Raw genomic sequence first — 144,179 nt, forward strand, 5'->3', positions numbered from 1 at the left:
TGATTTATTTTGTTGGTAAACAACACCTCCCTTGTTTTTCAACTTCTTCTCCAGTGTTTCAAAGTCCTTCATCCCTGATAAGAATATACTAATGTTTTGACATTTTATTTCCTGTACAGGGGCTATGATGTCAGACTTGTTGCATCACTGAAGTTTTGCAAGGACTGGGAGCAGAGGTTATAACAAACATCATGACTGCACGAATTGGTGCCTGTGATTTTCTGCAGGTGTCTCTCTGGCTTGTTTATAGGTTGCAGAGAGACAATGCTCAGATTCAAAACTTTCAGTAGAGTGAAGAAGAGAGAGGTCTTCTTGCGCTCATAGGGGAAAGAAGGCCAGACCCTGTCAAAGCAGGATGTGCTGAAGCTGATTCATAGCAGAGTAAAGGGATGCTGCATTGATCTCATCTAGTTCAAATGACACTTCCACAGTATGTTAACTGCTTCTTATCTTGCAAAATATTTTGGTATCTATTTGCACTGTTCTGTGGATAGCAACAAAAAAGGTTGGGGGCAAGTTGAGAGAAAGACAAGTTGCTCTTCTTAGGCACAGAAGACACTAAAAACTAAGGGTAAAATCCTACAGCAAACTAGGACTTAAATCTCCTTCTTAAGCCTTGTCACATGTTTCTACCTGATTTTACACTGGACTAGCACCATCAGGCTAGACCTCTGTGTGGGTCATCCAAGCCTTCTATGTATCCTAGGGATTCATAAAGAATTGCCTGATCTCTCAGAGTCAAAACCAGCTTTCTCCATGGAATCACTTTTGGACAATTCAAGATGTAACCTCCACTAGTTTTTCACCCATTTGTATTTCCACAGGAGAGGAAATCTGAGGCTCTGGCTTTTATGTTTCAGCATTTTTTAAGTAGCCCATGGAATAAGACTCTGTCAGAGGTACCCCACTGAAACTGTATGATGGAGAACAGACACTGCTTCCCTGGCAAAGTAAAAGATACCCGACTTGGGGCTGCATTTGTCCCAAGGCCTTTCACTTCTAAATAGCACGATCAGGACCGCAGTATTCATACTTAGGAAAATTCACAACAATTCATGCTATCACTATTATGCCCTGGAAAGAAGTTATATTGGCTCTCATCTGAAGCATCACGGCCACTGGAAAAGCCTGTTTGCAAATATTCCTAAAAACAATAAAAAGAAGAACCTTTCCAAGAAGGCTTTCCTTTGTATTGTTGCACAAGAGTTTCTATTTCACTGGAGAAGTTACCAGATAATGATGAATATCTTTCTAAATTTTCCTCTGGGCCTAACCCTGAAGTCCTTAATTGGCTCTTAATCACTCTGGCAAGAACCCTTTTGCTTTGAGGGTACAAGTGCAACATTTCGTACCAGTAAGAACATTTATCACTTCACTAGGAATTTTGCTGTGCCACGCTTTCTTTGATCATTCAAAACAAAGCAAAGACTTCACTAGAGGTGATCATGAGCCACAAAATCTTGATCTGTAAGTAAAATTGGTTTTAAATATATATTTTGGCTCATTCTGCTGTGGAGATGGTCTGGCTAAGAGTTCATAACCTGAAGAAGCACAAAGCAGCTTTAAAGTATACTGATCTCTACACAGAGGTTTGGGTTCAGGCTCCCCTCCAGTTCTTCACTGTGAGATCATAATTTACCCGAGTTGACTGTTTACTTCCTTCTTAGTGACTCCATCGCTGATGTCAGCAGTCTACTGCACACTAAAATTCATATACCCTTTTTCTGAAATCAGACTGGGGGGGTTTTTTGATATAAAATAAAAATAATTCTAAATGCAAGCTTTGAGAGAAATGTTCAAAATGTTCTGACTTTAAGCAGCTAGATTAAACAGCTAACCTTTATTTCCCTTTGTAGTCTACAGACATTGGTTATTTATTCTGAAGGTTTCTTGGATCAAATACCTGTGACTCTCACCTGGACTCATCCTTTGGGAAAGTCTATTGCTTTATAGGCTATAGGTGGAGCTCAGAGCCATAAGCCTTCTCATAAAGCACCTTAATCAGATGATCTTTTTACCAAGCAGTAGCTCTAAAGGTAGGGACACTGAATACAAAAACCTACAGTGCTTTGGTCAGTACTTGAACTTCCCTAATTGTCTGTAAAAGCCAGGTGAAATAAATCAGTGACTACATTTTCAGCCAGAATCTTTACTGTGATTATTACTGTAAGGATAGTGTAGGAATCTGGGGAGATGCATTCAGACAATTCTGGTATTGGAACACCTATTCTGCCCTGACCCTACTAAAAAAATTCCCACCGATGCTGGACATTTATATGTAGCGCAGACTGGAGAGAAAATCTTTCCTTTAAGTGAAAAATAAGTTATTTGGTTAGTTAAGTTGTTCAAACATTAACAAAAGCAGTTTTCTCCAGAAGATGGGAATCAGTCAGGCTACTAAACTGGTAGATGATTTATTGAATGTGAAACTTAACTGCTGTATTTCTGTCCCTGACTCAGGAAATAAAAGCTTTGGTATAATTTTTGATCAAACAAATAATATACTTAAAATTTCCAGCGAACTTTCTATCTCCTACCTAATTTAACAGATGTACAATTCAGAATACAAGTTTAAGTAGCTTATGCTTTCAGAATTAAAATCTATGAGACCAAAACTTGCTAAGTGTCTACTGATCTAGGATATCTCCATTTTTACAGACTGAACTCAAGATAGTTAAACACTCTGATCTTTACTGTGTACTAAGCATGCATTCATAACATGTCTCAAGGCTGGCAACTTAAATAATGAACCACTCCTTAATACCTTTTTAAGATTTGGTCTGAACTGCAATTGAAGAACACTTCTGTTGGAGGCAATGCTGGTGTATGCAGTTTATATATGTCTATGTGTATATATATTTATTTTGTATTTTTATATATATGGTCTATATGTACATGTTATATCTGATCTCTTCTATACATAAATTAACAATGCCAGGTGCAAGACAAATTAATTGTGAGAAGGTTCAAGTCCACCTTTCGTTTCCAAGTAATGGTAGGATAGTCAGAATATTTTCAAAGACTCGTCTGAATATCACTCCTGCAGCGAAGCTGGGACTAGTAGTATGAATGGAGAAAAATAGTCCCCAGCATAAGCATTTGACCCCTACCACTCTAGCCATTGACTTGATCACAAAGTTTCTTGCTCATACTCTGATATAACCTATGCAGCACTAGTACTAATTATGCCAAGAGCCAGGAAGCTATCGTGCAATTTGCCACAAGCTCCAGATAACAAATATTCTTGAACAAACAAGGGTGGACATAATTTTATATTAACAAAGAGAGAAAAGAAAGTAACGGGAGTGCTACGCCTAACACAGAAGAGGCAAAAAGGAGATCTGCAGAAGGCTGTGGTTATGCATAATTGACCTCAGGAGGTGCCTTACTGATGTGTGTGCCTTCTAAAGGCTCCGCAATAAGCTGAATTTCACTGAAAGCGTTTAACATGTTTCCTTTTACCTGCACTGGTTCTGTAGGACTACCTCAATTCCAGTATGACCCTGGCAAAGCTCAAAGCTCCATGGTGAGTTCCGTGCCTCTAAAGGTGAAGCCTACACAAAAAGGAAGTTATGGTCTTCCTTGGTCTGAGCTGTAGGACAGAAAGGGCAGCAGACTTTCTTGCTTGCCACCTAGGCTTTGGCTTTGTTTAAAGCCGAGAAAACACCACCAGTCAGTCTCTCATGTCCTGGCCCAAGAGGAAGAGACAGATTTAACCTTTGGCAAACTGAAGCCTTTAGAGATCTTTGTTTCAATTTTATGGTCCGTGTTTCTATGAGCAGAGGAAGCCACTATATAGCACAGAAATATAGGACAAGTGATTACTGTGTGCCAGATCTGTGGAAAGCGAGTGGGAAGTGTTCATCTGCATATGCTATAACAGTTCATTAAACGCAGTAAACTGCCTGCAAAATTTGCATAGTAGGAAGAGGGCATTTAATTTTTCCCTCTCTGTTTGAGAGAGACAAAGACCTCTGAATATATCTCAGCAGTCATCATCTGAAGAAGATTCTGTTCCCTACAGGAGAAGTACCTCAGAACACTTCAGTGGGGCCAGGCTTTTGCCTTGTGCTCATCAGCTGCCCTCGGGCTCTTAATTCCTGAGATAAAAAAAATATATTCCTAGACTAGAAGAAAATTTCCTTCAAGATTTTATGCAGCAAATCTTCACTGCTACGTTGGCTCCAGATAAGTTAAACATTTGTAGAGTCATGTAAGTGCAAGAGAAAATATCAGAACAGAGACCTTCAACGTGGCTGTGAAAGAAATGTTTTAATTCAGTTGTCAAGACGCAGGATTTCATTGTCAGACAGTATCGTACAATAAGGCTTTGCCATCTAGTTTGGGTGATCCTAGGTTATGTGTCATTTAACATTTAAACTATGTCAGGAAACTGACTGACATTCATATTTCCCCTAAGTTACTTCTTCCAAGAGTGTCCTTAAGTGATTTGCCTTCTCTCACACGTATTTGCAGTATATAATTATTTTAAAGCAGAAAGAACGCTATGCTTTTGTACATCTCCTTTTGACAGCAGTCACCTTGGATTTCAGTAGAAATTACTCAGATTGAAAGGGATGTGTTATTGTAATTGTCTCCTATTGATATGCCCCAAAATATCATTTGCTGTGGGTGGCGGGGGAACCTCCACCAACACTCTGATTTGTTCTGTTACTACATGTTCTTTGAGATTATCAACAGCCTGAAAAAATGAATCTGCCATATGTCTATACTCAGTCATTCTCCATTTGGTTGAATGTACAATTCCCACTTTATAGAGCTCTGGATTTTACTCTCTTGAATCATGCTGAATGGAGAGGCTTAGTACCCCAGTAAATCCAATGATCTAAAGCCAAGCAGGAAAACTACGATCATCCGTCTGACCTTCTGCCCCACATATAATTCTATCTAGTCAAAGCCCAATCAATTTGTGGTTGAAGCAGACTTATCTATTTTAGGAAGACATCCACCATTTTAGTCAGCTGCAGAGAGCCTGAAAGTATGGGGCAGAGCATCAAACATTTTTCTAAAGAAAATGGAATGAAGCAGCAGACATAGCTATGCAATCTCACCCATAGAAAATTACACTTTCGAGAATGCTGAGATAAATCAGAGTTTTTGCAGCGGTACACCAGGTTTGGAGGATATCCTTAGATATTGTACAATGTTGCTGGAGAATTTCAGGTCCTCTGTGTATCCTCTTTTTTTCTCTCTTCTGCAGTCAGCATGAAGACATAACATTTTCTATAAAGTAAAGGAAATTATGAGGGAAGTGTGGCATGTCAACCAAGGGCAGTGAGATCAGCTGCCTGCAGGAATATTTCTGGTCCATCCACTAATTTTTTAGGGAGCAGAACCCCTAGAGTCATGGAGTATACCTTTTCTGGTTTGACATATTACATCAAAGCACAAATCCAAATGTGACTCGGTTATCAACAACAGGATACATCATATTAACACTATTTCCTACCAGGTGAGGAAAGCTATAGCCAAGTAAGATTTGACCAGATCTTAAACACTGCCATGGTGGGAAGTCCAGGTTCTGGCACTATTTCTCAGGTTCTGGTGCCATTCTTTGATGACGTGAGGTGGGAATCTCCTTTTCCATTCATTTTTTCTCTCTTTTCTTGTACCTCATCCATCACTACATGCTATGCAGAATTAGTTTCTTCTATGAAATCAGGACTTTATCACAGTCTGCCACAGACAAACTTGTCGCTTTGCAATCCCTGCTGCTCACCACAGTGTTCAGAACGGCCTCACTCCAGTCTATATTATCATACGACCATTTTCAAGGCAAGTAATATTGTTTTTTACAACATGAGCTTCTCTGTGGTTCCACACCCATGAACTTCATTAGCCTTCAATATTACCTTGATCCTATAACGTGCTTTTGTAACTCACAATGTGCTACAAAACCTTTCATGAATCTCCACCTACAATAACAGACACAAGGACTTAGGATGCACCTTGGTACGGGCCACGGTCTATGAGAACGGTATCTCCTATTTAATGGTGCAAAGCTTACCTTCAGTTTTCTCCTTGCTCACCGTACAAGAGTAAGCCAACTAGAAGATACAAAGCAGCTTACACCAGCCCCACCAGCAGCGCTTCCTCCCAGCTGCTGGGGGGATCCAGAGGCAGGGGAAGAGAGAGGTGATTACCCTGGGGGACGCCACTGCCCACACCAAGCATGGAAGCAGAGCTCCACAGGGCGAGCAGTGGCACCTGGAGGACAGGGAACTTGTGCGAGGATGTGGGTTCAAAGAGTCAGGCAGGCAGTGACAAGCATAAGCAAGTGAAAGCTGGGTACAGAATTCTGGAAGGGAAAAATTAGACTTTCCACACCTGGACTGACTGGAGTGGAAGTAATTTTTGAGGGCGAGAGGGAGAAGCAGCATTTTGGCAGAGGGGTGGAAGATAGAGGATGAAGACTCAGTGCAGACTAAGGCGTATGTCTGTCTAAACTATCACAGCAAGGTAGGAGCGAGCCCAACCTGAGGGAACTTGGGAACTGCTAGTTTAGTGAAATGACCACAGAGTAAGACTGAGCTCTAATCTTGGCTTAAATATTGATCCAATGTATTGCCTTGGGCAAGGAATCGGTTAGATGGATTTAATTATGTCTATTATGTATTTCAAAGGGCTGCTGCAAGATTAATTAGTCATTGTAGATTTCTTTGAAGATGAAAACATAGAACTCTATAATTAAATGAAATCATTAGACATAAGGTTATGCGACTTTGATGTTTTCCAAAAATGCATAAATTAATACCATAACATCTATTTTCATTTTATTCTTAGGCATATTTGTAATCCTGGATAAGGAATTAACAATGCCTGTAAAACATTCCTGCACAGTGGTTACATGAATGAAATCCATTTTATAAATAAGGCTATATTAAAATTATAAAGATTAAAGCAATAAGACTTAGGTTTATATATCAAGCTGTTGATATTAAAAAACTTAGTGAATCTGAGATAGACCACCACCTCAAAACTACTAGTTTTTAAGTATTTTTTTATCTAGATAAACTAAAACTAGTAAAAACTACTAGTTTTAAAGTATTGTTTTATCTAGAGAAACCAAATTTCTGGTTGCTTTCCAACACTTAGGAATTGTAGGCGATGTTCCTCACAGCAGCAGTGAAACTCCACTGGAGAGAAAGGAACTACTGATGTATGCGTGATAAGGATTGCAGGCTAGCACTGGAGCTACGCCTGCTGGGGTGACGCGCTAGCCCACGTGCACACATTTCACTGTCTTCTCCAGGACAGGCTTGGGCCTTGATACCCATCTCCCACTTAAATAAACTGAAAGACGGTGATATTCTGGTTGGCACACACCTTCAGAAAGCATAAGCTGCCAAAGACATACTAAATCAAAAGACACTACACAATTTTGTGACATCATCTCAGGCCAAATGGGTTAATGCCTATGACAGAATCATGTCGTTAAAGTTCAGTGGTTTTTTGGTTTTGCACACCTACGCACACAATCGTAACAGAGGTTCCTGTGTGGTTTTCCACCATGATATAACACTGAGTAAATTTATACCTATGGCAGGAGCAGTTTCTGGCGATAATGAAGAATTTTTCATCATAAATGACTCTGAAACTATCATGGAAAGCTGCTGTGAAAAGTTTCCAGACTAGACTTGTTATCAAGGACTTTTTTTTCTTTTTAAAACAGAACTCTCTTAAATGTTTCTGAAAGGACACCACGGCTCCATCACTACACAGTTTGCTTCTTTGTAGGTGTTGCTTAGCATCCATATAATTACAATACCACAAATGAAGTTTTGTTTTGAATTGGTTGTTTTCCAAACAGCTTCTGTGCACTGATTTATTGAACTTGGTGGGGAGCGGGGAGTGAGAGGGAGTGTTAGATTCCTTCAGGGCCCAACCATCCCACCTAATTTTTCACAGCTCCTAAGATCCATACCACCCCCTGGCAGGACCCATCTGCTGGCAGGAAATGGTGCCTAGGGCACTATATTTCTCACTTAAAGTTCCTGAATAGAAACAGAAGTTAGCAAATGGCTGAACAGAAGTAAAAGATTACTATGTTTGTATTTACCCATCTTGAGATCACATGCAGAAAGCTTCCTATACTCTATTATATCAAACCAGCACCAGGACCATGGTGCTCAGAATGTGGTCCTTTTGCAAGTCCATCATATCCTGTGGAAGCAAACCTAAAAAAGACCTCAGGCAGGGAACATGTACTTCCTCCCTCTATTAGCATCTGTTTGGATTCTCACCTTTCTAGCCTCTTTTGTTTTGTCCTCACCTCCACCCTAACTCCTGCTCCCCATCAAAAGACTTACTGATTCTTAATTTATTCAGGAGACAATGTCAATACTCACTCCCCCAAAACCTTTACTTCTTTAACCTCCTCAAACATCCAGTACGCCTGTTGAGGCCAGGTGCAGGCATCCCTCTCCTTCCTGCAGGCAGCACCTATTACCAAGGGCCACTCCCCAGACTTCACTAATGTTAAAAAATGAACCATTAGCCCACACTAAGCCAAACTGTTCTCTCTCACTTGGTAAGGGACTGTCCAAATCTCATCATGAAGCCCTAGTGTATATTGAAACTTGTATTATATACAAGCATATACATCTTCCTAAGTGCTTTGCCACACCTTACACAAATATTTCCATCATTACTGGCTCTTGTTTGAGACTGGACTTGGCAGTAATTAATCATGTGGAAGTGGTGAGGTTTGGTGTGACAGAACCCTGAAGCAATCTTTGAGGGACACTGTAACAGACTTAGTATTGGTGAGACATGTCAATGGGTAGTGCACATTTCATACAACTCTTTGTGAAGGGGGGTTTCCTCAGGAGAATGGGGAAGAAACCTGTCAGTATCTCCTCTCCTCATCCGGAATGCTTAGTTACTATTCACACCCCTGTCTGCCTAATCCAGTGCATTACAGACACTCTCAGTCCAGAGATTTCCTGGGTAAACAACTACAGCAAGTGAACTGGATGCACAATGGAGGTCTTCTTCATAGAAAAGGTATAGAAAAGGGGTGCTAAGCATTCCAGACACAAAGGGTCTGGTTTTCTACTACTCTGTACCTGCACTGAGTGAGAACAAATGGCTGTAAAAAGCAGGAATATCAAAAGTCTCTATGTACTTGCACAGCATGTACAATCTCTGCATCTTGCTTTCCACACCATCACTACAAATATAGAGCACTGAAACATGCTTCTATGGAGGCTGGGAAGAAAGGAGGGGTAAATTGAAACACACTGATTTTATAGGATCAGAATGAGGCCTACCCTGCATAGATGTAAATTGCCAAAAAAAATGTGAAGAATTGGCTTTAGCTGCCTCCAGTAACCTGGTCTTAGACAGTCCCTCCAGTAGCTGGTCCTCAGTTGCCTCATGCATAGAGAGAGAGACACACACGTCTGATCTCTCAGTCAACCCTAGACCCTACAGTCTCTCTGCCACATGGCTGGGACCCCCACTTCCTCCCGCAGCCAGCTCCTCCAGTTGTCTCATTCTCAGAGACACATGCGCTCACCCGGCTCCCAGGTCACTTCAACTACTTTGCAAGCCCAGGCTGATATTCAGGGGTGATCACACACTGACTTAGATCATCCACTCTGGTTGCTACCACCACAGACAGGGGCCCCTGCGATTCCACGGTCCCACTCTGCGGAAGACAGCCCTGCACCCAGGAAAATTAAAATGGAGTTTAATGAGAAGACAGGACAGACTGTGCTGATCAAGTGCAGGGTGTGGCCAGACTAGCCTACTGACCAGCCACCTGTTTACATGCAGCCTCCCCCTTTCAGCCCCTTATCCCTCTGTTTTCCCAAAAATTTTCCTCCCCAAATCACCTCTATTCCTCCCTTTCTCTGCTTGTGGTTCCCCCCCTAAAGATCCTGTAAGTTTTGTGCAATCCCAAAACTCTTCCCCTGCAACCCACGTGTCCTGTACTCCCAGACAGTGACCCCCTTCAGTGCGGGAGGTGCTACAGAGCCACACTCCCATCTTGCAGACAACACTTTCTCTCATGAGACCTGGATCTTGACAAAACTCAGCAGGAAATTGAAGCCTCTACCCCTTACAGATTCCTCTGCCAGTGTAGCGTCATCCTCACACCCAAGATGCTGTATCCATGTTCTCAGCTGCTCTGGAGCTCTTAAATCTTGCTTGCATCTGACACACAGTGATTGCTTGCTTTGTATTCCTTGGTAACCATGTGGAGGTAAAAAAGGTAAAGACCTGCATGAGAAAAAAATACCCAATACGAAACAATACACCAGGGTTGTAACCCACCCATCCCCTAAATCCAATGTTCTAGCATTGTTCATGATCTGTTTATAAGAGCATTAGCTGGCATAATCTTGTTGCCAGCTTCCTCCACGCTCTTTTTATTTCTATGTTTAAACATTTGCCTTTGGAATTCTCGCACTGCATAGAGGCCCCTCTCTGGACACTGTCTAAACCCGGAGCAGCAATTGTACCCTTTTAAACTGAGGCTTTGTTCAGCTGGAACATTACTGATTAATCACCAATTCAGCACAACAATGCTTTAAACTAAAAAATAGACCTGCTTCAGAAAACCTGGTATTATACTTGGCATTGTGTGTCCCAATATGACACATGGTGCCGTGACATACAATTTCTAAAGCTGAGCATTTTTCTGGGGAGACTGTATCCCTGAGATGTGAGGGATGCGTGTTTCAGGAGTTTTTCCTACCTCGAGACACCTTCCAGCTAGATATGGATATCCTGGACACAATGCCTCCTGTACAGAGAGAAGTTATTTTTACAAGAGTGGTGCAGCAGAAAAAAAAAACCCCACCTGCATTCAATAAGCATCTAAACAAATTTGCCAGCAGTGACTGGAAATAAGTTACCAGCTCTGCTTCATCTGGAAACTGAAGATAATTATGTGTCCCTCACCAAACACATTTTCATAATACAATCATGTCACGCTTATATTTCAAGATTTTCAGAAAGTCTTGAAATGTGTTTTAAAAATCACTGCCAGGCAAACTCTTTGAAAGGAATTTTCTTAACCAAGGGCAATGTGCTGCTTTATGATATGAAATGCATTTTGGATATTAACAATATGATGAAGTTTTATAAAAAGATCTCCATTATTTACAACAGTTGCTGTTCAAGTGACATTGCTCATTTCATCTAAGTAATCACAGCTCTTAGGCTGAAATTGGGGAGCAATATTATACAGCAGCTAAAAAAGAAATAGATGAGACTATATATTTGTAAGAGCTTTCCAATTTAATATCATACTTGCGTTTCTAACACAATGATAATGCTCCCTAGGTACAGACTAGCAATCAGATTCAAATCATCATGGGTTTGTACATGAACATAATGAACACTGGGTATATTCTTTGAAAAATAATCATAACACCTTCTTGCCAAAAAATAGCAACACTTTTTAAAATTATTTCCTCTGTAACACAGCCCCTTTTCCATGTGCAGAACAGATCACCTCCTGTTTAAATACCACAATCGTGACTACAAAATGCCAGAGTCAGCCAATACTAAAAACACTTATGTGCTGTATACGCTTGTAATAAAGAACAAAAATATGAAAGCACTTGTGAAAACAGATTGTGCACATTAGCTTCAGGGCAGCAGAGACCTGCACAATGACAGTCTTATCTTGATACTGTGCTTCAACTGGCAGTGGCCTGTTTTGCCTAGGAGAGGCACCTGCCTCATCACTTATCTGACATAAAAGACCATTTTTTTTGAAAGATACCTAAACACCCTAATATGTCACATCGGTGTCATCAGGAATGGCAATGAATATTATTGCCACTCTGATGATCTTCTTTCAGATGCATTTAATTCTCTGTTTTCCTCTTTTCTCTTTTTTTTTAATAATTAAAAGACAGACAAGCAGGTGAGGCAGATGATAATAGTGCTTTACCTCATGTGTGGTGTACTATGGTCCATATCCCACTCTGGAACTTCTCCTCCTGAGGCTAAAAGAGAATGAAGGTGATTAGCAAAGTACTGGAGTCTCCAGAAAGGGGAAGAGAAGGGGCAAGATGGGGAATGCTCATACACCCTCTGTATCAAATCACATGCTGAGGGGGAAGCAGGGGAACCTTCCTCAAAGAGCAAAACGGTGTTGCAAAATAAACTATAAGAAATTACCTAGAATATAGATCAGAAATCTGAATTCAGTTTCTACTGGTGGCACACAGCAGCCTTAGACAAATCACTTTTCTTTGCATTCTGTCTGTAAAATAGAATAGACTATTTTCAGTTGGAAGGGGCCTACAATGATCCCCTAGTCCAACTGCCCGACCACTTCAGGGCTGACCAAAAGTTAAGGCATGTTATTAAGGGCATTAAAATGGAGACATTAATACCTTCTTCCTCCTGCACTGTCTCTTGGCTATTCACCATGCAAATTCCTTGTAGCCAAGACTTTTTGTCTCTCTTTGCATGCTTATGTAGAGAGTTTAGGATAATGAGACCCTAATATTAACTGATGCCTTCTGGTGTCATTGTCATTGTCATTGACTGTTCCACCACTGACTTCAAAAGAGATTCTGTTCTTTCAGTGAAAGTCTATGTGATTCAACTTACAGATTTAGCCAATAGTAAGAACAATATTTACCAATCATTGTGAGATATGGTAATGCTTAACTGACATGTACAGAACACTTAGTCCCTGCAATAAGTAAAGCATGTGAGTCTCCAGAACATTAGTAGCAGCAGCATATCTAGCACAAGGTGAGTAAAATATTAAAAAAAAATAGCATTATATTTGGAAATTTGATGCCTTCAGGGTGGTTTCAATATTCAGTGGCATACATACTTTTGCCAATGACTGTAAAGGGAGGGAGTGCTTATGAATGACATTTCACTCATTCCTCTTGCTATTCAATTAGATGTGGCTGATATGTTAAGTGGTTTTCAGTAAGAACATAAGGGACCAGCAGGAATGGCTTTCAACAGCATTAATCAATAATGTAATAGCACAGTGGTTGATAATGAAAAGGCAGCAGTTACTAATGGTTAGCACTCTGCTCTCTGAGACACTGCTCTCCTCTCATGTGAGACACTGTGGATTGATGGGAACCCTTCTACAAGCATGCACTCCGATAGAAGGACTTTTCTCAAGGCCTTTTATCATTTCCATCCCAAATACTAGAGCACTACAGAGTTGGAAAACTAACTTGCACTTTCAGGCATTGGATGTACCCATCCAAACAGCGCAGAAAATTCAGGGCATGAGTTTATCTGTGCCATTCATCACTCCAGAGTGATAATTAGGCCTTGGGCACGCAATCATGTTAATCTGAGGAGAACAAATCTTTTCCGAGATTAAAAGGAAAAAAAACCTGAGCGCAGTGCAACTTCTTCCTGTGAAGCATATCTGCCTCAAACAAAAAGCTTTACCCATGGGAATACCTCTTTAAACAAGGAATACATCTTGTCATGACCCAAAACCCTAGGGTTTTTTGTTTACAAAGGTGTTCCCCAATCTCGACCAACAGTGCAAATAGTAAATCAACAGAAAGACTTTCTGCTGCTGCCAATTGTTCTTACCCCTATTAATCTCTGTAACTGCAATCCCTCCTTCCCCTCCAGACACCCTTGTGCTGGCTGCAGCCCAGATACCAGGGTGTAGCATATAGTTATCTTCTTCACACCAAAGGCCTCAGCACTGAGCCCTGCACTGGTGCCAGCTGCCTGCCTGAGTGAATCACAAGCTACCACAGCTGGGACAAGCAAGCTCCCTGAAGCTACTTTTTCTCCCTATGAGTTGACTGACCTCACTATCTGAACACTAACAGCTAAAAAGACTCATCACTGGAAGGAATTTCAAGTGCCAGCAGAAACACTAACCAGAGGATGTGAAGAGAGTACCTGAAAGCACCAAGTGAAAGAGCTAGCACCTATTATGGCAGTGAACAAGGATGCCAGTTGCGATTACCAAGGAGATTCTGGGCGTTGTAAGAGAAAATATCCAGTTGGAGCAGTAGCTTGCAAAATCTTAGGCTAGAAATAATGACAAAACAGACAACCCTCTTCAAGGCTGTGAAGAAAGCATAGCATCTGCCATCCCCATGTGCCACTTCTCTTCATTGCTGTTGGTGCAATTCTGTTTGCTTGCGCTTCGAGTTCTGCTGGTCACAGCATAGCCTACTGATGAAAAAAAAATGGCCTTCTCCCTGCCCTTTGGTCTTAGTCATTTATTAGGCAAAACACAGTTCAGTGCCTGTTAAGGGAAAGGCAGGTTCTCCAATTTAGCTTCCTCTCCTGTTGATCATTTTTCAGTTACATGTTTCTAACAGGAAGGACTCTGACACCTCTTCTGGGTAGGGCCAAATCCACAGTATATTCTTTCTCTGCTTCCATGACTGGTTTAAAGGTCTTGGTGCCAAAAGACTGCTCTGTGGTACAATGAATAACCTACTTCACGAAATAATGATGCCATATAAGTTAGAAAGCAGAATTATATTGATTTTTTTTTAGTGCAAGCTACATTATATCTGGCAGCAGGCAGCGTGTAAGTCACCTCTGAACAGAGCCCTTTGACCATGTGCTGCTCCTTTTACATGGTGATCATGTGCTGCAGAGCAAATGAAACAAGAAGTAGAATGTGGTCAAATGGGTATCCCTGCAGAATACTAAGATAATGGACCTTGTGTTTAAAGCTGGAAGATCTAGGCATCTTAACATGGGCTAAAAATTAGGATCAGTGCTTTTACAGGAAGATGAATTATACTTTGAGAAGTAGGGAATCTATCAGAATGAAAAGCCAGCTTCATGAGAGCAATTTAGCAAACGCAATTTCAGCTATGAATGTAAAAAATTATGAAGCTGACGTGTAGTAAATGTCAGTTACTTGAAGCTTATTATTCATTTTTTGTACAACAGAATTGTCTTAATACTCTGCTTAGAGCAGCTGAAAACAAGAATCCATTTGCTTTGTAATTCTATAGTTCTAGGTACATGACCCATTAGCAATGGCATTTCTCCTACCAATAGTTCATAATATCCCCTAAAATTATTCTCTAAAAGGATAACGGTGCTGAACTTCTACAGCTGTTTTCAGTTTCTTCTGTTAAAAAAAAAAAGAGGAAAATGGAAAAGTTTGTTTTCCTGCAAACAGAAACATGCAAAGTTATTTTTTATGCTAACACATTAAGTAGGGCTGTAGTCATTAAGATTGCTAACGTACTTTGCATATTTTAGCAAAAATTGCTGGAAAAAAAAAATTTCTCATATAAAGGAGCTCTTTGAGTAAAATGAGGTTTTTTGTAATGTTTCCCATGATAGCAGCAGTTGCTATGATAACAAACAAAATTTAGATCAGGTGTTTGTTAACACCTAGTTTCTAAAGATAAATAAAAAGCAGTTTGGGACTACTGATGCTACAGGTTTATTTCTAATGCATTGTAACTTAGATTCAGAGTCTACCAGCACTTTTCAGACTGTTAACCTCTTATAATTATTTTCCAGTTGTTCCATCACAAACCCATCATTTGATATAACAATATACATGAAACACATCTCAACTTAGATTGCAGCTAGTCATGCATGAGGTGAGCAAGATCTTTCTACTTTTCTCCAGCTATCAGATAAAATCTGTGTCCTTGCATTGCTGTCAACAGACCTTAGAGTATCTACAGACTCAGAGGATCAAAGCAGAGGTGACGGGATGTTTCTGTTTCTCCTGAACACATAAAGAGAAACCAGTCATGTTTCGCCAGCGTGGGTGTGTATAAACTGAGGACGAGCTAAAGGGCTAGGCTCTTTTTAAGGAGCAACATTCCAGGAATGCAGGTGAAAATCAGAGAGATTTAAATGTTTGAGTCCCAGAAAGTATGAGAAAGGCTGTTAGAAGGATTAAGCAAATGAAATGTGTGGGATTTGGGAGTGCTTCGTTCTCTTCTGGGGTATGCAACCATCTGATTCTTCTTCTTCAGTACATACCACTCCATTATTCTCTACATCAGGTGCTATTTTGTCTTGAGCAGCAACCAGGGGATGCAATTCTTGTTGAGCAGGCGGATGGACATTATCAATTTTGGGAGTTTTGTTACAAGAAATTTCTTAAAGCTCTTGTTCCAACAGTCAGGTGATTATATTAGTTTCAGCTTTCAAGGAAGCCTGAGGAGTAGGCCTTGCACCTTTCTCCATCTGATCTGACAGGGACATGGCTTGACACACCATGGCACAGTGGTACTGGCCAGGCTTCGTCTCTCATGAGAACTCCACAAAGCCATTTCACCCTTCAGCGTGGCTGGGTCTACAAAACCTGGCTACTTCTTAATAACCAAGGAATGCAAAGCCACCAGAAGCTAGAGTGTTTTGGGAGATGTGAAACTGATAAGCAACATATGGTGACAGCAGCAACAAAACATTCACTCATCCATTCCACCAGCCCTAGGCTAGATAACAAGTTTACACACAATAACTGCTTGCACATACACCCTACAACTACCATTGCAGGGCTTCCTTCCTGCCCTGGCAGACTATATGGAAGCAGGAAAGCGTGCAGAGAGACTGCAGGGCATGATTAACTGGTTATGTATTCTGCAGAAAGTATAACATACAGCAACCTTCAGGTATGGAGAGTCAATTGCAGAAATAAGCTCATTTTAATTACAGAGGTAAATGTAATTAGCAAGTAAGCTACATCTAGACAATGTAAGAGAAAGGGAAAACCTTTTTATTAATGGGCATAATGCTCATATTCAGTTATTTAGCATATACTCATATTCAATTATTTAGTGTGTCCTCATGGGCAGCTCTGCAGCAACTGAAGGGAAGAAACGGGTGAAGGGTCGTCAGCTGCAGGTTCCTGATCCTAAACCAATGTTATATTGGCAACTATGGTCACCAGGAATAAAATTTAAAATATAAGCATGAACTCGTGAAATGTCTGTGTCTGAGTTAGTCACCCCAGGCTCACTTTATAAGTATTGGAAAAACACAGACATCTTTAGTGGGAAACGCATCTCATCCTGTGGTAGAAAACTAATTCTTTTTCTCACTAAAGAAGACCAGGTTGACATGCTCAGACTTAAGATACTGAATTTCTACATCTAAAGTTAGGACTCAAGTGATCTTGACCAGCTACAGAGAACCGAGGCTCAAGGCTGCTTATTCATTTCATCCAAAATGACACTTGGTTTCTGTCTGGAAGGGACCTTGCAATAGCAACCAGAAGCTAAGATTTCCCTCTACTGGACAAGTAGTTTAGCTACAGTTTTAGGGTCCAGCCTAATAAATCCATGTTTTCTCTGCTTGTGGTACAGCTTCAACAAAAGGGCAAATGATGTAACTTGGTCTGCCAAACCTTGCTACTGACAGGGAGAGGCAGGCAGTATATATATATTTTTTTTTTTTTTTTCGAAAAGATGTGGGGATTAAATTCGAGTTTTCCACTTCCTAAGTGGAGGTTTATTTCGTAAGAAGAGGCTAATATTAGTGGTGGCTTCAAACAGAAGACCAAACCTCAATGAGGACTGTGAGGACATGGGCACAGCTGCTTGCCTTCAGGGAAAGGCAGAGAGAGCCTAAGTAGACGAAGACAGGAATTCTCTTTTTGAGAGTTTCTTTATATTGAGAGTGCTGACTGCTGTTAAGCATCTAGTTTGGCAAAGCCTGGGTACCTGACTTCAGGAGCCCAGACCTAAGCCTTACTCTTTGGATTTTAGTCCTCCTTTATTAAATAAGGAAGAAGTCCTCTGCTTTTCAGGGACACTGTTAAAATAAACAGATAGATGTGAGATTCTCTGGGGATCAGATATTGAGGTAATATCATGGTGCAAGTACTTCAAGATTTTACCCTACATCCTTGTTTCCTAATTATGTCATATTTTTGGCCTTTGAAAATGTCTCTATAGGGAGAAGGAAGAGTACGAAAAGGAAAATGTCTAACCACACACACGCAAAAAAATCTCCAGCCTTTTATACGGAATATACAATAATTACTTCCAATCCTGGTGTAAGGGTTAGTGGCAGTTGTTAAGCTTTTAATAATAAGAGCTTTAGAGGATGGGCATTATGCAATGCCCAATTCCAGAAGTGTTTTATGTTCTCTGACATCTCCTGTCATGTTTTTGATAAAGGCTGAGCCATTAAAAAAATTCTTGAGAGACTACTTTGGTGTAGTTACCTTCAGAGGTGTCAGGAAATGCCTACCTTTTTTTCTGGCTAATTTGTCTTTAAAAATGTCACTTTGTTTTCTCTGTAGTTGAGATGGCTACAATGTGAAAGGAAACAATTGGCATGCTAGAAGGGGATGAAACAACAGCATTTTACTTCCCAGAAATGGTACTCCCCACAGGAATTAACCACGGGCTGGACACCGAGTTCCGGTTTGCACCTCTTGCCAATTTGTCCCTGGAGTCTTGACTGAAATAAAAGGAAGCTGGACTAGTACTGACAGGGACAATCTAAAGTCTAAGTAGCATCTATATAGTAAAATGGAAAAAAAAAAAGGCCACAAAATATTTTTACAGTTGAAAGGCAGACACATGGAAGTCAGGAAATGCAGAACTCTGACGTTTCAAGCAACATCAGTTTGGCTCATTTGTGTCTGCATCTTTTGCTATGTGATCTGAGACTTGTCTTTATAGGATTCCATCAGTTAAAGAGAACAAAGGCTGGTACCTCATCTGTGTTGAGTTATTCAATGGTCCTTCTACAAAACTGGGAGTGGACAACTTTGAATTTTCAGTTTGTCCTAAACACCTGATTCTACTGTCCAGTTATTAAAAAATGCATTCTCAGTATTTTAGTGTATGAAGAGTTATGAAATTTACAGGTGAAAGCCCTGGAAATCAAGATAATTTAAAAAAATCCTGAAAGTTAATTTCCTCCCATTTTTTTCAGAGTATTATTTGTGAGAGCTTTCTCCTATGAATGTCCACTCATTGCTTCAGCAAATCTAATCTCCTGGTTATGCATAGATCTAATGTTATTTTAGACCATTTTATGATGCCCACCACAATCACTATCTTCACTGACCGGAAAACTTTACAGAGATTAGATTTTCTCAGTGTCATACAAAAACTGAAAAAAAAGGGGAATTCCATATTCTAAGTCCCAGGCTAATTTTCTGTCTATTGAAGGTCATGAATTTACAATAAATATTGTTTTAATCCAGAATTGATGTAATATTTCATTTCACAATAAACTGGACTGGAAATGGCCCACTGTTTTTATACTTCGAAAGAGTATTCCCCATGCAGTGTTACATTTGAAAAGGTTGGCATCCAGTGCAATCGCCGATAGTGTCAAAAAAGCAGCTGGAAGAAAATTTATTTTAATGTCACTCCATGAAGACTCTTTGAGCAATAGCGCTGAAACAACAGTACTGACCTCATGCTTTGAGAAGCTTGGTAGGTAGACTGTTGTAAAAGGGCATACCTGTGTGTTGCTGTACGCTTCTATGGGAGAACTTATCTTGGGCCGCATATCTCCGGGACACAGGGCTCTACCCACCCTGGGGACAGTGATGCACAGACATCAATGTGATGGATACAAAATGTCCGTTTATTTAACTGCATCACACGCTTATATAGCTCTTGCGCTTCCTGTTCCTGCCACTCCTATGGGGAGGAGTCTATCTTTCCGTCACATCCCGTGATCTTCCGGTCGCCGATCCCTGTCTATTCCCCTACACCTGTGTATGGCTTCGAGTATCACCAACAGACTGCTGTATTATTAAATACTGTTAGAGATGCATTCATGACCCTGAATACATTGCAATGCAGAGGACATCCATATGTACAACATATTGCGGTATGTTTCTGAAAGCCTGTTGCATACTAAGAATGATTACGTTATCTCCCGCAGGCAAAGATGGCTAAAGCACCAGAATTAATTTTGTAGCTTAACTTGGTTCTGTTACTGAATGTCTGAACTTTATTTCCCCGAGATATTTTTTTCTGCTGTCAAGTACCAGCCTGGCTTCATACATTACTGAAAGCGTGTGTCAGTGCCACCATTGAATCCAGCAGATTTCATACACCCCTTTATCTCACAGACTCTAAGGAGACTGGGGAAACACTGTATGCATCGTGTAGGCTGACCAGAAAGCATGGAAGGCAGTGATAATCAGACGCATCAGAAGAAATGATGGGTCGCTAGAAGGGAAAGGGAAGAGCGCTAGTGTCAGGTAAAGTTATTCAAAATACAGAAACGCATAAACCCTTCAGGGCATCCTTATTTGCCATTCCCACATTTACAGATTACGGCAAAAGGAGATTTCTGTAAGCATAAAATCCAAACCTCTGCCACACTGCATCTTTATAAAAAGATGTAGAGCTTTGCTTGGATTGCAGAGCTTGACCACTGCATTTCTGTTTAAAGCAGCGGCACCACCCTCCACTTGGGCCCAGGCAGGTGCTTGGCGCCAAGCCCATTACAGCACAGGATTTGGGCACAACAAAGCTGTCTTCCCCACAACCAGCCATTCACCGTTTCCTACCGAAAGCGCCTCGGACTTCAATAAAAAGCCGTGCAAGGCGGGGCTGGGCACCCACCCTATACCCTGCTGCGAGGCTCCTCAGTGCCAGGGGGCAGCCGCCAGGCTTCCTTCCTGCCCACCTCACACCAGCGGCCCGCAGGAAGCCAAGGGAAGGACGTGCGGCTGCCGTGTTAGCAAGAGAAACGCTACAGCCCGGCAGCGAGCCCTGAAGGCCGGCCCTGACGCCGAACACGGAAACAACCCTCCCACGCCCCCCTAAACGGCGAGCCCCAACCCTCTCAACATGGCGGCCGACGGGGCTGCCTGAGAGAAGCCATGGGGTCCTACTGCGCTTGCGCGCCCCGCCCAGCCAACACACCTCCCGGCGGATGGTGCCATCTGCCGCGGGGGGGGGGCACCGAAAGCCCTCCGCGCCCCTTCGCCGTCGCTACTTGGTACAGCCCCCTCGCAGTGCCTCACCACCTCCCGCTTCTCTGCGCATGCGCATCCGCTAGGACTCTTTTTTTTTTCGCGTTGCCTGTCTCGCACTCTTGAGCAACCCGGCGCTTCTTGGCGGGTTTGTGCGTCTGCGCGCTGGAGCGCGTCAGCGGCGCGCGACGGAGGTGGCGTCAGGAGTTGCGCCGCCGCCGTCTCGCGGGAGGTGGTTGCTGGCGTCGGCGTGAGGCGAAGCGCGGGAGCCGCCGCCATGACGTCTGCCTTGGAGAATTACATCAACCGTATCCTCCCGGCGGGCGGGAGGTAGCTCGGGAGGGCAGCGGGAGCGGGGCTGGGCGCTGGGGCTGCTGCGGCACTGGGCACCGCCGGGCCCGAGCTGCGCGGAGGCCCCAGCGGAGGCGGCCGCTGAGGGGTCGTGGCAAGCGTTCCGTTTCGTTTGCAAAATATTCGTAATCGTAAAAATTCATAAAAAGCGTGCTGTTTTATTCACGAGCAGTAAGGTACTAACCCAGAATCATTCGGGATGAAGCGTATGTGATCACCAAATTGATATGGTCAGGCCTTCGGAGTGAGCGGGCGTGCAGTGTCAGACTTGGGGTCCCCACTGCTGAGCTGTTTTTAAGCGCTTAGCTTGAAGTGTTTATAACACATGTTTATAAAACATTTCCTTAATGAACCATTAGGTACTGTTGCAGTAATTACTTCTGATGGAAGAATGATTGTGGTGAGAATCGTATTTTTTCACATCTTTCTTTGCCCCCATAAGGCATTCTCATCGTGGCAATAAAGAAACCATTCTGGGATATTATCGCTTATGTGTTCATGTATTTATGGTTGGTTTTTTTTTTTTAAGCTTTTTGGCCATTATTTTACACTGTATGATTTGAACAGTTACTGGTTTTTGCCTGTCAGCTGTGTCCTTTGTTAAACTTGTGTTTGCAAATGCTTTGACTTCTTGTCAGATGGTCTTTTCTGTAGGAACATGCAAGAAAATGGATTTCTCTTCCTGTTTGGAAATTTGGTTTCCATCTAGAATGTCCTCTTCCTTCAGTAAGCTCTTCAGCTTTCATGCTAAACCCATTTCTTCCGTACGATTGTAGAAAAACAGCAGCTGTTAATTGTTGAAGAAATTTTATGGGCTTTTGTTTAAGCTTGAAAAGCTGAGGACTGGCAAACTATTATATATTGGACTGTACAAGGTTTTGGGTTTATTGCTTCTGTGTTACTTTTTTAATCCATTTTTCTCTGCCCCCCCAAGTTTTATTCTCTTATGTTTTGAGTTTAACTTAATAGTATGATCTTTGCATGAGGATTACATCTTTCTGTCTGTACTCAACTTTGTGCAACCTCTGGAAAGAAAAAATGGTACTTGTGGCAGAAAAATACTAGCTTCACCAAATCTTCTGTCTGGTTGGAGTCAGTCTGGTAAACTGTGTTGTGATACAAGACACTTTCTACCAAAAAGATTTGAATGAAATTGGTATATGTGATTCATCATTACATGGTTAGATGGTATAAATAGGTATTATTACTGTTTGAATGATGGTATCTTACATGAGTTTAAATGTCTTAATTAGTTGCTGATGGTATATTACACAAATTAATTATAGTTGTTCCAAATGCATGTTGAAGTGTCACAGGAATTATTCCATTTGTGTGTTTTGGAGGTGGTTTTGAGTAATTTTGTGGAACAATGTTAATCTCCTTCAAAGAGACACAACTTAAAATTGTGTTAAGAATGGCTTCAAGGCTGTTGACCAAAAGAATCTAATTTTTCTGTTCTCTGATTTAATTATTGATTACCAGAAACTTCTGTACAAGGAAGACTAAAATAGTGTAGAAATAGTAAAATTAGTTGTCTAGAGGGCCATCACTGGTACAAGGGAAACTTCTTTTAATGCTAAAGACTACTGTAACTGTTGGCATGAACACTCATTAGTAAATAGAGATACTTTTCAAAAATCAATTAATTACTTTAAAAGTTTCATTCTCCAGCTGTTTGTGTTTAAGCCTAACAATAAAACAGAGCATCTGTTCTCTAGGACCTTAGTATTGCCACCTTGTTTAGTATATCCTTGAGAGTAAAGATGATAAATTTAAAAGGTAGTTGGAGTGCTTTTATTTTTGTGCATTTTTTCAGGGAACCCTCAAAGGCTTTGATCAGACGATTAACTTGATTTTGGATGAAAGCCATGAACGAGTGTTCAGTTCTTCACAAGGAGTTGAGCAAGTAGTGCTTGGATTATACATTGTAAGAGGTGATAATGTGTAAGTATAGCATATTCGTGGTATATATACATCTCATACGTTTATACATTTTGATGGCATTGTGTAGATGTTCTTTATTCCAGTCTGTTGAATGGCAGGATTCATCGACGGAGGAAAGACAGAAGAATGAATGAAAGATGAGATAGAACTTGTGTGCAACAAGTCAGAAATCTGGTATACAAAGTTAGCTTTTAATAGGATTTTTTTTAGGTGAGATTTTCACAGAGAACACTTTATAATCTGGAAAATCCATGAAGGTTCTGGCTGGACAGTGTAACTACTGGACAGCCAAAGCCAATGTAGTGACAGGTCAAAGGTGGGAATTGATATTTGATGTAAAATGCCATGACAAAATGATAGTAAAAGCTCACTAAATGCAGAGAAAAGTAGCTGATGTGCCAAACAACACAGGAGGGTTACTAGAGAAGTAGAAAGAAGGCCTGGTCAGTGGGCCTGCTAAGAAGACTTTTGCAGCAGCATTCTGGAACTGATGGCAAAAAATGAGATTGGTTTTTGGTCACAATCAGAAAAAGAGTATGTCTCACTGACCAACATGTGAGCCTGGATAGGAATTTTAATCTTCTAATGGATATTTCTGGATAAAGAAATGTCAATACTTAGACATATCGAAGTGTGGTTATCTAATGTCATTGAGAAAGTGGATTGTTTTGGAAGGCTTTCATCACTTGACTTAAGCTTTTCAGCAAAAATAAATAAATTGGCAAACATACAAAGGTAGGGCTAAGCATGTTACTCTACCAGTTTCTTTCAAATAGTACAAATTTGTATAAAAAGCCAAAAAGTGATTTAATGCTCTTCTTCCTATAAGGATGCTGAATATCTGTATGTTAGAAGTTGTGTGAATACAGAATTACTCATAATGAATATGTTTTGTCAAGTTTACAAAAAGTAGAATACTTTCTATAAAAGACTATTTTAAGCACAGCTATAGAGGTAGTTGGTTGGTGTGAAATCAGGAGCGGTATAAGGAGGTGGGGAGATAATTTCTTCATTTAATTTCATCTAGCTTTTTGTGTTCTTGAAAAGAAGTTAATCTGACTAAAGGTTATGTATAAAGATATTTTGTTGCACACTGTAGAACTCTTTGCTGCAGGATGTAGCAAAGACCAAAAATAAAAATTTGTTCAGAAAGGTGTTGGACAGATTAATAACACAGTTTCTGGTGGCTGTTCAGTCATTTTGTGGGTACAGCCTCTAGCTCATAAGCCTCTGAAGTGATGAATAGAAGATATGCCAGAAAGGTCAGACTCTTTGTTCTTATGTTCCTTCTGAGTTAGTTCTCGTCCTGAGCTAGTATGACTTCTATTACCTTCACCATCTTTTCTCTTTAAGGCAGTTTTACTGAGTCCACTAGTGTTTTAGTCCAGGTAAGTCTTAACGTAGCATAGGTGAAATACTATGTGTTCTCCCTTGGATAAATTAATAACGTTTCACTGGGCTGTCTTGAAGGAAACTGTCTTGCTTCTCTGATGCCATATGCACTTCCAAATTGCTGCAGTTAGACATTACTCCTGAAAAGCTATTATCTCTCTAAAAGATTTCCAGCTCTTGTTTCAGAGGTTAACCTGAAACAGACCAATAGTATTTGGTTCTTACACCTTTTAAAAAAAAAAAAACTCCCTTCCTTTAGACTCTACTTATGCCATCAAAATTTCAGGTTCAAAGGATAGAGCTCTACAGTTTAAAAAAAAAAAAAGGGGGGAGGGTGGGGTGGGGCAGTCTTCACTAGCAAGTTAGTTCTGTGGCTTTCCAGATTTGCACCGGGATTTTAACAAATGGTAACCTGTTTTTTATTGCAGTGCTGTCATTGGTGAAATTGATGAAGAGACAGATTCAGCTCTTGACTTGGGGAACATTCGAGCAGAACCTTTAAATTCAGTTGTGCATTGAAAAGATGAAAATGCACAGGGACTTTGTAAATCTTTGGTTGTACAGACCTATTTAACAAGGTGGAAGATTTTTACAAATTGTGTGTAATTTGTTTTAGTCACCAGTTTTTTATTATGAATATATTGCAGTTTTGCATGTAAATTAAAGTTTCTATGTTTTACTAAAGATGCTTTCATTGAATTTCCTTTGGGGTTTCATGCTGCATAATTTCACTATAAAATACATCCTGGGAAATGCAAGCTGTATCAGTGACAGTCCTGATATTGTGTACATATACCTCATTCTTAAAATAAGATCTCATTCCTAAAGGTAAACCAAGGCTTTTTGTGTTAATTCAGGATTATTTGGAGGTAGGTTGTGTAACAGTCAGTTTAACCATCTCTAAATGTAGCTCTGGCTGTAAGTAGAAAACTGGGTTTTGTGATTTTTTTTTTTTTTTTGTAATGTAGAAAGCAAGGGCGTTAAAAGCTTTCACAGTCAAATTAATGACTTATGCATGTTGTAGGGTTGTTTTGTTGTTTATCAGACATTGTGCAGACAAATTAAATTGGAGAAAGAAACACTTTTGAGCACGAACACAGACCAGCTCATTCTCTGTCTTCTCCTCAGCAGCTGTCATGTTGCTCAGAATTTGGGTAAGATCTATAGAAAGAGAATTGTGTTTGCTAAATGTGTAACCATTGTCTTGCTAGAACGTAGTTTAGAAGACACAGGAGTACTTTAGACAGGGAAATTACTTTTTTTTGAATGAAATTTGCCATAGTATTTTGAATATAAGGATCACAACATGTAACCATAATAGACCTCTGCTCGTACATAAGCAACAGCCAAGTTAAGTGGGACAAGCTCTGCAGTATGTTGTGTTTTAGGCCACATCCTATTCAGTACCCAGCAGAAATACTGGTGTGGTGGCGGCGAGGGGAAGTTGGTACTATTGGACAAGGTTGTTCTTGTCCTCTAGTGTGCCAACGGGTCCAATATTTTTTGTCCCCCATATATAAATGTGCTATTGGGGGAAAAATTTTAATGTGCAGATTTGTTTTTTATATTGATTTTAATATTAAGTGGGTTTTGGTACTTTTCACTGCAAGTTCACTGTTTGGAAACCAAATACATTGAACTGAATATCTTTTTCTCCATAAAATCTGGCTTTCAATTCTTGCAGCTTCAAGCTTGTTTTCTTGGCGGAGCATGTGAAGCCCAGCAAATATTTTTCTCCTTTATCCGTGACCTAGTAAAGTAATGTCTTGTAGTTTTCTGCCCACGTTTCTGCAGGGAATTGCTGAGCAGACATCAAATAAGGCAAATCAGGGCTTTTCTGTGGTTACTGGAAGCCAGTAGGTCTGGTTATAATTCATTATGTCAAAGGAATCGACCAGTTTCATTAAACAGTCAACAAAATTGTGTATAATGAAAATTCCTTTTGCTACTGAAACACTGATACTGGCACAAGAGAAAAGGTATAGAAAGCGAATTGTCTTGATAAAGGACAAATGAAGCAGTTTATGTATGTTTGCTGCTTTAGGGCTCAGCAGAAGAAAATGCAGAGGCAAAGAGAATCAAGGTGAGCTGATTTTAAATGCATTAATTAACCTTGAATGTATTAGGCGAGTTATAGTTCAAATACGTAGGTTGAATACTTACAGAAACACTGGAATGGCTAGGGACATCTCTTGCTTTACAGCTGAGGAGTTCAGCTTCAGACAGAATTATGGAATGTTAATGCATATGGAGACCATCTGCCTCGAGCACATCATTTCAATGCACTCCTTGGTCCTGTGTTTGGCTGAGGACTTAAAATATGATGAGCTGCTGACGTTGAAGCTATTTTCTGTCTCCTTAAAGTGATTATTTCAGATGCAAAGCTGTGGAACCAAGGTGATGAAGCTGATGAATAAAATCCGGGGAGTGACCAGATGAGAGTTCCAAATAGCTCAGAAATTGCTGAAGCAGGAAAAACATGATCTGGAAAATAAGTTTCACACAGTTAGGAGTTAAAATAGAGACTGCAAACCCTGTCTTCTTCCCTTCAAGTGAGTGACCTCATGCATGCACTCTGCTGGGACCTGTGAAATTGTGTGTGCAGGGCAGGGAGGGTTACAGCTTAAAAAAGTTAAAAAGTGTTGCCACTTACAGGCTGACCTAAACTTAGGGCATTCTCCAAGGGACTGAGGAAGATACATTTAAACTCCCTTTCAGAAAAGGATTCTTAACAAAAACTGGGTGCACGTAGCCCAAAGGGGCTGATATGCAGTGCATTGTCAAAGTGACTCTTTTGCAATGAGATAGGCGGAAGCTGGCCAGTTCACAGGTCTGACTGCGATGGTGGGCAGTAACTCAGCCCTGCCAAATGGGACCCTGCTCAGAAGTAAAGTTCTGTTTAAAACCTTAAACCTGGCAGCTGTGGAGTTTGCTTACCCTCATGCTTAGACAGCAGAAATGTAAAGCTTTTCTGAGTTGTGGTTTTTGGTTTATGCTCAAATTTTGTTTCAATTTCTGCACCAAATTTTGCTTCAATTTGATGCCATTGGTTTTGGTCTGGATTTGACCAAAGCCTCTTCTGGATGTACTGGTGAGGGATCAAAGGCAGGAGACCTGGTCAGAAGGGGTTTCTTGAAATCGAATGTAGGGCCCGATATGCTCTTAAAAATTATAAGATTAAATTATAGACTTGTGAACTAATAGGAGCTCTAATCTATAGTGGATAACTAGGTCACTGCAAGTATATGGTGGAGAAAGCACTCAGGGAAACAGTATTTGGTGTATGAAGTTGAATTGTAACCAGTCTGAAACAGTGTTTTCTATTGAATCAAACCTGTTGTGCAGTCCAGCTAAACAGTAGGTCACTGATGAAAGTGAATAATTTTTTTATATCATTAATTTTACTTTCACAAAATGAATCAAAGTAGGAAAAATAAACGGGACTGAAACCAAAAAGTGGACATAGAGTGGTGGCCTTGTATTAGCCTTTCTAAAAGAGAAAGCTAGAGACTATCAGTCCCTGGCAGGTGAGGCTAGGGTGGAAGCTCAACAAGTGTGAAGGCTGTGTGTCTTGATTCTAGGTGAATCCACACTGCAGCTAGTGTAGCAAAAGTGTTAAAAGTGGTAAACCATAGAGTAAATGAAGAAGTGGAGCTGAATTTTTGAGAGGAAAAGTTATCTGCTCGGATGCTGAGGAGGTATGAAAGAAGACTGGAATGGAAAAGGCACCACAGACCATTACTGCATTGAGCAGCGGTATGCCAGTCGGTGAGTGCTGGCCGGCTGCGGCAAGAGTTCTTCGTGCTGTTTCCCGCTAATCATACAGATGCAGCAAAGCAAATGTCTCCTGGGAGATGAGGAGTAATATTGTCTGGAAAAAGCCTTTGCTATATTCTTGTTGGAGGGAAAAGTACTCTCAACAAAAAAGAATAACTCCCTTTTCAGACTTGAAGGCACTCCCGGTGAGTTCTGACCACTGTGGCCATAATGACTGTCAGCTGGTTCCTCAGGGTACACCAAGACCCCTGCTAAGACAGGAAAAAAGAGGTCATCGTCCATAGTGTTCTTGGAAACACTCTTTTCCTGCAAAGAACTTAGATTAAAGATTCAATAAATAACAGGTGATGTTCAGTAAAATCCAATGTGTCCTTGCAGAGTAATAAACTGATTTTACAAAAATGAGCTGGGCAGAGAAAGGTGATGCTAAGGACAAAAGGAAGTAACACTGAATTGGAGGTAATCGTCATATTCCATTAAGTTTCCTGCATTGCCCTCGGTTGGTCACTTCCTCCTTTTGTTTGTTTAATAGAGATCTTGGAGTCTTGACTAGAACTGGAAAAGGATGCCTCCAGTGAACGGACTGCGCTGGCTTATAAAGAGAATAATTAAATTCATGTGGTGTGCATGAAGTAATGCAGAAGCCATCTTCTGTGGTCCATGGGCAACTTCCCAAACTGCAGTCCACGTGAAGTGCCTCCCTGTCCACATATTTGCAAGCAAAGTTCTTCAAATATTACATGGCCTATAGGTAGGTTACTGCATTGAAAGAATGTGGATTCTGTTATGAGGACTGATTCTGACAGTGGAGAATATCTGTACGACTCAACCTTCACTATCAACTGCAGCCTGTCATTGTTAGTCCCTGGAGTTAGTGTTTATCCTCCAACTCATTTTATAAGTAAAGCAACAGAAAGACATATCAAACACACTGTTAGAGCTGAAGATAAAACATGGGTGGTTTGTTTGACGGATTTATCTCATGGCTGTTGCCACACTACTTTCACAGCAAATGTACCAGATCTGTATGCTTGAGTAGGTGCTTTGTATCTGTGGTAACATTATTCCACCTCTTCGGCTCTGCTGCGTGAAGCTGTATTCCACTGAGAATTTTATTCTGCAGATTCCTACAGAAATGATCCTAAATACCAGCGTTGTCTTCTCAGCGCATTGGTAAGAGAGGTTTTAATTTATTCCACAGTTAACATGAAAAATACCAAGCCATGAACTGTTGTTCCTTTAGGAATTAAATGCCAGTGACCATAAAGGCATTTCTCAAGAAGGTAGAAGTCCCAGCTGGAGAGACTCAGAAGCTATGAGTGTGATTCATGGCAGTGAAGCATCAAGATGGTTTGTGCTTGCTAGTTATATTTGGTCTGTGGTACTTCAGAAAGTGTCTCTCTTGCATCTTCAAGCTGCAGGTTTAAGGAGTCATGATGACAACTGACGAAAGCATAAGGCAAGGAGACAGACAATACTGTCTCAATTTTTGGCACCTGTGTATGCAACCTCACTCATTTTTACTAATTGTAGTCTTATTTCTGCTTTGCAGTTGGGGAAACTGCAGTTTAGTGGTCAGAACCATGAAAATAAGTCAGTGGATTGTTTTTTTTCTTTTAAGTGGAAGAAAGTTCCTCAGCCACATTAAAGATCCGGAAAAGCTGTGTCATATCAATCAGTCTCAGCTTCCCGGTTGCTTAAATAATAAGGCATTCTTCATGTATCAGGTATTCACAGGCAAAAAATCACAAAACCCAGATGTGCCAGAAGGTGGTATCTGTGCAGACCAAGCCTTGAGGTGAGGCGGGGAAAACTGGTGCCAGGCTTAGGTTAAAACCATATGACAAATCATAGTAAAGAGCCAGGCATTTGTTCTGGCAATCCTGTTCCTGATGGCTTCTTCCAGCGTGCTATAGTCTGTCTCAGTCCTTTTGCTTTTTGGTTTTTTTGTTTTTTTTTTTTTTTACAGTAACAGCAGAAATGCTGCCATTTCTTCCAGTAGCAGCATTTTCCCTGAAGAAAATAAAAGCTCCACTGACGAAGGGAGAAATCAAAGCTGAAAAAATAGCATTCAGACTTTTGCCAAGAACAGCGTGCTAGCACTAAAAGCCTGACCTTATCTAGGCGGTAATATCTTCCTTCCTGGAGCTTTGCAGCACGTTCCGGGAACTCTGGAACTTGCGTTGAACAACGTGCTGCTGCCGTTCAGCCTTACATCAGTCACGGTGCCACTGAATGCCAAGAGATTTCACTCCACGCTGGACTTCTTGCCTGCTACTTGCACTTTTAGATGAAAGGTTGCTACTAGAGGGAGCGCAAGGGCATGTGCGTGTGCTGGTTTTGTCCACTAAAACATCTTTAATGGTTGTCCTGCCATCTTCTTGCTTTATACTCTCAGTTTATCTTATCTTTGATTCAGTGTCGATTTTTCCAGCAGTGATGATTACAGTCCTCTGCACAGAAACTGGAGTGGAAATTGTACAGGTGAAGAAATTAAAGAAGCTGGATTTGAAGCAGTGAAATCCATATAAAATATAAGTAAGCGGGACAGAAACCTGTTCAATGTGGACAAAGTTAGGTTTTACAGCAGTGCTCATTATAGCAAGGTTCTCTTTAACACAGGTGCAATTATTGTGCATGTCATTCATGTTATGAGAAATTGTGAGAAAACATTCTCAGAAATATTTTAAGGCACTACAATTTCATATGGAAGCTTGCTATCCTAAAATGTTATTTTTTAATTATGGTCTTGCTTTGGATTTTTGTGCTTAAATCTTTGGTCATTCTCACTTGTATAATTTCAGACTTCAACTCTGCTTACGACACAGATGGACACCGGTATGCAGACGAATGCTGTGTTGTTTCTGCAAACTGTCTTACCAAAGTTGCTGGTGGTATAGGGCAAGGGTCTGCAGTATTTTGGACTGATGGGACATGCAGGGGATGTAGTATGCGCAGACACAGGGGCCAGATTGCTAAAATTGTATTCAAGGAGACATGCATGCAAAAGACCAGGAAAAAAACACAGAGCAATAAAAACCCTAGCTCTTTACAACCATTTCAAACTCAGTTTATAGCATTTCCGATGAATAAAACCAGTTCTTGCCAACTTGCCGCCCAAGTACCGCTGCATCTGTACCGTTTTGTCGATGTGGACCGGATTTACGGGAGTTCTGTTTTGCAGCAACTTGCAGCGCTGAACAGAAGCCAAGGCAGGAAGTGATTATGGCGAAGGAGCTGATGCTGATTGAAAAATGTATGATGCTGCAGAGGAAATATCACACAATAGAACCTCAGTTAGTTTGGAAATAGATTCCAAAATCAGGGCACATTAAGATGTAAACAGTCAATAGGACTGGGGCACGCCTTTCTCCTAACAATCAGATCATTAGCAGTAGGAGCGTGCAGAATGATTTCCATGATTAAACTGCAAGCGCAAAATGCGTAGAAGTGTGTGCTCGTCGGGGCCAAACGGAAAGGCCTTCTTGCTTTTTGCCGTGTTTCTTCTACTGCTTGTCCTGACTCATCCTGGATGTAAGAGTCAGGCATAAGTGGAGATCAAATCTAGGTGGTGCAAATGCTGGAGGTCTTTGAAAAGGCTGGCTTAAGATCCTTTTGTGTAACTGTAATGGGGTAGGATTGCTCTCTGGAATTGCACTTCTGATTTTCAAGACTGCTTCCCTGAAAAGTCATCAGCTCGCATTCAATTAAAATTGCCAGGATCTGAGTGGAAAAAGTCTCTGATGAGAAATGGAAAAGAATTCAAATATTTGGTAGAGTTAGTTATTGTCATAATTTAAGTCATGATGGTTATATGGGTGAAGGGGACAGCTTCCTGTTTTATCTAGGGGTTAGTTTATCATCTTGCATAATTTATAACATCCATCAAGTAATTTTGAGTTTTATGCTCCAACCTCTGATTCCGCCATTTTTCAGAAGTCCAGCCAGTGCAGAAAGCAATAAGACAGACAAACTTCAAGCTGGGAGTTATACCATTTTATTTGTGGCAAGACATGTATGATGCTCTACAGCCACATTGTGTATGTCAGTAGTTTGGGGTTTGGTTCTAATTATGCTTTTTCTGAGTATCAATAGCAAAGGGCAGACGCCAGCAGAACTGCCCTTAGCGGAAAGGGAGGCGCCAGGCTACCCTGCTCCTCGCACCAGGCTCCAGCACACGCAGATGTACTGTGTGTCGAGAGCTTCAGCCCTTCTTGGCTGGCCCTTCATCATCTTGGGCCTTTAAGCAGCTAAGCATTATTTATGAAATCACTGAAGTTTCCATGCGCTCTGCCAAGGGCGACCTCAGCCTTAATGAAGCAAGAGACTTCTAAAATGACAAAGGTTCTACTACAGCACCAAGAAAAGCTTAATCAGTGAAGATAATCTGGACATAAAGAAGTATAGATAAATTGTGACAGCCAGTGATCCATCATTTTTCCTGCACTTCTGGTACATATTTTTCTCTGTTTGCTCCTGTCTTCATGCCCAGATCACCTATGCATATTGTCTTCCATGCCCCAAATGAAAGCTGATTTTTCTCTACAATGACTTGAGCCCCTTGTGACAGATGGCAAAATGCAGGTGCAGGGTTTTGTTTCAGGAAAAGCTGAGAAGTAATATAGCCGATCGTTTATAGAGAGGAGATTAAATTCAGCCCATGTTCAAAGTGACTACTTCCTTGCCCTAAAACTGATGGGTAAAAAAAAAAAAAATCCCAAATATGTCTTTTTCTTGATTGACAAAGGCTCGGTTCCATTGTGGATGCCAAGAAACAAACCAGGTTTTAAAGCCCAGCTTCTCTGAAATATTGGTGCATTTCCAAGATACAGCCCTGCAACTCTGGAAAATTAGAGGACGGTATAAAACAATAAGCAGTAAATACAAAGCCACATTGATGATCAAGTCTGTCTGAAGAATTGTGTGGAAAAGGGAGCTGGAATGGGCCTGTGTAATGCAGGATTCCTTGCTAAATAACTTCTGCTGTGGCTACCTAGCTGCTGTGAAAGGACTGCTGGCTTTGTACTGGGTTATTTTTCCCTTGATGCTCCAGGAATACATAAGCTCTATCCTGTTTCACAAAGAGCCATTGAAGAGGAGCATTTGAGTTGGATACTAACTGTCTATTTATTCTTGCAACAGGGCACATAGCTGTATGCACAGGATCAACACAGTAATACAACTGGAGACAAAAAGTGACTTTTCTCAGCGGTTCATCAGCAAGGAGGTGACTGGCAGTAGTGTCCGTGTAGTGTTTATAAATGTGAAGGGAGCATGTTTGTTTGTTTGCGAAGATGCCTAGAGCTCCATTCTATGTAGAGGCACTGCTACAGACCTCTGGGGACGGCTCTATGAGGTGGGAGCAGAATTTGTACTTTGTTTCTACAGTTAAAACAGAAATGGCAAGAGAAGATTAAAAAGTGAAAATTGTCCTTGTCATTTGCGATACACAGCTGTGCTCATAAGGCCTGACTAGTATGTGGTCCAAATTATCCTGAATAAAAGATGGACTGTGTTGCTCGCCTGTGGAAGTTACTGTCCTTGTTGTCGTTATAGCAGTGATTACTATCAATAATTACTGATTAATAATTCACGGTAGTTAATAGGTAGTAGAATGGTCAGCTATTACAGTAACTAAAGCTAAAGTAGGGAAAGGTGGTGCTATCGATGAAAAGCATTTTGCATATTCGAGGTTGACAGTGTCAAGAAATCTAGTTATCAATTCGATTTGCAAGTGCAAACAGTGAACACCATCTGCCACTGGCAATATGTAACTAAAGGGCGAGAGGAGGCATAAATCAAACTGATGGTACAGTAAAGGCTGAATAATTGGTTGTCAACCCCTTGTCCTAGGGGCCTTTTCTGGGTATCACGTGACACCTCCCACCACCTGCAGACTGTGCTGGTGTGCTTCTGGCTGTCATGTAGAAGCGGTTTGTTGTAATGACGATTTTCATAGTCTTCTCAAACTAGCTGTACTAGGAAAAGGCATGCAAAGATATAATTATAAGCAGATTAAGAAGCAGTCTTTCACACTGCTATTTAAGGCTTCTGCATTGTTCATCTGTTTCAGAAGTTAAAAGAAATCAGTGAGCAATTGGCAACATCATTAGATTAACAGACACTGGGATGAGGAAAGACTGGGACAGCCTCAAAGAGTCTAAATTGACACCAGCCAAAGGTCGTCTTGCCAATTATTTGGGGTTTGATGGGAAAATAATGGGTACAAGTGACACAGTGGTGAGAAACCTGACCCCTGCGTAGGCTGGAGGGCATTGAGACACTAGGGAATTAAGTGTTGGGTTATGTGATAAAACCTCCTCTGCTTGAGGATAGTGAGGAAGAAGGGACGCTGGAATAAAACCCTGCTCCAGCTGGCCCAGGCCCATCACAGGAGCCACCAGCCCATCAAAGGCCCATCTACACCGGCCCTGGGGGGGACAGAAGCCCAAGGGTGGGCAGGAACCCAAACTAGGTACTCAGAGGAAGGCGCTTGCTGTCTGGGCTGCTCCCAGGAGAGCCTCAGCCCCACAGTCTCGGTGTGAAATCATCAAGATGGGACACCAGCTCAGCTATGGGGCAGACTGGGGATCTGTGCTTGGCGGCTGGAGGGATACACATTGTACGTACCTGTATGTAGATATCTATGTGTATGGACATATCTATATTTGTATCTATAGCTATTCCTATTGTTGTACCATCCTCATGAGGCTATTGGATTCGGCAGCTTGCTCACAGGAAGTACTGAGTAGCTGGATTGCCCGGTTTAGGGTGAACTGTAAACAAATAAATGACCTTCCAGACAAAAGAAAAGCCCTTAACAGGGCTGAATATATGCTTGAACCTCTTGTAGGACAGTGTACCTAGATCAGAGCGTTCAAGGCAGTAAGAAATTAGGTTTGTAACAGGAGTCCTGGGCAACTGGATGAATCAGTGCCACTGAGGAGAAAAGCCGACTGACTCACTGGCGGTTCGGTATTTATCCAACCTGTGCCTCATGAACACTGAAGACCTGTGAGCTGACGTCCCAGCCTGGCCCATCCCCGTGGCCCTGCCCAGCCACCCTGGGGCTGTGTCTGACCCTGGTCATGCCCGCAAGGCCTCATCCTGATGCTGACACTGACCTGGGGACAGCGTTCCCCAGGTTCCTGACTTGTTACCAGGAACTTGCCTCATGATCTGCACTTGTGCTTGGACCTGGCATGGAGTAATTAATTACTGGGGGTGAAATTATTGAGGCTAAAGTTATATCCACATTTCATAAAAGTTAACCTTCAGGGTGAAATATGTTTGGCACACTGAAAATAGGTTCAGTGATTGTTCCCTAAGCAACACAACCTGCAATCTTAGATGCTGGCAACACAGGGGGAGCTCGGTGTACTAGCTCTAAGATAGTTGGAGGAAGGTGTGGAGCAAAGGCTCCACAGCCAAGCTCAGCCATAAATCACTGCGGGTCCGGGAACTAGATGGAAGCAAGGAACCATGCCCTGGCCAGCACCGTGCAAGTGCAAAATCGTGCCCCATGGATGAACCATGCTCATTATAACCTTATTGTAATACCAAAACACACACCTCCATCACAAAGTTGCCCACCTCCAGGGTATGACCACCCCTCACTGAGCGTGCGCTCTGAATTTCCCCTAGCCTATGCAAGGGATTTCTACACCAATCAGTAATAAAGGTATGTATGACTAGTCACTCAAGCTCCACCTAAATAGAAAGTAATATAACATGACCTCAAGAAAGAGGGATGTTAGGGAAGATATCATCGCAGACTACAGGCATCAGTCAATGGGCTGGACATCTCTTTCCCCCCCCCATAGGGATACCTATGGGGTAAGACTTAAACACTTGGTTATATTCAGTAATTCCCCAGGAAGTTTAGAGAACAAGCTTGTTACTTTGTATTTCAGCACTTTATTCTTGCACATGCTTTGCAGACAGTGCATTTATAACAGCAATCGGATAAGAACCTGTGTTTCTGTTGCTTCAATAAACGGCACTGTTAGTGATTCTAGCTTGAAGAGCCATTGAGTATGACTAGACTAATGGTGATGGTCCTGTTAGTGAATTGCCATGCTGGCAATACCCTGTCTAAGGCAGCCCAGGGTACCATCTCCTTTCTTTGCTGCAAGGAGACACTGCTGGCTCATGGGTAACTTGGTGTCCACCAGGAAGGACCTCTTGGTCCTTTCCTGCAAAGCTGCTTTCCAGGGGGGTGGCCCCAGCAGGTGTTGGTGCCTGGGGTTGATCCTCCTCAGGTGTGGGACATTGCACTGTCCCTTGCTGAAGTGTGTGATGGTCCCGTCAGCCATTTCCCCAGTCTGTTGAGGTCCCTCTGGATGGCAGCACAACCCTCTGCATATCAGCCGCTCCTCCCAGTTTTGTGTCATCAGCAAGCTTGCTGAGGGTACCCTCTGCCAGATCATTAATGAAGAATTTGAACAGGACTACTCACCCCACACCCTATTGTAACTGCTCTCAGCTCCCGTTGCGCCACATGCCAACACGGAATTGCTGTTCTGCTGCTGCTCCACCAGCCAAGAACTTTTCCCTCTCACTGACAAGGCAGCAGCACAGAGCACGTTAGGAACAAAGCTGAAAAGAGGTCATGTCCCAGTCGATCACAATGAGAACACAAAGTGAAGGCCAAGATATTCTGCACCTGCTTTCTCTGTGGAGAGATGCTAGAAAGTACCAAAAGCTGAACTTCCCTTTGACCGCTCTGGTGCGGGCTGGAGAAATTTCTTAACGTCTTTTCCCTTTGTGGGCTACCAATCGGTCAGCTCCCCATGGGATCAAAACCTGTGGGATTTGCCAGTGTTTCATGGCTACGAGAAGCTCACCCACTGCCTTCTGCCTGGACCACAAGAAGTATTGCTGTAACATACAGGAAGAGCCTGGGAACCGATGATACTCCAACTGTAGTCCACACCAGACCTTAACACAGTTGTGCTTCAAGCCTCGCCAGAGGAGGAGGACACAGATGCCATTTGCCTGGCCTCCAGGACAGGCTCAAGATGCAGCTGTGAACAGAGCTGGAGTGAGCAGAGGAGAGCTCTGTTGAGTTCTGTGGGCCGGAAAGGGGGTAGAAAGTAAAGTCCAGAAGGGGAAAAATAAAATAAAGCCATGTACTAGATTACAAAGTTTATTAAGTATCAAGTTGGAACAGAATATCTGGAATTAAATAGTGGATTAACTTCACAAAAATTTATTAATATAAAAAGGAATAGTGTCACAGCAGCATTGCTATCCTCACTGCCTGTTAACTCAAGTCCTTGAATTACGAGGTAAAACCCCAAAATTTTCCAGTTTTAATTCATCGCAGTATGACCAATCTTACTTTTCCACAATTGGGACTTTGTTCTATAATCTTCTCACTGCTAGTGGCTTTTGCAGACACAAAATGGCAACTGCAGATCTACAGTAACATCAGGCAACTCCCTGAAATAACTACAACTGCTTGTTTTATTGACATACAGGTCTTACAACACTGGCCAACATCTGGGCTACAGCCACCACATCGTCAGCTGCTAGCAGCAACGAAAAGACAGGCTATCCTTTCACACAAGTTTTAGAAAGTACTGAGGAGAATGAAGGTTGATATATTAACATACATTTTTCCCCCATATGAAGTGTTTCAGATGCACCACAGGTGTTGACGTAGGAACTGCAAACGTCTAAAGCTGCAGCAACTTTTAATACAAAAATCAACACGAATACTGTGAGAGGCGATGGGCACAAACTGAAACACTGAAAGTTCCATCTGAACATCAGGAAACACTTCTTCACTGTGAGGGTGACCGAGCACTAGCACAGGTTGCCCATGGAGGCTATGGAGTCTCTATCCTTGGAGATACTCAAAAGCCAACACGGTCCTGGGCAACCTGCCCTAGCTGGTCGTCCTTGAGCAGGGGGTTGGACCAGATGACTGCCAGAGGTCCCTGCGCACCTCAACCCATTCTGTGGTTCTGTGATACAAAACAAACATACCAAAAAGATCACATACAACAACTGTCTTGGCACTACTATACACTCACAGTATTTTTAAGCCTAAGGCACATCAAGTGACAGCAATGTAAAGTGCCCTATTCTCCAGCACAAACACTGGTAAAACTTCCACTGTACCAGCAGAAATACTCACTGCATCAGCACTGAAGCAGCGGGCTCAAAGCACATCGAATAACGTCCTAAGCATTAAACACTGGAAACATTAAAAACACAGAGTGAAAGGATTAAACAGAACAAAGGGAATGCTTTTGTTAAAACACAGGACGTAAGTAGAGCAAAATAATGCATCTACCTCAGTAAGAAACATTTTGACAGTTCTGTCAAGCTCAAGAATCAAGATTAGTCAGTCTGCTAGTCAGAAAAATAGAGGTGGTTCTTATTTTGAGTGCAAAAAAAACCAATTATGCATCAATAAACCGATAGGTAAGTGCAATGTGCTTGACATCCATTTAACAGAATTTATATTCCGAGTGCAATAAACACATATTCGCATCTGAACCGTGGAATGGGAAACCATAGATGCACTATGTAAACAAAATGATTTCCAAAGCCTTTCCTTAGCATTTTGTTCAAATCAGGTAATTTTTTGTTAAGACATCACGGTACTCCTGTATTGCCCTGCAAAGGGGATCCTGGTCAACATGGAAATTTTTTGAAGAGCCGTCAGTAGATACCATGGGAGAAGCTCCAGCAGATCCAGTTTCAAGTTCAGCAGTGGCTAGGGAGAAAGGAAACAAGAGTCCTGGTGTTACTTTTCCAGTAGGCAGGCCCAAATAAGGCACTCTGAAAACATTATGGGTAACTGGAGAGACTACAATCCAGAAAGAGCTTTATAAACTTCTAAGAGAACACAACAATGAAAGGGCTAGGCATAAAGGAAAAAAAACCCACATTTATTTCCACATTTGCTTATCAGTCAACCGTATTTTTAAAGCTAGTGAAAGAAATTCCAGAGGCTACACACTGAACACCTTCAAGGAATCTACAAATGACTTCTGCTTAACAGCACTGCTAAATTTAGCCCCCTGCAGACCTCTTCAACCTCAAATGCCGGTTTTCCTTAAATGTTTTGAATGTGATTTATGGGAACGCTACTCCTAAAAAACAGCTTCTGCATTCACTACCACAAACTTTAAGAGAATCTGCCCGTGAAAACGCAAACACCTTTGCCCTTCAATTAGGCCAGGACAAGTCTCCCAGCCTGGCATCTTCTCTGAGGGGCATCTGCTCTAGCAAAACTCTCTTTCCTCCATGAAAGCACATACTCAAAGAAAGCAAACCCACCTTTGCCATCTTTCTCCAGCCACCTTTTTCAGACCAGGTGCTCAAACCTATGACTCCTAGCAGATGCGCAGTTACATTCAAAATGCCCATGGATGCAATGCAATGGCTTTGTGTCTGTTCAGACACGAGGGAAGAGCTATGAAGCAACAGCTGAATACTCTCTATATGATTAAATGCATATAGGAACAGAAGGAAATGCTCTCAGGGGCTACCTGCTTTGAAATAGTGCCAGTCACTGCAAAGCAGTGACTCTGGAAGAACAATTACCATGAAATAGGGGGAAATACTTTTTGGACACCTGGCCTCATAGAGCACGTTTTGCACTATGTATTACAAGCAGTCAACTCATCTTAAGTTTGCCTAAACACTACTGAATGATCTTTTCCTAAAGAAAGGATATGTTTTGTCATTGACTATATTCTTATTTATTAAAAAAAGACTGCAACATACAAGCTACAGATACAAGCAATGAATAGGAGACATAGCAAAAATCAAGAACTAAGAGCAGAAAACGTGTATGATATGGTTTAAAGTTGAATGCAGTTGTTGTTCATGGAAGGAGGAGTGATGGCTGAAGTCTGTAAAAGTCTTATCTCAAGGCTTCTTTTACTCTCGGTGCTTGGGGACTAACTGTAGTGAAAGGTGACTTCAGCTTAATCCCTGTGTATCTGTGGGGGGGGGGAAATGGGTTTGTTTTCTTTGTACTTGTTTTTTTCAGGCAACTGCATAACATTCTATACAATATTTTGTTAGGAGGAAGATTTCACTTTTAAGTCTAAACTGGAAGGCTAGCAGAAAAAACACCTGTGCTTAATACAGGAACTTGACAACTTTCAAGCCGTTATTTTCAAGAGTTAGGAACAGTCATCATCTTCCTTAAAAATACTCATAACATAATGACACATTACCCTGTTCAAGTTCTTTAGTAATTCTTTCATCCAGTTCACGCCGTACCTAGATTATACAGAAAACACAGTTAATACTTTAAGTTACACTTGTGTAATATTTAACTTCTAAAACATTCTTAAAACTCCCATATAACTAAGAATATAATCCCAAATAGAGGTATCTTGGTTTGGGGATTAATTTTTAATGAAGAGAAACTCTTGGTCAGCCAGGCTGTAGCATTCTCATTGCTGAGCATCATCAACTGTAGCACAACACAGTCTGTAACTCACCAGCTGGAGTATAAATGGCTATTTAAAAAAATATGCAGGAAGAAAGCACAGTAGAGTTATTACAGTGAAGGTACAGCTGAAGTCTATCATCAAATACATGAGCAGTGTCAGCTAAATGCTGAGATACGCACAAACGCCATCTATTGGGACAAATTCAGTTGAGGCTGGCTTCTGCAGCTTCATAAGAGAGGAGATGCAACAGCAGCTGCTGCAAGATTGACATATTTCATTGCACAGAAAAAAGCATACACAAATATTCTTTTCTCCGCCTTAAGATTGAAAGAGCTCCTACAGATCATGCCAAGATTTTTTAAATTATTGCCAATACCATGCAATGCATGCACATTTGCAGAAGTGCAAAATGACACACGTATATAAAAATACAAAATCACACATGATTTTTTCTTGTGAACTTTGTACTAAGAAAAGATAACAACAGCTACAGCTTCTGCACAGCAAGTGCTGTGGGTTTTATTATGTAACCAAATCGGTTTGGATCACTTACCCCTTTCTCCCCTAGAGGGTGATTATTGCTACCAATTAAGTTATTCTCACTTATGATTCTGACTTCAGAGTCTTTGTAAGAAGAAATCAGATCTGTTGAAGTGACAGAGTCCAAGCACTATATGCTGTTGTTTACCTTTGATGATACTTGTGACTTCTACATTTTTTTAATCAAGTCTGTGACATACAGAAGTGGTTTTCAAAATAGATGCCATACACCTTCCAGGCCTATCACGACTGCAAAGGTGCTGAAGGGCTTGAACCACATCAGCTATGTGGACAGGCTGAGAAAGCTGTGACTGTTTCTTTACTGGCATAGAGAAAGCTCAGGGGGACCTTATCTGTGTAGATAAACACCTGGTAGGGGCAGTAAAGAAGACGGAGCCAGGCTCTTCTCGGTGGTGCCAAGTAAAAGAACAAGAAGAATGGGCACAAACTGAAATAGAGGAAATTTCATTTTAACATAAGAGCTGTTGTTGTTTTTTTTTTTTATTCTAAGTGTGGTCAAACACTGGAACAAGTTGCCCAGAAAAGGTTGTGGAGTGTCCACCCTGGGAGACGTACAAAAACCTGCTATGGCCGACCCTGCTTTGAGCAGGAGTGGGGTTGGACTAGATCATCTTCAGAGATCCCTTCCACCCTCACCCATCCTGGGATTCTCTGGTTTTAGTACCGAATTCCTGATGGAATAAGTATTTATTTTATGAAATGAGCAGAATCACCTAGCAACATACCAACAAAGAGAACTGAAACACCGTACAAGGTACTCAACAGGCCATAGAGAGCAAAAGCCTCAGTAAGAGAAGCACTATGCAAACCCTCACAAGAGGGGCAGTAACAGGCAGTAACTCCAAGGGCTAAAGAAGTGGTGCTGTAAAGCAGCAAAGTGGAGGGAAGGGCCCTCTCTCCAGGACTACAGGGACAGCAAATAGATAGAAAATGTGAATGCATCAGTAAGTTTTAATCAAAACCTAACAGCGTAAATAGACAAAACATTTCCATTATAAAATATCACCCATCATTAAACAATACTGGCTACAAACCTTTTCATGTATCTGGCTGCAGAGAGGAGAGAGAAGAACAGAAGAACAGATTTTTGATTAGGGAGCTGAAGAAGAAAGAAAAATGGCCTCCAGTTCAAAGGTGCTCCATGAGAAATAAGAATATGGCCTACATGTAAATGAAGCAAGTATAAAAGCTAACAATACAAAGACCACTACAATGTAAGAGTGGGGATGGAAAACGAAATCAGAAAAGAAACAAAAATTCAGAGATGGAATGTCTGCTTCCTACTCTTTTTCTCATGTTATGTAGGAAAACCAGTTTCATAAATCTGCTAATTCACACTGGCTGCAGCTAGCAGAGTTCACTATTTTCTGTCAAGACACCCATATTCATATTCACCAGCCTTTCACACAGCTGTTAGGATTTAAGCTTGACATTTGTTAAACTTAACAAGCGGACTTCAGTCCCAAAAAACTCCTACAGCAGGCATTCCTTGCCTTAGCCTATGGACTAAGGCAGCAGTTCCCAAATTGTGGTACACAGACCACTAGCCACACCTCATATTTGTGTTTCATCTGCTTGACTCAATTTAGTTCTGGATGGTGACATGCCAGTTCATGAACAGTTTGGGAGTCAGTAGACCAGATCATAAAAAGACCCCATCAAAGATCTCCTTACTGCTGTAAAGGACAGGCGATACACACGTACATCCTTCTTGTGACACAAGTCCTACTATGAAATAAATTTCAGCCAACCTCCTTCTAGAATGTAATTAACTCTTAGTAGCTACAGTCACTATTTGTAATTACATGCACAGAGTTTTTCAAGTGCTTGTAGTTTATTCCTCATTACTGGAGCTCTAATAAAAATAAAACCTACTAAAAAAACCCAAAGACATTTGCATGTGATTGGCATTTTACTGGTGAATTACTTGTGTCAATATGAACTTTTTTTATATTTTTCAAGACACTTTTGTATTACCATTTCAAGGTTATTGATTTCTGTAGCATATATATTTGAGAAGGGGAAACGTAATGTAATGTAACGCATTTCTTTGGTTTTTTAAGGATAAAATGCTCATTTTTGCTGAGCTTGCCACATGACCATCTTTAAAATGTAAGGCTATATGCATAATTGCTGACATACACCTCATGTTAAGTACTGGTTTAGAAAAACTCTGAAATCTTTCAAGCCCTTAAACTCCAAATTTCTTAGTTATGTCTAAAATAAGTAACTGTATCCACTGGCCAGAGGAGCACTTCTTACTCTTGTTTGCAATCAGCACCATTTACCAATGTTTTTTCCAACAGTTGCATGGACAAAGAATTAATACCAGCTTTTTGTGTAAAAGCAGTGTGAACTATTTTCACCTCCTTGTTCCTGAAGCTATTTAAAAGCTTTTGCACAAACCAAATTTACATAGACATCCTCCTCTTAAGAACAGCATGTCCTCTACTTTAAATAGCCTTCCTCACCTTGAGGAAGCAACTGACACCAAATCTGCACAGAGGGCTTTGACTAACATGAAGTTCAAGACGACTACCTGAGGCACACTGCAATTTAAGCTCCTTAATTCCCTGTCATTATGAGCTTTAGTGGCAGGAGCACTTGTAATCTCAAGCCAAGAAGGCACTGCTTAGATTGAATTTAAAGGCAAGACAAATTCTCTAGAAGGGAATCAGGTTACTGGAAAAAATCTGACGCTTAATTGAAACAAACAGTGAAGTGAAGAAAGGGCTTAGAGTCAGAGAAACCCTTCTGTCTTTAAATAAACTAGTGAACAGGTAGAGTACTAAGCAGCACAACCATCAAAGTACCCCAAAATGACTAAAACTGTCATTTCTGAATTCCCTCTTCATGCTTCAACTTGTCTACTGAATGACACAGGACTCCCACAGAAATGACAGCACAGACTGCGCATCTGGTAATTCTGCATTTGGAAACTGATCAAGATTCACCAGGCATTATTGTATGCAGAAAGATACAGGCACTTTTCCTTTTTGTTACTTCTTGACTTAAAGCCTTATTTTCCAATTCAATCCCCCTTTTTTTAGATGCACATGTCAGGAATCCTCAGTTCCTCAGAGATATGGTATGGCGTTAAACACTGTTAATGACATACTGCATCCAGCTGAGAACCTTAAGCCAGCAATTCTAAGTAAAATACCCACTTAGATGCACATCCTCTAGCAACTACTGCACCTCTGACAACCCTGTTCCTTTTTTCTGAAGGACTCTGGAAAGAGAAGATCAGGTCTTAAGACTTTCCTGAATATGTTGACCATTGAGTGACTTGAGTCTATAGACAGTGCCATTACTATTAGTCTCGGTTGTTCCCTAACTGGTGATTACAGGAAGAAGTATCACGAAAGGATGTGCAGCTGGATTTAGTAACAGTGAGAATAAATTCACACCAGTAATTCTGAGTCCCAGAGACCAACTTTCTGCTTTGATTGAGGGAAAACTGGCATGCTGAGATTTCCAGCTTTTTCTTAAGAGAACCTGGCAGAAAAGGTAAGAAATGGGTAAGCGATCTCTGAGGATTTAGCAATAGTTTTACTCACCTTCATTCAAGGAAGAAAACTTTAGAATTTAATACAGTGCTAAAACCTAAAAGCATTCCCCAGCATGGCAATCCATCACAAAACACGAGACACATGCTCTGAAGAGAAACTTTATGGTTGCTGTTGAAGTCAGGACACTTTATGACCAAAAATCTTCACCCCTACCACCTACAGTTGTGTACTGTTTTGATGATTGGCAGTTGTTTTGGCATATTAGACCATATGGTTTGGAACTATAAATGGATTCTAACTTTAGGCTAAAAAGCCTAACCTTGCTTATGGATACTCTTTGGCAGTAATTGAGAATGGTATTTCAAAATGCTTACCTTAGCCACATAGGCTTCAACCTTGTTTCTTGATGATAATGCATTCCCAGCTGGGCTTAGGAAGCTTCCTCCTAGACTCAGACTTCTGTTCAGTGCCAAATTGTTGCCAAGATGCCCCAGTTCGGTTGAATACAGAACTGGACTTGCAGCCAGACCTCCACTGACAATGCTGCTTGCAATTAAAGATTTGCTTCTATGGCGCTCCTGAAGGAGCTTAGCGTTGGCTTCTGCTAGTCTCTCATTAGCTCTGAAACATTCAGAAGCATACAAAAGAATCACCTTTGGTAGAGACACTTTTGCGAAGTTACCCTCCAGGTCCTTGACTATTATTTGACTTCTGAAAGTGGAAGGAATTAAGAGTGTCCAAAACAAGACCATAATTTGATCGGAGTTTTTTTTTTTTTTTTTTTTTTTTTTTTTTACAAAAAACCCCTTATTTCTAAGAAGTCACACTACCTGCAAGGAGCAGCAAGCATTACCAACAGTTAGGACTTATCAGCATTAAGGCTTCAAAGCAACCTGTGAATGCCACGTGCTTACACAATTTCTTGATTCTGTGATTCTGAAAGGTACGCCACCTGCATACAAACTCTGGGCTACCCTCCCTTTCTCAGGGAAAGCTCAAACTTCAGACACGCTGCTAAAAACAGAAGCCAGAAAAGATTTATTATTTTGCTTCACAGAATCAAATTCTGTTCTCTGAAGGGCCTATCTTTTTTCAGGCAGTAAAGGACATGAAATTTATCTTTTCTGCCCTACACAGAGTAAGAGAAGGAGATTATTAGAGACTGGCAAAAAGGCTGCCTGTTAAAACACAAATTAAAAAATACGCTATTAAGTCTATGATCAGTGGTGTTACTGCTGGAGTACTGAAGAGAATGAAGACAGTTCTAATGAAGGGGAAGGGTCTTAAGGTACTTTCCTCACAAATACGCCATTTTTATGCTTATATACATAATCCTGACCAGATGTAGAAGAGGAAAAAGTAGTATCTTGTCACCACTCCAAAAACCATGGACTTACCTTTCCAGTTTATTTGCTAGGCATCTTCTAATTTTTACTTCCTCCAGATACAGTTCTTTGTACCTTTCCACTTCTGCCTGTGTGGATTCTTTTTGAAAAATACTGTCTTGATGGGTATTTTTTATCCTGTCCAATTCACATTCGAGATCTCTAATTCTGTGTTTTAGCTGGTTTCTCAGTGAAGCATGATGACTGGCTCTGATTTGTTCTAATCTGTCCTGGGAGGCTGCCTGTGTCTGAAGCAGGTAATACACTTTCAACCACCACAAAGAAAAAGAGAACTCTCCCCCACCAGTCAATTGCACGTACCCAATTTCAAGGACCCAGCTTTATTGAGTGAGGTAACTGTACCTCCTCCCTACCATCAGCAATCAAGGCATAACCCTGGAACTACCAGTCAAATAGGTCTTTTCATTCAGAAAGAACCCCCCTCTTAGCACTATTATTCAAAGCTCCTAATGAAAGAACACTATCTCTGTAGGACAGGGCATAAAGAAAAAGATTCCTCAAAGAAATTATGAGGATCCCTCACCTCCTGCACCTTCCTTCCCCGCCCCCCACCCCCTTTGGTGACTTAGTTTGAGCACTTTCCCCTGTACAATGACAAAGCAGGACCTGCATGTCTGGCCATGACAACTGTAAGCTGCAATACCCATTCAAGGATGAACAGCAGGAACAAGACCAGCAGACAGCGATACCCACCCCCAAAAACTGCAAAATGGAAATCTACCTTGGGCAAACCCTTGATTCAGGGACCGGCAGACACATTACGCACACATGAAAGTACTCTTGCCCAACCATATTCCCTTCTCCCACTGCCCTTCAGGAAAGACAGAAGTACAGCACTAACACACAAAATCACACCAAAAATAAAATACTAAAAAAACAATGACCGCAACAAAAGTATATCATAGAGACTACAGACACAAGTGAGAAATTACCTTACCTGCAAAAATAGATTGACTTCTTGTAATTTTTGTCTTATTTCTTGTCCGGCTCGTTCTTCCATCTCTCTTTTGTATTGTTCTATTTGGCTGTGATCCACCATGTTAGTCTCCAAATGATGCTTGAGGTTAGCCACCTCTTCTTTCAGCTGGCATTTGCTCTTCTCCAGTTTTTCATGGTTCCCACGCATGGTAGACAACTCTTCTTTCAAATCCTGATTTTGTGCTTCTAGCTGCATGCATCTTTTAGACTCTATCTCCAGCTGCTGGGAAAGTTCACCAACCTGTAGACAGGAAAAAAAAAACAACCGAAAAGGAATTCAGAGGGACCTAAAATTAGTCAATTCTGTGAAAAATCTGTAAGGGGTTGCCCATCAAGAGTATTTGTCATCTGCTGACTTAGTATTAAAACCAAAGTGAAACCAGGCTGCTCTTTTAAAACAAGAACAGCTTTCACATTATTTCTGACTGGACCCCTCAGGTTCCCATCCTCTCTCAGTTCTCCTGCAGTAGGTCACAGACCAAGAGGTATCAAACCAGCAGCATTTCACCTATAGGGCTAGGCTGAAAAGCACTAGGGCTGTTCTTCAGTGAGATGCTCATATGCTTATGGGAAATTAAATATACCCTTACCTAGCCACCTTCTGGTTTCATCAGAAACAACATGTATCATGTTTTAGAGGAATTCTGACATGCTGTCAACACAGTCAAAGCTTCATTACAGAACTGACAAGACAGGAAACAGATACTCTTTTTTTCCCATTACACTGAAAGATTTGTAAATATTGGTTCAGAACACAGCTTTTACAGTAGCAGTGGAGGAAGACGTATTCTCTCTAGGCCAAAGCTGCAGTCTATTTTCAAAAATTTGCAAGAAATATCAGACTTTCAGTAGGTCCCAATGGTCAACTACAGCTCCATCCTCCTCTTCCCCCCTCCAGAAACATACCTTTTCTATACCTATTGAATATAAAATATGATGCCCTGTCTTTTACGAAAAAAGTGGAGGAAACTAGCATAGTAAACACTTGAAAGAGTCTAACAGAAAGTAGAAACTTTAGACTTATTTAAAAGCGCCTAAATGTAATGTCCTTCCCTGTCATTCAAAATAACTCTTCCAACAGAAACATAAAAATGCTACAAACTTTTGGACTGAAAATGAGCTGCTGCAAAGGCAGTTGACCCATTCTGCAATACCACCTTCTAAAAATGAATGTAGTTCTGATACATGGCTGCTTTAGCAACAGATCTCAGTAATGACTGGAGAAGTAGATAAAAGGTGACATGCTACTGAACAGCCAGAGCAACGTCAAAAGCCCTTCTGGGAACTCTACTCCTGGGTCCCCATGACAAGGGAAAGAAACACTGAGACAACTACCAGCGAGCAATAAGTTTCAGAACTTTTTCCTGCATCACCTGACCGCATTGTGCCCTGGGAATCAACGACACCGTTTAGAAAAGCAAAACCTGAACTGCCACCTGCTCAGCTGGTGCCTAAGACAGGGCTCAAGGGGTGATCTTGGGCAAAGCCAACTTAATAGGGTTGTTCTGAGATATGGCCGTGTTACTTCCTTCTCTTCCTGAGGAGGAGTTCATCTGTCAGACCGAGGAGATGCTGCCACAGCCTTGAGCTGCAGCCCAGCCTGTGCTGGGCCTCCCTGCTCTCAGCCCTGACCCTCACCCATGGACGTAATGTCCTGGTTGGATTGCAGACCTGCGCGTCCCCATGGACTGGCCTGGTGATTTGCCCTCTTGGTTGGGCCCGCTTACTGTCACTGGACCTGTTCTGCTCTTCTTGCTGAGGGCTGTGGGACTGTTCCCTGGCCTGTGAGGTCATGGACCCTGCCAGCCTTGCTGCAACTCTCGGATTGCCCTTCCTCTACACGACAGCTTGTCCTGGATGTGCCCTTGTAGATACTGCTTTACACATGTTTTCATCTTTACCCATAATAACTACATCAGTATTAGTTCTAGTCATGTACTACTGTAACAGTAGAATGAGCATCAAGAAAAGTCTATCAATTCCAAAATACAACCAAGAAAGAAATCACCAACATGAAAACAAGTATAGGGAAAGGAGTAACACAGGTTTCAAAAGAAAAACCACCACCACCACAAAACCCTAAACAAGCGAGTGCTCACCTTTGTTCTTAATCTACCAACTTCATTGACCATTTCAGAATACCTGTTCTTCATTTCTCCCTGCAAATTAAGCTGGGACTCTCTCTCTTCATACACTCTTAGTTTCTTCATAGCTCTGTTCAGAAGCCTCTTCAACCTGCACAACAATTTAGCCAAAAAAACAATGAAGCAAAGGAACAACTGGCCCTTTTTACATACTCTCTTATAAAGAGCACAGACATGGCTTGCTTTATCTTTAACATGCTTGACACACCAGGAATTACAGAGAAAAAACAGCATTCCTGTATCACAAAATCACTTGGAGGGTCCAAATTTCACATGAAAAGAGGAATAAGTCACTTCCTTCTCTCCCAGGAAAACCAGAGGGCAACCTGCATTTGCAGTTCTTTTGGCAACCACTGGAAGCTATGGGCACATGTACAGAAGCACCTTACAAGAACTACCATGGGGCTTGAACTTGCTCACAAATGGTTATGTACACCTATTTTTACATTAAAGTTCAATAAAGCTTGACTTCTATACGGGGATATCTCTTCACCGCACTAAAAAGCCATACCTCTTACAGTCTTTCTGCAGTTCGATGTTTCTTTTCATTTCCTGGTCCAGACGCAGTTCAACTGGGCGTTTCAACTCTACCAGCTTCTTCACTTTCTTTCTTTCACCCTCACACTTTCACAATAGAAAAGATACATGACACACAGAGCATGTGAACAGTATCCACGTGCAGTATGTGCATCTACCATTCTTCACTGAGAAGCTGATCTATGTCGCTATCTGTTAGCCAAGTTCCACAGAACACCAAGGGACAGAATTCCTGAGTGTCTAATCACTTGAGGTTTCACATCAAACAGGCCAATACCTAACACAGAAACAGACGCCTACACTGAAGGAAAGGCCACCCTCTTCTAATGCTTCAAGGCAAAAAGATGGAAAAGATGCTGGAGAACACTTTCGACAGTTCCTCTGCTCATGGCAGGGATTACATAGATATGGACATCATGGGACAGCACAGGTCAATCTAAAGCTTTCATGGGATCTTCAACAACCAATAGGCAGGGGCTCGCAGAAGAATTTGACCTTTTGGAATTCTTCAATGTTTTATTCCCCTCTGCCATTACCTCCATCTCTTCTTTACAGGTATTTATTCACACATTGCTTTTCTTCTTGGCGTTTTCTCAGCCAAACCAGAGGAGAGCTAGCAGCTCTTTTGACTTCGTACTTCCATTTTTCCTCTACGGAAAAGGAGAAAAGGGAAAGACTGCCCCTTGGACACTGGCAGCCATTTCTTGTTTCCCAAGCACTAGTTCATTTTGCCAGAATTCCTTCAATATGTTTTTCTGCAAGGCTTTTAAGCTCCCACTACCCTGAAATCATGTGGCAGCCTCTCCATACATTGCACTGGATACATGAAATATTTTAATCCTGCCCAGAAACCACAGGGTCAGTAGGTGACCAGAAGGAATCCAAAGAATGAACTGGGGAATTGCAGCCTTGCTCCATGTGCTCAACTGCAGTGGGAACTCTTCCCAGTAGAGCCACTCCAGAATTTACACAAAGATACCCAGCTAGCTTTTATTTGCTACCTGGATGATCCCTGAAGGATGAGGTACTCAAGAGTCTGAATGGCAGGGACAACAGAAAACACTGCATATGTAAGAACTTGACAAAAAGATAAACACTGTTCTCCTGGGTATTGGCTAGGTGTCTGGAGAGTTTTCTGGGCTCACCTGTTCCAAGAGATCAGCCTTTTCTCTGTCAAGCTGAGCAACTCGCTCTTCAAGATGGGATCTTGACTTCAATTGCTCTTCCCACATGCTGTGCAATTCCTTTGATGTCAGAGCCAGCATGTTCTGCTTTTGCACCTGTGAAAGCAACAGTGGCAAGAGGGAAAACTAAGGTGACCAGGAAGACAACACTGCAATAGAAAGCAGTAACTTAAATGGACACAGGGATAAGCTTTCCTCTCCCCACCCAAGAGCTACGGTTAAGGTTAATGCGGAGTGTAAAACACACCTCAGGAAGCATAACCAAGAACAGCAACTGAAGCTGGTAGAAAGAATGAACGCTCTAGAAGTGACACGATGAGGCTGCAACTTTGAGGAATAAGAAGACACACAGACGCACATACAAAATCTCTCTACAACTTTTTTCTAAAGGCCTGCCGAAGCTCAGAACGATACATACTTTATAGTAATGCCTCTGGTGCCTGCCGCTAGAAAATACCCTACCCTCACTGCTTCTGTAACAACTGTACATCTTCAAGCAAGAAAATGTTTTTAAATCAGCAATGCTATTTGTGCTTCTACCCAAAGGGACAAAGATTTGTGTAACAGATGCATTTGAATGGAACAGAACTTGCTGATTCAGTTAAACTGTAAAGAATGCAAGTTGACTAGATGCTTTTAGTGGCATTCTGTAAGGAGAAAAAAAAGAAAAAAAAAGAAAAAATATTCCTACTGATCTACAGAAAGTAATGAAAACCTTAACACAAAGACTTAGATAACAAATCCTCAGGGTGTACAACTTTTTCAAGTGTCCTTACAGAGCAGGTGAAATGCTGGGTCTTAAAACAGAGGCTAACAACATCTCAAGGGCAAGCTGTGACAAAGCTGCAATGGTAACAAGTCCAAGATCTCCCAAGTCCAGTCTCCTCTCTCAGCTTTCAACCACAGATCCTCTCCTTGCCCACAATTATCCATCCTATCCACCACACAGCCACTCGCTCACTCCCCCCTGGTGGGATGGGGGAGAGAATTCATCAGATGACTCACACTGATGAACCCAAGTATCCTGCACACCACCACACAGATACAAAATGCAGCAGCAGGGGAAAGAGGAAGTTTACAGCCTTTTCCTTTGAGGGTGGCTTGCCCTCAAGAAGGGTATTTGTCAGCTGAACTGTGCCTACACAGCCCACCTGATCTTTCATCAATTACCTGCACACAAAAAATTCAAAGACTAGAACAGTAGTTTGCAGAAGCCATTTCTGTACCTGCTGTCGGTGCTGGTCCTCTGCAGCTGCCTGTGTTGTCTGTAAGCCAGTTATCAAGTCTTCCAGCCGGTTATGAACCTACAGAAGCATTGAAAGCAGCAAGAACACACACTATGACTTTCCAGACTGAAGTTATACACCTCATTACCAAAAATAAATATTACCTACACCTCTTCACCTCTTTATTCCTATAGTATTTACACCCAGCACCAACGATCAAAATAGCCTTAGCTTGATGCCCCTGTAAAACTGTTAGCAATCATAGTTTCTGCTGTTTGCTTCAGGAAGAGAGAACACCATGTGGGATATAAAGAATCTTCAGTGAAAACAAGCAGGAGTAGCTTTTCGCAACCGCAGTACGTTTGAAACCCATGCCCTATTAACCAAGGGGGAAGGACCAGCATTGTGACTGCCTTCCCTCTTCTCTTGTCAGTATCAGTACATAACGAAGTTCAACTTTCACATGTAGTTACTTTCAAAATCTCTTCAGCACTAATTAACAACTATAGTCTTAACAAGAACCCCAGGACGCTGGCAACAACACAAAAATAATTTGCTTCATAGAGGCCACAGATGAAAGCAACTTATCTGAGCTAAAATTTACCACTGTGTAGCGGCACCAGAAAATTCCAAGGCTTGCATGGAGTTCTGCAAATGACACTAAAGGCATTTGTCTTCACCGTTTCATGAACGCAAATACACATGAAATGGACAAAGGAAAAGCACTTTAGCATAGCATAAGCTCTGGGGAGTATAATTTTTCTTCTGGTCTCATGATGCCAGTCAGGCCTCTGGCACGAAGCAACTGACATCTATATCCTCTGGAATTTCCATGAGTTAACTTGATAAATACCTTTATAACACACATTGCAGCAAGTGTCTGAGGCAACATCTGATCTCATGATGGGACTAAGGCAGATAGTGTGTTTTAGTACCAAATCCTTGCCTTTTACAGCATTAAGTAGGACTTGCTATAGTAGCATGGGAAAACTCTCAAAACCAGAAAGCTGGGGAATGGACCAGGCCGTTTTCTGAGCAGCCTTTATTCAGAAGAACGCAGGAACTGAGGTCCCCGTGGCTCTCCAGGAAAACCTCATCTTAAAATTTTCCCGCAGAAACAGTGAACTAGGCTCAGGAAATCACAAGAAGGGAAGTTTATGAGCAGCTTACTGAGGCAGAGGCTTGCAGGTCTCTCTGAAGGGCTTCAATCCTATTGCTTTGTTGCTGGACTGTGGCTTCCAATCTGGCATTTTCAATTTCAAGGCTTAAAGAGAAATACAGGTCTAATTATGGAAATGCCCCAGAGCACCAAGTCTGAAAGAACAGTGTGAAATACCATAATCTAAACGAGGCGCATCCAGCAAAATCGTGTATTAACTTGCTGTGATGCTACAAGGCTCTCCTGTTGTTTTCGCACAGTCCCAAAAAGCGACAGGCACCTTGCTTCACTGTGTTATTCTCTTACCGTTGCACGTGTTCCTCCAGTTGTTTTATAGTGGTGTTAGTCCCAGAAGATGCCAACAGGAGGTCCTGCAGTTTCTGGGACGAAGCTATTACTTCTCTTTCCTTATTATCCAAGGCCGTCTGCAAGTCACGAACACAACGCTCGGACTGAAGATGCTGTTCTTCCAGCTGCCGCAGCTGTAAAATCAGAGTAAGAATCCACAGTAGTCAGGTGAGCTTTGACAGAGAGGAGTCAACTGCTGCTGCAGGATTCAAGTACTGCATATATCTGCACGTGGCCTCTCCTCAAAGAACTGTAATCATTTCAAGTACCCACAAACCTTCACTTCTACTAGCAAATGAACACAAACGGTGTTACTTTGTTATTTTTATACTGGCCTCTCCCATCCCTACATTGGTTTCCTATAGCACAGTTCTAAGCACCGACACGGACCCTCACACCCTTCCAGTGACTCGTGACACTCTTTGTATCCGCTTGTTTGCTCCTCCATTGAAAATGTGACTTAAATAGTTCATCCTTCTCCTACAGCTTCTTCACAGCTCCCTCCCAAGGAGATTTAAGATGATTTTTATTTCAGAGCTCTGAGGCCTCTCTGCTCCAGTTTTTGAAGAACGCTGCAAAATGTGGTCCCTGCCTCAGAAAGCAGCTTCCAGGTCACTTGCAAGAAGGCTGCTTAAGGCTGGCAAATTACAGCAGGGCCAAAGAAGGGGGCAGGGGGAAGATATATGCAGAATAATTTACAACAGCTTTCAAAATACACAACACGTTACCTGGTGGTGGGGCAGGGGAGCACAGACAGCATAAAAAAAAAATCCCAGGTGCAGTCCACTATTTCTACTGTTCTTCAGAAATTAACCTGCTTGGCCCAACCAAATGCAGTAAGCTATAGACACACCAGTTTATTCTGCAAAATGCCTTAGCAAATCCAATCCTTTTTCCAAGTAAGGACATAGTGTCCTTACGTCAAAGACCTTCCAATCATGGACACCGGGTTTATAAATGTCCTGTTTCAGCTGCGATAGAGTTAATTTTCTTCACAGTAGCTAGTATGGGGCTATGTTTTGGATTTGTGCTAAAAATAGTGTTTATAATGTAGAGATGGTTTAGTTGTTGCTACGTAGTGCTTACACAAGTCAGGGACTTTTCCAGCTCCCCGTGCTCTGCCAGGTGCACAAGAAGCTGGGAGGGAGCACAGCTGGGACAGCTGATCCCAACTGACCAAAGGGATATTCCATACCATATGAAATCATGCTCGGTATATAAAGCTGAGGAAGAAGGAAGAACCGGGGGGACATTCAGAGTGATGGCGTTTGTCTTCCCAAGTAACCATTAAGCGTGATAGAGCCCTGCTTTCCTGGAGATGGCTGAACACCTGCCTGCCCATGGGAAGGGGTGAATTAATTCCTTATTTTGCTTTGCTTGCGTGTGCGGCTTTTACCTTACCAATTGAAGTGTCTTTATCTCAACCCATGGGTTTCTTCACTTTTGCTCCTCCAATTCTCTCCCCCATCCCTCTGGGGGGCAGTGAGAGAGTGGCTGTGTAGTGCTCAGTTGCTGACTGGGACTAAACCACAATAAAACATTACCATTCATTCACACATCACTGAATCTGTTCTGCTGAAGTTTCTTCTAGGTTTTAGGACATCATTCGTTCCTACTTTCAGCAGCCACCCTCAGATTTATTCATATAATTACAGACATTGTGTACCTTGGTTTTAACCTTCTCCAATTCCTTTTGCAAGCGCAGTTTGTCTTCCTCCAGGTCACTGCGGTAGCGTGTAGTAACTTCAAGTGAAGCTTCTGACATAGATTGCTTTTTAAGAGCATCAGCAAGCTCCTGCTGTAGCTGCCTGATCATGCCCTAATGAAACAGTTAAATGAGCATGAAGGAAATGGTAAGAACATGAAATAGCCCTTTAACTTATTTGATTATACAATTAGACCTGTCTTCAGATTGAACTAAAAGGTATGAAATTTTGCCTGCCACCAACCAGCAGGCATCTACAGATTATGACCTCCCTTCATCTTTCTCAGCTGAGCACCTTCAAACTATCAGGAGCTATTCATGAGGACTTCTGTTTCCTAATACAAAAAAAAGTTTCAAGGATTATTCTTCTTGGAACAACACACAAGCACATACTGCAATCATGTATTTCTTTCTAACAAAACCCTAAGAAATCTTTTGTGATGTAAAAGCTATAGTTTGACTGCTGATATTACTCTGACGACCAAAGGCAGGATTTTGTATTAAACCGTTCTTTGTTCTATTCCTCCATTATACAATTATGATTAAAAGAATACATATATCTGAAAGCTCTTTTGAGATATGCTTTAAGTGTACATGGAATCACATCCTCTGGCAGTCATCTTACTGAGTTCATTTTAGAGTAACAACTGCCTTTATACTGACAGATTAGGTTTACAAAAATCTGGATAGTTCAGATAGAGATGTAGTATCTTCAAAAGGAACCTGTTATTTTGGTAGTAAGAATACAAAGCAATTCACAGATTGAAATGACTGACAGCACTGCTAGAGTTCTCCCCCACACCTTAAAGTAAATGACAAATGAATAAGGTGGTTATCTGACACATGCAGAATCTACTTCACTCAAAGATTCTGGATTTGTTCAATAGAGAAGACCCTACCTACCCCTAGGAGCATATATAATACATTCTCCCATTTTTTATAGCTTTTTCTACTTTTGCCTACATTTAGTCTACCTATTTCCTCACTCCTACCCCCACCTTTATTTTCTTCCACCTTTTTTCTTAAAAAACATGTACATGCAGAAATGGGAGCAACACTTGGTTCATGCATGTTTGAGCGACATAGAATTATGCTGGTGCTCTGCACAGAAGCATGTTTCACACTCATGTATCGTGTCAATTTGCAGAAAGGCAGTTTAACTGAGTTCCTGATTAGTCTTTTGTCCAGTTAGTCTTTCACAGAGCCACAAAGGAAGAACATATTTGAATATGGCTACACTTCATAAAGTAGAGAAGAGAAAGCTTAGGTCGGTGTCTGAAATTAACTTCTCAAGGAACAGGCAGGCCCCTTAGAACCCCCTAAACACATACATAAGTTAACACCTGGACACTACTAATACTCTTCTATTTTGATGGCAACTTATGGAGAAGTAATTTTTTTCTCTGTAGGAGCTTAGTATAAATTCATTCCCCATCACTTCACTTGTCTGCATCTCTATTTCTCAACACTTCCATAATGGATGGTTTTTCCTTTTATACCACTCTTATTTGTGTCATCAGTGCAATACATATATAAAACCCATCCAATACATAAAATCATTCTACAGGGCATAAAATGGACAAAGGAAGAGAGATGAAAAAAGTTCTAGAGACAAATTACCTTTCTTGATCGAAGTTTAGACTTGGATACCTTTTTTCTGTTCTCTGATCAGATCTGAGCAGCAACATGTTTGCTAAAACCTTTCACAGTTCCAAGAGAAACACAGATCTGAACAAATCAGCATTATTTGGTCCCACACATCCCAAAACTTATGCTTCTAGAATGTACTAGGTATAAGATAATTCCAAGAACTGACAAACTTTCAATTGTGCTTTCTAAGTGGATACTTTACCTCTCTTTCTACTTTGTCAGTCTCATGTTTAAAGACTTGTTCTCTTAAATCAGCACACTTGGCATTTAATTCCTTGTTTCTCTCTTCCACTAGGTAAACTTGCTTTTCAGTATCAGCTCTGAGTTTGTTGAAAATATCATTAAACCGGTCCTGCACATCATTCACTACTTTTTCTTTGATTATTCCCTTGTTCTGCATATCTTCCAGTTGCTGACGGAGTAAAAGATTTTCACTCTGGAGCTGGGCCAATCGCTCCTGCATGGATTCCTGCTTTATCATAAATTTGCTTACTTGATCTTTCTCAAGTTGTCGAGCATGATCGCATTCCTTTGCCTGACACTGGGCTTGACTTAATTCTTTTTGGGTCATTTCTAAAAGCAATGTTTTTTCTCTGAGCATTTGTTTCAACTGGTGAAGCTCGTTTTCTAGACTATTAGCTTTGCTTTCAGCTTTACTCAACTGCTGAGACAAGCTCTTGTTGGTTTCTCGCACATCAGAGAGGTCATGATGGAGCTTGTCTTGCAAGCGAAGCCATTCATCACGTTCTCTCTGAAATGTTCGTTCAACATCATTTTTTGATGACTGATGACGTTCAAGTTCTTGGACAGTAGTGTTCAGGCGGGAACGAAATGATTCAATTTCTGTCTCTAGTCTGTCTTTGCTTTCTTTTGTCTGCTCAAGTTTGGAAGTTAGCACTGCAGATTCTGTCTTTAGTAAGTTCAGCTGCCCATTGTACTGAAAAACTGTTTGTGTTAAGGCTTCCTCATTCAGTTTAAGTTCCTTTTTGAGATCTTCATTTTTTTCTTTCAAGGTCTCATTTTCCTCTAAATATTTTCCTTCTTCCTCCTGGTGCCTAAGTCTTACTTGATCAAGTTCTAGTCTTAGCATAGCAATCTCATCTTGTAGTAACTGATTTCTGAACAACAGATCCTTTTCTCTCTCAGTGTCGGATTCCTGAATCACAGAGAACATGAAGAAATAGAAGTTTGAAAATGAATCTACAAAACCACTTCAGCATCAAACTGCATTTTAGCATTTCTACTACTGAAGCATGACTTCAAAGATGAGAGTGAAATTCCAGATAATACATAAGCTACTCTATGAACCCATGCACATGTACAAGGCACGCACACGCTGGAAGCACAACATACCCGTAAAACTTAAATGAACATCCCAAATATACAATGCCTTTTTTTTTTATTTAAACCAGCAACCAAATAATAAAATTATTTAAAATATCTCAAGTATAAAGCTTTTAAAGTGACAGTGCTTTCTTGTATGTGCATACCTTTAAAATATTCCCTTCAAGGTTAATTTAGCTGTATTCCAAATCCAGTAAAAACAAGGCTAAAAAGGGTATTTTCCTTCTGGGAAATTTAGCAAAATTGCAACAAATATAAATGCTACCTTTCATCTTGTATCAGTTGTCAAATGCTTTCTTAGCAGTTATCTATAGTACTGGAAGGTAGCTATACAACTCAATTGCCCCTGGAATGCAATAGTCTTGTAATTTCCTGTTTATTATAGATATAACTTTTTACCACATAAACATATTCACCCTACATTTATCGGGCAGCACAGCCAAGACCAAGTTGTTCTTCAAAGCACTGTGCATTCTTAGTAAATTCAGTAAATGCTTCTCAAGATTTTTTTTAAAATACAGTGTTTATGATTGCTTTTTCTCATCCAATTATTCTAACTCCTACATAGTTTAAATAATTGCTGATATTCTTCCATAAAATTTTCGTATGTGAGGTGGAAAAGAAAGGCATACTTGAAGTAAGTTTGATAAGGGAATAAGTAATTACAAGAAAGAACAAACAAAACCAAGTAATGGGAACACAAAGAGTGAGCGTCAACCAACTTTCTTCCTGATCAACCTTGATGTGGGAGCGTTTCACTGATAGAAACCTTAAAAATTGATGATAAAATGTCTACAAAATGAAAAATACCAGGTAGCTTAAGAAACAGGGTAAATAGTGTCTTCTATTAGTTTCCTACTTGCACATGCAATTCCGGTACATATGGGATTGATGTCGCTTTCCGGAACTTAAAGACATATGGGAAAACATAAAGGGTATTTACACAGTGAAGATATATTGGTAAACTGTAAATAATCCATCAAGAAGCAGAAAAGAAAAGATTTAAGATTTTTTAAGATTTTTTCTAATGAATTAAATTTCACCGTGTTCATTCTAAAAATCTGCTTACCTCTGAATTTTTTCCTATAGTTCTTCTTGTCTCTTCTTCTAGTTCCTTCTGTCTCCAAAGGTGGTTGTTCAAAATTCCTTCTTGCAGGGCTCTGGCACTCTTTTCCTGAGAAAGCTGTCTCTGTGTTTCATCACGCTCTTCTTCAACCTACAGTAATATAATTAAACTACTTGCATCTTGAGAAAAATCATAACTAGCAATACTTTCCCATTCTCCTTCATTTTCTTTCAAATATTTTTGCTTCCCCACAGTTACAATAATCCATCTATAAATAATAAATTTTCATTTTCTTCTGAAAAATTAAGAAGCAATACAGAGTGTTTTGTAGTAATTTAGAAGAATAACTCAAAGTCGGGCTTCGCCTGAAATACAAAACGAAACCTAAATTTTGAAAAAAGAATAAAGGAATCATGAACTTGCAAAGGGGGGAAGAAAAGGGGAAAAAAGATAAAAAAAAAGAGAACAGCCTGCTTGTGATGCTTGTGAAACAACTGTTCTCAACTGTCCTCAAACTTTGGCAATAGTTATCCAATGCCTCTTCCATTAACAACGTACCTCCTTCTTTAGGCATACTGGAATACAATGCCGGTTAAAAAGAAGCAAAAAGTAAGACAAGAGTTTAACTCATTATTTAATATACCTGTTTCAAGAGCTTTCTCAGTGTTATTAACTCCATTTCTAAATTCCTTGAGTGTAACTCAAGTTGCTGTTTCTCTTCCATCTCTTTACAATATTGATCTTCTTTGCTTCTGAGTTTTTCTCTTGTTTTCTCATATAGTGTTTCTATTCTGAGCCTCTTTTCCTCTTCTTGTTTCAAAGTAAATCTGGGATTTAACAGAATATTTGAGAAGCTAAAGCCCTAATATAAAAAGTGGATATTCCACATTCCCAAGTTGCAGAGACAACTTAAACCATAAACATGTTAAATCTTTTAAGATTTCGTATTTTTACTGTAATCTTTGACTTTTTAGAGAATTCTAACTTCATTTCATTATCCATGGTATCAGTTGTACAAGCTATGGAATTAAATCACTGAGTGACCTATTGTTGATTTTTAAATAAGTCTGTATCAGTAAATATACAGTAATATGCACATTTCTATAATTCTTTAAAAAATCATCTTCATATTACAGACACTTCATTCAAAAGGAGTTCATTGTCCTATCAGATCAAAGCATCATAAACTTTTACTATGACTAATATACATTTTCTTAATATGCTGAGCATTGCCTACATATTACAGATTTTGTGATTGCAAGTAATACTGCTGAAGCAGCACACCACTTATCTATGACACACCCAACAACTTTTTAGCAAGCCTTCTGTAAATCTAAAAGAACTGCTGACCATAGGAGGAGCAAGCAGTTTCCATTTACTCAATAATTAGGTCAGTGTTCAAAAATAGATTTAGAAATGCATAGGGTTTAAGCTTAATACGATTAAAAGTAGCTTTAAACCTCAATGGATCTACATCCAGGAGAAACAACAGCAATTTAATTTTGAAGCTAACTTATAATGAAAGCCTTAGGGAATGTCAACTTCTTCACTCTCTGAAACAATCAGCAATAAGCACCAACATGTTAAGAAATGGTTCATGGTGTGTCCACAGCACCCAAACAAGAAAGCAGTTTTATATTTGATAATTATTTGGAATATTTTTTTCTGATATCCTTGCAATAGCAAACAAGAACAAAAAAGAAAAATCAAGTATTAACATAAGGAAAGTGCTTGACAACTGAAAATCTGCTTTAGCAATTCCACAAACCAAGTATCAGCAACCACTAATAAATTATGCAGAAGATTGACAGTAACATTTGTATTTGAATGGTTAATATTGAAAGGAAAAAGCTTTATAGTTTTTACTGTAATTTCACAAAAAGTATAGCTTTTATAAGTTAATATTGCTTTTAGAATTTATTTAGAATACAAGTATTAAGTCTTTGTAATGACTAGATATTTGAAAATTTTGAAAAATGGTTGGAGTCAAATCCAGGCCAAGTTAGGACTGGCTTTGTCTTCCTCAATCCTATTCCACATACTGGGAGGCACGACTCCAAGCTCAGTTCCCTCAGCTTCTCCTCACAGAGCTGGTGCTCCTGCTCCCTGACCAACTTGGCAACTCTCTGCTGAACTCACACACCTTGATTAAGATCTCTCTTGTACAGGGAAGCCAAAAATTGGACCCAGTGCTCTAGCCACAATTCAGCAAGTGCCGAGTAGGGGTGGACAATCACTCCCCTCAATCTCCTGGCTCTGCTGCTCTTACTACAGCCCAGAATGCTGTTGGCATTCTCAGCTGCCAGCTCACGCTGGCTCATGTTGAGCTTGCTCTCTGCCAAGACCACAAGGGCCTTCTCAGCAAGCTCCCCAGCCAGGCCATCCCACGGTACATCATCACAAGGAGATCTTCCTTCCCAAGTGCAGGGCTTTGTATTTGTCCGTGCTGAATTTCGTATGGTGCCTGCTGGCCACTCCTGTCTGACGTGAACAGTGATTAAAAACCTCACGCCACCCAAGTCTAGCTCAGGAGTACGGAGAAAACAGCAATCCCAGATTTGACCTTTCAAACAAACAAGCAAACAAATGCTCTAAGCTCTGTTCTGAGTTGCATTCTCTGGAGTTACCAGAATTCCTAGTATTATACTCCAACAGAAGCTGCGAAGACAAAATAAAAAAAAAATACATAGCACATAAATCTCTCTTATAAATATTATTTTCCCACATGTACACTCTTGTTCTCCTCTCTTGCTATTAAAAAAAAAGTTAAACCAACATCCAGAAGATTTTATATGGGGCTAATATCCAGGCATTTCCCACCCTGACATTATGTCCTTAATAACATAACTTGTCCATGGGATTCAAAAAAACCCAAATGACTAGAAACTTCTCATCCTATTGCCTGTACCATCAGCATCTTCTGGAACGTGAATGCCGACAGGATAGCTCATTATCAGAATGCAAGGTTACATACTTAAGGCTTTGGATATCACTTTTCCATTCCACTTCTTGGTGAGCCAATATGGATTTCAAATCTTGAGTCTCTTCCGCTATTAATTGTGACTCTTCCTTCTCACTTTCCAGTTTCCTTACTTCTCTCCAGACAGCTGTATACCTATTTTTCTCACGTTCTATTATCTGTTCATATTCAAGAAGTATATTTTGAATTTTCAACAAAATAGCAGAACCTATTTTGAGATAGAAAAGACACAAAGCTGGACATATGCACAAATATGTTCCAATGTATAAATTATTTAATGCTTTGCTGCACTGGGTGTAGGTGGCAAGGTTTTGGTAATGGGAAAACTGCAAGTAGTAGGGAGGTCTCTGTGAGAAGAGGCCGGGGGTTTCCCTGTACCTGACAAAACCAGCTCTGATGGACCCACTGCAGGGCACAACTGAGCCTCTCAGCCATGTTGGTGGCACCTCAAGGAAAACATATTTAGGAAATGGTAAAAATGCCACGCAGGGGGAGAAGTGGAAAAGAACGTGAAAAACAGCCCTGTGAACACCAAGGTCAGTGAAGAATGAGGGGGAGGAGGTGCTCCAGGTGCCGGAACTGAGATTCCCTTGCCGCCCACAGAGACACCATCATGCAACGTGCATTTCCCTGCAGCCCCTGGAGAGAGCCATGCTGGAGCAGACATCCACAATGCAGCACTGCGGAGGACCCAATGCCACAGCAGGTTCATATTTCCTAAAGGACCTGTAGCCCCTGGAGAGTCCAGGATGGAGCATGTTTTCCCTGAAGGACTGCAGACCCTAAAAGGACTCACACTGAAGCAGGAGAAAAGTGTGAGGAAGGAGCAGCAGAGGGCAACTGCTGTGTCCTGCCTGCAGCCCCCAGCCTCCCTCCGCTACCTAGGGAGCGATATGGGAGTTGGGAGTGAGGGAGTGAAGTTGAGCTTGAGAGGGGGTGGGGTGGGGTGTTCTTTTAGTTTTTTTTTTTTGTCTTTGTCCAAATGTAACTAGTATCAAACTAAGTTAAGTTTCCTGGAGTCTGTTTTGCATGTGAGAGTAACTGATAAGTGGTAGTCCTGCCTTTATATTGATCCTTGAGCTTTTTCATCCTATTTTGTCCTATTTGTTGGGAAGGAGCAGTGAGAGAGTAGCTGTGTGAGGGGATTGGCCTTTAGCCCTTGCCTAACAAAATTTGTCATTAACTATTGGGGCGATATAAAGTAGAAAAAGATATCTTGCTAACTCTCGATGACTGCATTAGAAGGAGCTGAACTGTACTTTGCAAGAACCTTCTTCTCCTGCTTTGGCTAGACAGAGAACCAATGATAAAGTAAGGCATGTCTGCTGACCATACAGGCACACATCTAAGGTTAGGTGAGAATTTCACATCTTTTGAGGGGGATCTATAAACATAAAAAAATATTACATCAAAATATAAAACTAAAATAGCTAGGAGTGCATGTAATGAAATCATGTTTTAGAAGAGAAACTTGTAACAGCTGAAGACAAAGTGACTTAAAAACATACCTGTATGATCCACACTAAGCTGTTCTAAGAGCAACATAGCCTCTTTGTAGGTTGAAGTTGGTAATTCAACATCCTCTGAAGTTGTGTCAGATGAGTGGGTTAAATCAAGGTCACCAGTTACATCCATTTGTGTGACCTACAAACAATACAGTATTTTCTGTATACAACTATATAGCATTACAGATCATTACAAATGAATGAATGATACATTCTCTCATTCACAGCCCATAGATTTGGCTCAAATATGATAAAGTTGCATACTAACAGAAATTTGTGTATCTGGTTGATCACTACATAGACGCTGTTCCCATCTAAGTGATTAAAAGCTGATACAAACTATCAAGAAACTAATTTTATAGTACCTTGTTCTTTTCACTCCCCGTTTTTGCTGCAGGTCTGAAAAAACAGAAATATATTTCAGTACTGGAATGCTTTTACCTTATATTGCATTATGAAGAATATCTAAAGTTGCTCTGAAAACTTCATTTCAGAAATGAATTAAACTAAAATTTAATAGAAAAACTTTGTTAGATGTAGTTGAAGACTGAAAAAATTTTGTGTACTATTATGTCTAAGGCTGTTTTTCCCACAAGATATTAAGCAAATAGTTGAAATAACTGTTCTCTACACTTCACTTAAAATTGTAAGAACCTTACAGCTACAGATACACAGATACAGTTACGTGCATTCCCTGTTTCACATTAGAGGTTTAGCTCTCTTTGGTATTGAGAATCCTTTTCTTACAGGTCAAAGAACCATAATTTTTGAGTTCTCTAGTGTACTGCGTCCAGCTGGGGTGCAGTTAATTTTCATCTCAGCCCACACAGTGCTGTGTGTTAGATTTCTGACCAAAACACACCCGTTTTAGCTGTTGCTGAGTAGTGATTGTACAGTGCCAGCACCTCCTTCTCACTCTGCCTCCCACACGAGTAACTTCAGGGTGGGCAAGAAGTTGGGAGGGGACACAGCTGGGAAAGAAACAAAGGGCAGAAAAACCTGAGATGCCTGCAGCGAAAGATTGATTTTGCTCTTTAAGTCTCTCCTCTCGCTTTTTAAAATTTTTATATTTATGCACACGCACACTCAGCAAAGTCAGAATTTGTGCACATCTGACCTCATTAACTTGGCTAGTACCTTCAAAGCACTCTAAGCAAAAAGGAAGTGTTTTTGAACACAAAGGCCATCAGGTAGTGTTGCCATATGAAAGAACAAGAATCATGGTATGCATCATGCTTACAAAACTTACCTTTAGCTTTCAGGTCAATTTTTATCATTAAGCAAGTTTATTTATAACATTCCTTATATTCAGTACCTTCCTTCATCTTGAGATGTTTCACTGAAAGTGCTGTCATCCAGCATTTGAAAATTATTCCCACTGGAAGAGCTCATCTGCTGATTAACTTTGTGCTTTGAAGTCTGTCTTTTGTTTTTCCTTGCAACTTTGGCATTCAGGGCAAATTTACTATATTAAACAGAAAGACAAAAAAATCACCCAGTAGCTTTACATAAAATATTTCTGTAAGACAGACAGACATACTTAAGACGATGTCCAGAAACAACTGAGATGAAAAACGTCTACAATAAAACACAGGCTTGACTCCAAAGATCATAGAAGATACCCAAATATTTGAAAAACCTTCCCCTAATTATGAGGGGGAAATGGGGAATCTAAGGTAGATTCGGGTAAGCTGGAACATATCTAATATCCCCATTAGAAGAAGTACCTAGAGCAGAGATTCCTTTGAAGGACAGACAGGAAAACACTCCTGCATAGGGTTACATAAAAATACTTGTGCTTTCTTCAAACTTTTGAGATTGGTTTGGTAATATCATCTTTTCCCTTTTCCTGACAAAGAGCATCTGAACTTAATGGAAAGGAAAACACCAACTGCATGGAGATCACTAAAATCACCTAGGAAAGGGAGAAAGCAAAGTACGCTGCAAGTTCCTACTTTTCTTTTCTGGATGGTCATTTCCCACAAAAATAACTGGTTGTTTTCCAGTCTTCAGCTCTGGTTTTGAGGATGTGTTTTGCCTCAGTAATGACAATCAAATCCACAGGAATTTGCTTTCTCTTTTTTTTTTCTTTTTTATTAAAGCAGGTAATAAATTTGAACCTCCATTATGAGCTTTCGTTTATTCCTAAAAAAACTTCCTTAAATGTATGCGAAGCAGTAGACTACTCAGTATGGCTTTTAGCATTGAAGAAACTACTTCAACGACTATATATTAGAAAACCTAAAAGATACTTTAGTAGTACTACAAATAAGAATTAGAGATTATTTCCTTAGTTTACCCTTTCATTGGCATTTTAATCGGTTTTGATCTCTCCTCAGATGAAAAATTCTTTTTGTCTTCTTCTACAGTGTTTTCATCCTCCATTTTGAAAGAGTCATTCTTCCTTAGAGTAAGCTTTTGTTTCATTTGCTGATTAGTAACGTTGCCTGCTGGTGTACTTAATTTATCAAGATCTTCCTGTTTTGCCACCGCCTGCATTTTGAAACATCTTTGTTTGTTTTTTTCCTTCTCAACCTACAAAAAGAAAATTAAGCTTCATATATTTCTCAGTATTTCTAGAAGAGGGAAACACCATACCCAAGACTGAGTAATTCAGGTTTTACCTCTGAAATCATGTAAAATGAAAAAAGTTAAATTCCTTTAGAGGAGCATTTTCACAAAATTACACTACAAAGTGTATTGAGTCATTGAAAGTACTTCAAATTCACTCATGATTAAAGATATAAAAACATAGCCCTTAGAAAGAAAACAACAGTTTATCTTAAAACAGGAACAACAAAAAAGTGAAAGCATTACTGATGGACAAAGAGTTAGAACAACTGTACAATATTAGTTGTAAAAACACAGGAAAAAAAAATCAAGTGGAAGTGTGCTGGGCTACTGCTTCCTCAATATGGGGGGTTGGGTGGGGAAGGGATGGGGGGAGAAACAGATGCCAAACCCACAAGCAGTGATGTTTTCACAGCAAACAGGTATTTTAGTGAAGGGCAATGAAGACACACCATGCAGAAGTCACAGCAAATGAATCGATTAGTCAAGACCCTGTTCAAAAGCTATTTTCATTCTTTGATTCAAAACCAGAACTGATGTAATTGTGTGCATTTCTTTTTGTCTCTACAAAGTGACAACTACATACACTGGAACTGAGTGCCACCTATTGTTAAACTGGAACAGTAACGCATTCTGTGTTTTCCAAAAAACTTCTAAGTACATAAAGGGGAATAGGACAGCTCTCCACTGCTCTCTTTATTCATAAGTAATGTATTTCCATTAAAACAAAAACCAATTTGCACAAAGCATCTTCCCTTAATGATGAATAGCTAAAGTGAACAGGACCATTGATATGGAGAAAGACTAAAGAATAAGGAGTAGCCGATGAACTTCTACCTCTTTTTGCAGCTGTACCTTCTCTTTCTCCAAAGCCAGGAATACTATTTGCAGCATTCCTACCTTACTCTTAAATCTTTCCAGATCTTGTTCTAGTTCTTCATCAAGATTCCTTTCCAGCATGCCACACGATTGCGGAGCATTTGCAAAAAGACTGTCAACTTCTGTTTCTCCTATTTTTTTATTGTCAATGAGACTGTCCCTGGGAACATCATAATTAAATCCAGAGTCTTTTTCAAGTTTCCTTTCTGTTACAAGAAGTGCATTTTCATCACTTGTAGAAACAGGTCTTATTTTAGGAAGAATATTAGAACTGTCATCCAAAATACTTGTTTTTAAGCTATATCTCAGGGAGTATTCAGGACTTCCCTCTACATTTCTACTACTTCCATCTTCATTCTCTCCCAGTTCCATAGTAGGCATTTTCTTTTCCTCTCCTTTTGCTAGAGGCACTTTTGTATTATCTGTATTGTTTGTGCTACCTTCTTCCTCTGTACTCCAGGCATCTTCTGCATTTGCATTTAAGTTATTTTGATCAGGAAGGACACCAAGACTCGGAATTACAATTTCCATTTTGGGTTCTTTTCCACCTAGCATAAGTTTAGTATCTCCAAATTTACCTTTACTTTCTAACTTATTACTTGGTTCTGTCGCACAAGGTGAAACAACATGAGAACTCTTCAATTCTTCACTGAAGTCATGTTCTGACATTTCTTGCACACGGGAAGTAGTTTTCCGAGTTTCATTAATTTCACCAAACAACTGCTTCAGCTCTGCTGTAATGTTTTTAAAATTTGTTTTCAGTTCCCTTTTCTCATTTTCAACCCACATTTTCTCATATCTTTCTTCCCAAGGTTTTGGGCTTAACTGCTTGCCAGCACTGTGCGATTCCTCATTTTCTGTTAGGGCTTCCTGATGTGAAATTTCTGCTTTGTCAGTCTGACTTTCACGTGCTGTTTTTTCAATCAAGTTGGCAGTTTCTAAAATATATTTATCCTTTAGCAAACAGGTACAGACAGAAAAATTATCAAGAAAAAAGGAAGTTACAGTTAATCTAGGTAACTTCTGTTGTAAACTCATCCTATCATGTAAACAGAAATAAGACATTTTAAAAGCAACTATTTAATAGAAATCAGAGGAGACTAAATTAAAGGGTAACTGAATCATCATTTTCTTAAAAACCAGAAGAACTTATTTGACAGACAACAGGGTGTTTTTTTTTGGATTACATTAGGATTGCTTTTACCTTTTAGCCTGCCTGCTTTCTGTAACTGGTGGCATTTGTCACAAAGCAATTTATTTTTTTATGCTTTAGTACCGTTTTTCATTACAACTGCCTACATTTTTCTCACTCGCCTTCCTCCATCATTCTCTGCTGTCTGGCATTTCATAGTTTCATGCCAGCGGAGCTAATACAATGTGAATGAACACGACAAGTTTTTACCATCCACCAAAAGGAGAACAAGCTAAGTTAGGATTAAGTCTTCACCCAAGGCTCAGAAATACTAAAATTTATTCCAAGCTCCAAAGAAAAGCATTTATTAGGGAAACCTGTCCATTCCTTCCCTTATCCCAACAATCAGGAACCAAAGCTTGTATGAAAGCTGTACCATGCCTCAACCCTACCCAGTCTCCTGATGTCCGTGACCCCATGCTCTGTTCCTCAACAGTTCTGACTGCTCCTGTCATGTGTCACATTCCTCCCAACATGCTCCCTCCCCACATGCCTCCTTAGCCTGTGGTCACTTCTAAATAGCAGCCTTGGTGTCCCAATGGGCTAAGACCAGCCAATTCCTCACTCTCTTTTCTCGTTAGCCAGGCCCTTTTCTCCCTCTGCAAAAATTCCTCCTTTCAGGCCAGGGAGGAGCACCTCAGCCAGCCACCATCTGTCTCAGTCCCTCCATTCCCAAGTTCATTGCCCAAATACTACCACCTTCCAATAGGCTTAAGTTCTGTGCTCTGCCTGTTAAAATTAAGCAGGTTCTTCTTTTATGGTGCCTCGGTGTGAGGTGAAAATAATTTGCTCCACTGTCCCCTGAGGTGTTACAGAAGACTCCAGATCCCTCTATCCAGCCTGACCTCTATGCCCAACACAAGCAGGACACCTGCTTTATTCCCCTCTGGAAAAAACACTTTTCAAACACTTGTTAAGATGGTCAAACAAGGGTACATTTTGCAGAGGCAGGGAAAGCATCAGGAAGGTCACCAAATGTAGTTTTTTTGTTTGACCCTTCTCTTACAAAGGGGAAGGCTGGGCGTGTTTAATCAAACAGATCAGCAGATTATAGACAAATATCCCCCTTCATCTGAATGTGCATTTTGCATAGGGGGAAAAAAAAAATATATATGTATTTGACTGCACTGTTTCCTAGCACCACAGATAAAAAACACTGGTCAAAATTTAAGCAAACCAGCTGGAAACAAATCAGTATAACAGCAAGTAGCCAACATAATAGCAAGGATTTTACCCACCATAAGAAGATTGTATCCAACTTTACTTCAGAAATACAACCTTCATCTATAGGACTCTCCCATCAGTATTATTCACTGGCTGATAAGTTTTCTTTACCTTAGTGTATAATACAATTTACCAATTCAGACTAATTCAAAATACTTGGTTTTACATACCTGCACCCCATAGTTTTCAATGGCATCCTTGATATCTTCTTTTTCAGCTGATGATGACATATGAAAGGTAGATCCTGAGAACTCACCTACAGTGAAAAATACATATTTTTATAACCAGCATGACTTCATACTACTTATTTACACCTAGAGTGCATCTTGAATGATCATATTTGTGAGAATAGTCTTAACACAAAATAACACATCCCCTCAAATTTGTGAGCTCCTAGAGAGAAAATTATCATAATACACATCTAAGATACCTCTGTGTGAATTCCTTTCTTCCAGGGCATTTTACTTTTGAGGAAAATTAATGAAGGAAATTTGCTGAAAATCACTATTAATGGTCACAAATAAACCATTCCTGTTTCTTAAGGGTAGGACTCACTGTGTGCCATACAGTAACAAGCTACATTCCTCCAGCAATTTTAATTTCCCTATGTGTTGTGCACAGAAAATCACAAACAAAATCACAGGCTTGAAATATTTAAGGCCCCAGATTTACTCCATGCACGAAACAAATCTGTCTCTAGACATGGATCTGGACTAAGTGTTTCAAACTGCTGCCTAAACTGCTGCAGAAGATACAGATGGAACAGTGAATGAGACACACTTGCTAGATGTTGAGAAACAGACCATTAGCCAGACATTTCACTTGTACCATTGAAAACTGGATTCCACCCTTTCCTCTCAGAATTGCTAAGTAATATTGGACAGGTCACAAACTCCTCAGAAACAGTCACTCAGTCTGGGCTCCTCATTATGGGGTGCCTACCTTGAATCTGTTATACCTCAGAATTTACCTCTGAGAATTGGACTCCAAATGGTCCCAGATACAACTCAGAAGCAGCAACTCATTGCCACTGTTTGTGTGGAAGGCACACTGAACACTTTGAAGTATCTTCAAGCTGCATCAGGGGAGGTTTAGATTGGATATTAGGAAAAATTCCTTTACTGAAAGAGTGGTCAGGCATTGGAACAGGCTGCTCAGAGAGGTGGTAGAGTCACCATCCCCAGAGGTATTTAAGAGACTTGTAGACGTGGCACTTCAGGGCATGGTTTAGGACACATGGTGGTGTTGGGTTGACAGTTGGACTTGATGATCCTACAGGACTTTCCAACCTTAATGATTCTATGATCAAGTATTTAGAAAGAAACAAATCCCAGCAGCTCAAGTGTGGCATCTAAAAACAGAGAAGGCGGCTTTTCACCTTAATCACTCTGTACCTCATTTCCTGCTCCATAATTCTACGGTTTGTATGCAATAGCCTTTCTATACACAAAGGGACACAATTTTCTATTCTTCCTACAAGAAAAGTGAGCAAGACAGGGAGAAAATAGGTACCATCATAAATATACAAGAGTCCAGTGGTAACAAGTTACATGGCAACCTCACTTCTGGCATTTTCTGCTTTAGGTGACTCCTTTTGCAAGCTTTTATTTCTTGAAGGGGATTACATTAGATACAAGCTTAGAGTTACAACTCATATGTCTGAACTGGAAACCTAAGCTCCTCAGTCAGTCATACAGGTCTCCAGAGGTCAATCCTAATCTCAAGTTACAGAGTGTGAAATAACAACCTTCCCCTCCCACTTCCATCAGTGGTGGGTGCAATTTCCTAGGTTTTTGTAAATTTTTTTTGGGTATCTTAGCACAAAGCATTTCCCACCACACATTAGCCATTAGTGGATTGACAGCACATATTTCACAGGGGTTTTGTGATGATATATTGATGACTATGACACATTTCAGACAATCTGATTAGTATTAAATATAATAACAACAATAATTAATGATTATTTAAGCATAATGTTCTGTAAGGAAAACAGGCATTTCTCCCTTTTTCTTTTTTCCCCGCCCCCCCCCCCCCCAAAGATGACAGTGTAGATTTAGCCTTTACTGATGCTTGCAGATATCCCAATACCAAGCTGTTTGCTGGTGCAGATGATGGTTCCATCCAGCATTAGAAATAGAAGACAGATGTGCTGATGATGGTAGATAGCACCATAGAAGTTACTGTAGACCGTGTCATAAATTATCAATACCAAGATGCTTGGAATAAGTAAATAGCCTCCATAACTTGGAGATCAACATCTTCCTTTCCTCCAATAGATACGCATAGTTTTTGTACATGGGTCCTTGTCCTCTTACTAGAATTGCAATGTGGCTGGATATTTTGAACCAGCAAGTCCCTCCCTCACTGAGCATACAGTTCTGGGAGTGCCAACTGGAAGCATTGGAGCCTGATGAAGTCAAAGAGAAGCATCTGCAGAAACGTCACACTGATTTGTAACATCCTTTCAGAAAACAGGGAAAATAACTCAAGAGAGCAGAAGTAGGCACAGACAGGCACCCAGTATGTTAGTAATTTGTACATAAGCCTCTTGGATGGTTTCAGTATCTCCTACAAAGAGAAGCGTCTAGACACATCAGCATGCTCAGAGTTTCTACTACTCCTAGAAGCCACTCCAGCCCAAGTACAGCAGGGGGTGACCAATCTCCCAGACAGATGGGACTGCTCCTACACTGTTTCCATAAAGGAATGTTACCCAATTTCTTCTGTCACTTCATCAACGTTCATTCAGGTCAAACTGCAACGTGCATGCAGCTTCCTACCATACAACTTGATAGGCGTGATCACTCCCACCATGTAACATGGACACTACAATTTTGCTTAAAAGACAGAGTAAGTATTTTGTGGATTCAGGAGAGCTGTGACACCTTTCCTGAAGAATACTGCACAACACAGACTGAACAAGCTTTTGTGGTCAACTGTATCTGCCCGAAAGCTGGATAAAAGCAGAGCTGTTGGCACCTGGAGTTTTGTACTAGCCTTCTAAACATGCAATTCACATTCTCTGTTCAGAGTACATAGGTGTCTTAAAGTTTTGGATTCTGTCTCAGAGTCCAGATACTTTAATTATGTACCATGCTGCTATAATCAAAAAGCAACCTGAACTCCTATTCAGACTTGCCCATCATGGTCAATAGTAAAGTTTTCAGCAGCAGCTATCCGAGTCTGAAGTCTCGGTCTTCAGATAAGATTTTAGGACCTTTGAAGCCTGTAAGATTTCTTTTCCATAGGGTTTAATCAATCTTGAAAATTCTGTATGATGGGCACAAAACAAGGAAAAAGGCAGGAAAGATGAAAGGCAATACTGTTCTTCCACCTGCAAAATTCCAGTTCTCATGGAATCAGTAACTCTAAGCCACTGGAAAATAATTCAAAAACATAAACTTAAAAGGACTTCTCCCATTAGCTCTTGCAAGTAAAATGTCTTCTCATCTTGGAGCAGTAATTTCTGAGTCTATTTTCTGCATTATTGGCTTCTGTCAACACTGTGAAAAAGGGATCACCCCTCATTGTCAAGACTTTTTCTCCCTCTGCTAAAGTTGGAATTTTTTAGTTAAAACACTGGTAGAACCCTAGTCTGAAGCTTCTGAAGAGCCTATCATTTAAAAAAACTAGAAGTATATAAAAAATTCAGAAAGTAAATTAAATTCCAGTATTTTTGTTAGTCATTTAATACTAGCATGCATTGTTATTCTTGGATACCTGCAGTGGGGTTAGGTGAAACTGGCTTCGTGCCTAACAAAGACACAGAAATCCCTGTGCATACAAGGGATGTAAATCCCCCACCTTTTACTGCCTGTTCTCTAGCCAGCATTGAAAGTTGACTTTAGTGTTCTTTCTCATTAGCCTTTACCTCTCCTCTCTTCTGAGATTTCCTTCCTGAAATTGTCTTACCTAAAGACTTTCTGCAGGTTACAGTGCAAAGCAGCTACTCTTCTATACAGAAAATACGAGAATACCACTACCTAATTTTGACCCAAAAATAAATTTTCATAAGTTATTACTATGAGCCAGTAACAAAGTAAATAGAATGAAAAATTTCATCTCTTATTCAAGATTTCATTGTGCAAGATACTGTACTTGTTTTCCAGATTTATGAAATAAACTTGTGAGGGGTGGCATTCAACCTTTGTAGGGTTAGAAATACTTGTGCCACAGGAATCACGATGCTTTTCTGAAGCAATCTAAATTGCTTAAACCCAAATCGAAACTTAAAAGTTTGAAAGAAATTTTCACATGTACTTAACACCTGATCATCAAGATAACACATGGGTAAAAACCAACATGGCATAAATGAATAAAGACACGTAGGAAAAATAGCTGACATGAAATGAGCTGTGAAAAGGCAGTCTTTCCTTTCTGTGTTTATAATTTTATAACATACTGGTCCACTATGGGGCTTCACATTACTGTGTAATACAGACAAACCCAAAACTCATGTTTAAACTGAGCAATTTAACAATCCTCTATGCATACCACAAAAACACTATCACTGCAAAATAAATAAAGGGCAAAAGAGGACCTGTTGTTGCTTACCCATTGTAAATACAGGGGAGAGGAGAAGAAGGTTGAGAGGAGGAAGAGAGAGATATTTTTCCTAGAGTGAAGTTTAATCTCTATTATTGTCAAAAGAACAATTCCTCCCCCCTAAAACAAGGATGACAAAGAACATGGAACTATTTGTATTCAATCCTTAGAAGTTACAATAATTTAAAAGTTTCCAATTACCTACTCTGTTACTTGCCTAAATATCTGTTCATCTCTCTCTGGTTTATATTTTCAATAGCTGATTGTAGAAACTCTAAAACCTGAATGGGGGATTGCTTCTCATCTCATTAACAAATATGCAAATCAATAAATGTTAGAACAAATAAACTAAAAAACCTTTAAGGCCATATATCCTCTTTCCAATATATAAGTGGACCAGCTAGCTCCTTCACTTTTAGCCTTATTTCCAAATAAAAGAGACATCCTGACAACATGCTGACACTGCCATTTCCTCCCACCTTGTCTCTCTTCCCCTTTCCTTCCCTACCTCTGAACCTGCTGAACAGTCGCCATGATACAAGACAGGGAGGCCTCAGAAGACTGTATTTGCTACACGTTTCAAAACAACTGCCAGACAGGTAGAGAAAAGCCAGGCAAGTAACAATTCCTGCTAAGTGCAGTAAAGCATGAGCCCAAGAATTACCCCTCCTGTCTCATCTGCTGTTCCTGGATAGCTTAGCTTTCAGACCCCTAGCCTGGAATCAGCCACAGCACATGCTCAGAGAACCAGAAATATCAGGAAGGGTTTTTCTGAGAAGTTGGAAGAAAAGCAAAACTTGAGGACTGTCTGAAAAGGGGAGATGACAGCAAGTATGGTGAAGGAAGGGTATTTACAGTATTGAAAGGTAACGAACAGGAGGGAATACACATACATAGAAGCATATTTCAGTAGACCTTCTGCTCCTAGAACACCTTGCTAGAACCATTAACTTAATATTACAAAAAAATTTCCAAGTACATGTCTGTTCGTAAAAGAATACTATAAAGAGACTTATGTGTACCTTCAATATCCTCTGCATCTCCTAAACCAAACTCCTCCAATAGATCTGCAAAACAAATAAGTCATATGCTTTATTAAATACGCGTATCCAGAAAGATTATGAAGCTAGACTCAGAACCACGTGAAGTGAACATTACCTGTTTTCTGCTGCTGGCTTTTAGGAGAGGTTTCATTCATTTCCAAAACCGATTTGGGAGTCTTCAGCTATGAAAGACACAATCCAATCATAAAAAAACAAACTAAAAAAACCCAAATTAGAAGTAACTACATACTATTTAATGAGCAGAACAAGCAGTCAGCCTGATATGAACAAATGCTTACCTGGGAATCGTTTGGTTTCTCCAAGAAGCCTAGAGGTACAAAAATGTTTTGGGAAATGTTACTTTATTTAATTGAAGGTATCTTTCTTCATTCAACATGAGTAGTTTCTAAAACTAAGTATTAGTTGCAAGCATTCTTTCATCAAGGTATGACACCTAACATTCAATTTACCTCATCATACAGCATACAAGAAATGGACAATGCATACTTCCCATCGTGCACCTTGGATTTAAAAAATAATAATCACAGAACTAGGACAATTCATGCTCATTAACAGAACAAGGTCAAAATATTTAGTCCTTTTGAGGAGTTGCACCCTGCTTTCTAAAAGGATTATTTCAAAAGCCAAAGCTGGTCTGCTGTAATGAATGATCATAAAACAGCCCAACAGCTCTGTGACTGTGATTACCCTACAAGTGTTTGATGTTGAGGAGTATTTTCCTTTCCCTTGATGGGATAGAGAAAGTGTGGGTCCAGACACAGAAACCTCATACACGTACCATTCAATGAAGTTTTTAAAAAAAAAAAAAAAATCAAGCTAGATCTCAACAGATTGTTCTTATTTAGCTTGCAAAAAAACAGAAGAAATAAATGTTGCTTGCTCATAATCTCCATTTATAGCTTAGTTCCAAATATTTTTATTTTACATTTTTGTCCAACTTTAAATAATTTCCAAACCCACATAATCTACTGGCCCACCTAGTCCATATTTCTCAAATCCTCATCATAAGGTCATTTTACCGTTTGAGTGCTCTCATGACAGAAGTATATGAAATGTTACTAAGAATGGCTCCACAGCAAAATGTTTATATTAAAAAAAAACCAAACAGTATTTGATTTCAGTAAACTTGGTGGTCCAGCCGTATGGAAATACCCTAAAAAGATTACCCTAATAATCTTTTACCCTCTTTTCATACTGATTTTCAACTTATCTTAGTAAAAATCATACAAAGCAGACTTCCATGACAACTACTCAACAAGTAGGTTTACAATCTCCTAGGAGATTGTAAATTTTGCTTCCAGCTTACTAAACTAAAACTGGATTTAGCTTCTTTAGCTATTCTATTGTACCTATACTACAAGCAGGATTGACAAACCATTTGTTGAAGGAGAAATCCTTCAGAAGAAAGTACATAGCAAAACTTCCCTGCCACCTTATGCTCAAGATACCCAGGAGACAGTGTCACAAGCTACAGGCAGAAATGCTTAACAACAAAATCTAAACTTTTAGTCACATTTTAGCTCCTAGGCAAAGCACAACAGAAAGCTATCAAAAATTAAGGTAGGAAATAAAAAATGCTTAGCCAGATCATAGCTTTCTTCTGGTGCATTGTCATCCAAGAATCTTTAAATGTTCAGACATGTCAGTCCTAAACCACATACACTTTCATCACTATGCAACCACAACACCAAAAAACCACAACACATCCGAAGGACACACATAAAGCAAACAAGACAGCTTCTTTTACAAACTGGCCAGCAAATGCTGTGATAACTGGTGTTAACAAATAAATACTAAGCACTTCAATGCTATAGTGCCCACCCAGATTACAACAGCATTCCTAAGACAGACACTTATAAAGTTCACTTTAGCCTATAAATGCTTACAGACAAACATTTAGTCCACCATGAAGTTACCATTGCTGTGTCCCCCTGAAACAATCTGTGAGCATGCTCCATGTCTCTCTGCAGCTGTGAGCAACACATCAGACGATACTTTTCTTAGGCTTTCAGAATCCGTCTGTATAATCTAAAACACATGCATGCGAATTGTTACAAACACATTTTCAACTCATTTCTATGCAAAAAGCTCCTGCTAAGTCATCTTGGATAGCATGGTATCAAGTATTAGAGATACAAAAACCTTTGATAAGACCCTTGGAAAGGACACATCAAAACATAGTATATTGGAAAAATCACAGCAGTTGTGTATGTATTCACATCTAAGACAAAAACCTCACCACTCATCTAAACTATTCTGCCATGGTGATAAACCTTGAAAAACTGGACAGAAGCAAGAGAGAATTAACATGGTGACTCAAGACGTAGGTTGTGAACCAGTAACTGCAGGTCTGTGGTCATCCAACATTTGTACTGAACTTGTACCTGACATTCAGATTAGTGCTTATGTTCCCTAGGCATGTATCCTGCAATTGTGAGCAAACACATCACTATTCCCAATCGCAAGGATGGTTTAGGAAAAAAAAACTTTAGTCTTGTATTTTTAAGAAGGGGGCGAAGAAGAGTTCATTTTTCCTCACAAGCAAAGCCAGAGTGGGTTAGCTACAGACCCTACTCGTTTTCTTCTATCCCATTACAACAGACAGAAAGAACTAAAAGGGCAAACACAGCCAGCATGTGGGGTATTTCTGTTGAACATGACTTTCAAAAAGGGCTGAAATACACCTACAAATGGTATAGAGGATCTACTCAGAAGTAGCTAACAGTCTAGGCTGTAGACCCTAAGGACAACCACTGACCAGGTCAGCAGAATAGAGCTATATGGTGAAAAAGCAACAAACCTGCCAGCCACTGTGAAAAGCTCAGCATACTTTAAGCAGCAAGAAACTTTGCTGATTCAACACTATACTAGAAATCAAAACTCAGAAAGCCTGTTGCTATAAGACCCAAGTCATTAGCTTGACCTAACTTCATCCCAATCCTAACTGAACAGCTGGCCTAGAGCAGAAGTATTTCAAGGGCCCCCAGTTAGAAGCATACGACAAAAGCAGGAAAAGAGGAAATAAACCTCATCAACTGTAGGTCCCAAGTCAAAAGCAAGCTCTCAAGTGCTTCTGGATCTTACTCTTACCTCCCCCCACCTCCCTCTGGTGGGGGGCCCATGTCCTTCACAGAAAGTACCTCAGAATCCCAGGGAGATTCAGCATCTTCCTCTTCCTCTGATCCCACTGCTGGCAGGGCACCTACAAATGAGGTAAGAGGTGAGACACTGAGTGTTTATATTTCACTCTGCTTTTCCCCCATCAGTCAAGCCCTGCATCCAACAGGTGTGCAGTGGTTCCATTGCTGCAGACAAACTAAGACAGAGAACTGTTAGTCTGCACCTTCCCAGAAGCTAAACACCTAAGCATTGCCATTTAAAGAGTAGAGGCTTACAGCTCAAACTCTCACCCCAAACACACAAAAGCCATTTCCATCTCAGGGGCTTAACATCCAAGTCTCTCCTCTACCAGATGAACATAAGGCTCAGTCTCAGTGGGTTCCTGGCCAGATCAGACTATCTTCATTTCTCTGTTTTAAGCCACTCCATTAGGCAAAACTGAATCAGTATTCACTTGTGTGGAGACATGCACACAAAGAAGGTGGAAGGAGCTGGAGAAAGTGAGGGCACCCACCCCAGAAGAGGGCAACTGCTGGTTTGAATCTGGGCTCTGACCACTTACGCTATGCCAAACTCATGCTTACAGTAAAATGCATAGAAAAGAAGAGCATGTATGGGCACAACACTTTAATACAGCAGGTTCTGTCAGGCCCCCTGTGTAGCATTTGATCAGCAGCTACACATGCTCTGGTAACATCTACCACACCAAGCTACTCTCTGGAGACAGACAATGGAAATGGCGCCTTCTCCTGCTCTGAGACCTGAGGTGAGTACCAAAGTGCTCAACTCTGACCAAGCTGGTAATGCTTTCAAGCACAGACAAGTGTAGCACTGGATAGACCTTCTGCAGTTTAAAACTGGACAAGGTGAGGCACTGGAACAGAACACCTTTCTCAGCTTCACTCAAATATTTCTGAGGCTTCAGCCAAGAGCAATCTCAGCTTTTCAATCCAACGGTATGAGCCAGAAAGGGGAGTGCTACTGTAACACCCAAGACACACTAGACCTCCTTTTCTTTTTCATCTGTGCATTTTATTCAGACTGCTGCAGGGACTACATAACAGCAGAAGCAAGAGTGGCACCAGTTTCACAGAGCATTGTTTGGAATCCAACACCACAATTTCAGTTCAAGAGTAAGTGAAAAGGAACAAAAGCTGCTTTCCTTCTCTGCCAGTGCCTGCTAGGATTCACAGGCAAGGGAAATATTTGCTATCTCAGAAGTCAATCACCATTTTAGTTCATTTACTGTGCATCAATTATTTATAGAGGAAGAATTGGGATCAGTATTTACTAACTGATTTCTCTCACCAGCATTGTCTTTTGAAGAATTGTGGGCTTGTTGGCTATCATTACAAACAGAATTTTTCACACCCTCAACAACTGCAGTTTGTAGATCTTCACCAGTGTATTCCTTCTTTTGCTCCTCCTCCTCTTCTTCCCATTCAGGTGATTCTTCCTAAAAGAGATCAACCAAAACAGCTGGAAAGAAGAAAAACGAGCATCTACGCCATCCATCGACAACTTGAAAAATACTTTTCTTGTATAAGACAAAACGTAAAACAAAGCTCAAGAAAGTTTCCAAGGCCTTCAGTTTTTCCATGGGAATCTATATGAGTAGACGGCAACGTGTAATGTCTTGAGTCTCACCCCTGGTTCTCCAAAGCCCCTGAGAAGCACTTCCTCATGTCAGTCTAACTCTAGCTTCATTTAAGTTACATCCTCCTTTTCCCCTATTTTGCTCCAAGGAAAATCACTAGCTTCCTGCTCTCAATCTTATTCAAACTTCTCTTTGTTTTCTTACTTGCAGCCATCACACCATAAAGTTTACTAAATGGCAGTAAATCTTCACAGATAAAATCTGTACATACAACTGATACAAGTTTAATTGATTCCAGGAAATGTCTACTGCCTATTTTTTTTCCTGCAAAAACACTGTAATCAATAGAAAAAAAGTATTGAAAATACTGCTGATCTTATACCTAAGAAACTGCTTTGGCTAGGAGTAAGACATTTTCTAATATGAAAAATGGATGATCAAAAGATGGATATACAGAATGTATTAACAGAAACCCAGTTTACCATTTGTTTCTTACCTATGTTACCCTTAGAAAATACCCTTGTGATTCAATGATCCCTATATACTTACTCTGGTGCTTGAGTGAAATGCTGCTTTTAAATTTTCTTCATGCCTATTTAAGTGCAAGTTTTCACTTTCTTGTTTCAGTGCTTCACAGACTTTATCATCTACTTCTTCATATTGCTCTTCTTCAGTATCTTCATCATCTACATGTTCAAGAATGACAGAGTTCATTTTTTGACTTTCAAGCTTTGGGTTTTTTGCCCAAGAATTATTACCACTTTCAAAGCCATCACCAAAGCTTGGCTTCTTCTCCTTAAGACAACTATCTGAGAAAAGCTGAGGTATCTCTTTTTTCATTTCAGAGTCTGCAAAACAGGAGTCAGCATTTCTGTGAAACTTCTCCTGAGTCATACTTTTCCTGTTCCAGCTTCCTTGTGTATCTTGCAAATTATTTAGATTTTGAAAGACAGCTTGTTTCGGTATTGACTTGCAAGATACTTCATTATTCATTATCTTTGGAGACATGGTTGTTATATTTTCTTGTAACTTTTCATAACACCCAGCTATAAAAGTCACAGGAGTATCAATAGGTTCCTCCACCTTTTCATCGAGTTCTTGACTTATTTTATGATCATCATCACAGACATCTCCAGTTCCACACTGAGCTTCCACTTCATACTTAGCGTTACTAAAATACTCCAATTTCTGATTAATTTCTCCTCTAGGTTCTGTTTTTTCCCCCTGCTCCTCCTCCAGTACGATATTAGATTGACTTTCTTCATCTTCCAGATCTTCCTCCTCCTTTTCATCTTGAGTAAGAACTTCCTCTTCTTCTTCCTCTTCCTCCTCATAATCTTCATCATCTTCTCCATTGTCATTTTCATCATCTTCCTCCTCCTCCAATTCTTCTTCCTCCAGGTTGCTTGCATCTGAGACATCTTGGTTCAACAGTTGTCCACAATCCCCTTTGTTCAGGTTTGCGTGTGATGGGATTCTTTGTTTGAGGCTTTTCTTTGGTGACTTAGGACTTTCAATTCTAGAACCATCACCACAATCTTAAATCACAAGAAAAGGAAAAATGCATGTGAACAAAAGGAGTTATGTAAATAGCAATAGGCATGTTACCAGACTAATGCACAGGAGAGGATTCATCTGGGAATTTCTGGAAAAGGAGCCAGGTAAGGGATGGGCAGGATGGAGGAAGGACTTGACCAGGGACAAAGGCTTAGGAAGGGATTAATATCTTCATTTTAACTGTATGACTTACTTTTTTCTGAAGTGATTAAGTGCTGTGTTTTCAAAATGCTACTTTTCTTATTTACTATAGCAAAAGAAAATTATAAAAAACCCCTACTTAGCAAGTCTACTTTTATATATCAGTATATCATGCAATCTTTGCCAAATAGCTTACTGTTTCTCCTGAACTGCTGGGAAGCATTCATTAACAGTGTCAAGTTTGGCTTCTGCAGCTTCTGAAAATAAAGATTTATTTAAGCAAAACCATTTTTTTAATAAACAGCAATAACAAGAAATCCCTTGTTCACATCAAATCTTGAACAGTAAATATAATCAGGCTGTCCTTTTGATAGTGCTCAGGTGCTGGCTCCATCCTGTAGTTCTAACTACACAAACACTCCTCACATATGCAATTCAGTGAGTACTTCACCCCAAAACACTGTATAGGCAGCCTTCTGCAAATTGATTAAAAAGCTATCTTTATCTGTTTTTAATATTTGTAATACTTAAGCAAAATTCAACTATATTTAAGATTGTAGTTTCAGGATGGTTATGTACAAATGGGCACAACACGAGTAACTGTACAGATCCCTAGACTTAACGCACAGATTAATCTCTGCAAGGACACTTAGCAAAACCTCCCTAAATTCCAAAACCATGCCAGAAAAATGCACAATTTCTATTTAAATCAGTGTAAGAAAAGTGTGTTAAAACTAAACATGCTTGCATCTGCAGTACTACTGAGTGCGCTTAACTACCACAATAAGGTTCCTTGTCACTGCAGAATCGCAGTGCAACAGAATAGATACTCCAGACATCACTGCAGAAGTTGATAACCCTTCAGAACATCAGTAAAAAGAGTAGGCATGACAGCTTGCAGCTGACAAAAAATCCTATTTGAGCATTCAAAAAGAGAGGGAAAACATGCAGTTTGAGATTACATGCAAGCATGGAATGCCATCCCATAGAAAAAAAAAGATGACCCATTTGAGTAACTCATCCATTGAGCGTTCTTGAGGAATCTGACGAGGAAAGGAGAACTAGGTGATGAAGGATTTCAGTAGATCTTGAGCCCTTTTTCTTTATCAGTTAGGATTCTATCACAAATTTACAGGTAACAATAACAATATTTGGAGAAGAACAGAATAGGTTTTAATAGTGTCTTAACTTTTAGGGTCTGCAAGTCTGACTCAAATGAGCAAGACCAAATAAAACATTGTGGTGTTTATCTCGTCACCTATTGCTCTTTTGCCCCAAACCACAAATCTACTGCATGCTCTGCCACAGCTACAGGTCTTTTAGCAAAAACTCACAGCAGAAGAAAGGCTGGCAGGCCCGAGGCTGCTTCTAAGGAGAAAACAATAGTGGCTGGAACTGCAGTTTCTTCCAATCCCAGAGAAAACCTGCCTTCAAATAACTTATTTTTACAGGACATTTTTCCCATAAAGGCACCATACCTTGGGGGCAAAATCAAGTTCTTCTTCCTCTGAAGTATGCCAACTGTCATCACTCCCCTCCTTCTCAGAGCTTCTTAAAAAGCAAAGCAAAATGAGTACTGTGTCTATCAAATCACTCCTCAGGTAAGTGTTAGGTATTTTTAAAGTCTCACCTTATTGAGTCTCCTTGGGAAAAGTCATCTATTGCTGTTCAAACATTAATTGATACGTTGAAATTAGATTTGGTGTGCTAAAAGTTAACTGGTACATATAAACATTTAACATGGACAACTCTACAGGTCATAACAGAATGAAACTTTGGGTAGTCAATTCAACACAAGACAGCATGAATGAACGTGTTTCCAAAACAACTGCTTTTTTCAAGCCAAATTGAATTAAAAAAAAGAAAACAAAGAGACCAGAGTTGTATCTCCTTTGGACTAGTATACCTAGGCATTTAAGAAATGTCTCTAAACTTAAAAAAAATAAAGCATAGCATGAATATGCTATGTCAGTAGACAGTTAAAATGGTGGCAGTTTAGCAAGACAGTAAGTAAACGAACCTCCAAAATACTCATATTACACACAGGAGTACACATCACATGCAGAGATTTTTACTATTTTATGTAAAGGTTTGTCTAACATTATGTTATATACTACACTATCTGCTGCTCTACCCAGTCAGATTATAGTGAAAAGATAAAGAAAATCACAAAGCATAATCAAGATCTAAAGCTTATCCTCAGGTAGAAGAATCACCAGCAGTTCTTTACACTGCACCAAAACCAGTATTCAACAGACAAAAGGGGCATAACCAGGGCATTCTGTACTACACTTCAAGCTTTCATCAGTGTTATGAAGGCAACTCGCATGTAGAATCATAGGATAAATCAGGTCAGAAGGGACCTCAGGAAGTCTCTTAGCCAACTGCCTCCTCAAAGCAGGCTCAGCTATGAGGTCAGATAAGGTTGCTTAGGGCTTTATCCAGTCTGGTTTTGAACACCTCAAAGGAAGAACACTGTACAATCTGTTTTACTGTCCTTATCATGGTGAAGCTACTCACACCAAGTTAGAAACTCTCGTTTGCATTCACGCCTTTTGTATCTCCATCTCCTGTCATGCACCACTGGGAAGCGCCTGGCATTGTTTTCTCCTCAAGTGTACCAGAAGCTGCTTGCTAGGTCCCCTTCAAAGTCATCTGTTCTCTAAGCAGAACACGCCCAGTTTCCTCAGATTCTCCTCAGTGGAGTTTGACGGCCCTCCACTGAACTTGCTCACAGTTGAAAGACCTATCCGTCTTGCACTGGGGGCTCAGAATTATATCCAGACAGCTGGACACAATCCAGTGAGTGCCAAGTAGGTGTGGACAATGACTTTCCTCAATCTCTTGACTACGCTGGTCTTAGTACAGCCCAGGACACTGCTGACCTTCTCAGTTGCCAGGGCATCCTCCTGGCTCCTGCTCAGCTCATGCTCTGCCAAGACTCTCTTTGCTGGAGAGCAAAGCAGCTCTCCAGCCAGGCAGTCCCAGCATGTTTTGTTGCGAGGAGTAGTTCCTTTCCACATGCAGGACTTGGCATTTGCTCTTGCTGAATTTCATGAAACAAGTCTGACAGTCCATTTCCCTAGCTTGCCAAGGTCCCTCTGAATGCCCTGAAGCATACCTATTGATCTCCCCAATCTGGGGCCATTTACAAACTCAACGAGAGTGCACTCTAGGACATGACCAATGTACTAATGAAATCCTAACTTCAGGAACCCAGCCTGAAGAGTGCTAAAACCTCTCAACTATCAACAACTAAGATGAAATAAAAGGGTTCTTCAATTCCCAAGACAGAAGGGAAAAAACATACTAATAACCTCCACATAGTAGCTATTTTAGCATTCCTCAAGTTCTCAATAACTAGTTCTTGTTAACTATCATAACAAAATGAAGTTGCTTGTAAACAGGAGGTAGGTGACCTTCCATAAAGTCACGTGTTGACAACCAAACTGAGGTCTTGGACAAAACCATTACACGGAAAAGAAAACAAAGGCATACCATGCCTGAAGACATCTCTTCTACTACCAGTAAGCCACAGATGACCATGGGAATTTTGTCTATCCTAAACACCGGGTTTATGTGGCAACTTTGAGTACATCTCTTGACCTGAATAGGGCTTTCAGACAATGAAATACAGTATACATATTCAGTGTAGATATGCCATGTAGACAAAACCTAGAGGCTGAAACTTCCAGTGCAAGGACAAGCTAAAACAGTTCAAATACCAACACAGTCTCTGATTTTTAATGTTTCCTATTACAAACACATAATATTTTAAAATACTGATTAGTTTTACATACTGCTGTTTTTTGTTAACTCACTCATTACCCACAGTCTAATCTACCTGCTAATCTCCCAAGCAGAATGAAAACCTGTCTCTTAGAGCTGGGTGGACAGGGTGGAGTAGTCAGTTATAAACTCATGACAAGTGACTTCAGTTATATTTTCAACTAGTACAGTTATAATTAATCAAAACAGCTAAGTAAGTTATCTGAACTTTTGCTTTCAACTTATAACAACTTTAAGCAATCGTCCAAACCAGGTTGCATTGACCTTTAGAAGGCAGTAGAGAAAGTTCATGAGATAGCTTTCAGACAGACCTTGATGCCCTACCATAGAAATGGGATCTAGAAAAGCAGTTTCTGAGGACTGCTTGTTTCCACTTTAATTGAAGTTCATTTCCATTTTGGAGCAACAGAAGAACATATTTTTTTTAAAAAAATTATTTGCTATCACTAATGACACAAAGCAAACACTCAACTCAATAATAAAGGACTCGTGCAAAACATGCAAGCAAATAAAAAGTACCCAAAGCCTGCTCTCAGATCTAATTTATAAAACCAAAACCATCAAAATAGGGCCCTCCAGGATAAAAAACCATCATAGATGTTTTAGTATTTGTATATCATACAACGTTTCATATTTTAAATGCTACTGTACAAAATACCTTTCCTTGATTTTCCTGTTCTTGATGTCTGGTTAGGAGATTGTTGCATTCCTATATCCATTTAGGAAAAGGCATGGAAAGGACAGACGAAACAATGACATCAGAATAAATTTGATTTCCCAGAAATTTGGAAAACACAAGCAGCACATCAACAAAGCTACAGCAATGGGAGAATGTACTGTGACTATCAGCCTACTCTACAGTTATAACTGCTAAAAACAAAAATCAATCACAATCGACAGAACTCTACTCTCAAGAGGCAGTGTCAAACAGCATAACTTAATTTACTTGCTCCATGTAATACACATATTCCAATATTTTTAAATACTGCAACAGATTATCAGAAATCTACTGCCAACTTTACACTGACAACTTGATTAGTCCTCATCTAACACAGACTGCAAATGCAATTCCTTTATGTTTGTACAGTGCTTTATAAAGACAGCGTACTTAAAATCCCTCCCCCTAAGTATCCCCAAAAACCTTAGGTGTCAACAACTAAACTTTGGAGATACACTATGTAGAAATTTTGAAGGAAATCTTGGCTCCACCACCACACAACTTCTAGCCATTATGCTATTTACAGTCACTCGTCTAAAATTACAGTTTAAGCACGTTTGTTATCCCTCACTAAAAAAGCAACCCAGAAACTTGTCTCAAACCAGCTCACCTTAAAAGTTGTGTCAGTTGGTGCCTGATGCAAACATAGGCCCCTCCTACCTCAGTGTGAAGATAAGAGAGTCCTGCTTATATTGATTTGTCTGTGTGGAGCAGTTCATATACAGAAGCTATGCCACTAGCCAGAACGCAGACATGACAAGCAGTCAGGATGAATACCCGGTTCCCCCAGTACTATAGAGCAGGCCACAACTGGACCAAAATGGCATTGACTGGTACGAGTGTCATGCATGTGTGTTTTTGTGCATGTGTGTCTGTGTTGTGGAACAGAAGTTTTAGAACATAAACCATTATTCACCTGCTTTACCCGTCCTACATAGTAAAATGTTATATTTTAAGTCAACAAATGGTGTGGTTCTGTTATTGCAGCTACCTGACACCAAATTTCTTTGTGATAAGGCCATAACATTTGTCTTAGAGCAGAAGAGAGATCTGCTTATATTGATTTTACCAAAAATATATGTAATGGATGTGGCAAAAGGAATCCTATCAAAAACATACACTTAAAGCGTTAAGAAAGGACATCAAGATGGTTTCTCATCCCTTCCCATTTATCTTTTCTTAAGAAGTGATACAGGACAACTTTCCCTGACCTCAGGAAATGTAAATCACACTAAAGCACTCATTTCTCTTCCAAAACCTCTATGATGAGAACCTAACAGTTTCTCTAGGGACTCAGGGAAACACTGAAGGAACAATACACTAATATGCAGTGCAGCAGCTAAAAAAACCCGCAAGTGCAGACATACTAGAAATCTGAATCTTTGCCTTTAGAAAAATTGCATTATTGTTTTTTGCCAAAGAAATTCCAACTTCAACTCTAAAAAGCCTGTCATTCAATATGCTAGGGCTGGAAGCCATTCCTTCAGAGTTTTTGCAAACTTATCTGTGATTAATAAAAAGGTTCATGTTTGGACAAAAAGTAAACATTCAAATAAGCATAAGTCAACTTGCTCATTAGAGGAGAATATTTTGAAAAGTGTGCAACAAGTGCAAAAGCAGCAAAAGGAATAAGAACAACATTGAAGATGCCATAAAAATAGTAAAGAAGAGCAAAAGAAAATAAAATAATTCTGAAGTGGGTGATTCTCTGGTCTCTCAAGATCATCCCAGCTTCTCCTCTAACAGAGGCTTCAAAGGCTTTTACTGCAGCATATCAAAGGGACTCTCAGGACCTGTGTTTTGTGGATGCAAGCCAGAAACTGCAGAATTAATGCCCATAAGTGTTCCCTATATACTACTAATCTCTTGCTCAACATGCTGGGGTCCTCTTTTAAGACACTGGGCACAAGAAGAAAGGGATTCACACTACTCAAGAAAAACAAGCCCTACTAGAAGCAGACTGAGAACAGAGCAGTCTTTCTCCTCCCAAGTCCTTAACCCACATAACATTTTCTTTACATTTACTATGCCTCTTCAAATGAGGATAAGAAATAAAGATGTCCCATAATACTGGGGACTTATATTAGTAGTATTATAATTTTCAAGGAATGGGGCAAATTATTTGTTTCAAGAACCCGTATTTCACTGAGGGTATGTCAGTTTTGGAATCACACAACAGTATTATTCTTCAAGCTACATACTTTAAAATAACCCTCGCCTGTCAGCCATTACAAGGTGGTAGCACAGAAATTATCTACGTGCACAGAAGGCAGTAACAGAGTGCTGTTTGGGTGAAAGCAACATTTTGTTGATTAAACTACCTGTACCAAGGCCTTTCCAAAAGAAGGAAAAAAAAATCTTCCTTCAATCTATAAAGAAACTTTAAAAATCTCTTAACTGGCTCAAAGCAACTGCTCCCAAGTCAAAGGAACAAAGTTTGTTTCTAAATTAAATTCCCATATCTGGGAGGTGTCAATGAGGAAAAATACTCCATGTTTTGCTCATATTTCTTGACACATTTAAAAAAGGAGTAATGAACTGTGTTTGAACACTGTCTGCTGCCCACAGTTTGCCACACAGTTCTGATACAACATGCTTAAAAAAACCAGAAAGAATAAAATCTCCTACTGTAGGGCCTGAGATAAAAAGGACAAGATAATTTTATTAATATTAAAATATCGATTTTCTAAGATTCCTCTAGGGCTGTGTGAACTCAAGCATATACTGGATTCTACAAACTTACTGAAGGAGTCAGTTTTTTGATCACAAGGCAATTTAATTGTTTTTCTAGATCACAAAGTAATATGGATTTTTTTTAAAGTTTATTTCATAAAATTACTGACAGTGGAAGAAAAGCATTATTTCTATTGTAAATCAAACTATGTCCAAGAAGATACAGTATACAAAGACACTGCATTGCTGTTGCTAACAAAGTTACTTTTCCAAGACAATTTTTCCTAAATATTTCTCTATAGCACCTACATGGAAACAATTGTAACTGATGCTGAGAAATAAGATGATTCACCAAAAGGAGCTTAGTCCAGGTGAAACTATTAAAACAAAGAGACACAAACTCAATGGAAATCAACAAGACATGTATCTTCCTGCTAACTTATCTGTTGCTTCCCAACTACAGAAAGATGAACAACATCTACTCAGGATGAACCTACTGCTTTTGCAATTGGATTTTCACAATCTGAATGGCCGTCTATAGGTAAAAGTACACACCTGAAAAACAAAAACACCCTGGTCTAGTTCTTCGCTGTCCCCCTTCTCTCTCATTCTGTAGGGAAACCTATACAGATGGGCAATCTGATGGGCAGAAGGCAACAACCATGTAAGTGGACACATAGCACACAAATCACAGCTGCCTTCACAGCCTGACAGAGCACCTCCAACTAGCAACAAATAAGCACATTCACAAAACTTCTTGTCTTACTCCATCTGATGCCTCTGCTAAAGTCAACGGCAAACACAATAAGCTTTACCAAAACAAACCACCTAAAAGAAAAAGGCTAGTGATTTTCCTCATGAGCTGCTCCATGGTTAAGAATCCTACCTCCTCTGTCCACAGCTGGTGCACCCAATGTAAAGCCAGCAGCTCCTGCCCGGTTAGGAGTGCTAAATACCGTGATGGTGCCTTGTGCACCATCTGCAGAAGCTTCTCCTGTGTTTTCCCAGTCTGCGTAGTCTGCCAGTTGTTTACTAAGACTATACAGAGAAAGAGAGGAAATATATTGGGTAAAAATAACCACATAGTTGCATATACCATTTAATAGAATAGTTAACAGCCACTTATTATCCATCCTACACATATTCATAGCCATATGAATTCATATACTTCTATGTATTTGCTAAGGATAATACACACAGCACTTACTGCATGACTGTTACACATTTCAATATACACTACAGTCATGTTCACTCTATAGATGCATATTCATACCCACAAGGTTATGAACTCCTGCTTGGTACATTTTTTTCAGCCTAGCTTTTAAGCACACATAACCACCTTAGAGAAAGAACACCCACAGGTACAAAGCTATGCATAAGAGGAGTAAAACTGCTTAAGATTTTAACCAAAGGGGTATCAGTTAGATCTGTGAAACAAAAGGCTGCTAGTTCCTGGTTGTTGTAGTGAAAGTCAGTAAGGGCAATGGTGTTGGTCTGGGGAGAGGGTTTACATGCATTTCAGCTTGCTAAGTTCCACCTCTGGATAACTGCAGGCTACAGACATTTTTTAGAGTTTATACTGGACAGATGTGAGCTTAGCAACAAAACTTGAGATATAAGAGCATTCTGGGTGGAAATTTTCCTCAACTTCCAAATTAACTCTAGACACAGGAATGCTGCATATCAGAAGACTTCATTGAGCACAGCTTCAAGACAGATCTCAACACACCACTAAACCTTGGTGCTGTTACCAAAAGTGTTCAAAAGCTACACTGATAACTGTCAACTTATTCTAACGATAAACTTTAAAATTTACCTAGAATATCCATGAATAACAGCATAATCCTCAGCTGTCCATCCATTAGCGTCTTTATGGGAAACATCAGCACCATAGCGAAGAAGAACCTTTATTAAGTTAAGCTCCCCACCAGAAGCAGCAGTCATAAGTGGGGTTCTGAAAAATCCAAAATACGATATGAAATAGATCATTTTACACAGACACTGCAGTTATTTTTAGTCCTGTTTGCTCTCTACTTTAAAATGAACAGAAGAAAAAGCGGTTTTCATTAAGTATTAAAAGCAACAATGAAATGGGACAGGGAGCCAAAACAATTAAATGTTCAATCTTTATATGTTTAGATAAAGCTTCTACATAGACAATGCTTACATACAAACTATGCTGCTATGCAGAAGGGGGTTTTCCAAATTGAGGCACTGAATGTGCTAAGCTAATGGCACTTTCCCTGCCAGGTGGGCCACCACAGACAATGCCTTCTTGCAATCCTCAATGCGAAAAGCATCCACTGAGGCACGACAGCAGCCAAGTGTAGACCTGCTTTCACAAGTCACACAGAAGTAGCTCCTTCTGTGTGGCTCCCTGTTTTTTTTTCAGAGCTCATTCCCATGCCTCTCATCAATCCAACCCAAGGAATACTAGAGACACCCATGCAGAGTTTTTACAAACCCCCACCTTTCACACTGATCTCGAGCATGCACGTCAGCTCCTTTCTTAAGAAGAAACTCCGCCATCTCTTCGTGATGTTCAGAGATAGCAAGAATAAGTGGGGTATATCCCTCCTGAAAGGACAGATGAATACATCAAGTTAAAAGTTAAAGTCAAAAACACCTTAAAGACAAGCGTTAATGCAACTTTTTGAAAAAAACTTCCTTAACATATATAAAAGTTTACCTTATTCTGGGCATCAATATTGGCATTATGCTCAACTAACAGCCCCGCTACAGATGTATTAGGAGATAGGACAGCAAGGTGAAGGGCAGTGTTGCCATCTACATCTGCCAGATTCGGGTCAGCACCATGCTCTAGCAGAATAGCCACACATTTTTCTTGCTGGCACTGTACTGCCTGGGAACAACACACAAAATGGAAAAAATTCCAGCATTCGCATTTCACTCTGCTACAACTGCCCCAGCTTCTGCATGCTGGAAAATAAAAGCACATTCAGAGATTAGCTAACATATGCCTATTGCACACTAATTACAATATGCATGTTTCTACACAGGTCTGTGTAAAGAATCCTGCAAGATACAGATCATTTAGTGCATAATCAATAAGCTCCACTTGCAAGAACATAACATATTCCACATACCTTCATCAGCGGTGACCTGTTATCATTGTCCAAAAGATTTAGCTTACACTTGTTTTCTACTAGATATGTAACAACATCCACATGGCCGTTCGCACAAGCGAGATGCAGAGGTGTCCTAAAAATTAAATATATTAAATTAACGGAGACAGACAATGAAAAAAATCATTACAGGCTGAGATAAATGGATATGGCCACAAGTTTCACTTTGCAAAATGCAAGCTTAAGAAAAGATTTCATATGCCATTACCAGTAACAGCAGTTGCACACCAAATGCCTGAGGCTGGCTAGCAAAAACCCTCCACAGCATCCGCTTAGTAAGGTGACATTTCCTTTACTGTAGAACTGAATCTGCAAAGATTCCTGTGCCCAGGCATTGGTCACTGCCTCCAACAGGACTACACACATGCCACAGCAACAGACTCCAAAGCTTGGCAATCTAAGGTCTATGGCAAGTAAACATCTAAGTTTCATGATCGTTCACATGCCAGAAGTGTATCAGAGATGTAGGAGATGGGTTTTATAGCAAGAATGTTACTGTTTCCCTGCACTTCGAGAATTTGCTTTTTCCTCTAGCTTGTTTACTACTGCAGCGAACACAAGAACACACTTACACCAAAGTACCTCTGATAACAACCAGACAAACCAGAGAGCAGCACACTGTAATCCTGACTACAGGAAAGTAATGTTTGACCTTCCTGACATGTATAACTATCATAATATAAAAAGCCTACTACAGAGGAAGTCCTTTCCAAGGAGGGAGTACTGTGTTTCCACAACACATGACTAGCATAAGAAAATTAAACTTTTTTCTTCAAGTTAAAGCCTTGCCAGGAAGAAAAGGGCTCCTTCAAACCACAGGACATATTAGGTCTGACGTCAGTTAACCAGTCTATTTGTACCCAAAGACACAATCACCCAGAAAGTCCTTTCATGTGCTTCCCCCTGAATCACAGGCACAAAGCAGCACAAGATTTGCTCTATGCAGCAAAGTGCCTGCTGCTCTGCAGGAGACCTGTCCCAACAGACAAGCTAGAAAACAGCCAGTACCTTCCTCCCTTGAAGGTGATGCAATAAAAATCCTGCAGTTCCTCAAGAACTGAGGGATATGCCAACACTAGTTCTGAGCCACATCACTGTGGGTAGGTCCTTCTCCTCAACCAAGCTTGCAATTGTTTTGGTACCTGGCTGACAGACAGGAGCACAGCAGCTCACTGGCTAGGTGGGGGTGGGGATAGAAAGGGAGTGGTACCCAAATGCAGTGACATGAGATGCAGACACACAGCAATTTGTAATGCAGATACTTCTAGTTACAGGGCAGCCTCCTCCATGGCAACAAGGATGAGGACAAGAAAAACACAAAACTTCAAAGAACTTGTAATTTCTTGCTACAGACAGAGAACAGACTGAAGCATCAACAGAAGGGTCCCTCAAGAGCAACTACAATCACTTTTTGAGAAATTTCCAATAAGTATGCAGGATCCTTCACCTCTGAAGAAATGACTGATATCTGAAAGCTAACCAGAACCGGTTATGAAAGAGTTCCTGACCATCTACAAGCTGCTACTACCAAGCACTAGGAAGTATGACAAATCTGAAGGTCACTATCAGCTTTCCAAACTGAAAAGCCTCTGCTTCTCCTTCTGCCACAGTCCTATTCTGGAAGAGAACTGCTGATGCCTGAGTAGCTGCAAAACAAGCCCACTGGGAGACCACAGGGAAACAGCAGGCTGGCTGCATGCACTTCCAAGAGCACTTGAGCTGATGACCCAGCAGCTACAACCTAAGTAATGAAAACCTCTAGAGTTCACTCTGACAGGCATCTGACAGGGTAAATCTCTCTTAGCGATTAGCTCTGACCCCGGATTCATGACTAGCTGGCACTGTGCCTACACTGCTTCCAACTCTCTGCTGAGTTTTGCCCATGCCTTTCAGCAAGGCTGAAGGCTTTGCTTAGATCACCTCTGAAAAACTGTCTGTTCCAAACTAATACCATCCCAAGTGCATTTTTTTGGAAGGTCCTGTAGGCTACAGGACCAACTCTATGGAAAGGGCCTGTAGATGTGGTACTTGCTACATCCCTGGTGCAGGACTTTACTTCTAGAAATCCTAAGGAGCAGAGCTGAGATATTCATATGAACAATGCACACACTTTAGCCATTACTACCCCCATTTCCTATTATTTATATCTATTTCCAACTATGTCAACTCTTCTGGTCCCTGGAAGACACAATGAAGCTCTGAAACACAATTGCATCTGGTGGTCATTTATGACATTTATCACACCCACAAGCACTAAGGGGGCATAGGTGGGCCTGCAACCCTCATGACTAGTATAATGTGCAGGGGCTACAGTAAGCAGGCAGACTGTCCACCAAATTCCTCTCAGGTAAGCTTTTCAGCACTGGGCGTTGTCATGCCAAAACCATCGAAGTGCTCTATTGTATGTACACTGCCTTGTCTCTTGGGTTTTTTAGTGTGTTACTTTATTTGTCCAGTTTTAACACTGATAACAGCATGACACACAGAGGTAAACCTTTCCAGAGGCTTCCAGAAACAAAGCTTTCTAGACAAGATGAACTTAAAATGCAAAAACTAGCCAAAATTCATACCAGGGTCTGCTAAGACCTGATGACTGACTGAATCAGCCACTGTGAAAGAGAAGGTAGTAACAAAAAAAGAGAAACATTCAGCAGCTCTTTCCATAAATGTCATCGGGGACCTTGACTCAGGCAGCTGGAGTATGCACAAAACCCACTCAATCCACCTTAAACTGTGTCCCCCATCTCCAGCAGCATAAACAAGTACTGACTGGCAACACTCTGGCACACAACCCACATTACTAAAGTACATGCTTACCGTGCTCTCCTTGTGCCTCCTACAAATCTAGGCAGTTTCAGGTGTTTTCAGGACAATTAGCTAGCTGGCTGCAAAGTCCAGTCTTCAGGCAGCCTAGGAAGCTGAGCTACTCTGATAAAACCAGCATATCTTCAGAGTATCATGAAAGTTTTGACTCAGAGTCTTTTCAGAAAAAGGCATTGAAGGGTTGACCCATACAAGACCCAAAAACTTCAGCTGATTCCCTTTTGCTTATGATGGACCACTAGGAGCTATGCTGCAGCCCAGGGCTTCTTCTTGATACACAATTGCCAAGTACTTGCTGTACTTAACTCAAAAACCCACACAGTAACACCTGCCAGAAGCAGCAGCTTCTCCTGCAAGTCACTGCTAAGATCTTCCAATCCGAGGTACTGATTAGCTGTACCAAAAGCCTCTGAGCAAACAACTAGCTAAAATCAGACTGTTGCTTTGGCTGCCATATCACTGTCACAAAAGGCACATCAGGCAACTGTGTGTGCAGTATCAGCATACAACACATTTACTCTGCACTATAACTCTTTCCTAACTGCAGTGCCTACCTCTCTTAAGTTATCCCCTGTTCGCAGCTCAACTACTAAACCTGCACACTGAGCCCTCAAAGATGCACAGAGATGCATGTGATTGCACTCTGACTTCAAAGCATGGCTGTTGGAGAACGGCCGTGAGGCTCCCCCTGCAACCCGCCTTTGCCAGGCTGCAGCCAGCTCCCCTCCACTCCCGCGCCCCCACGCGAGGCAATACGGCTCCGGGAATGAGGGGGCTGAGAAGGCCGGTGCAAAACGGGTAAGGCGGCAGTGCCAGGCCGCGGTCGGGGGTTTCTGGCAGTACAAGCCCGATTCCCACACCCAGCCGAGAGCCCAGCTCAGCTGCGGAGCCGGTCCTGCCGCCCCCCGCGACGAACGCGGCTGGTCGCCCCCAGCTCCTGGAGCCGCCGGGAGCCGCCCCCCGCCCGTTGGTGCTCCCTCCCCTCGCCGCCCCGCCTCATCCCGCCCGCCAGTGCCCCCCGTTACCGCCCCGCCTCGTCCCGCCCGCCGGTGCCCCCCACCCCTTACCGCTCCGCCTTGTCCCGCCCGTCGATGCCGTACTTCTTCAGCCCCTGCCGCACCTGGGCCAGGTCGCCGCTGGCGGCCCCGCGGTGCAGCTTGCCCAGATCCTTCTGCCGGAGCTCATAGGCCCCGGCAGGGGAAGGCAGGGAGGCGCTGCCGGAGGGCGGCTGCCCCTTTCTCTTCCTCCCGAACCCGAAGATCCTCTTCATCCCGCGGCGGGGGCGCGGGCACGGTCCCGCCTTAGAGAAGCGGCGGCAGGAGGCACCGGGTGGGCTGTGCCGGGCCCCGGGCGGGGGCAGAGGAGCGGAGCGCCCAGCAGCGGCCGCGGCCCCGGCCCGGCTGGAGCGGAGCGCCGGCAGCCCGCTGGAAGGGTCGCGCTCCCCGATGACAGCGGCAGCCCTCGGGCCGCCGCCTCCACACAACTGCGAACCCCGCGCAGGCGCCGTTGCGTGGCGACGGATGAGCCCGCGCAGGCGCGACTGCGGCCGGGTCGGGTGCGTTATGGAGGCGCTTAAATATGAACCGGGACGGCGGCGTACGCGTCTTCGGGGTGAGTTCCCGCTTTGCTCGCGCGAGCCGCTTGTCAGGTGTGTCACGCGGTAGCGATGTCGCTTTCCGCCCCTCAGGCGCCGGGCTGCGGCGGTGGGAGGTGACAGGCCCGGGGGGTTGTGCACCCCGCGCGGTGCTGGGTGTCGCTGCCGTGAAGCTCTCGGGGGGCGGGTTGGTGTCCCTGGCAGCAACAATTCTCCGCCGGCCCCCGGCGGGGTCTGCGCTGCTCGTCCTAATTTGCTTCAAAGCAAATGGCACAAACTGGGAGAGCGTGTGTAGCGCAGAACAAGAAAACCTCTTAAAGGAGTTACGGACAAAATAATTATCTGACGAAATTCGTGTCCTGGTTTATTTAGCAGGGCTGCTTGAGTGCTGGGTGAATGGATGCCAGAGGAACAGACAGCAAGGATTAATATAGTAGGAAATGGGATGGAGGGAGATATCATCTAGTTACATGCCTTACCCACGACAGAATCAGAAAGTTACTTTGCAGTGAATGTGGCCGAGTTGGCACCGCCACAAAACTGCACAAACACTGTACAAAAACGTGGTACAGAAATCAAAAGGCAGGCCACGCCTTTGGCATAGATAAGTTGGGAATCATTCTCAACGTTGTCCTGCTACAGTGCTGCCGCTAGGTACGCAGTTCTGATTGGTAAAACCTTACTATAAGATACCATATGATTTTGGGGTAATGCTGTAGTAGAGTATACCCTAGGTAACTGCCAGAACACTTCTTCCTGTCTTTAGGAACTGCTTCTTGCATATGAATTTGTGAAAAATGGAGAGATGACAAACAAAACCTAATTAAAACAGAAGAACACGTTTCACTATGATTAGCAGTGAAAATAGTTATCGCTACAGAAGAGGAATATAGTGCCGCTTTTTAGGGAGGAGATTCAGCTCTTTGAAATGTCTTCTTCTCCGTCATGACTAATAATAGTACAGTTATTAAAACCTTCATTTTTGTCTCCAGAATGAATCTTCACAGCTTTATCAAGCCTGTTTGCTTCTGGCAGTGTTCTCTTGTATCAAAGTGGCTGATGTGCAGTCACTTTCATTAGTTGATTCTCAGTGGATTAGAAGTGTTATATGGTTTCAGACCTGATCGCTAGAAGGAAGTGCTAAAATAATATATATAATATATATATTATATATACTATATATTATATATATAAATAATAATATATATAATTATATATAATATATATTATATATATAATAATTATTAAAAAAGAAAAGACAGAAAACCCTTTTGCTGAAACCACAGCTAAGTAAATTCAGTTTGCAAAACCTAATTTTATGAGTATTGGGAAATGGCTATGAGTAGCAAGTTATGAGTAGCAAGTTAGAGAGTATCTCTGCAATCAGTCTGACTGTTTAATGGAGAAACGGAGAGCCAAATTCCTTTTGTTAATTGGGTATATTTGTTTTCTTCCAGACATCTTAGAAGAAAGGCAGGATTTAATTTACAAGATGGCAATATAGAGTAATCACAATCCATCTCTACGCACTTTCCAGGAGGAAGTATTTCTGCTGAAATCCTTTTTCAAGTGGACACATGCTCAGTCACAAAAACTTTTGGTTTTTACAGGTCAGTCCCCAACCAAGACCAGGAGACCCTACAGTTCTTGTCAAGTGCCAAACATTTCAGAATGGTATCAGTAAAAACCCCTTGTGATCAGTGAGTCAGCTTGCGCTGGTAGGGACTTTGGTAGCAGGTTGAAATATAGTGTAATGCTTTGAAGATAAGAGGGTGCTGATGGGGCCTGTGGATATAGTCATGTGAGCACAACAGGAACTGTTCATTCATTATTAGCCAAAAAAGATGCAAAAAGAATAGCTAGTATCTATTACTAAAATGATTATCAGTTGTTTGTATTAATTTTTGCCAACTTTTTGATCTTCATTCATACCATTTCTTAAACTTCTTAGGCTCATGGGTGATGTGGAACATGCCCAGATTTTTGGTTTCAGTTTTAATCCATTCCTATTTTTTATTTTTAGTAGTTCCTTTTTTATTTGGTTGGGTTTGTGGTTTTTTTTTTGTTGGTTTTTTTGTTTGTTTGTTTGTTTGTTTGGGTTTTTTTAAGATGTTGGTATTTCCTAATGTGTTGCTTTGCCCTTTCAGTGTGTTCTATGTAGTTTATCTATAGCTTTCTCTCAGTACCATCTAGTAACTTGTTTCTATTCCTGTCTGCATGAAATGTTCCATCCCTGTTCTGATGCCCTGCATAAGACCTGTGTACCACGGGAAGATTTCCAAATACAGCTTAAGTGTGGCTTAAGTGTTGCATAAGCTGTGGTATTCAAGTTAGTCTGCTAAAGGTACACCTTTCCTTCCACTTCATTCACTGTAGCTGGATAATTTAGCTCACAGTCTTGTACCACTGACATCCAAAGTGGCAGTCTAAAATTCCACTTTTCCAACCTGTATTTTCCCCCTATTAAATCATTGTATTTTGTTTACCAAGAAGGAAAAACTGCAGTAAAGACTTGTAGGGCTGATAACCATGTGGCTCTAATCATCTGGTTTAGTACACCTGCTTTGCAATTGCTGCATTGATAGGAGGGGTGGAACAGTCAGAAAAGCTGTCTAGGAAGATTGCATTTCGTGGCATTGCTTGCTCTGAGGCTTTGAAGAGAACTGGGTGGTTACACGCATCCTGCAGGCAGTGACTGTAACTGCTTTTGTGTCTAGGTGGAGAGCTGGAGCTGTGATGGTGCTTCTGGTGTGCCACATCTGGAGGCCTGTACAGTCGGTGGGTATGCTGAGTCGAATGGTGGCAGTTTTACTTGTTCCCAGTCCAGTCTGACACTCACACCATATCCCATGCACATGTGCACACAGTAGGATTAACAGCTAGCTTTCTATTGAGAATGTGGAATGGATTTCTTCTGGATTCCTCTAAGTGATGAACAAGAAATGTTCTTTTCAAGATAGTAAAAGAGTTATTTGTAACAGAAGAGACTTTCTAGCATATTCAGAACCACATAGATTCACTGGCTTACACTTTTTGGGCAAGCATATGCATATTGTGTACCTCTATACAGTTATCATTCAAATGGACAGAGTGTGTTGTTGTGGAGCCAGGTAGATCATAATTGGATTTATTAGGTTTAGTTACATTTTAGCTGAGAACAAAGCACAATAAAAGTTTTGTCTGCCTTCTTTTAATTAAACTACTTACAAATTATAAAGCATAAGAAAGTGAGAAATGTCTGCTAAAAGTAGGACTGTAATTCACTGAGAATTTATTTAAATTCCCAAGGGAACAGAGGGTAGCATTCCTACTGATGTGGTTATTCTCAACATTTTTTAAAAATTCTGACCTATGAGTGTACCCTGCTACTAAAAATGGTTTGTTTGTTGTTTTTTTTTCTTACATTTAATTGAAATTTCCTGTGTTTCAGATTTCAGTTTGTGGGCATTACTTCTCAGCCTGTCACTGGATGCCAAAAGGCTGCTGTTCTTCTTTACTCCTCCCTTCCTCCCTAATCGATAAGATTCTCCCTGGAGCCTTCCCAAATGAAATTCATTACAAAAAGCTCTTTACTACCTTGAAGCCTCTCCTGTTCTCATACCAAGAAGCAACAGACAAACGGTTTCATTGCTTGTGACTCATTTTTCTTTCCAGTCTATTGATCGTCCTGAAAAATGCTGAATGTCCAGAATCCAACCGCATGAAGATTTTACATACCAGTTCAATGTGAAGTGTATCAGTGATTTCAGTGATGTTAGTAAAATTATTTGAGCTACAGTGCTTTGTTGGGTCAGAGCTGTGGCTGGGTGTGGTTGGGTTTGGTGCATCCTCATAGCTGATGTAACACATCGGATATTCTGAGTCTACAGTGCTTGTATCATACCCCTGCCCAGAGGTGTTCACGAGCACGGATAATTTGTGGGAAACATTCTGCTGGAGAGGTATGGGGACCTTACTCATTCCAGTGATGGACCACCTTAGCAAATTACAGAGTAGGCAGAAAGTTAATGATGTATTTGTTATTTGGTTTGTTGGCTGCTGAAATGCATAGTGTTTGTGCTTAGAGTTTGTGTCAGCTGTTTTTCAGATGATGATAAACTTGAATTTGGAACAGGCTTAGACATAAATTTCAGTTGCTATTGAGGGAGAGAACCATATTAGTTCCCAGCAAAGTGCCCTGAAAGCTTCAGCTGGTAAATGGTTTTTCTATGAGCCTCACATACTGATTACTAGTTTTCTTTTTAAAGTTCAGGCTAGCTTAAATTTCTTGAAGGGCTGAGAGTTTCTAAAATTATTTTGCACACTTAACGTTTAAAATCAAACCAGCATCAGACAAAAAGAAACCGATCCCAAATCAAAACACAAATTCAAGTTATTTGCTTGGGTATTGCATAGTCTACGATCAGGCTGCTAAGCAGCCAGATTTCATCAGCTTATGTGTTGTCATAGAGCTTACTGCTGCTTCTTATGTCGTTTGCCTTTATTAGGAGTTTACAGTACTGTTGCTCCTAAGCAGAGCTCTCATTCTCAATTATGTGAAGAACAGGTGCAATTTATTGTTTGAATAAATTTGGTATCTTTGAAAGGCCATTTTGGTTTTACAGCCCAGATATTCACTACTATACATAACTGTAAAGGGTGTTCACCTGGAGAGGAGGTGGAACATTATTTCAGTATGTTTTTGCCAAGTGTGCTTTGGTGTATGTGTGAAGAGTGATTTGTCAAAGTTGCAATGCCTATCTTCATGCATTTGAGGAGATGAGGACTGAGTAGGTGGACTTCTGTAGCTGGTTGTTTCCTAGGTAGACCTGGAATGTGGTGGTTCTTCTCTACTTCCAGGTCTTGAACAGTGCTGTAGGAAACAGGAGTCCAAAAAATACAAAAATGTGGCTGCATGTCAGATTGTGGCAAGCTGAATGAATCTAATTATAGGCATATCACTGCAGCTGTAAACAGAAAACACTGAGAATAGAACAACTCCACTTGACACTCAAGTGTTTTAATATAGCTGGTGTCAGTTGGTGACCAACCAGTGTCAACTGGGGTCCACTCACTCTGTCTGAGGCTGTGGCATTATTTTGGCAGTAGCTGAGAAATTGCCACTCCTTACTGCTTGCTGCTTTCCTCGTGCTGCCTTCTGCATTGGCCTGACAAAAGCATGGTGGAAAACTGATTCGGCTGAGATACTAATTCCTTTCTGCTGGAGCATTTCCACAATTCTGGTTCAGCATGTAGCAGCACAGGCTCCTGTACTGGTCCACAGCAGAGAAGTCATAAACTGATGGCAGGAGGGGTATTAGCATGAGGACAGATACTTTGGCACTGCCACCCAGAGGTTGGCCACTGACCAGTGCTTCTGGGGGACTATCTCAGCAGCTCAGAAGGTGCACAGATGAGATGAAGAAGAAATGGTTGGGGAAGTGGAGAAGTTCCAAAAAGTTCTTTCCTCATAACCTGTCTTTAGAAATCAAGATTTCCTTGGCTAAATCTGGCCAATCCTCAGTGGTGGCATCATGCCTCACAATGTGACTTTGTCTAAGAAAGTTGTTCTCATCTTTGTCTTTGTGCTTGCAGATGTTGAATACATTTTGCAATTCTTTTGTTCATTGCATGTAGTCAAATGAAGACTACAATTAAAGCTAAGATTAGGCCAGACTTAGGCAAATGGCTCATTGCATTGGGCAGGAGGTGTAACTGAATAAAATCAGGCCTGCAACTTGAAAGGTTAGGATCACTGGACATATTTCCCGATTTATTTTGTATGTAAGAAAAAGCTGCTGAAAATAGGATTTTATCCAAATTTATCTGGCCAGTCTTAGGGTAGTACATTAGACACAGCTCTGCTGTTACCAAGAGGTGCTGTGTGTGGGCAGATCTGATGTGCCCAATGAGCTATGAAGACCCGTGCATCCATGCTGTGCATTCTCTGTCTTCCAGGCCTCAGAAGCCTCCCCTGACTACCATGGCCACTCTGAGATCATCAGGAGTGGGCCCACAGTGACACTGGACATGGACTTCCAAGTGAAGGAATTGAATAAACTTCTTTTTACCTCCTCACCCCCTACCCCGTTGTAACTGCTCTCAGCTCCCGTTGCGCCACATGCCAACACGGAATTGCTGCTCTGCTGCTGCTCCACCAGCCAAGAACTTTTCCCTCTCACTGACAAGGCAGCAGCACAGAGCACTTTAGGAACAAAGCTGAAAAGAGGTCATGTCCCAGTCGATCACAATGAGAACACAAAGTGAAGGCCAAGATATTCTGCACCTGCTTTCTCTGTGGAGAGATGCTAGAAAGTACCAAACGCTGAACTTCCCTTTGACCGCTCTGGTGCGGGCTGGAGAAATTTCTTAACGTCTTTTCCCTTTGTGGGCTACCAATCGGTCAGCTCCCCATGGGATCAAAACCTGTGGGATTTGCCAGTGTTTCATGGCTACGAGAAGCTCACCCACTGCCTTCTGCCTGGACCACAAGAAGTATTGCTGTAACATACAGAGGATCCTGGGAACTGATGTTTAGCCATACCTCAACTCTAGTCCACACCAGACCTTAACACGGTTGTGCTTCAAGCCTAGCCAGCGCCAGAAGAAATGGACACAGATGCATGCTGGCCATTTGCCTGGCCTCCAGGACAGGCTGAAGATGCGGCTGTGAACTGAGCTGAAGTGAGCAGAGGAGAGCTTTTGCTCAGACTTAGGGCTTTGCTTCTCTTTCACCTTCGAAGTTGTCAGCATAACTGATTTTCACACAGACTGAGGACAGAGAGAGAGTCTTAACTGCCTGCCTAGGGAGAAAGCCCGAATCAGTCTTGGAAGAATATGACTTTCCTCACCCATAGCAGCGAGGTCCAAAGAACTTAAATTTTTTAACAAACATAGCAGTTCTCCTAAAATATCATGACAGTTCTAGCAGTCGTCACGATTTTGCAGCAACCAGACAGGTTCTCTTCTGTGCTAGAGGCATGTGGAAGGAATAAGAGGGTACAGCAACGTGAACAGGGAGGGGAGAAGCAAAGCCAGCAGGGGGAACAGAAGAAAACAAAGACACGTACTGGATTACAAAGTTTGTTAAATACCAAGTTGGAACAAAATACTTGAAATTAAATGCAGGGTGCTAGCAGCACAAAACGGTTGTCTTCCTGCCCAAGTGGTGGCTGTGGATCCTTTTCCTCGCTGCCTGGCCACTCCAGGCCCTGAGTTAGTGGGTGGAAGGGAAACGCTTCATCTCAGCATAACTCCTCTGTGTTTTCTGGAACTGGGACTTCTCTGCTCCAGCATTTTCTGATTGGTAACGATGTCGCCTCCTCTGCTGTGAAAATAGGGAAAAGCAGTTGACTCATTCTACAATACCACCTTCTAAACACGAACATAGCTCTGATACATGGCTGCTTTAGCAACAGATCTCAGTAATGACTGGAGAAGTAGATAAAAGGTGACACGCTACTGAACAGCCAGAGCAACGTCAAAAGCCCTTCTGGGAACTCTACTCCTGGGTCCCCATGACAAGGGAAAGAAACACTGAGACAACTACCAGCGAGCAATAAGTTTCAGAACTTTTTCCTGCATCACCTGACCGCATTGTGCCCTGGGAATCAACGACACCGTTTAGAAAAGCAAAACCTGAACTGCCACCTGCTCAGCTGGTGCCTAAGACAGGGCTCAAGGGGTGATCTTGGGCAAAGCCAACTTAATAGGGTTGTTCTGAGATATGGCCGTGTTACTTCCTTCTCTTCCTGAGGAGGAGTTCATCTGTCAGACCGAGGAGATGCTGCCACAGCCTTGAGCTGCAGCCCAGCCTGTGCTGGGCCTCCCTGCTCTCAGCCCTGACCCTCACCCATGGACGTAATGTCCTGGTTGGATTGCGGACCTGCGCGTCCCCATGGACTGGCCTGGTGATTTGCCCTCTTGGTTGGGCCCGCTTACTGTCACTGGACCTGTTCTGCTCTTCTTGCTGAGGGCCTGTGGGACTGTTCCCTGGCCCGTGAGGTCATGGACCCTGCCAGCCTTGCTACAGCTCTCGGATCGCCCTTGCAAATGTGCCTTTGCAGATACCAAACTGCACATTCATTGTTCCCCATGAAGACAACTACAACAGTGTTTATCATCATCTACTACTACTGCAACAACAGAAGGAACATCAGGAAGAGAACAGGTGATTGACTATACCAAAAACAGATAGGAAAAAGGTTATACACGTCTCAGAAGAAAGAATAAACCTGGACAACCAAAAGAAAATCCCCAAGAGAACCCCAAACAAACTAGGGCTCACCTTTGTTCTCAATCTGCCAATTTCATTGACTAGTTCAGAGCAGCTGTTCTTCATTTCTCCCTGTAAACTGAGCTGGGACTCCATCTCTCTCTTCTCATACACGCTTAATTCCTTCGTAGTTCTGCTCAGAAGCCTGCTTAACCTACACAGCAAATTAATCAAGGAAACAATGAAGCAAGGAACGACCGGCCTTTTTCACATACTCTCACGTAAACAGTGCAGACATGGCTCGCTTCATCTTCAGCATGCTTGGTGCAGCAGGAATTGCTGAGAAAAGCCAGCATTCCCATGCCACAGGTGTCTTGGTATGGTCCAGATTTTGCCTAAAAGGAGTAATAAAGTACCTCCTTCCCCTAGAACTGCAGGGCAACCTGTACTTGCAGTTTGTTTGGCAGGTATTGAAAACTATAGGCTCATGCACAGAAGTGCCTTGCAAGAACTAACAGGAGGCTTGAATTTGCTCACAAACGGCTACGTATGCCTGTTTTTATGTTGAAGTCCAATAAGGCTTGGCTTCTACTCAGGGATACCTCTTCACCGTACTAAAAAGTCGTACCTCTCACAGTCTTTCTGCAGTTCGAAGTTTATTCTCAGTTCTTCACACAGATGCAATTCGTCTATGCATATCCCCTCTACCAGCTTCCTCACTTGCTGTCCTTTACTGTCATGCTTTCAAGATAGAAAAGGTACATGACACACAGAGCGTAGGAACAATATTGACGTGCAGTACGTGCAGCTAGCGTTCTCCACAGAGAAGCTGCAGTACTTCTCTATCTGTTGCCTCCTGCATGACCCCCAAATGATGAGTTACTCAGTGCCTGAATGGCAGGAATAACAGAGCAAGCCGAGCGTTTACAAACTGGACAAAAAGGTGAACATGGTTCTCCTGGGTATTGGCTAGGTGTCTGGAGAGTTTTCTGGGCTCACCTGTTCCAAGAGTTCAGCCTTTGCCCTGCCACTCTGACCAACACGCTCTTCGAGGTGGGATCCTGACTTCAATTGCTCTTCCCACGTGCTGTGCAATTCCTTTGATGTCAGGGCCAGCATGTTCTGCTTTTGCACCTGTGAAAGCAACAGTGGCAAGAGGGAAAACTAAGGTGACCAGGAAGACAACACTGCAATAGAAAGCAGTAACTTAAATGGACACGGGGATAAGCTCTCCTCTCCCCATCCAAGATCTATGGTTAAGGTTAATGCGGAGTGTAAAACACACCTCAGGAAGCATAACCAAGAACAGCAATTGAAGCTGGTGGAAAGAATGACGCTCTAGAAGTGACAGGTAATGCAGTTCATAGTAATACATACTTCATAATACAATAATTTCTCGCGTGCCTGCCGCTAGAAAATACCCTACCCTCTCTGCTTCTGTAACAGCTGTATGTCTTCTGAGAGGAAGAAAATGCTCTGCCCGCTACTGTACAGCGTCACCTCACCTAATTATTCTTTACCTCAGCCCCCTGCGTGGCGGATGGAACCAGCGCCCATTCACAGGTGGGAAAGGAGGCTAACGTGGTCTCAAGGGCAAGCTGTGACAAAGCTGCTAAGGTAACATGGATGTCCCAAGTCCCGTCTCCTCTCTCAGCTTTCAAACACAGGTCTCCCTCCTGCCCACAACATCCATCCGATACACCGTCTGTCGTGGTTTAACCCTGCTAGGCAGCTAAACACCACACAGACGCTCGCTCACCTCCCCCCCGCCGGCCTGATGGGGGTGAGCATTGGCAGGGTAAGAGTGTGACAACTTGTGGGTTGAGATAAAGACATAGGTTTCATAGGTAAAGCTAAAGCTGCATGCGCGAGCAAAGCAAAATAAGGAATTTGTGCAATACTTCCCATCGGCAGGCAGTTTTTCAGCCACTTCCTGGAAAACAGGACTTCATCACATGTAATGGTTACTTGGAAAGACAAATGCCCTATCTCCAAACGTCCCTGATTCTTACGGCTCCATCTTTTATTGGTGAGCATGACGTCACATGGGATCGTCTTTTGGAGTCAGCTGTCCTGGCTGTGCCCCCCTGCTCCAGCTTCCTGTGCACCCCCAGCCTACTTGCTGGTGGGGCAGTATGAGAAACGGAAAAGGCCTTGACACTGTGCAAGCACTGTTCAGCAATAACTAAATCATCCCAGTGTTGTTAACGCTGTTCTCATCACAAAGTCAGAACATAGCACCAGACAAGCTACTATGAAGAAAATGAACTAGTACGAAATCCTTGCCTTTTACAGCATTAAGTAGGACTTGCTATAGTAGCATGGGAAAACTCTCAAAACCAGAAGGCTGGGGAGTGGACCAGGCCGTTTTCTGAGCAGCCTTTATTCAGAAGAACGCAGGAACTGAGGTCCCCGTGGCTCTCCAGGAAAACCTCATCTTAAAATTTTCCCGCAGAAGCAGTGAACTAGGCTCAGGAAATCACAAGAAGGGAAGTTTATGAGCAGCTTACTGAGGCAGAGGCTTGCAGGTCTCTCTGAAGGGCTTCAATCCTATTGCTTTGTTGCTGGACTGTGGCTTCCAATCTGGCATTTTCAATTTCAAGGCTTAAAGAGAAATACAGGTCTAATTATGGAAATGCCCCAGAGCACCAAGTCTGAAAGAACAGTGTGAAATACCATAATCTAAACAAGGCGCATCCAGCAAAATCGTGTATTAACTTGCTGTGATGCTACAAGGCTCTCCTGTTGTTTTCACACAGTCCCAAAAAGCGACAGGCACCTTGCTTCACTGTGTTATTCTCTTACCGTTGCACGTGTTCCTCCAGTTGTTTTATAGTGGTGTTAGTCCCAGAAGATGCCAACAGGAGGTCCTGCAGTTTCTGGGACGAAGCTATTACTTCTCTTTCCTTATTAACCAAGGCCGTCTGCAAGTCATGAACACAACGCTCGGACTGAAGATGCTGTTCTTCCAGCTGCCGCAGCTGTAAAATCAGAGTAAGAATCCACAGTAGTCAGGTGAGCTTTGACAGAGAGGAGTCAACTGCTGCTGCAGGATTCAAGCACTGCATATATCTGCACGTGGCCTCTCCTCAAGGAACTGTAATCATTTCAAGTACCCACAAACCTTCACTTCTACTAGCAAATGAACACAAACGGTGTTACTTTGTTATTTTTATACTGGCCTCTCCCGTCCCTACATTGGTTTCCTATAGCACAGTTCTAAGCACCGACACGGACCCTCACACCCTTCCAGTGACTCGTGACACTCTTTGTATCCGCTTGTTTGCTCCTCCATTGAAAATGTGACTTAAATAGTTCATCCTTCTCCTACAGCTTCTTCACAGCTCCCTCCCAAGGAGATTTAAGATGATTTTTATTTCAGAGCTCTGAGGCCTCCATGCTTCCATTTTTGAAGAACGCTGCAAAATGTGGTCCCTGCCTCAGAAAGCGGCTTCGAGGTCACTTGCCAGAAGGCTGCTTAAGGCTGGCAAATTACAGCAGGGCCAAAGAAGCAGGAAAGAAAAGATGCAGTGATGCTGCTTTGCGTATACAGTGCAAACACACCACGTACAAGCAAGCTCTGCTTCTTGCTTAGTTCAATCCACGTGGTTCTGACACCTGTACTATTAAAAAAAGCCCAAACCCTAACAGCTCTGTCAAAGTTCCGTCGACCATGAAGAAGGTTCACATTGTTTTACACACTGTGCACCCAAAACAAGGACAATGACCTTCACACATATTTAGGAAGCTACAAAGAAGGAACACCGGCTGTATACAAACAGAAGAATATAAAGAAAGTGTGCAATATCCTGAACAGGGAAGTAGTGCCACAGAGCAGAGGTGAGTTCTGAGAGAGGCCAAACTGCTCTGTTCGTACCTAGCCACCAGAAGGCTGCTCCTAACACACTGCCTTGTCCCTCCAGCTTGTGAGAGGCTTGCCAAAGGGGCAGCTGCGTTTATCACCAGGGAGGGGAGGAAGGAGAAAGGATGTTGCTGCAATGCTACCCCAGAGCCTGAACAGGAGCTTCTGCTGTGGGGCTGAGGAGCGAGATTGTCTCTTACTTGCAAGAGAAACCAGTTGGCTTTTTGATGATTCAGGTAACACTACCTTGTGCTCTGGAGGAGGAAGGGGGGGCCACCTGGCTGAAGGTTTAATGAGTTATAACAAGGGACCGTTGTTAACTTCCTCAGATCTCTCTCCTACTGGCTCCCAGAATACTGTTTTGCCCTTTTTCATGATGTACAGGAAGGAACAGCCCAGGTTTATTCCTCCACTGACAACCTTTCCGTACCTCAGCTTCAACCCTGTCCAATTCCTTTTGCAAGCACAGCTTGTCTTCCTCCAGGTCGCTGTTGTAGCGCATAGTCACTTCCAGTGAAGCTTCTGCCATAGATTGCTTTTTCAGAGCATCGGCAAGCTTCTGCTGCAGCTGTGTGACCCAGTCCTAAAGAAATGTTGTTACGTGAGCATGAAGAATGTGATAAGAACATGAGAACACGGGGTGTGATTTTTACTTCTTAAGTTACATAATTAGGTCAGTCTTCAGAGGGAATTCAAAGATAAGAAATTATGTTCGCTACCAGCAGGCACCTGCAGAACTGATGACCTCTCTCTGTCTTTCTCAGCCCGAGCACCTCCAAGCTACCAGGGGGAAGCAGGGGGAAACATCACTGCTTCTATACTGTACTAGAAATGAAACTCAAGGGCCAGTTGCTATGAGACCCAGGTCACTAGGGTGTCCTGCCTTTGTCCCAGTCCTAAATGAAGAGCTGGCCTGGAGCGCAAGTATTGCAAGGGCCCCCAGTAGCAAGTGTGTGGTGGGAGCAGCAGCAGAGGTCAGTGAGCCCAGAGGGAAATAATCCCCAAAGCAAGTGAACAATGGGGGACCCCGCTATGTCCCTCACAGAAAGTACCTCAAAATCCCCAGGAGGTTCAGTATCTTCCTCCTGCTCTGCTCCTCCCCATGACAGGGCACCTGAAAAGGAGGTAAGAAGCGACACACTGTGTTTCCCTCACTCTGCTTTTTCCCCATCATCCAAGCCCGGCATCTGAAAGACGAGGAACGGTTCTACTACAGGCCACAGCGATTTTCCTCACCGGCTCTTCCGCAGTTAAGGATCGTACCTCCTCTGTCCTGAGCAAGCGCAGCCCATGTGTAGTCGGCAGTCCTCACAGGGCAGGAGCCGCTGAGAACTGCCTTGCCTGCCGCACCACCTGCAGAAGATTCTTCCGTGTCTTCACCGTCCATGCTTTCCGTCAGTAGCTCTCTAAGGTCATAAACAGAAAGAGAGGAAACGGGATTGGTAAAAACAACCACATCTTTGCCTACATGCTTGACTAGGACAGCAACAGCCATTCCTGGCCCTGCCTCTGCCTTTTCGTTGCCAACTGAGAAACCGTAACACAACCCCCTCCACACACCTTACTCTTGCACTACCATTACATGACGAAATACTCACCGCAGGCACGTTCGTTCTCTAGATGCATATTGGTATCTGTGAATCACTTTGGCTCGGCAGCTACAGTCTAAACTTATAAAGAAACTCTCCATAGGGAGCACTACAAATATGAACATTCACATCTAACTGCAAGGGTGCTACGTCTGCAGGATGCTACATTAGTGCTGTGCCTATTCACGTCAAGCCAGCCTATGGTCTCCTCAAACGCTGTCGTGACTTGGAAGGACTTTTTTTCCTAGAGTAACACCCATCAACCCATCAAACGTGCTTTGTTCCTAAAGCTGTTTAGATGCCAAAGTTTACCCAGATGCCTTTCCCTCCAGCTTCCCATTGATACAGGCTAACAGACTAGGGCAGGGGGAGAAGACATGAAGCAGGTGTTTAGTGACAGGTGGTTTTGGGCAGATGCGTATGAGCAAGACAAAGCATGCCCCTAGGGGTAATGTAGTGCTTTTATCTGGCTACCACCGTGAGGAAAAAGGGCTATCGTCTTCATCCTAGCTTTTAAGCATACATAACGGCCTTCAAGAAGGAATGCCCATGGGTGCAAAGCTACGCGCAAGCAGATCCCCACAAGCAGGAACAAAAGGCAGGTAGTCCCTGGGCAGTAGGGTTACATAGAGCTTAGCAACAGATGCAGGGATTCTAAGAGAGTGCTGTGGGTGGAAGTTCTCCTCAGTGTCCATATCCACTCTTGTCATGGGAAGGAGGTGTATCAGAAGACATCACTGAGCCCAGGTTCAAGAAAGGTCTCAACATACCGTTAACACTTGGTGCAATTACCAAAAAGGTCCATAAATGAGTGCAGAGACTCTGACAACTCAGCCCCTTTAAGGACAACAGAAACCATTTACTCAACATGTGTAGACGTGCGAGCACAATCCACAGCCATGAAGCCAGAGTTGTCGTTATAAGAAGATCAGCACCAGGCCAAAGAAGAAGTTGGATTGCATTCATATCCCCTGCCAATGTGGCAAGCGGAAGAGCAGTGCTAAAGCACCCAAAAGGTGATACAAAATATATCTGCTTCTGCAGGCACTGCGTTGTCATCACTGTAATCCCTGCTTGCTCCCAAAACAATTCTTTCCCCCTTTCCTACAAGCACAGTGAAAGCAAAGCAAAACAGATGGAAGCGTTGGGGAATTCAGGTTGGAAGGGTCCTCAGGAAGTCTCCAGGCCAACCACCTCCCCAGAGCAGACTCAGCTACAAGGTCAGACCACACTGCTCAGGTCTCCTTCCACTCTGCTCTGCAAAGCCCCCACAGATGGAGGCTAGGCAAACTCCCGGGGCGAGCTGTTCAACTGCTCGATTGTCCTCATGCCGAGAAGTTTTCTCGTTGCGTGCGGTTGGAACTCACTGTGTTTCTCTTTATGCCCCTTGTTCTGCAGACAACATTGCCTCTCTTTCTCCCAACGCTTCCTCTGACAGCACCTAACGCACCAACTAAGCCTCCACTTAAAAAAGCCTCTCCTGCAGAGCAGCGGTGCTGCTGAGCTAATGGCAAGTTTCCTGCCGGGCCTGAGTCTGTGCCTGTGCCTGTGTCTCTGTCTCTCTGTCTGTGTCTGTGTCTGTGTGGCAAGGGGACACACAGAGTGTTTTCTTGCAGTCCTCAGCGTGGAAAGTATGTTAGCAGTTGAGGTATGAGATCAGCCAAGTGCGGAGCTGCTTTTACAAGTCACACAGGGAGCTCCTTCTATGTGGCCTCCTCTTCTTTTTCAAAGCTCATTCTCATGCCTCTCATCAATCACACCTGCAGACGACTAAGGAGACCCATGTGCCTTTTTGACAAACGTCTCACCTTTTGCACTGATCTTGAGCATGCCCATCAGCTCCCTTTTTGTGATAAAACTCTACCATCTCCTCATGCTGTTTGGAGGCAGCAAGATTAAAGGCGGTATATCCCTCCTGAAAGGATAAATAATCCCACTTAGAAAAACACAGACAAGTGCTGCACCCTTCTGAAAGAGCTGCGTTACCCGAATGCCAAGGTTACCTGGTTCTGAGCATCGATATTGGTGTGATGCTCAAGTAACAGCCCCACTACAGTCGTATTAGGCGACAGGACAGCCAGGTGAAGGGCAGTGTTGCCGTCAACGTCTGCCAGATTTGGGTCGGCACCATGCTCTAGCGGAAGAGCCACACATTCTTCTTGCTGGCACTGTACTGCCTGGCCACAACACACAAAAAAAGAAAAGAGTTCCAACACTTACGTTTCATTCTGTCACAATTAATCCAGCTTCTGAACGCTGGGAAAGAAGAGCGTCTTCAAAGACTAGCTAACGTGCGCCTACTCTGTGCCGATTACAACAGACATGTTTCTACACAGCTCTGTGTAAAGAACCTTGGCAGACACCTCTCAGTTTATGCACAGTCGATAAGCCCCACTTACAAAAGCATAACGCATTCCACATACCTTCATCAGCGGCGATCTCTTGAAATTGTCAGCAGGGTTCAGCTGGCAGTTCTCTTGTACTAGAAATCTAACGTCATCCACCTGGCCGTTCGCACAAGGGAGGTGCGGAGGTGTCCTAAAAATTAAGCATATGAGCTTAACATAGACAGACAATGAAAGAACCGAAGCTGTGTGTCCACCCAGCCCTGGGGACGCTGCCCAGACTCTGCTCCTCCCGCTTGCTGCTGCTGCTGCAATCCTGCCCTGATCACCCACTGGGCAGAAGAGGACTGGTGATGCCTGAGCAGCTGCAGAACAACTTCGCAGTGGGACCGCAGCAAAGCGGCAGGTTAACGGCACACACTTCCATCAGCACTCGAGCCGACCTGGCAGCTCCAAGCAATGAAGAGCTCTCGAGCCCACTGTCCCAGGTGACAGGGCAAATCTCACTTGTCAGTGATTCGCTTGAACGTGATGCTACCCAAAGCCTGAAGGGCAAATGCTTCAGCCTGGCACCCAAAAGTTGCCAGGGGCTTGGTCGCGTCATGCTGATTAGCAGACTCTGTGGCGTAACGCACTCCTTGTGCTTGAGAGAGGGCTGCTGAGGACTAGCGGAGCTTGGCTCAGGACCTCCCGCAGCAACAGCCGCCAGAAGCAGCCAAGGTGTCCGCCAGCAGCCCATAGCCCCTCACCGCTTCTCCTCATCTCGCTTGTCCATGCCGACTCTCTTCAGCCACCTGTGCCACCGCCTCAGCCCGGCCAGGTCGCCGCAGGCAGCCGCGCGGTGCAGCCTGCCCGCGTCCTCGTCCCGGAGCTCGTAGGCACCGGTGGCGGTAGCGCACGGCTGCCCAGAAGCGCTGCCGGAGGGTGACTGCTGCCGCTTCTTGCTGAAGAGCCCCATGACCCTCTGCATGCTGCGGCGCACGCTGCGGTACATGCTGTGGCACGGGCACTGCTCTGCTGGGAGCAAGCAGCAGCAGGAGGCACCTGGCGGACTCTGCTGGGCCCAAGGCAAAGACAAGGATGAGGGAAAGGATGAGGCCAAGGCCAAGGCAGATGCCGAGGCTGAGGGCGAGGCCGAGGGCGAGGCCGAGGAGAGGCACCAGGCAGACGAGCTCGCCCCGAGCACTGGCCGCGGCGGGAGCCCCTGAGGCGGGGGCAGGGACGCACTAACGCTCCGAGGCCGGGACGTGCTGCCGCTCCCACAACGGCGGCGACAGCACTGAGCGCCGGCTCCCTGCGCAACGGAGGCGGCGCGCGGTCACGGGGGCGTCACAAGGGGGCGTCACAGAGCGCGGGTGACGCCGGCGTGCGGGCTGTGCGGAGGCGGGTGCGTGGCTGCGGAGGCCTGGTGTGCGGGTGTGAGGGCGGCCCCGCGGGGCTTGTGAGGGCTGCAAGGGGCGCTGCGGGGAGGGGCTCTGCCTGCGCGACAGGTGCCCCGGGGAGGGTCCCGGGCTGCTCCCGCCTGGCGAAAGGCTGCAGCAGGTGCTGGGGCAGCTCTTGCCTCACCTGCACCTGGTTTGTCCCTCAGTGCTTGGCCAGGGTGCCTGAGGAAACGCATCCCAGGACAGGGTGCTGGGCCATCTTGTCTGTCTTCCTAGAAAGGTTGGACTAGATGATCCCTGAGGTCCCTTCCAACCTGTGATTCTGTGATTCGGTGATCCCTGAAGTGAGGCTTGAGGTAGGATCAGAGCCCAGCTTGGGTGGTCCGGGCCCACGGGAGCTCTCAAGAGATGCCCGCTGACTGCTCTAAGCCTGCTGTGCTGGAACTCCAGGGCGATGTGCTCTCCTCCAACAAAAAGGCGGCCTGAACTTCCTGCAGTGTGATGAAACTCAAGGGCCCCATCTCGCTGTGCTGGTGGCTGCTGCTCACCCTCACGCACAGAATCACAGAATGGCTAAGGTCCTCTGGTCCGAGTGCACTGCTCGAGCAGGGTCACCTCGAGCCCATTGTCGAGGACTCTGTGCAGCTGGCTTGTGAATGTCTCCAAGCATGGAGAGTCCGCAACCTTCCTGGGCAACCTGTGCGAGTGCTCTGTCACCCTTAGAGTAAAAATGTGTTTCCTGATGTTCCGGGGGAAGCTCCTGTGTTTCAGTTTGTGCCCCTTGCCTCTTGTCCTGTCACTGTGCACCACTGAAAAGAGCTCTGGACCCTCCCTTCAGGTATTTATATACACTGATGAGATTGCCCTTTAGCTTTCTCTTTTCCAGGCTGAACATTCCAGCTCTCTCAGCCTTTCCTCTTGTGAGGTGCTTCAGTCCCCTAATCAAATTAGTTAGTCCTTTGTTGGACTTTCTGCAGCATGTCCCTGTCTGTCTTGTACTGAGGAGCCCAGAACTGGACACGATACTCCCCACACCATTGCTGAGTAGAGTGGAAGCATCACCTCCCTTGACTTGCTGGCAATACCCTGTCTAAGGCAGCCCAGGGTACCATCTCCTTTCTTTGCTGCAAGGAGACACTGCTGGCTCATGGGTAACTTGGTGTCCACCAGGAAGGACCTCTTGGTCCTTTCCTGCAAAGCTGCTTTCCAGGGGGGTGGCCCCAGCAGGTGTTGGTGCCTGGGGTTGATCCTCCTCAGGTGTGGGACATTGCACTGTCCCTTGCTGAAGTGTGTGATGGTCCCGTCAGCCATTTCCCCAGTCTGTTGAGGTCCCTCTGGATGGCAGCACAACCCTCTGCATATCAGCCGCTCCTCCCAGTTTTGTGTCATCAGCAAGCTTGCTGAGGGTACCCTCTGCCAGATCATTAATGAAGAATTTGAACAGGACTACTCACCCCCCACCCTATTGTAACTGCTCTCAGCTCCCGTTGCGCCACATGCCAACACGGAATTGCTGTTCTGCTGCTGCTCCACCAGCCAAGAACTTTTCCCTCTCACTGACAAGGCAGCAGCACAGAGCACGTTAGGAACAAAGCTGAAAAGAGGTCATGTCCCAGTCGATCACAATGAGAACACAAAGTGAAGGCCAAGATATTCTGCACCTGCTTTCTCTGTGGAGAGATGCTAGAAAGTACCAAAAGCTGAACTTCCCTTTGACCGCTCTGGTGCGGGCTGGAGAAATTTCTTAACGTCTTTTCCCTTTGTGGGCTACCAATCGGTCAGCTCCCCATGGGATCAAAACCTGTGGGATTTGCCGGTGTTTCATGGCTACGAGAAGCTCACCCACTGCCTTCTGCCTGGACCACAAGAAGTATTGCTGTAACATACAGAGGATCCTGGGAACTGATGTTTAGCCATACCTCAACTCTAGTCCACACCAGACCTTAACACGGTTGTGCTTCAAGCCTAGCCAGCGCCAGAAGAAATGGACACAGATGCATGCTGGCCATTTGCCTGGCCTCCAGGACAGGCTGAAGATGCGGCTGTGAACTGAGCTGAAGTGAGCAGAGGAGAGCTTTTGCTCAGACTTAGGGCTTTGCTTCTCTTTCACCTTCGAAGTTGTCAGCATAACTGATTTTCACACAGACTGAGGACAGAGAGAGAGTCTTAACTGCCTGCCTAGGGAGAAAGCCCGAATCAGTCTTGGAAGAATATGACTTTCCTCACCCATAGCAGCGAGGTCCAAAGAACTTAAATTTTTTAACAAACACAGCAGTTCTCCTAAAATATCATGACAGTTCTAGCAGTCGTCACGATTTTGCAGCAACCAGACAGGTTCTCTTCTGTGCTAGAGGCATGTGGAAGGAATAAGAGGGTACAGCAACGTGAACAGGGAGGGGAGAAGCAAAGCCAGCAGGGGGAACAGAAGAAAACAAAGACACGTACTGGATTACAAAGTTTGTTAAATACCAAGTTGGAACAAAATACTTGAAATTAAATGCAGGGTGCTAGCAGCACAAAACGGTTGTCTTCCTGCCCAAGTGGTGGCTGTGGATCCTTTTCCTCGCTGCCTGGCCACTCCAGGCCCTGAGTTAGTGGGTGGAAGGGAAACGCTTCATCTCAGCATAACTCCTCTGTGTTTTCTGGAACTGGGACTTCTCTGCTCCAGCATTTTCTGATTGGTAACGATGTCGCCTCCTCTGCTGTGAAAATAGGGAAAAGCAGTTGACTCATTCTACAATACCACCTTCTAAACACGAACATAGCTCTGATACATGGCTGCTTTAGCAACAGATCTCAGTAATGACTGGAGAAGTAGATAAAAGGTGACACGCTACTGAACAGCCAGAGCAACGTCAAAAGCCCTTCTGGGAACTCTACTCCTGGGTCCCCATGACAAGGGAAAGAAACACTGAGACAACTACCAGCGAGCAATAAGTTTCAGAACTTTTTCCTGCATCACCTGACCGCATTGTGCCCTGGGAATCAACGACACCGTTTAGAAAAGCAAAACCTGAACTGCCACCTGCTCAGCTGGTGCCTAAGACAGGGCTCAAGGGGTGATCTTGGGCAAAGCCAACTTAATAGGGTTGTTCTGAGATATGGCCGTGTTACTTCCTTCTCTTCCTGAGGAGGAGTTCATCTGTCAGACCGAGGAGATGCTGCCACAGCCTTGAGCTGCAGCCCAGCCTGTGCTGGGCCTCCCTGCTCTCAGCCCTGACCCTCACCCATGGACGTAATGTCCTGGTTGGATTGCGGACCTGCGCGTCCCCATGGACTGGCCTGGTGATTTGCCCTCTTGGTTGGGCCCGCTTACTGTCACTGGACCTGTTCTGCTCTTCTTGCTGAGGGCCTGTGGGACTGTTCCCTGGCCCGTGAGGTCATGGACCCTGCCAGCCTTGCTACAGCTCTCGGATCGCCCTTGCAAATGTGCCTTTGCAGATACCAAACTGCACATTCATTGTTCCCCATGAAGACAACTACAACAGTGTTTATCATCATCTACTACTACTGCAACAACAGAAGGAACATCAGGAAGAGAACAGGTGATTGACTATACCAAAAACAGATAGGAAAAAGGTTATACACGTCTCAGAAGAAAGAATAAACCTGGACAACCAAAAGAAAATCCCCAAGAGAACCCCAAACAAACTAGGGCTCACCTTTGTTCTCAATCTGCCAATTTCATTGACTAGTTCAGAGCAGCTGTTCTTCATTTCTCCCTGTAAACTGAGCTGGGACTCCATCTCTCTCTTCTCATACACGCTTAATTCCTTCGTAGTTCTGCTCAGAAGCCTGCTTAACCTACACAGCAAATTAATCAAGGAAACAATGAAGCAAGGAACGACCGGCCTTTTTCACATACTCTCACGTAAACAGTGCAGACATGGCTCGCTTCATCTTCAGCATGCTTGGTGCAGCAGGAATTGCTGAGAAAAGCCAGCATTCCCATGCCACAGGTGTCTTGGTATGGTCCAGATTTTGCCTAAAAGGAGTAATAAAGTACCTCCTTCCCCTAGAACTGCAGGGCAACCTGTACTTGCAGTTTGTTTGGCAGGTATTGAAAACTATAGGCTCATGCACAGAAGTGCCTTGCAAGAACTAACAGGAGGCTTGAATTTGCTCACAAACGGCTACGTATGCCTGTTTTTATGTTGAAGTCCAATAAGGCTTGGCTTCTACTCAGGGATACCTCTTCACCGTACTAAAAAGTCGTACCTCTCACAGTCTTTCTGCAGTTCGAAGTTTATTCTCAGTTCTTCACACAGATGCAATTCGTCTATGCATATCCCCTCTACCAGCTTCCTCACTTGCTGTCCTTTACTGTCATGCTTTCAAGATAGAAAAGGTACATGACACACAGAGCGTAGGAACAATATTGACGTGCAGTACGTGCAGCTAGCGTTCTCCACAGAGAAGCTGCAGTACTTCTCTATCTGTTGCCTCCTGCATGACCCCCAAATGATGAGTTACTCAGTGCCTGAATGGCAGGAATAACAGAGCAAGCCGAGCGTTTACAAACTCGACAAAAAGGTGAACATGGTTCTCCTGGGTATTGGCTAGGTGTCTGGAGAGTTTTCTGGGCTCACCTGTTCCAAGAGTTCAGCCTTTGCCCTGCCACTCTGACCAACACGCTCTTCGAGGTGGGATCCTGACTTCAATTGCTCTTCCCACGTGCTGTGCAATTCCTTTGATGTCAGGGCCAGCATGTTCTGCTTTTGCACCTGTGAAAGCAACAGTGGCAAGAGGGAAAACTAAGGTGACCAGGAAGACAACACTGCAATAGAAAGCAGTAACTTAAATGGACACGGGGATAAGCTCTCCTCTCCCCATCCAAGATCTATGGTTAAGGTTAATGCGGAGTGTAAAACACACCTCAGGAAGCATAACCAAGAACAGCAATTGAAGCTGGTGGAAAGAATGACGCTCTAGAAGTGACAGGTAATGCAGTTCATAGTAATACATACTTCATAATACAATAATTTCTCGCGTGCCTGCCGCTAGAAAATACCCTACCCTCTCTGCTTCTGTAACAGCTGTATGTCTTCTGAGAGGAAGAAAATGCTCTGCCCGCTACTGTACAGCGTCACCTCACCTAATTATTCTTTACCTCAGCCCCCTGCGTGGCGGATGGAACCAGCGCCCATTCACAGGTGGGAAAGGAGGCTAACGTGGTCTCAAGGGCAAGCTGTGACAAAGCTGCTAAGGTAACATGGATGTCCCAAGTCCCGTCTCCTCTCTCAGCTTTCAAACACAGGTCTCCCTCCTGCCCACAACATCCATCCGATACACCGTCTGTCGTGGTTTAACCCTGCTAGGCAGCTAAACACCACACAGACGCTCGCTCACCTCCCCCCCGCCGGCCTGATGGGGGTGAGCATTGGCAGGGTAAGAGTGTGACAACTTGTGGGTTGAGATAAAGACATAGGTTTCATAGGTAAAGCTAAAGCTGCATGCGCGAGCAAAGCAAAATAAGGAATTTGTGCAATACTTCCCATCGGCAGGCAGTTTTTCAGCCACTTCCTGGAAAACAGGACTTCATCACATGTAATGGTTACTTGGAAAGACAAATGCCCTATCTCCAAACGTCCCTGATTCTTACGGCTCCATCTTTTATTGGTGAGCATGACGTCACATGGGATCGTCTTTTGGAGTCAGCTGTCCTGGCTGTGCCCCCCTGCTCCAGCTTCCTGTGCACCCCCAGCCTACTTGCTGGTGGGGCAGTATGAGAAACGGAAAAGGCCTTGACACTGTGCAAGCACTGTTCAGCAATAACTAAATCATCCCAGTGTTGTTAACACTGTTCTCATCACAAAGTCAGAACATAGCACCAGACAAGCTACTATGAAGAAAATGAACTAGTACCAAATCCTTGCCTTTTACAGCATTAAGTAGGACTTGCTATAGTAGCATGGGAAAACTCTCAAAACCAGAAGGCTGGGGAGTGGACCAGGCCGTTTTCTGAGCAGCCTTTATTCAGAAGAACGCAGGAACTGAGGTCCCCGTGGCTCTCCAGGAAAACCTCATCTTAAAATTTTCCCGCAGAAGCAGTGAACTAGGCTCAGGAAATCACAAGAAGGGAAGTTTATGAGCAGCTTACTGAGGCAGAGGCTTGCAGGTCTCTCTGAAGGGCTTCAATCCTATTGCTTTGTTGCTGGACTGTGGCTTCCAATCTGGCATTTTCAATTTCAAGGCTTAAAGAGAAATACAGGTCTAATTATGGAAATGCCCCAGAGCACCAAGTCTGAAAGAACAGTGTGAAATACCATAATCTAAACGAGGCGCATCCAGCAAAATCGTGTATTAACTTGCTGTGATGCTACAAGGCTCTCCTGTTGTTTTCGCACAGTCCCAAAAAGCGACAGGCACCTTGCTTCACTGTGTTATTCTCTTACCGTTGCACGTGTTCCTCCAGTTGTTTTATAGTGGTGTTAGTCCCAGAAGATGCCAACAGGAGGTCCTGCAGTTTCTGGGACGAAGCTATTACTTCTCTTTCCTTATTAACCAAGGCCGTCTGCAAGTCATGAACACAACGCTCGGACTGAAGATGCTGTTCTTCCAGCTGCCGCAGCTGTAAAATCAGAGTAAGAATCCACAGTAGTCAGGTGAGCTTTGACAGAGAGGAGTCAACTGCTGCTGCAGGATTCAAGCACTGCATATATCTGCACGTGGCCTCTCCTCAAAGAACTGTAATCATTTCAAGTACCCACAAACCTTCACTTCTACTAGCAAATGAACACAAACGGTGTTACTTTGTTATTTTTATACTGGCCTCTCCCGTCCCTACATTGGTTTCCTATAGCACAGTTCTAAGCACCGACACGGACCCTCACACCCTTCCAGTGACTCGTGACACTCTTTGTATCCGCTTGTTTGCTCCTCCATTGAAAATGTGACTTAAATAGTTCATCCTTCTCCTACAGCTTCTTCACAGCTCCCTCCCAAGGAGATTTAAGATGATTTTTATTTCAGAGCTCTGAGGCCTCCATGCTTCCATTTTTGAAGAACGCTGCAAAATGTGGTCCCTGCCTCAGAAAGCGGCTTCGAGGTCACTTGCCAGAAGGCTGCTTAAGGCTGGCAAATTACAGCAGGGCCAAAGAAGCAGGAAAGAAAAGATGCAGAGATGCTGCTTTGCGTATACAGTGCAAACACACCACGTACAAGCAAGCTCTGCTTCTTGCTTAGTTCAATCCACGTGGTTCTGACACCTGTACTATTAAAAAAAGCCCAAACCCTAACAGCTCTGTCAAAGTTCCGTCGACCATGAAGAAGGTTCACATTGTTTTACACACTGTGCACCCAAAACAAGGACAATGACCTTCACACATATTTAGGAAGCTACAAAGAAGGAGCACCTGCTGTATACAAACAGAAGAATATAAAGAAAGTGTGCAATATCCTGAACAGGGAAGTAGTGCCACAGAGCAGAGGTGAGTTCTGAGAGAGGCCAAACTGCTCTGTTCGTACCTAGCCACCAGAAGGCTGCTCCTAACACACTGCCTTGTCCCTCCAGCTTGTGAGAGGCTTGCCAAAGGGGCAGCTGCGTTTATCACCAGGGAGGGGAGGAAGGAGAAAGGATGTTGCTGCAATGCTACCCCAGAGCCTGAACAGGAGCTTCTGCTGTGGGGCTGAGGAGCGAGATTGTCTCTTACTTGCAAGAGAAACCAGTTGGCTTTTTGATGATTCAGGTAACACTACCTTGTGCTCTGGAGGAGGAAGGGGGGGCCACCTGGCTGAAGGTTTAATGAGTTATAACAAGGGACCGTTGTTAACTTCCTCAGATCTCTCTCCTACTGGCTCCCAGAATACTGTTTTGCCCTTTTTCATGATGTACAGGAAGGAACAGCCCAGGTTTATTCCTCCACTGACAACCTTTCCGTACCTCAGCTTCAACCCTGTCCAATTCCTTTTGCAAGCACAGCTTGTCTTCCTCCAGGTCGCTGTTGTAGCGCATAGTCACTTCCAGTGAAGCTTCTGCCATAGATTGCTTTTTCAGAGCATCGGCAAGCTTCTGCTGCAGCTGTGTGACCCAGTCCTAAAGAAATGTTGTTACGTGAGCATGAAGAATGTGATAAGAACATGAGAACACGGGGTGTGATTTTTACTTCTTAAGTTACATAATTAGGTCAGTCTTCAGAGGGAATTCAAAGATAAGAAATTATGTTCGCTACCAGCAGGCACCTGCAGAACTGATGACCTCTCTCTGTCTTTCTCAGCCCGAGCACCTCCAAGCTACCAGGGGGAAGCAGGGGGAAACATCACTGCTTCTATACTGTACTAGAAATGAAACTCAAGGGCCAGTTGCTATGAGACCCAGGTCACTAGGGTGTCCTGCCTTTGTCCCAGTCCTAAATGAAGAGCTGGCCTGGAGCGCAAGTATTGCAAGGGCCCCCAGTAGCAAGTGTGTGGTGGGAGCAGCAGCAGAGGTCAGTGAGCCCAGAGGGAAATAATCCCCAAAGCAAGTGAACAATGGGGGACCCCGCTATGTCCCTCACAGAAAGTACCTCAAAATCCCCAGGAGGTTCAGTATCTTCCTCCTGCTCTGCTCCTCCCCATGACAGGGCACCTGAAAAGGAGGTAAGAAGCGACACACTGTGTTTCCCTCACTCTGCTTTTTCCCCATCATCCAAGCCCGGCATCTGAAAGACGAGGAACGGTTCTACTACAGGCCACAGCGATTTTCCTCACCGGCTCTTCCGCAGTTAAGGATCGTACCTCCTCTGTCCTGAGCAAGCGCAGCCCATGTGTAGTCGGCAGTCCTCACAGGGCAGGAGCCGCTGAGAACTGCCTTGCCTGCCGCACCACCTGCAGAAGATTCTTCCGTGTCTTCACCGTCCATGCTTTCCGTCAGTAGCTCTCTAAGGTCATAAACAGAAAGAGAGGAAACGGGATTGGTAAAAACAACCACATCTTTGCCTACATGCTTGACTAGGACAGCAACAGCCATTCCTGGCCCTGCCTCTGCCTTTTCGTTGCCAACTGAGAAACCGTAACACAACCCCCTCCACACACCTTACTCTTGCACTACCATTACATGATGAAATACTCACCGCAGGCACGTTCGTTCTCTAGATGCATATTGGTATCTGTGAATCACTTTGGCTCGGCAGCTACAGTCTAAACTTATAAAGAAACTCTCCATAGGGAGCACTACAAATATGAACATTCACATCTAACTGCAAGGGTGCTACGTCTGCAGGATGCTACATTAGTGCTGTGCCTATTCACGTCAAGCCAGCCTATGGTCTCCTCAAACGCTGTCGTGACTTGGAAGGACTTTTTTTCCTAGAGTAACACCCATCAACCCATCAAACGTGCTTTGTTCCTAAAGCTGTTTAGATGCCAAAGTTTACCCAGATGCCTTTCCCTCCAGCTTCCCATTGATACAGGCTAACAGACTAGGGCAGGGGGAGAAGACATGAAGCAGGTGTTTAGTGACAGGTGGTTTTGGGCAGATGCGTATGAGCAAGACAAAGCATGCCCCTAGGGGTAATGTAGTGCTTTTATCTGGCTACCACCGTGAGGAAAAAGGGCTATCGTCTTCATCCTAGCTTTTAAGCATACATAACGGCCTTCAAGAAGGAATGCCCATGGGTGCAAAGCTACGCGCAAGCAGATCCCCACAAGCAGGAACAAAAGGCAGGTAGTCCCTGGGCAGTAGGGTTACATAGAGCTTAGCAACAGATGCAGGGATTCTAAGAGAGTGCTGTGGGTGGAAGTTCTCCTCAGTGTCCATATCCACTCTTGTCATGGGAAGGAGGTGTATCAGAAGACATCACTGAGCCCAGGTTCAAGAAAGGTCTCAACATACCGTTAACACTTGGTGCAATTACCAAAAAGGTCCATAAATGAGTGCAGAGACTCTGACAACTCAGCCCCTTTAAGGACAACAGAAACCATTTACTCAACATGTGTAGACGTGCGAGCACAATCCACAGCCATGAAGCCAGAGTTGTCGTTATAAGAAGATCAGCACCAGGCCAAAGAAGAAGTTGGATTGCATTCATATCCCCTGCCAATGTGGCAAGCGGAAGAGCAGTGCTAAAGCACCCAAAAGGTGATACAAAATATATCTGCTTCTGCAGGCACTGCGTTGTCATCACTGTAATCCCTGCTTGCTCCCAAAACAATTCTTTCCCCCTTTCCTACAAGCACAGTGAAAGCAAAGCAAAACAGATGGAAGCGTTGGGGAATTCAGGTTGGAAGGGTCCTCAGGAAGTCTCCAGGCCAACCACCTCCCCAGAGCAGACTCAGCTACAAGGTCAGACCACACTGCTCAGGTCTCCTTCCACTCTGCTCTGCAAAGCCCCCACAGATGGAGGCTAGGCAAACTCCCGGGGCGAGCTGTTCAACTGCTCGATTGTCCTCATGCCGAGAAGTTTTCTCGTTGCGTGCGGTTGGAACTCACTGTGTTTCTCTTTATGCCCCTTGTTCTGCAGACAACATTGCCTCTCTTTCTCCCAACGCTTCCTCTGACAGCACCTAACGCACCAACTAAGCCTCCACTTAAAAAAGCCTCTCCTGCAGAGCAGCGGTGCTGCTGAGCTAATGGCAAGTTTCCTGCCGGGCCTGAGTCTGTGCCTGTGCCTGTGTCTCTGTCTCTCTGTCTGTGTCTGTGTCTGTGTGGCAAGGGGACACACAGAGTGTTTTCTTGCAGTCCTCAGCGTGGAAAGTATGTTAGCAGTTGAGGTATGAGATCAGCCAAGTGCGGAGCTGCTTTTACAAGTCACACAGGGAGCTCCTTCTATGTGGCCTCCTCTTCTTTTTCAAAGCTCATTCTCATGCCTCTCATCAATCACACCTGCAGACGACTAAGGAGACCCATGTGCCTTTTTGACAAACGTCTCACCTTTTGCACTGATCTTGAGCATGCCCATCAGCTCCCTTTTTGTGATAAAACTCTACCATCTCCTCATGCTGTTTGGAGGCAGCAGGATTAAAGGCGGTATATCCCTCCTGAAAGGATAAATAATCCCACTTAGAAAAACACAGACAAGTGCTGCACCCTTCTGAAAGAGCTGCGTTACCCGAATGCCAAGGTTACCTGGTTCTGAGCATCGATATTGGTGTGATGCTCAAGTAACAGCCCCACTACAGTCGTATTAGGCGACAGGACAGCCAGGTGAAGGGCAGTGTTGCCGTCAACGTCTGCCAGATTTGGGTCGGCACCATGCTCTAGCGGAAGAGCCACACATTCTTCTTGCTGGCACTGTACTGCCTGGCCACAACACACAAAAAAAGAAAAGAGTTCCAACACTTACGTTTCATTCTGTCACAATTAATCCAGCTTCTGAACGCTGGGAAAGAAGAGCGTCTTCAAAGACTAGCTAACGTGCGCCTACTCTGTGCCGATTACAACAGACATGTTTCTACACAGCTCTGTGTAAAGAACCTTGGCAGACACCTCTCAGTTTATGCACAGTCGATAAGCCCCACTTACAAAAGCATAACGCATTCCACATACCTTCATCAGCGGCGATCTCTTGAAATTGTCAGCAGGGTTCAGCTGGCAGTTCTCTTGTACTAGAAATCTAACGTCATCCACCTGGCCGTTCGCACAAGGGAGGTGCGGAGGTGTCCTAAAAATTAAGCATATGAGCTTAACATAGACAGACAATGAAAGAACCGAAGCTGTGTGTCCACCCAGCCCTGGGGACGCTGCCCAGACTCTGCTCCTCCCGCTTGCTGCTGCTGCTGCAATCCTGCCCTGATCACCCACTGGGCAGAAGAGGACTGGTGATGCCTGAGCAGCTGCAGAACAACTTCGCAGTGGGACCGCAGCAAAGCGGCAGGTTAACGGCACACCCTTCCATCAGCACTCGAGCCGACCTGGCAGCTCCAAGCAATGAAGAGCTCTCGAGCCCACTGTCCCAGGTGACAGGGCAAATCTCACTTGTCAGTGATTCGCTTGAACGTGATGCTACCCAAAGCCTGAAGGGCAAATGCTTCAGCCTGGCACCCAAAAGTTGCCAGGGGCTTGGTCGCGTCATGCTGATTAGCAGACTCTGTGGCGTAACGCACTCCTTGTGCTTGAGAGAGGGCTGCTGAGGACTAGCGGATCTTGGCTCAGGACCTCCCGCAGCAACAGCCGCCAGAAGCAGCCAAGGTGTCCGCCAGCAGCCCATAGCCCCTCACCGCTTCTCCTCATCTCGCTTGTCCATGCCGACTCTCTTCAGCCACCTGTGCCACCGCCTCAGCCCGGCCAGGTCGCCGCAGGCAGCCGCGCGGTGCAGCCTGCCCGCGTCCTCGTCCCGGAGCTCGTAGGCACCGGTGGCGGTAGCGCACGGCTGCCCAGAAGCGCTGCCGGAGGGTGACTGCTGCCGCTTCTTGCTGAAGAGCCCCATGACCCTCTGCATGCTGCGGCGCACGCTGCGGTACATGCTGTGGCACGGGCACTGCTCTGCTGGGAGCAAGCAGCAGCAGGAGGCACCTGGCGGACTCTGCTGGGCCCAAGGCAAAGACAAGGATGAGGGAAAGGATGAGGCCAAGGCCAAGGCAGATGCCGAGGCTGAGGGCGAGGCCGAGGGCGAGGCCGAGGAGAGGCACCAGGCAGACGAGCTCGCCCCGAGCACTGGCCGCGGCGGGAGCCCCTGAGGCGGGGGCAGGGACGCACTAACGCTCCGAGGCCGGGACGTGCTGCCGCTCCCACAACGGCGGCGACAGCACTGAGCGCCGGCTCCCTGCGCAACGGAGGCGGCGCGCGGTCACGGGGGCGTCACAAGGGGGCGTCACAGAGCGCGGGTGACGCCGGCGTGCGGGCTGTGCGGAGGCGGGTGCGTGGCTGCGGAGGCCTGGTGTGCGGGTGTGAGGGCGGCCCCGCGGGGCTTGTGAGGGCTGCAAGGGGCGCTGCGGGGAGGGGCTCTGCCTGCGCGACAGGTGCCCCGGGGAGGGTCCCGGGCTGCTCCCGCCTGGCGAAAGGCTGCAGCAGGTGCTGGGGCAGCTCTTGCCTCACCTGCACCTGGTTTGTCCCTCAGTGCTTGGCCAGGGTGCCTGAGGAAACGCATCCCAGGACAGGGTGCTGGGCCATCTTGTCTGTCTTCCTAGAAAGGTTGGACTAGATGATCCCTGAGGTCCCTTCCAACCTGTGATTCTGTGATTCGGTGATCCCTGAAGTGAGGCTTGAGGTAGGATCAGAGCCCAGCTTGGGTGGTCCGGGCCCACGGGAGCTCTCAAGAGATGCCCGCTGACTGCTCTAAGCCTGCTGTGCTGGAACTCCAGGGCGATGTGCTCTCCTCCAACAAAAAGGCGGCCTGAACTTCCTGCAGTGTGATGAAACTCAAGGGCCCCATCTCGCTGTGCTGGTGGCTGCTGCTCACCCTCACGCACAGAATCACAGAATGGCTAAGGTCCTCTGGTCCGAGTGCACTGCTCGAGCAGGGTCACCTCGAGCCCATTGTCGAGGACTCTGTGCAGCTGGCTTGTGAATGTCTCCAAGCATGGAGAGTCCGCAACCTTCCTGGGCAACCTGTGCGAGTGCTCTGTCACCCTTAGAGTAAAAATGTGTTTCCTGATGTTCCGGGGGAAGCTCCTGTGTTTCAGTTTGTGCCCCTTGCCTCTTGTCCTGTCACTGTGCACCACTGAAAAGAGCTCTGGACCCTCCCTTCAGGTATTTATATACATTGATGAGATTGCCCTTTAGCTTTCTCTTTTCCAGGCTGAACATTCCAGCTCTCTCAGCCTTTCCTCTTGTGAGGTGCTTCAGTCCCCTAATCAAATTAGTTAGTCCTTTGTTGGACTTTCTGCAGCATGTCCCTGTCTGTCTTGTACTGAGGAGCCCAGAACTGGACACGATACTCCCCACACCATTGCTGAGTAGAGTGGAAGCATCACCTCCCTTGACTTGCTGGCAATACCCTGTCTAAGGCAGCCCAGGGTACCATCTCCTTTCTTTGCTGCAAGGAGACACTGCTGGCTCATGGGTAACTTGGTGTCCACCAGGAAGGACCTCTTGGTCCTTTCCTGCAAAGCTGCTTTCTAGGGGGGTGGCCCCAGCAGGTGTTGGTGCCTGGGGTTGATCCTCCTCAGGTGTGGGACATTGCACTGTCCCTTGCTGAAGTGTGTGATGGTCCCGTCAGCCATTTCCCCAGTCTGTTGAGGTCCCTCTGGATGGCAGCACAACCCTCTGCATATCAGCCGCTCCTCCCAGTTTTGTGTCATCAGCAAGCTTGCTGAGGGTACCCTCTGCCAGATCATTAATGAAGAATTTGAACAGGACTACTCACCCCCCACCCTATTGTAACTGCTCTCAGCTCCCGTTGCGCCACATGCCAACACGGAATTGCTGTTCTGCTGCTGCTCCACCAGCCAAGAACTTTTCCCTCTCACTGACAAGGCAGCAGCACAGAGCACGTTAGGAACAAAGCTGAAAAGAGGTCATGTCCCAGTCGATCACAATGAGAACACAAAGTGAAGGCCAAGATATTCTGCACCTGCTTTCTCTGTGGAGAGATGCTAGAAAGTACCAAAAGCTGAACTTCCCTTTGACCGCTCTGGTGCGGGCTGGAGAAATTTCTTAACGTCTTTTCCCTTTGTGGGCTACCAATCGGTCAGCTCCCCATGGGATCAAAACCTGTGGGATTTGCCGGTGTTTCATGGCTACGAGAAGCTCACCCACTGCCTTCTGCCTGGACCACAAGAAGTATTGCTGTAACATACAGAGGATCCTGGGAACTGATGTTTAGCCATACCTCAACTCTAGTCCACACCAGACCTTAACACGGTTGTGCTTCAAGCCTAGCCAGCGCCAGAAGAAATGGACACAGATGCATGCTGGCCATTTGCCTGGCCTCCAGGACAGGCTGAAGATGCGGCTGTGAACTGAGCTGAAGTGAGCAGAGGAGAGCTTTTGCTCAGACTTAGGGCTTTGCTTCTCTTTCACCTTCGAAGTTGTCAGCATAACTGATTTTCACACAGACTGAGGACAGAGAGAGAGTCTTAACTGCCTGCCTAGGGAGAAAGCCCGAATCAGTCTTGGAAGAATATGACTTTCCTCACCCATAGCAGCGAGGTCCAAAGAACTTAAATTTTTTAACAAACACAGCAGTTCTCCTAAAATATCATGACAGTTCTAGCAGTCGTCACGATTTTGCAGCAACCAGACAGGTTCTCTTCTGTGCTAGAGGCATGTGGAAGGAATAAGAGGGTACAGCAACGTGAACAGGGAGGGGAGAAGCAAAGCCAGCAGGGGGAACAGAAGAAAACAAAGACACGTACTGGATTACAAAGTTTGTTAAATACCAAGTTGGAACAAAATACTTGAAATTAAATGCAGGGTGCTAGCAGCACAAAACGGTTGTCTTCCTGCCCAAGTGGTGGCTGTGGATCCTTTTCCTCGCTGCCTGGCCACTCCAGGCCCTGAGTTAGTGGGTGGAAGGGAAACGCTTCATCTCAGCATAACTCCTCTGTGTTTTCTGGAACTGGGACTTCTCTGCTCCAGCATTTTCTGATTGGTAACGATGTCGCCTCCTCTGCTGTGAAAATAGGGAAAAGCAGTTGACTCATTCTACAATACCACCTTCTAAACACGAACATAGCTCTGATACATGGCTGCTTTAGCAACAGATCTCAGTAATGACTGGAGAAGTAGATAAAAGGTGACACGCTACTGAACAGCCAGAGCAACGTCAAAAGCCCTTCTGGGAACTCTACTCCTGGGTCCCCATGACAAGGGAAAGAAACACTGAGACAACTACCAGCGAGCAATAAGTTTCAGAACTTTTTCCTGCATCACCTGACCGCATTGTGCCCTGGGAATCAACGACACCGTTTAGAAAAGCAAAACCTGAACTGCCACCTGCTCAGCTGGTGCCTAAGACAGGGCTCAAGGGGTGATCTTGGGCAAAGCCAACTTAATAGGGTTGTTCTGAGATATGGCCGTGTTACTTCCTTCTCTTCCTGAGGAGGAGTTCATCTGTCAGACCGAGGAGATGCTGCCACAGCCTTGAGCTGCAGCCCAGCCTGTGCTGGGCCTCCCTGCTCTCAGCCCTGACCCTCACCCATGGACGTAATGTCCTGGTTGGATTGCGGACCTGCGCGTCCCCATGGACTGGCCTGGTGATTTGCCCTCTTGGTTGGGCCCGCTTACTGTCACTGGACCTGTTCTGCTCTTCTTGCTGAGGGCCTGTGGGACTGTTCCCTGGCCCGTGAGGTCATGGACCCTGCCAGCCTTGCTACAGCTCTCGGATCGCCCTTGCAAATGTGCCTTTGCAGATACCAAACTGCACATTCATTGTTCCCCATGAAGACAACTACAACAGTGTTTATCATCATCTACTACTACTGCAACAACAGAAGGAACATCAGGAAGAGAACAGGTGATTGACTATACCAAAAACAGATAGGAAAAAGGTTATACACGTCTCAGAAGAAAGAATAAACCTGGACAACCAAAAGAAAATCCCCAAGAGAACCCCAAACAAACTAGGGCTCACCTTTGTTCTCAATCTGCCAATTTCATTGACTAGTTCAGAGCAGCTGTTCTTCATTTCTCCCTGTAAACTGAGCTGGGACTCCATCTCTCTCTTCTCATACACGCTTAATTCCTTCGTAGTTCTGCTCAGAAGCCTGCTTAACCTACACAGCAAATTAATCAAGGAAACAATGAAGCAAGGAACGACCGGCCTTTTTCACATACTCTCACGTAAACAGTGCAGACATGGCTCGCTTCATCTTCAGCATGCTTGGTGCAGCAGGAATTGCTGAGAAAAGCCAGCATTCCCATGCCACAGGTGTCTTGGTATGGTCCAGATTTTGCCTAAAAGGAGTAATAAAGTACCTCCTTCCCCTAGAACTGCAGGGCAACCTGTACTTGCAGTTTGTTTGGCAGGTATTGAAAACTATAGGCTCATGCACAGAAGTGCCTTGCAAGAACTAACAGGAGGCTTGAATTTGCTCACAAACGGCTACGTATGCCTGTTTTTATGTTGAAGTCCAATAAGGCTTGGCTTCTACTCAGGGATACCTCTTCACCGTACTAAAAAGTCGTACCTCTCACAGTCTTTCTGCAGTTCGAAGTTTATTCTCAGTTCTTCACACAGATGCAATTCGTCTATGCATATCCCCTCTACCAGCTTCCTCACTTGCTGTCCTTTACTGTCATGCTTTCAAGATAGAAAAGGTACATGACACACAGAGCGTAGGAACAATATTGACGTGCAGTACGTGCAGCTAGCGTTCTCCACAGAGAAGCTGCAGTACTTCTCTATCTGTTGCCTCCTGCATGACCCCCAAATGATGAGTTACTCAGTGCCTGAATGGCAGGAATAACAGAGCAAGCCGAGCGTTTACAAACTCGACAAAAAGGTGAACATGGTTCTCCTGGGTATTGGCTAGGTGTCTGGAGAGTTTTCTGGGCTCACCTGTTCCAAGAGTTCAGCCTTTGCCCTGCCACTCTGACCAACACGCTCTTCGAGGTGGGATCCTGACTTCAATTGCTCTTCCCACGTGCTGTGCAATTCCTTTGATGTCAGGGCCAGCATGTTCTGCTTTTGCACCTGTGAAAGCAACAGTGGCAAGAGGGAAAACTAAGGTGACCAGGAAGACAACACTGCAATAGAAAGCAGTAACTTAAATGGACACGGGGATAAACTCTCCTCTCCCCATCCAAGATCTATGGTTAAGGTTAATGCGGAGTGTAAAACACACCTCAGGAAGCATAACCAAGAACAGCAATTGAAGCTGGTGGAAAGAATGACGCTCTAGAAGTGACAGGTAATGCAGTTCATAGTAATACATACTTCATAATACAATAATTTCTCGCGTGCCTGCCGCTAGAAAATACCCTACCCTCTCTGCTTCTGTAACAGCTGTATGTCTTCTGAGAGGAAGAAAATGCTCTGCCCGCTACTGTACAGCGTCACCTCACCTAATTATTCTTTACCTCAGCCCCCTGCGTGGCGGATGGAACCAGCGCCCATTCACAGGTGGGAAAGGAGGCTAACGTGGTCTCAAGGGCAAGCTGTGACAAAGCTGCTAAGGTAACATGGATGTTCCAAGTCCCGTCTCCTCTCTCAGCTTTCAAACACAGGTCTCCCTCCTGCCCACAACATCCATCCGATACACCGTCTGTCGTGGTTTAACCCTGCTAGGCAGCTAAACACCACACAGACGCTCGCTCACCTCCCCCCCGCCGGCCTGATGGGGGTGAGCATTGGCAGGGTAAGAGTGTGACAACTTGTGGGTTGAGATAAAGACATAGGTTTCATAGGTAAAGCTAAAGCTGCATGCGCGAGCAAAGCAAAATAAGGAATTTGTGCAATACTTCCCATCGGCAGGCAGTTTTTCAGCCACTTCCTGGAAAACAGGACTTCATCACATGTAATGGTTACTTGGAAAGACAAATGCCCTATCTCCAAACGTCCCTGATTCTTACGGCTCCATCTTTTATTGGTGAGCATGACGTCACATGGGATCGTCTTTTGGAGTCAGCTGTCCTGGCTGTGCCCCCCTGCTCCAGCTTCCTGTGCACCCCCAGCCTACTTGCTGGTGGGGCAGTATGAGAAACGGAAAAGGCCTTGACACTGTGCAAGCACTGTTCAGCAATAACTAAATCATCCCAGTGTTGTTAACACTGTTCTCATCACAAAGTCAGAACATAGCACCAGACAAGCTACTATGAAGAAAATGAACTAGTACCAAATCCTTGCCTTTTACAGCATTAAGTACGACTTGCTATAGTAGCATGGGAAAACTCTCAAAACCAGAAGGCTGGGGAGTGGACCAGGGCGTTTTCTGAGCAGCCTTTATTCAGAAGAACGCAGGAACTGAGGTCCCCGTGGCTCTCCAGGAAAACCTCATCTTAAAATTTTCCCGCAGAAGCAGTGAACTAGGCTCAGGAAATCACAAGAAGGGAAGTTTATGAGCAGCTTACTGAGGCAGAGGCTTGCAGGTCTCTCTGAAGGGCTTCAATCCTATTGCTTTGTTGCTGGACTGTGGCTTCCAATCTGGCATTTTCAATTTCAAGGCTTAAAGAGAAATACAGGTCTAATTATGGAAATGCCCCAGAGCACCAAGTCTGAAAGAACAGTGTGAAATACCATAATCTAAACGAGGCGCATCCAGCAAAATCGTGTATTAACTTGCTGTGATGCTACAAGGCTCTCCTGTTGTTTTCGCACAGTCCCAAAAAGCGACAGGCACCTTGCTTCACTGTGTTATTCTCTTACCGTTGCACGTGTTCCTCCAGTTGTTTTATAGTGGTGTTAGTCCCAGAAGATGCCAACAGGAGGTCCTGCAGTTTCTGGGACGAAGCTATTACTTCTCTTTCCTTATTAACCAAGGCCGTCTGCAAGTCATGAACACAACGCTCGGACTGAAGATGCTGTTCTTCCAGCTGCCGCAGCTGTAAAATCAGAGTAAGAATCCACAGTAGTCAGGTGAGCTTTGACAGAGAGGAGTCAACTGCTGCTGCAGGATTCAAGCACTGCATATATCTGCACGTGGCCTCTCCTCAAAGAACTGTAATCATTTCAAGTACCCACAAACCTTCACTTCTACTAGCAAATGAACACAAACGGTGTTACTTTGTTATTTTTATACTGGCCTCTCCCGTCCCTACATTGGTTTCCTATAGCACAGTTCTAAGCACCGACACGGACCCTCACACCCTTCCAGTGACTCGTGACACTCTTTGTATCCGCTTGTTTGCTCCTCCATTGAAAATGTGACTTAAATAGTTCATCCTTCTCCTACCGCTTCTTCACAGCTCCCTCCCAAGGAGATTTAAGATGATTTTTATTTCAGAGCTCTGAGGCCTCCATGCTTCCATTTTTGAAGAACGCTGCAAAATGTGGTCCCTGCCTCAGAAAGCGGCTTCGAGGTCACTTGCCAGAAGGCTGCTTAAGGCTGGCAAATTACAGCAGGGCCAAAGAAGCAGGAAAGAAAAGATGCAGAGATGCTGCTTTGCGTATACAGTGCAAACACACCACGTACAAGCAAGCTCTGCTTCTTGCTTAGTTCAATCCACGTGGTTCTGACACCTGTACTATTAAAAAAAGCCCAAACCCTAACAGCTCTGTCAAAGTTCCGTCGACCATGAAGAAGGTTCACATTGTTTTACACACTGTGCACCCAAAACAAGGACAATGACCTTCACACATATTTAGGAAGCTACAAAGAAGGAGCACCTGCTGTATACAAACAGAAGAATATAAAGAAAGTGTGCAATATCCTGAACAGGGAAGTAGTGCCACAGAGCAGAGGTGAGTTCTGAGAGAGGCCAAACTGCTCTGTTCGTACCTAGCCACCAGAAGGCTGCTCCTAACACACTGCCTTGTCCCTCCAGCTTGTGAGAGGCTTGCCAAAGGGGCAGCTGCGTTTATCACCAGGGAGGGGAGGAAGGAGAAAGGATGTTGCTGCAATGCTACCCCAGAGCCTGAACAGGAGCTTCTGCTGTGGGGCTGAGGAGCGAGATTGTCTCTTACTTGCAAGAGAAACCAGTTGGCTTTTTGATGATTCAGGTAACACTACCTTGTGCTCTGGAGGAGGAAGGGGGGGCCACCTGGCTGAAGGTTTAATGAGTTATAACAAGGGACCGTTGTTAACTTCCTCAGATCTCTCTCCTACTGGCTCCCAGAATACTGTTTTGCCCTTTTTCATGATGTACAGGAAGGAACAGCCCAGGTTTATTCCTCCACTGACAACCTTTCCGTACCTCAGCTTCAACCCTGTCCAATTCCTTTTGCAAGCACAGCTTGTCTTCCTCCAGGTCGCTGTTGTAGCGCATAGTCACTTCCAGTGAAGCTTCTGCCATAGATTGCTTTTTCAGAGCATCGGCAAGCTTCTGCTGCAGCTGTGTGACCCAGTCCTAAAGAAATGTTGTTACGTGAGCATGAAGAATGTGATAAGAACATGAGAACACGGGGTGTGATTTTTACTTCTTAAGTTACATAATTAGGTCAGTCTTCAGAGGGAATTCAAAGATAAGAAATTATGTTCGCTACCAGCAGGCACCTGCAGAACTGATGACCTCTCTCTGTCTTTCTCAGCCCGAGCACCTCCAAGCTACCAGGGGGAAGCAGGGGGAAACATCACTGCTTCTATACTGTACTAGAAATGAAACTCAAGGGCCAGTTGCTATGAGACCCAGGTCACTAGGGTGTCCTGCCTTTGTCCCAGTCCTAAATGAAGAGCTGGCCTGGAGCGCAAGTATTGCAAGGGCCCCCAGTGGCAAGTGTGTGGTGGGAGCAGCAGCAGAGGTCAGTGAGCCCAGAGGGAAATAATCCCCAAAGCAAGTGAACAATGGGGGACCCCGCTATGTCCCTCACAGAAAGTACCTCAAAATCCCCAGGAGGTTCAGTATCTTCCTCCTGCTCTGCTCCTCCCCATGACAGGGCACCTGAAAAGGAGGTAAGAAGCGACACACTGTGTTTCTCTCACTCTGCTTTTTCCCCATCATCCAAGCCCGGCATCTGAAAGACGAGGAACGGTTCTACTACAGGCCACAGCGATTTTCCTCACCGGCTCTTCCGCAGTTAAGGATCGTACCTCCTCTGTCCTGAGCAAGCGCAGCCCATGTGTAGTCGGCAGTCCTCACAGGGCAGGAGCCGCTGAGAACTGCCTTGCCTGCCGCACCACCTGCAGAAGATTCTTCCGTGTCTTCACCGTCCATGCTTTCCGTCAGTAGCTCTCTAAGGTCATAAACAGAAAGAGAGGAAACGGGATTGGTAAAAACAACCACATCTTTGCCTACATGCTTGACTAGGACAGCAACAGCCATTCCTGGCCCTGCCTCTGCCTTTTCGTTGCCAACTGAGAAACCGTAACACAACCCCCTCCACACACCTTACTCTTGCACTACCATTACATGACGAAATACTCACCGCAGGCACGTTCGTTCTCTAGATGCATATTGGTATCTGTGAATCACTTTGGCTCGGCAGCTACAGTCTAAACTTATAAAGAAACTCTCCATAGGGAGCACTACAAATATGAACATTCACATCTAACTGCAAGGGTGCTACGTCTGCAGGATGCTACATTAGTGCTGTGCCTATTCACGTCAAGCCAGCCTATGGTCTCCTCAAACGCTGTCGTGACTTGGAAGGACTTTTTTTCCTAGAGTAACACCCATCAACCCATCAAACGTGCTTTGTTCCTAAAGCTGTTTAGATGCCAAAGTTTACCCAGATGCCTTTCCCTCCAGCTTCCCATTGATACAGGCTAACAGACTAGGGCAGGGGGAGAAGACATGAAGCAGGTGTTTAGTGACAGGTGGTTTTGGGCAGATGCGTATGAGCAAGACAAAGCATGCCCCTAGGGGTAATGTAGTGCTTTTATCTGGCTACCACCGTGAGGAAAAAGGGCTATCGTCTTCATCCTAGCTTTTAAGCATACATAACGGCCTTCAAGAAGGAATGCCCATGGGTGCAAAGCTACGCGCAAGCAGATCCCCACAAGCAGGAACAAAAGGCAGGTAGTCCCTGGGCAGTAGGGTTACATAGAGCTTAGCAACAGATGCAGGGATTCTAAGAGAGTGCTGTGGGTGGAAGTTCTCCTCAGTGTCCATATCCACTCTTGTCATGGGAAGGAGGTGTATCAGAAGACATCACTGAGCCCAGGTTCAAGAAAGGTCTCAACATACCGTTAACACTTGGTGCAATTACCAAAAAGGTCCATAAATGAGTGCAGAGACTCTGACAACTCAGCCCCTTTAAGGACAACAGAAACCATTTACTCAACATGTGTAGACGTGCGAGCACAATCCACAGCCATGAAGCCAGAGTTGTCGTTACAAGAAGATCAGCACCAGGCCAAAGAAGAAGTTGGATTGCATTCATATCCCCTGCCAATGTGGCAAGCGGAAGAGCAGTGCTAAAGCACCCAAAAGGTGATACAAAATATATCTGCTTCTGCAGGCACTGCGTTGTCATCACTGTAATCCCTGCTTGCTCCCAAAACAATTCTTTCCCCCTTTCCTACAAGCACAGTGAAAGCAAAGCAAAACAGATGGAAGCGTTGGGGAATTCAGGTTGGAAGGGTCCTCAGGAAGTCTCCAGGCCAACCACCTCCCCAGAGCAGACTCAGCTACAAGGTCAGACCACACTGCTCAGGTCTCCTTCCACTCTGCTCTGCAAAGCCCCCACAGATGGAGGCTAGGCAAACTCCCGGGGCGAGCTGTTCAACTGCTCGATTGTCCTCATGCCGAGAAGTTTTCTCGTTGCGTGCGGTTGGAACTCACTGTGTTTCTCTTTATGCCCCTTGTTCTGCAGACAACATTGCCTCTCTTTCTCCCAACGCTTCCTCTGACAGCACCTAACGCACCAACTAAGCCTCCACTTAAAAAAGCCTCTCCTGCAGAGCAGCGGTGCTGCTGAGCTAATGGCAAGTTTCCTGCCGGGCCTGAGTCTGTGCCTGTGCCTGTGTCTCTGTCTCTCTGTCTGTGTCTGTGTCTGTGTGGCAAGGGGACACACAGAGTGTTTTCTTGCAGTCCTCAGCGTGGAAAGTATGTTAGCAGTTGAGGTATGAGATCAGCCAAGTGCGGAGCTGCTTTTACAAGTCACACAGGGAGCTCCTTCTATGTGGCCTCCTCTTCTTTTTCAAAGCTCATTCTCATGCCTCTCATCAATCACACCTGCAGACGACTAAGGAGACCCATGTGCCTTTTTGACAAACGTCTCACCTTTTGCACTGATCTTGAGCATGCCCATCAGCTCCCTTTTTGTGATAAAACTCTACCATCTCCTCATGCTGTTTGGAGGCAGCAAGATTAAAGGCGGTATATCCCTCCTGAAAGGATAAATAATCCCACTTAGAAAAACACAGACAAGTGCTGCACCCTTCTGAAAGAGCTGCGTTACCCGAACGCCAAGGTTACCTGGTTCTGAGCATCGATATTGGTATGATGCTCAAGTAACAGCCCCACTACAGTCGTATTAGGCGACAGGACAGCCAGGTGAAGGGCAGTGTTGCCGTCAACGTCTGCCAGATTTGGGTCGGCACCATGCTCTAGCGGAAGAGCCACACATTCTTCTTGCTGGCACTGTACTGCCTGGCCACAACACACAAAAAAAGAAAAGAGTTCCAACACTTACGTTTCATTCTGTCACAATTAATCCAGCTTCTGAACGCTGGGAAAGAAGAGCGTCTTCAAAGACTAGCTAACGTGCGCCTACTCTGTGCCGATTACAACAGACATGTTTCTACACAGCTCTGTGTAAAGAACCTTGGCAGACACCTCTCAGTTTATGCACAGTCGATAAGCCCCACTTACAAAAGCATAACGCATTCCACATACCTTCATCAGCGGCGATCTCTTGAAATTGTCAGCAGGGTTCAGCTGGCAGTTCTCTTGTACTAGAAATCTAACGTCATCCACCTGGCCGTTCGCACAAGGGAGGTGCGGAGGTGTCCTAAAAATTAAGCATATGAGCTTAACATAGACAGACAATGAAAGAACCGAAGCTGTGTGTCCACCCAGCCCTGGGGACGCTGCCCAGACTCTGCTCCTCCCGCTTGCTGCTGCTGCTGCAATCCTGCCCTGATCACCCACTGGGCAGAAGAGGACTGGTGATGCCTGAGCAGCTGCAGAACAACTTCGCAGTGGGACCGCAGCAAAGCGGCAGGTTAACGGCACACACTTCCATCAGCACTCGAGCCGACCTGGCAGCTCCAAGCAATGAAGAGCTCTCGAGCCCACTGTCCCAGGTGACAGGGCAAATCTCACTTGTCAGTGATTCGCTTGAACGTGATGCTACCCAAAGCCTGAAGGGCAAATGCTTCAGCCTGGCACCCAAAAGTTGCCAGGGGCTTGGTCGCGTCATGCTGATTAGCAGACTCTGTGGCGTAACGCACTCCTTGTGCTTGAGAGAGGGCTGCTGAGGACTAGCGGAGCTTGGCTCAGGACCTCCCGCAGCAACAGCCGCCAGAAGCAGCCAAGGTGTCCGCCAGCAGCCCATAGCCCCTCACCGCTTCTCCTCATCTCGCTTGTCCATGCCGACTCTCTTCAGCCACCTGTGCCACCGCCTCAGCCCGGCCAGGTCGCCGCAGGCAGCCGCGCGGTGCAGCCTGCCCGCGTCCTCGTCCCGGAGCTCGTAGGCACCGGTGGCGGTAGCGCACGGCTGCCCAGAAGCGCTGCCGGAGGGTGACTGCTGCCGCTTCTTGCTGAAGAGCCCCATGACCCTCTGCATGCTGCGGCGCACGCTGCGGTACATGCTGTGGCACGGGCACTGCTCTGCTGGGAGCAAGCAGCAGCAGGAGGCACCTGGCGGACTCTGCTGGGCCCAAGGCAAAGACAAGGATGAGGGAAAGGATGAGGCCAAGGCCAAGGCAGATGCCGAGGCTGAGGGCGAGGCCGAGGGCGAGGCCGAGGAGAGGCACCAGGCAGACGAGCTCGCCCCGAGCACTGGCCGCGGCGGGAGCCCCTGAGGCGGGGGCAGGGACGCACTAACGCTCCGAGGCCGGGACGTGCTGCCGCTCCCACAACGGCGGCGACAGCACTGAGCGCCGGCTCCCTGCGCAACGGAGGCGGCGCGCGGTCACGGGGGCGTCACAAGGGGGCGTCACAGAGCGCGGGTGACGCCGGCGTGCGGGCTGTGCGGAGGCGGGTGCGTGGCTGCGGAGGCCTGGTGTGCGGGTGTGAGGGCGGCCCCGCGGGGCTTGTGAGGGCTGCAAGGGGCGCTGCGGGGAGGGGCTCTGCCTGCGCGACAGGTGCCCCGGGGAGGGTCCCGGGCTGCTCCCGCCTGGCGAAAGGCTGCAGCAGGTGCTGGGGCAGCTCTTGCCTCACCTGCACCTGGTTTGTCCCTCAGTGCTTGGCCAGGGTGCCTGAGGAAACGCATCCCAGGACAGGGTGCTGGGCCATCTTGTCTGTCTTCCTAGAAAGGTTGGACTAGATGATCCCTGAGGTCCCTTCCAACCTGTGATTCTGTGATTCGGTGATCCCTGAAGCGAGGCTTGAGGTAGGATCAGAGCCCAGCTTGGGTGGTCCGGGCCCACGGGAGCTCTCAAGAGGTGCCCGCTGACTGCTCTAAGCCTGCTGTGCTGGAACTCCAGGGCGATGTGCTCTCCTCCAACAAAAAGGCGGCCTGAACTTCCTGCAGTGTGATGAAACTCAAGGGCCCCATCTCGCTGTGCTGGTGGCTGCTGCTCACCCTCACGCACAGAATCACAGAATGGCTAAGGTCCTCTGGTCCGAGTGCACTGCTCGAGCAGGGTCACCTCGAGCCCGTTGTCGAGGACTCTGTGCAGCTGGCTTGTGAATGTCTCCAAGCATGGAGAGTCCGCAACCTTCCTGGGCAACCTGTGCGAGTGCTCTGTCACCCTTAGAGTAAAAATGTGTTTCCTGATGTTCCGGGGGAAGCTCCTGTGTTTCAGTTTGTGCCCCTTGCCTCTTGTCCTGTCACTGTGCACCACTGAAAAGAGCTCTGGACCCTCCCTTCAGGTATTTATATACATTGATGAGATTGCCCTTTAGCTTTCTCTTTTCCAGGCTGAACATTCCAGCTCTCTCAGCCTTTCCTCTTGTGAGGTGCTTCAGTCCCCTAATCAAATTAGTTAGTCCTTTGTTGGACTTTCTGCAGCATGTCCCTGTCTGTCTTGTACTGAGGAGCCCAGAACTGGACACGATACTCCCCACACCATTGCTGAGTAGAGTGGAAGCATCACCTCCCTTGACTTGCTGGCAATACCCTGTCTAAGGCAGCCCAGGGTACCATCTCCTTTCTTTGCTGCAAGGAGACACTGCTGGCTCATGGGTAACTTGGTGTCCACCAGGAAGGACCTCTTGGTCCTTTCCTGCAAAGCTGCTTTCCAGGGGGGTGGCCCCAGCAGGTGTTGGTGCCTGGGGTTGATCCTCCTCAGGTGTGGGACATTGCACTGTCCCTTGCTGAAGTGTGTGATGGTCCCGTCAGCCATTTCCCCAGTCTGTTGAGGTCCCTCTGGATGGCAGCACAACCCTCTGCATATCAGCCGCTCCTCCCAGTTTTGTGTCATCAGCAAGCTTGCTGAGGGTACCCTCTGCCAGATCATTAATGAAGAATTTGAACAGGACTACTCACCCCCCACCCTATTGTAACTGCTCTCAGCTCCCGTTGCGCCACATGCCAACACGGAATTGCTGTTCTGCTGCTGCTCCACCAGCCAAGAACTTTTCCCTCTCACTGACAAGGCAGCAGCACAGAGCACGTTAGGAACAAAGCTGAAAAGAGGTCATGTCCCAGTCGATCACAATGAGAACACAAAGTGAAGGCCAAGATATTCTGCACCTGCTTTCTCTGTGGAGAGATGCTAGAAAGTACCAAAAGCTGAACTTCCCTTTGACCGCTCTGGTGCGGGCTGGAGAAATTTCTTAACGTCTTTTCCCTTTGTGGGCTACCAATCGGTCAGCTCCCCATGGGATCAAAACCTGTGGGATTTGCTGGTGTTTCATGGCTACGAGAAGCTCACCCACTGCCTTCTGCCTGGACCACAAGAAGTATTGCTGTAACATACAGAGGATCCTGGGAACTGATGTTTAGCCATACCTCAACTCTAGTCCACACCAGACCTTAACACGGTTGTGCTTCAAGCCTAGCCAGCGCCAGAAGAAATGGACACAGATGCATGCTGGCCATTTGCCTGGCCTCCAGGACAGGCTGAAGATGCGGCTGTGAACTGAGCTGAAGTGAGCAGAGGAGAGCTTTTGCTCAGACTTAGGGCTTTGCTTCTCTTTCACCTTCGAAGTTGTCAGCATAACTGATTTTCACACAGACTGAGGACAGAGAGAGAGTCTTAACTGCCTGCCTAGGGAGAAAGCCCGAATCAGTCTTGGAAGAATATGACTTTCCTCACCCATAGCAGCGAGGTCCAAAGAACTTAAATTTTTTAACAAACACAGCAGTTCTCCTAAAATATCATGACAGTTCTAGCAGTCGTCACGATTTTGCAGCAACCAGACAGGTTCTCTTCTGTGCTAGAGGCATGTGGAAGGAATAAGAGGGTACAGCAACGTGAACAGGGAGGGGAGAAGCAAAGCCAGCAGGGGGAACAGAAGAAAACAAAGACACGTACTGGATTACAAAGTTTGTTAAATACCAAGTTGGAACAAAATACTTGAAATTAAATGCAGGGTGCTAGCAGCACAAAACCGTAGTCTTCCTGCCCAAGTGGTGGCTGTGGATCCTTTTCCTCGCTGCCTGGCCACTCCAGGCCCTGAGTTAGTGGGTGGAAGGGAAACGCTTCATCTCAGCATAACTCCTCTGTGTTTTCTGGAACTGGGACTTCTCTGCTCCAGCATTTTCTGATTGGTAACGATGTCGCCTCCTCTGCTGTGAAAATAGGGAAAAGCAGTTGACTCATTCTACAATACCACCTTCTAAACACGAACATAGCTCTGATACATGGCTGCTTTAGCAACAGATCTCAGTAATGACTGGAGAAGTAGATAAAAGGTGACACGCTACTGAACAGCCAGAGCAACGTCAAAAGCCCTTCTGGGAACTCTACTCCTGGGTCCCCATGACAAGGGAAAGAAACACTGAGACAACTACCAGCGAGCAATAAGTTTCAGAACTTTTTCCTGCATCACCTGACCGCATTGTGCCCTGGGAATCAACGACACCGTTTAGAAAAGCAAAACCTGAACTGCCACCTGCTCAGCTGGTGCCTAAGACAGGGCTCAAGGGGTGATCTTGGGCAAAGCCAACTTAATAGGGTTGTTCTGAGATATGGCCGTGTTACTTCCTTCTCTTCCTGAGGAGGAGTTCATCTGTCAGACCGAGGAGATGCTGCCACAGCCTTGAGCTGCAGCCCAGCCTGTGCTGGGCCTCCCTGCTCTCAGCCCTGACCCTCACCCATGGACGTAATGTCCTGGTTGGATTGCGGACCTGCGCGTCCCCATGGACTGGCCTGGTGATTTGCCCTCTTGGTTGGGCCCGCTTACTGTCACTGGACCTGTTCTGCTCTTCTTGCTGAGGGCCTGTGGGACTGTTCCCTGGCCCGTGAGGTCATGGACCCTGCCAGCCTTGCTACAGCTCTCGGATCGCCCTTGCAAATGTGCCTTTGCAGATACCAAACTGCACATTCATTGTTCCCCATGAAGACAACTACAACAGTGTTTATCATCATCTACTACTACTGCAACAACAGAAGGAACATCAGGAAGAGAACAGGTGATTGACTATACCAAAAACAGATAGGAAAAAGGTTATACACATCTCAGAAGAAAGAATAAACCTGGACAACCAAAAGAAAATCCCCAAGAGAACCCCAAACAAACTAGGGCTCACCTTTGTTCTCAATCTGCCAATTTCATTGACTAGTTCAGAGCAGCTGTTCTTCATTTCTCCCTGTAAACTGAGCTGGGACTCCATCTCTCTCTTCTCATACACGCTTAATTCCTTCGTAGTTCTGCTCAGAAGCCTGCTTAACCTACACAGCAAATTAATCAAGGAAACAATGAAGCAAGGAACGACCGGCCTTTTTCACATACTCTCACGTAAACAGTGCAGACATGGCTCGCTTCATCTTCAGCATGCTTGGTGCAGCAGGAATTGCTGAGAAAAGCCAGCATTCCCATGCCACAGGTGTCTTGGTATGGTCCAGATTTTGCCTAAAAGGAGTAATAAAGTACCTCCTTCCCCTAGAACTGCAGGGCAACCTGTACTTGCAGTTTGTTTGGCAGGTATTGAAAACTATAGGCTCATGCACAGAAGTGCCTTGCAAGAACTAACAGGAGGCTTGAATTTGCTCACAAATGGCTACGTATGCCTGTTTTTATGTTGAAGTCCAATAAGGCTTGGCTTCTACTCAGGGATACCTCTTCACCGTACTAAAAAGTCGTACCTCTCACAGTCTTTCTGCAGTTCGAAGTTTATTCTCAGTTCTTCACACAGATGCAATTCGTCTATGCATAACCCCTCTACCAGCTTCCTCACTTGCTGTCCTTTACTGTCATGCTTTCAAGATAGAAAAGGTACATGACACACAGAGCGTAGGAACAATATTGACGTGCAGTACGTGCAGCTAGCGTTCTCCACAGAGAAGCTGCAGTACTTCTCTATCTGTTGCCTCCTGCATGACCCCCAAATGATGAGTTACTCAGTGCCTGAATGGCAGGAATAACAGAGCAAGCCGAGCGTTTACAAACTCGACAAAAAGGTGAACATGGTTCTCCTGGGTATTGGCTAG

General features: G+C 43.7%; 2 protein-coding genes and 2 long non-coding RNA genes across 8 annotated transcripts; 2 read left to right on the plus strand and 2 right to left on the minus strand.

The window, feature by feature from the left end:
- Nucleotides 1–3,627: 3,627 nt before the first annotated feature.
- LOC142051727 (uncharacterized) lies at nt 3,628–20,981 on the minus strand. Of its 4 annotated transcripts, XR_012658612.1 has the most exons (6): nt 20,829–20,981; nt 11,933–11,987; nt 10,727–10,774; nt 10,085–10,248; nt 9,542–9,688; nt 3,628–5,244 (listed from the first exon to the last, which is right to left on the minus strand). It is a non-coding gene; the product is annotated as an uncharacterized LOC142051727 (long non-coding RNA). The 4 variants fall into 4 exon arrangements; XR_012658613.1 differs by lacking the exon at nt 9,542–9,688 and having other exon boundaries at nt 4,253–5,244; nt 10,092–10,248; XR_012658611.1 differs by lacking the exon at nt 9,542–9,688 and having other exon boundaries at nt 4,255–5,244.
- A 26-nt stretch (nt 20,982–21,007) lies between these two features.
- Nucleotides 21,008–25,249, plus strand: LSM8 (LSM8 homolog, U6 small nuclear RNA associated). The gene is made up of 4 exons (XM_075081130.1): nt 21,008–21,186; nt 21,589–21,629; nt 23,046–23,173; nt 24,994–25,249. The coding sequence occupies exons 1-4, from the start codon at nt 21,156–21,158 to the stop codon at nt 25,082–25,084; spliced, it is 291 nt and encodes a 96-aa protein (XP_074937231.1). The 5' UTR covers nt 21,008–21,155; the 3' UTR covers nt 25,085–25,249.
- A 12,225-nt stretch (nt 25,250–37,474) lies between these two features.
- Nucleotides 37,475–96,621, minus strand: ANKRD26 (ankyrin repeat domain containing 26). 2 transcript variants are annotated; one of them, XM_075081133.1, is made up of 37 exons: nt 96,182–96,621; nt 92,253–92,367; nt 91,835–92,008; nt 91,616–91,722; nt 90,962–91,099; nt 90,032–90,183; nt 83,596–83,629; nt 83,444–83,516; nt 82,162–82,222; nt 80,817–81,805; nt 79,979–80,126; nt 78,691–78,752; nt 77,467–77,578; nt 75,829–75,857; nt 75,645–75,711; nt 75,509–75,553; nt 70,109–70,194; nt 66,372–66,607; nt 65,388–65,537; nt 64,438–64,471; nt 64,076–64,211; nt 62,562–62,775; nt 60,231–60,414; nt 59,591–59,737; nt 57,380–58,333; nt 55,489–55,641; nt 53,781–53,956; nt 53,486–53,579; nt 52,316–52,393; nt 51,051–51,185; nt 49,880–49,992; nt 49,324–49,459; nt 47,184–47,465; nt 46,238–46,473; nt 45,215–45,461; nt 40,546–40,591; nt 37,475–39,071 (listed from the first exon to the last, which is right to left on the minus strand). In XM_075081133.1, exons 1-37 carry the CDS (start codon nt 96,382–96,384, stop codon nt 38,923–38,925), a joined length of 6,495 nt encoding a protein of 2,164 aa, XP_074937234.1. In that variant the 5' UTR covers nt 96,385–96,621; the 3' UTR covers nt 37,475–38,922. The 2 variants fall into 2 exon arrangements, with proteins under 2 accessions (XP_074937234.1, XP_074937233.1); XM_075081132.1 differs by having other exon boundaries at nt 83,444–83,513; nt 96,182–96,610.
- A 17-nt stretch (nt 96,622–96,638) lies between these two features.
- On the plus strand, nt 96,639–100,485 carry LOC142051729 (uncharacterized). Its single transcript, XR_012658614.1, has 4 exons — nt 96,639–96,725; nt 98,166–98,318; nt 99,426–99,486; nt 100,139–100,485. It is a non-coding gene; the product is annotated as an uncharacterized LOC142051729 (long non-coding RNA).
- The last annotated feature ends 43,694 nt before the right edge of the window (nt 100,486–144,179 follow it).

The sequence above is a fragment of the Phalacrocorax aristotelis genome, chromosome 1, assembly GCF_949628215.1.
Source record: "Phalacrocorax aristotelis chromosome 1, bGulAri2.1, whole genome shotgun sequence".
In the NCBI taxonomy this organism is placed as follows: Eukaryota; Metazoa; Chordata; class Aves; order Suliformes; family Phalacrocoracidae; genus Phalacrocorax; species Phalacrocorax aristotelis.

What these genes read in the sequence shown, in the direction of transcription:
- LSM8 (XM_075081130.1), top strand. Translation starts at nt 21,156, where the DNA reads ATGACGTCTGCCTTGGAGAATTACATCAACC. An exon ending in CTTGGAGAATTACATCAACC is followed by an intron (nt 21,187 to 21,588) that starts GTATCCTCCCGG and finishes ATGAACCATTAG; the next exon opens with GTACTGTTGCAGTAATTACT. An exon ending in ATTGTAAGAGGTGATAATGT is followed by an intron (nt 23,174 to 24,993) that starts GTAAGTATAGCA and finishes TTTTTATTGCAG; the next exon opens with TGCTGTCATTGGTGAAATTG.
- ANKRD26 (XM_075081133.1), bottom strand. Translation starts at nt 96,384, where the DNA reads ATGAAGAGGATCTTCGGGTTCGGGAGGAAGAGAAAGGGGCAGCCGCCC. An exon ending in GTTATTCATGGATATTCTAG is followed by an intron (nt 90,184 to 90,961) that starts GTAAATTTTAAA and finishes TTCTCTGTATAG; the next exon opens with TCTTAGTAAACAACTGGCAG. An exon ending in AAGTCAATCTATTTTTGCAG is followed by an intron (nt 46,474 to 47,183) that starts GTAAGGTAATTT and finishes TACCTGCTTCAG; the next exon opens with ACACAGGCAGCCTCCCAGGA.